General features: G+C 38.7%; 1 protein-coding gene across 1 annotated transcript; it reads right to left on the reverse strand.

Annotated features, from left to right (window-relative positions):
* Positions 1–109,675: 109,675 nt before the first annotated feature.
* Positions 109,676–112,342, reverse strand: LOC128577057 (heat shock protein 105 kDa-like). Its single transcript, XM_053579099.1, is given in 1 exon segment — positions 109,676–112,342. A coding segment is annotated over 1 exon segment (2,529 nt). The 3' UTR covers positions 109,676–109,813.
* Positions 112,343–144,179: the final 31,837 nt, after the last annotated feature.

Here is a 144,179-nt window from a genome sequence, read left to right on the forward strand (position 1 = left end):
GTTCCCAGGGACCTCTTGAACTCTCCCACCCGAGGCAGCTGCTGACTGAGACAATTGACTTGGACCTTTTGAACTGAGTCACTCACCTGGGGACTATCCAGGTGGTGTCCTGGGTGTGTGGTTGTAGGAAGGTTTGATTTTCCTTTTCCATTTGTTGCCTGTGGTGGGTGGGGTGACTTAATTGCTGGTATTTCTCCACAGCTGAGACTTCAACCCAGAGTAACTGTTTCACTAGGGTCACATAGAAACCAGCTGAAAACAAGTCAGAACCACTTAGCCCCTCTACACCAAACAGGCACCAGTTTCTCAGGCCACAGCACTTTACGGGTCCTCGACAAAACACCAGAGGAAAATCAAAGGGAGTAAAACAATCATGGGGCGGAATCAGCGGAAAAACTCTGGTAACATGAATAACCAGAATAGATCAACCCACCCAAGGAAAGATACGGCAGACGTAATTGAAGATCCCATTCACAAACAACTGGCTGAGATGTCAGAAATAGAATTCAGAATTTGGATGGCAAACAAGATTAACAAAATGGAATTAGGAATTCGTGGAGAAATTCAAAAGCTGTCTCAAGAATCTAACGAATTTAAAGACAAAACCACAAAAGACTTAGACACACTGAAACAAGAATTTGCAGCCCTCAAAGATATGAAAAATACAGTAGAATCCCTTAGCAACAGAATGGACCAAGCAGAAAAAAGGAACTCCGACATCGAAGATAAAGCCTTTGAACACTCCCAAACTCTCAAAGAGGAAGAGAAATGGAGAGCAAAAATGGATCACTCACTCAGAGAGCTCTGGGATAACTCGAAGAAGGCAAATATCCGTCTCATAGGAATTCCTGAAACAGATGAAGTGACCTCACTGGGCGCAGAGGCCCTTCTGCATGAAATTATGAAAGAGAATTTTCCAGACATGCCTAGAGAACCTGAAACTCAGATAGCAGATAACTTCAGAACCCCAGCACGACTCAACGCCAATAAGACATCCCCCAGGCATATCATAATTAACTTCACTAAAGTTAATATGAAGGAGAAAATTCTCAAAGCGGCTAGGAGAAAGAAATCTATTACCTTCAAAGGGAAGAACATTAGAATGACTGCAGATCTCTCTGCTGAAACTTTTCAAGCCAGAAGAGGGTGGTCATCAATGTTTAATTTCCTAAAGGAAAATAACCTTCAACCCCGGATCTTGTACCCAGCTAAACTGAGTTTCATTTACGGTGGAGAAATTAAATACTTTAATGACATACATATGAGAAAGAAATTTGCCATAACCAAACCAGCTGTTCAGGATATTCTCAGACCTATCCTCCATAATAACCAACCCAACCCTCTACTGCAAAAGTAAACTCACTCAGAAACTTCTGATCAAACTCCAACTTCCACAATGGCAAAAGGATTAAAAATGCCCACTGGACTTTCAAAAAACTCAACACCCCAAATTTCACAAAACTTACCATTACTCTCCATTAATGTGAATGGCTTAAACTACCTCTAAAGAGACATAGGTTAGCTGACTGGATACAAAAACTCAGGCCAGACATTTGTTGCATACAAGAGTCACATCTTAAATTAAAAGACAAATACAGACTCAGGGTGAAAGGATGGTCATCCATATTTCAGGCAAATGGTAACCAGAAAAAAGCAGGAGTTGCAATTTTATTTGCAGACACAAGAGGCTTTACACCAACAAAAGTAAGGAAGGACAGAAATGGTCACTTCATATTCGTTAAGGGTAAGACTCAATATGATGAGATTTCAATTATTAATATCTATGCACCCAACCAGAATGCACCTCAATTTATAAGAGAAACTCTAACAGACATGAGCAACTTAATTTCCTCCAACTCTATAATAGTCGGAGATTTTAACACTCCTTTGGCAGTGATGGATCGATCCTCCAACAAAAAGCTGAGTAAAGAAATTCTAGATTTAAATCTAACCACCCAGCATTTAGATTTACAGACATCTACAGAACATTTCATCCCAACAAAACTGAATACACATACTTCTCATCAGCCCACGGAACTTACTCCAGAATCGATCACATCTTAGGTCAGAAGTCTAACCTCAGCAAATTTAAAGGAATAGAAATTACTCCATGCATTTCCTTAGACCATCATGGATAAAACTTGAGATGAGTAACTACAGGAATCTGCATACACATACAAAAACATGGAAGTTAAATAACCTTATGCTGAATGATAGCTGGGTCAGAGATGAGATCAAGAAGGAAATTGCCAAATTTCTGGAACAAAACGACAATGAAGACACGAACTATCAGAACCTCCGGGACACTGCAAAGGCAGTTCTAAGAGGGATATTGGTAGCACTGCAAGCCTTCCTCAGGAAAATGGAAAGAGAGGAAGTAAGCAACTTAATGGGACATCTCAAGAGACTGGAAATGGAAGAACACTCCAACCCGAAATCCAGTAAAAGAAAAGAAATAACCAAAATCAGAGCAGAACTAAATGAAATTGAAAACAAAAGAATAATACAACAGATCAATAAATCAAAAGGCTGGTTTTTTGAAAAGGTCAACAAAATAGATAAACCTTTGTCCAACCTAATCAGGAAAAAAAGAGTAAAATCTCTAATCTCATCAATCAGAAATAACAAAGATGAAATAACAACAGACTCTTCAGAAATCCAAAAAATCCTAAATGAATATTACAAGAAACTTTACTCTCAGAAATACGAAAATCTGAAGGAAATCGACCGTTACTTGGAAGCACATCACCTTCCAAGACTTAATCAAAAACAAGTGAAAATGTTGAACAGGCCTATATCAAGTTCAGAAATATCATCAACCATACAAAATCTCCCCAAAAAAGAAAAGCCCGGGACCAGATGGTTTCACATCAGAATTCTACCAAACCTTTAAAGAGGAATTAGTACCTATACTACTCAACCTGTTCCAAAAGGTAGAAAAAGAAGGAAGACTACCCAACACATTCTATGAAGCAAACATCACCCTGATTCCCAAACCAGGAAAAGACCCAACAAGAAAAGAAAATTATAGACCAATATCACTAATGAATATAGATGCAAAAATATTCAACAAGATTCTAACAAACAGAATCCAGCAACATATCAAACAAATCATACATCATGACCAAGTCAGTTTTATCCCAGGGTCTCAAGGCTGGTTCAATATACGTAAATCTATAAATGTAATCCAGCACATAAACAAATTAAAAAACAAAGACCATATGATTCGCTCAATAAATGCAGAAAAAGCTTTTGATAACATCCAACATCCCTTCATGATCAGAACACTTAAGAAAATTGGTATAGAAGGGACATTTCTTAAAATGATAGAGGCCATCTACAGCAAACCCACAGCCAATATCATATTGAATGGAGTATAATTGGAATCATTTCCACTTAGATCTGGAACCAGACAAGGCTGCCCATTGTCTCCATTGCTCTTTAACATTGTAATGGAAGTTTTAGCCACCACAATGAGGGAAGAAAAGGTGATCAAGGGTATCCACATAGGGTCAGAAGAGATCAAACTTTCGCTCTTTGCATATGATATGATTGTATATCTGGAAAATACTAGGGACTCTACTACAAAACTCTTAGAAGTGATCAAGGAATACAGCAGTGTCTCAGGTTACAAAATCAACATTCGTAAATCGGTAGCCTTTCTATATACCAAAAATAGTCAAGTTGAAAAAACAATTAAGGACTCTATCCCATTCACTGTAGTGCCAAAGAAGATGAAATACTTGGGAGTTTATCTAACAAAGGACATGAAAGATCTATATAAAGAAAACTATGAAACTCTAAGAAAAGAGATAGCTGAGAATGTTAACAAATGGAAAAATATACCATGTTCATTGTTGGGAAGAATCAACATTGTTAAAATGTCCATACTACCCAAAGCAATATATAATTTCAACGCAATCCCCATTAAAGCTCCACTGTCATACTTTAAAGATCTTGAAAAAATAATACTTCATTTTATATGAAATCAGAAAAAACCTCGAATAGCCAAGATATTACTCAAAAATAAAAACAAAGCAGGAGGAATCACGCTACCAGACCTCAGACTATACTATAAATCGATAGTGATCAAAACAGCATGGTACTGGCACAAAAACAGAGAGGTAGATGTCTGGAACAGAATTGAGAACCAAGAGATGAATCCAGCTACTTACCATTATTTAATCTTTGACAAGCCAATTAAAAACATTCAGTGGGGAAAAGATTCCCTATTTAACAAATGGTGCTGGGTGAGCTGGCTGGCAACCTGTAGAAGACTGAAACTGGACCCACACCTCTCACCATTAACCAAGATAAACTGTCACTGGATTAAAGATTTAAACCTAAGACATGAAACTATAAAAATACTAGAAGAGATTGTAGGGAAAATCCTTGAAAAAATTGGATTGGGCGAGTTTTTTATGAGAAGGACCCCCCGGGCAATTGAATCTGCTTCAAAAATACACTATTGCGACTTCATCAAACTAAAAAGCTTCTGCACAGCCAAGAACACAGTAAGTAAAGCAAGCAAACAGCCCTCAGAATGGGAGAAGATATTTGCAGGTTATGCCTCTGACAAAGGTTTAATAACCAGAATCCACAGAGAACTCAAACGCATTAGCAAGAAAAGAACAAGGGATCCCATTGCAGGCTGGGCAAGGGACTTGAAGAGAAACTTCTCTGAAGAAGACAGGCGCACGGCCTTCAGACATATGAAAAAATGCTCATCATCTTTAATCATCAGAGAAATGCAAATCAAAACTACTTTGAGATATCATCTAACTCCAGTGAGACTAGCCTATATCACAAAATCCCAAGACCAGAGATGTTGGCATGGATGTGGAGAAAAGGGAACACTTTTGCACTGCTGGTGGGAATGCAAATTAATACATTCCTTTTGGAAAGAGATATGGAGAACACTTAGAGATCTAAAAGTATATCTGACATTCAATCCTGTAATCCCCCTACTGGGCATATACCCAGAAGACCAAAAATCACACCATAACAAAGATATTTGTATCAGAATATTTATTCTAGCCCAATTCATAATTGCTAAGTCATGGAAAAAGCCCAAGTGCCCATCGATCCATGAATGGATTAATAAATTGTGGTATATGTACACCATGGAATATTATGCAGCCCTAAAGAAAGATGGAGACTTTACCTCTTTCATGTTTACATGGATGGAGCTGGAACATATTCTTCTTAGTAAAGTATCTCAAGAATGGAAGAAAAAGTACCCAATGTACTCACCCTTATTATGAAACTAATGTAGGACCTTCACATGAAAGCTATAACCCAGTTATAACCTAAGAATAGGGAGAAAGGGGAAAGGGAGGGGAGGGAGGGGGGAAAGAGGGGGAAGGAGGGGGATTAATGGGATTACACCTGCGGTGCATCTTACAAGGGTATATGTGAATCCTAGTAAATTTGGAATGTAAAGGTCTTGGCAAAATAACTAAGAAAATTCTACAAAATCTATGTTAACTAATGTGATGAAAATGTGTCAAACAATCTATGAACCAAGTTTATGGTGCCCCATGATCATACTAATGTACACAGCTATGGTTTAATAAAAATAAATTAAAAAATGGCCAAAGTGAACAAGTAGGAAATTCTGAGAACCATAAAGAGCAAACACCAAGTAACTTACAAGGGAAACCCATCAGGCTAACCACAGATTTCTCAACTGAGTCCTTATAAGCCAGAAGGGATTGGGGTCCTAACCTCAGTCTTCATAACGACTGCCAGTCTAGAATTTTTTACTTTTCAAAACTAAGTTTCAAAAATGAAAAGGAAACAAAGACCTTTTTAGTCAAGCAAATTCCGAGAGAACTTGTCAAAACCAGACCTTCCCCATAGGAAATACTCAGAACTGTATTATACATGGATCAGGACAATGGCCATCCAATAATAGTATAAGACCAAGCAAAGCTAAATCTCAGAGCTCATATAAAAATAAACAAATGGAGGTTTCTTTTCAAGATGTCAGCCGAGTAATAGCTTCCTTGCAACTGGGCATGGTAAGTGTGGTGAGACAAGACTCCAGACATCTCTGGTTGCCAGAATCTGCCCATAAACATCCCTTTGAGGACACAGGGAGTCAGCGAGAGACTTCTGGACCCCAGGAGGAGGACAAAAGCAGTGGAAAACTGGCAAGTTGTTGCGTGTGTTTATTCAGTCTAATCCCACCAGCAGCTGTAAGTACAGCAGCAGTGTACAGAGATTGCAAACTGGAAAGGCCTTACCTGTGAGCTGCTTTGGTTTTTTTGGACTTGGCATTAAGTTGAACTACCTTGGGAGAACATGGGCAAGCGTGCAGAGGACTTTAAGCATTGTCTAGGGCCTCAGACTGAGCCACTGAGGCAGACAGAGCTAATAGTGTTCAGTCGTGGGCTAAGAGGAGCCATTGTGGGAGAAATGCCCAACCAACTTCCACCCTCAGGGTTGCAGAGCAAGGATCTGGTGGGAGTTAGTAATCTAGTGACTGAGCAGCCTAAAGGTGGGGACTGAGATGCCTTGCAGCCTTAGCCCTCAGGGGCACAAGCAAGATTGGTTTTGGCACACTGGTTAAGTGGATAGCCACTTCAGGTGTGATCCAAGCAATAAGCTTTCCTGGGAAAGCTTCTGCTTCACAAAGTTTAACAGTTTAAAGTGCTTTTTACATGGGCTGAGGAGAGATTTATGGTCTACACTTTAGGCTCTCAACCCTGCAGTGTTTGAGAAATCAGCAGAGGCCTCCAGTCTTCATCTCATACAGATGTATCAGCATTGTGATTAACATCTCATACCCCAGAAGATCACCTGTTGCCCAGACGATATTCAGCAAGAGATATATACTGCTTTGTTTTGGTTCTTTATTTTTTTGGGGGGGGGGTGTTGTTGTTGTTGTTATTGTTTTGATTTTTAATTTCAATATTTTCCCTATAGATTTTTCTTTTTTTAATTTTATTTCTTCATTTTTCTAGTTTAAATATAATTTCCCATTCTTTTCAACAATTAGAACTTCAGTTTTGCTAGCGTTTCTATTATTTGGTTTTTTCCCCAATTTCATCCCCTAAAGTTTTCTGTTTGCTTGTTTTGGTTTGATTTATAGCATTTTTGTCTTTCCTCTCTACTTGGTAGAGGGGTACTGCGTCCAAACAGGCTAGCAAAGAGCTGCTAACCTCAGGGGAACCACCCAACCCAGCACCCCCAGAGGTTGGGGGGGTTAAGGTTGAGTCAAAGACCCTACTGTACACCTATATTGCTCTGTCTCCCTCTTTCTGTGCCCCTCTTCTTTTTGTCAATATTCCCTTTTAACCACCCCCTCTCCTTTCTCTTTTTTCCTTTTTTTTCTTTCTTTTCTCCTTTCTTGCTCTTCAACGTTCTCATCCTTCAGCTCCTGTACCAAAAGGACTCATTGAAACCCTGGCCCACAGGCACGGGAACTTAAAGAGCAAGAGGAAGTGAAAGGAAAATTAGGGCAAGGAAATAGATAAAAGAAATCACTCATGAGGAAGAATCAGCAGAAAACTCCTGGCAACATGAAGAACCAGTCCACAGCAACCCCTCCAAGGGACCATGAGGTAGCTACTGCAGAGAATTCCACCAATAAAGAAATGTTAGGAATTAGAGAAAGGGAATTTAGACTACACATGATGAAAACAATGAAGGAAATGATGGAAACAATAAAAGAAACTGCCAATAAAGTGGAAAATAACCAAAAGGAAATCCAAAAAAAAATCAATTAAGAGATGAATGATATGAAGAATATAGAAAGGATATAGCAGAGCTGAAGGAACTGAAGCAGTCAATTAGGGAAGTTAAATATGCAATAGAATGTATCAACAACAGATTAGACCATGCAGAAGAAAGAATCTCAGAGGTAGAAGACAAGCTCTTTACATAACTCAAATAGTTAAAGAAGCAGAAAAGAAGAGAGAGAAAGAAGAACGTTCACTGACAGAATTATGGGACTTTATGAAGCATTCAAACATACAAGTGATAGGTATCCCAGAAGGGGAAGAAGAATGCCCCAGGGGAATGGAAACCATACTAGAGAATATTATAAATGAAAATATCACAAATATCACCAAAGATTCTGACACACTCCTTTCAGAGGGATATTGGACCCCAGGTTGCCTCAACACTAACCTGTCCAAAGTCAAAGACAAAAGAAAAGATTCTTCAAGCTGCCAGGAGTGAGCAACAGTTGACCTCTGGGGGCAAATCCATCAGGGGGACTACAGACTTCTCTAATGAAACTTTCCAAGCAAGAAGACAATGGTCATCTACCTTTAATCTACTTAAACAGAACAATTTACAGCCCAGAATTCTATATCCTGCTAAGTTAAGCTTTAAAATTGATGGATAAATCAAATCATTTACTGATATGCAAACATTGAGGAAATTCACCACAATATGACCAGCTCTACAAGAAATACTTCAACCTGTTCTACATACTGACGATCACAATGGATCAGTAGCAAACTAAGAACTCAGCAATTAAAGGACAGAACCTAGCTTCCACACTGATGCAAAAGATGAAACTAAGCAATGGACTCTCACAAAATAAGATGAATAGAACACTAAGATACTTATCAATTATCTCAATAAATGTTAATGGCTTGAATACCCCACTGAAAAGGTATAGATTGGCTGACTGGATTAAAAAACACAAGCCATTCATTTGCTGTCTGCAAGAAACATACCTACCTTCAAAAGAAAAATTAAAACTCTGAGTTAAGGGTTGGAAGAAAATTTTTCAGGCAAACAGAATTCAGAAGAAAAGAAGACCTGCAACTTTATTTTCAGATACATGTGGATTTAAAGCAACTAAAGTCAAAAAAGACAAAGATAGTCACTTTATATTGGTCAAGGGAAAAATACAAGAAGAAGACATTTCAATTCTAAATACTTATGCACCCAATTTAAATGCTCCCAGATTTTTGAAACAGACCTTATTCAGTCTGAGCAATATGGTATCCTGTAATACCATAATTACAGAGGACTTTAACACTCCTCTTATAGAGCTGGACAGATCCTCTAAACAGAAATTAAACAAAGATATAAGGGACTTAAAGAGACCCTAAAACAACTATGTTTGATAGATGTGTTTAGAACACTCCATCCCAAAGATAAAGAATATACATTCTTCTCATCATGCCATGGAACATTCTCCAAAATTGATCACATCCTAGGACACAAAAGAAACCTCAACGGAATCAAAAGAATTGAAATTTTACCTTGTATCTTCTCAGAACACAAGGCACTAAAGGTGAAACTCAACTCCAACAAAAACATTCAACACCACACAAAGGCATGGAAATTAAACAATCTTCTGTTGAATGACAGATGGGTGCAGGAAGAAATAAAACAGAAAATCACAACTTCCTTGAACATAACAACAATGAGGACACAAGCTACCAAAACCTGTGGGATACTGCAAAAGCAGTTTTGAGAGGAAAATGTATCACTTTAGATGCCTACATTCGAAAAACAGAAAGAGAGTGTATCAACAAATTTACAAGCCATTTTATGGAATTGGAAAAAGAAGAACAATCTAAGCCTAAAGCCAGTTGAAGAAAATAAATCTCCAAAATTAAATCAGAGATCAATGAACTTGAAAACAAAAGAATCATTCAGAAAATTAATGAAACAAGGAATTGGTTTCTTGAAAAAATAAATAAAATAGATAAACTTTTGGCCAGACTAACTAGAAATAGAAAAGTAAAATATCTAGTAACCTCAATCAGAAATGATAAAGGGGAAATAACAACTGATCCCACAAAGATACAAGAGATCATATCTGAATACTACCAGAAACTCTATGCCCAGAAATTTGACAATGTGAAGGAAATGGATTAATATTTGGAATCACACCCTCTCTCTAGGCTTAGCCAGGAAGAAATGGAGCTTCTGAATAGACCAATTTCATGCACTGTGATTAAAGAAACAATAAAAAAGCTTCCAACAAAAAAATGCCTTGGTCTAGATGGCTTCACACCAGAATTCTATCAAACTATCAAGGAAGAGCTTATTCCCGTACTGCAGAAACTATTCCAAAACATTGAGAAAGAAGGAATCATTCCCAACATGTCCTATGAAGCAAACTTCACCCTGATACCAAAACCAGGAAAAGACCTAACTAAAAAGGAGAATTTCAGACCAATTTCATTAACGAATATAGATGCAAGAATTCTCGAAAAAATCCTAGCCAATAGATTACAGCTTCTCATCAAAAAAGTCATACATCATGATCAAATAGGTTTCATCCCAGGGATGCAAGGCTGGTTTAACATATGCAAGTCCATAAATGTTATACACCACATTAATAGAGGCAAAAATAAAGACCATATGATCCTCTCAATAGATGCAGAAAAAGCATTCGATAAAATCCAGCATCCTTTTCTAATTAGAACACTGAAGAGTATAGGCATAAGTGGCACATTTCTTAAACTGATTGAAGCTATCTATGACAAACCCACAGCTAATATTTTATTGAATGGAGTAAAACTGAAAGCTTTTCCACTTAGAACTGGAACCAGACAAGGTTGTCCTCTGTCACCATTACTTTTCAACATAATGCTAGAAGTTCTAGCCAATACAATTAGGCAAGACAAGGAAATAAAGGGAATCAAGTAGGAGCAGAGGAGTTCAAACTCTTCCTCTTTGCTGATGACATGATCTTATACTTAGAGAATCCCATTGACTCAACCACAAGACTCTTGGAAGTCATCAAAAAATACAGTAATATCTCAAAATATAAAATCAATGCCCACAAATCAGTTGCCTTTGTATACGGCAATAACAGTCAAGATGAGAGGCTAATTCAGAACACAACTCCCTTCAGCATAGCTTCAAAGAAAATGAAATACCTAGGAATATACCTAACAAAGGAGGTTAAGGACCTCTATAGAGAAAATTATGAAATCATCAGAAAGGAAATAGCAGAGGATATTAACAAATGGAAGAACATACCATGCTCATGGCTGAGAAGAATCAACATTGTTAAAATGTCTATACTTCCCAAAGCAATCTACGTATTCAATGCCATTCCTATTAAAATACCAACATCATACTTTCAAGATTTGGAAAAATGATTCTGCATTTTGTATGGAACCAGGAAAAAACCCGTATAGCTAAGGCAGTTCTTGGTAATAAAAATAAAGTGGGGGACATCACCATACCAGATTTTAGGCTGTACTACAAAGCCATAATGGTCAAGACAGCATGGTACTGGCACAATAATAGAGACATAGACATTTGGAATCGAATAAAAAACCAGGAAATGAAACTAACATCTTACCACCACCTAATCTTCAATAAACCTAATAAGATCGTACCTTGGGGGAAAGACTCCCTATTCAATAACTGGTGCTGGAAGAACTGGATATCCACATGTAAAAGACTGAAACTGGACCCACACCTTTCTCCACTCACAAAAATTGATTCCAGATGGATAAAGGACTTAAATTTAAGGCACAAAACAATAAAAATCCTCAAAGAAAACTTAGGAAAATCATTGCAAGACATTGGCCTGGGGAGAGACTTCATGAAGAAGACTGCCATGGCAATTGCAACAACAGCAAAAATAAACAAATGGGACTTTATTAAACTGAAAAGCTTCTGTACAGCCAAGGAGACAACAACCAAAGCAAAGAGACAACCTACACAATGGGAAAGGATATTTGCATATTTTGAATCAGACAAAAGCTTGATAACTAGAATCTATAGAGAACTCAAATTAATCTACACGAAAAAAGCCAACAATCCCATATATCAACGAGGAAGAGACATGAACAGAACCTTTTACAAAGAAGACAGACGTATGGCTTACAAACATATGAAAAATGCTCATCATCCCTATTTATTAGAGAAATTCAAATCAAAACCACCCTGAGATGCCATCTAACCCCAGTGAGAAGGGCCCGCATCACAAAATCTCAAAACTGCAGATGCTGGCGTGGATGTGGAGAGAAGGGAACACTTTTACACTGCTGGTGGGACTACAAACTAATACAACCTTTTTGGAAGGAAGTATGGAGAAACTTCAAAGAACTCAAGCTAGACCTCCCATTTGATCCTGCAATCCATTACTGGGCATCTACCCAGAAGGGAAAGAATCCTTTTATTATAAGGACACTTGTACCAGATGTTTATTGCAGCTCAATTTACAATCACCAAAATGTGAAAACAGCCTAAATGCCCACCAAACCAGGAATGGATTAATAAGCTATGGTATATGTACATCATGGAATACTATTCAGCCATTAAAAAAATGGAGACTTTACATCCTTTGTATTAACCTGGGTGGAAGTGGAAGACATTATTCTTAGTAAAGCATCACAAGAATGGAGAAGCATGAATCCTATGTACTCAATTTTGATATGAGGACAATTAATGACACTTAAGGTCACAATGGGGGTGGGGGAGGGGAGACCAGAGAGAGAAAGAAGGAGGAAGGGGTGGGGAAAGGAAGAGCAGAGAGTGGGAAGGAGGGTGGGACCTTGATGTGTGCCTTACCTTTTGCGGGCAAGACACAATTGTAAGAGGGACTTTACTTAACAAATGCAATCAGTGAAACCTGGTTTCTTGTACCCTCAATGAATCCCCAGCAATTAAAAAATATATATATATTTTTTTTAAAATAAAGAAAATTGGGTTCTTACAGGTGTAATCAAGTTAAGGTCAGAGGGTGGTCCCTGATCCAGTACGACTGCTGTCCTTACAAATAGATAGAAATTTGGACCAGTCAGGCACAGAGGGATGATGAGGTGATGGCACAGAAGAAGATGGCCATGGGACAATGGAAGCAGAGACTGGCTTATGATGCCACAAGCCATGGTATTCCTGGGTAGCAAAACCCAGAAGAGGCAGGATGGACGTAAATTGTTGAACATGAACTGATGGACTGTCCCTGAGAAGCATCAGAGGGAACACGGCTTTGTGAGTGTCTTGGTTTTAGACTACTGCCTTCTGGAACTGTGAGACAATACATTTCTGTTGTTTTGAACCACCCAGTTTATGGTAGCTCATTCCAGCAGTTCTAGAAAATCAACACAGAGATAAGTGCTATTCCAATGTTACTGGGTACCTACAGCATATCTGTGCTGATCTCGGAACCCAGATTTAAGCCTGCAGGTTGACACAAAGCAAAAGTTCCCAAGGCTTCCGGTGAGTTTGCACTCTCATTCTGTTGTGTCTCAGGCTCCCTCCAGTGTCCTCCCATGCAGGCACTCCCGGGCCCACACCGCTGCCTAGTTTGTGCCCATTCCCGTGGCTGCCTGAGAGATACACAGCTCTGGGACTGGAAGCATATTTGCCCATCTGCTGATCCAGGCCTATGGATTTCCAGCTGTGGAGGAGGAGGTTCAAAGGAGCCCTGTGACCAGCAGGAAAACAGTATGTGTCTCAAACATCTTCTCTCCCCAACGTGGACAAATTCATGTTATGAATAAATCCAACAAACAACAACAACAACAAAGGGACTTAATTAAACTGAAAGGCTTCTACACAGCTAAGGACACAAAAATCAAAGCAAATAGACAACCTTCAGAATGGGACAAGATATTTGCATGTTACGAATCTGACAAAGGGCTGATCACTAGGATCTATAGAAAACTCAAATTGATCAAAAAAAAAAAGAACAAACAATTCCATCTATTATGGGGCAAGAGACATGAGCAGAACCTTCTCTGTGGAAGACAGACGAATGGCTAACAAACATGAATAAATGCTCATCATCTCTAATCATCAGAGAAATGTAGATAAGAACTACCGTGAAATATCACCTAACCCCAGGAAGATTAAGCCATATCACAAAGTCCCAAAGTTGCAAATGCTCATATAGATGTGGAAAGAAGGGAATACTTTTACACTGTTGGTGGGACTGCAAACTATGGAAAGAAGCTTCTTTGGAAAGAAGTATGGAGAATCCTCAAAGAACTCAAATTAGACCTTCCATTTAACCCCACAATCCCACTACTAGTCATCTACCCAAAAAAAAAAAAAATTATTTTATGATAAGGACTTCTTTGGAAAGAAGTATGGAGAATCCTCAAAGAACTCAAATTAGACCTTCCATTTAACCCCACAATCCCACTACTAGTCATCTACCCAAAAAAAAAAAAAATTATTTTATGATAAGGACATCTGCACTAGATTGTTTATTGCAACTCGATTTATAATTGCCAAGATGTGGAAACAACCCAAATGCCCATCAGCTCAAGAATGCATTAACAAACCGTGGTATATGTATACCATGGAACACTATTCAGTCATAAAAAATATGGTGACTTTACGTCTTTTGTATTAACGTGGATGAAATTGAAACACATTCTTAGTAAAGTATCACAAGAACGGGAAAGCAATTATCCAATGTACTCAATACTAATATGAAGAAAGTACACAATCTAATGCATGCTTGCAGAGTAGAAAAACTCATTTCAATTCAAGTTGAGGGGAAGGAAAATGAGGGAGGGGGAAGAGAAAAGCAGGGGGGTTTGGAGTGCTCTCCACTTACTGGGCACAATGTACAGGTGTATGGCACACCTTTTGGATGTAGGACACAACCATAAGAGGGACTGTACCTAACAAACTCAAATATTGTGGCCTGGTTGTTTGTACCCTCACATTAACCTGAAATAATAAATAAATAAATGCTATAGTACAAAACAAACAAAAGAAATCAAAAGGAGATATTACAACTGATACTGCAAAAATAAAAAATACCATCTCTGAATACTATTTAAAGCTCTATGCACATACACTTGAAAACATAGAGGAAATAAACAAATTCTTGGATTCATACAAGTTCCCCAGACTCAATAAGGAAGAAAGAGAATTCCATACCAAGTCGATAATGAGCAGTGAGCTTGAAGCAGCAATAAAAACTCTTCCAACCAAAGGAAGCCCAAGACCAGGTGGATTCACAGCCGAATTTTATGAGATGTATACAGAAGAATTGATATCTATACTGGTGAAATTATTCCATAATATTGAGAAGGAAGGACTCCTCCACAAATCATTCTATGAAGTCAATATCACCTTGGCACCACAGCCAGGAAAGGACATTTCAAAAAAGGAAAACTACAGAACCACATCTCTTATGAATATAGATGCAAAAATTCTCAATAAAATACTAGTAAAACAAAATCAACAGCACATAAATAATAATCCACTGTGACCAGGTGGGCTTCATCCCAGGGATGTAAGGATGGTTCAACATATAGAAATTGATAAATGGAATTCACCACATAAATGAAAGCAAAAATAAAAAAACATATGATCATCTTAATAAATGCAGTAAAAGCATCTGACAAAATGCAGCACTTTTTATGACAAAACCCTTTAAAAAGTAGATATAAAAAGAACAGGTCTCAAAATTACAAAGGCCATATAAGACAAACCTACAGCCAACATCATACTAAGTAAGAAAAAGCTGAAAACATTCCCCCTAAGAATTGTAACAAGACAAGGGTTCTTACTGCCACCACTTCTATTCAACATAATGCTGAATATCATAGCCAGAGAAATCGTGCAAGAGAAAGAAATTAAGTGTATCCCAATTGGGAAAGAAGAGAGCAAACTATTGCTTTTGTTAATGATATGATCTTATACTCAGAAACCTCCTAAGATTCAATCAAGAGACTTCTGGAATTGATAAACGAATTCAGCAAAGTCTCAGAGTACAAAATCAATGTACAGAAATCAATAGCATTTCTATAGACCAAAAACAGTCAAGCTGAGAATCAAATCAAAGACTCAATACCATTCATAATAGCTACAAAGAAAATTAAATACCTAGGTGTGGTGGCTCACACCAGTAATCCAAGCACTCTAGGTAGCTGAGGCAGGTGGATTTTATTTATTTATTTATTTATTTATTTATTTTGAGACAAAGCCTCAAGCTGTTGCCCTGGGTAGAGTGCCATGGCATCACAGCTCACAGCAACCTCCAACTCCTGGGCTTAAACAATTCTCTTGCCTCTGCCTCCCAAGTAGCTGAGACCACAGGCACCTGCCACAATGCCTGACTATTTTTTGGTTGTAGTTGTCATTGTTGTTTGTCAGGCCTGGGCTGGATTTGAACCCACCAGCTGTTCTGTATATGGCTGGCTCCTTAGCTCCTTGAGCTACAGGCGCCGAGCCGAGGTAGATTTTTTGAGCTCAGGAGTTTAAGACCAGCCTTAGCAAGAGTGAGACCACATATCTACCAAAAATGGGAAAAAAAAAAAACTAGCTGGGCATTGTGGTGGGCATCTGTAGTCCCAGCTACTTGGAAGACTAAGGCAAGAAGATTGATTTCTTGAGCCCAAGAGCTTGAGGTTGCTCTGAGCTAATGCACCAAGGCACTCTACCTGGGGCAACAGAGTGAGATGCTGTCTCTAAATAAACAAATAAATATGAAACATTAAGTAATAAGTATGAAACATTAAGAAAAGTAACTGGAGAAGCTACTAATGGAAAATCACATTATGCTCATGGATCAGCAGAACCAACATTGTTAAAATGTCCACACCACACAAAATGATTATAAATTCAATGCAGTCCCCATCAACATAACAGCATTATTTTTTTCAGATCTAGAAAAAATAATCCTCTACTTTGTTTGGAACAAGAAAAGAGCTCAAATCACCAAAGCAATCTTAAATAAAAGGAACAAATCTGGAGGTATCACATTACCAGACTTCAAATTGTATCACAAGACTATTGCAACAAAAGCAACATGGTATTGACACAAAAATAGAGACATAGAGCAATGGAACAGAATAGAAAACTCAGATATAAAACCAATCACATACAACCATCTGATCTTTGAAAAAGCAGACAGCAATATACACTGGGGAAAAAAATCCTAATTCAATAAATGGTGCTTGAAAAATTGGATAGGCAGGGTGACGCTCAGTGGGTAGGGCGCTGGCCCCATATACTGAGGGTGGCATGTTCAAACCTGGCCCTGGCCAAACTGCAGCAAAAAATAGCCAGGCGTTGTGGCAGGCACTTGTAGTCCCAGCTACTCGAGAGGCTGAGGCGAGAGAATCATGGTTTTCAGTATACAGATCTTTACCTCCTTTGATAAATTTATTCCTAAGTATTTTACTCTTTTTGATACTATTGTAAGTAGAATTGTTTTCTTGACTTCTTTCTCAGATAGTTACTGTTAATGTACAGAAACACAGTTGATTTTTGTACATTGACAAAATTGAATGTCCTTTCATAATTAAAAATAAACTCTCAAAAATTAGATGTAGAGGCAATGTACTAGAACATGATAAAGGCCTTCAGCTAACATTATACTCAATGTCAAAATGTTATAATCACGTTGAATGGTGGAAAGCTGAAAACTTTTCCTCCAAGACCAGAAGCAAAACAAGAATATCCACTCTTGCCACAACTATTAAACTTAGTACTGGAAGTCCTAGCTAGAAAAGTTAGACAAGGAAAGGAAATAAAAGGTAGCCAAGTCCAAAAGGAAGAAGAAAAATTATCTTTGCTTGCAGATGAGATGGCCTCATATATAGAAAACCTCGAAGATTCCAAGGTGTTAGGACTAATAAGCAAGTTAATAAGTTAATGATAAGCATTACTCCAAAATTACAGGATAAAAAAAAATCAACATACATTCTTTATCCAGCTTTATTGAAGTATGATAATTGGTAAAACAAAATCTGTACATAACAAGTGTATACAATTTGGTGAGTTTAGACATATATTTACATTCATATTTTTTTACATTCATATTAACATCACCACAATCAAGGTAACAAACATATCCTTACCTCTAATTTTCTCTGTGCCCCTTTGTTGTTATTTGTTTGTTTTTAAAAAGAACATCGCGTAAAATCCACTCTCAACAACATTTCAAGTGCACAATATCTTATTGCTAATTGTAAGCACTATATTGTACAGTGTATCTCTACTCAACTGCAATTTTATACAAAAAACAACTTCCTGTATTCCCCTCTCCTTCCCTGGTGACCACCATTCTATTGTCTATTCTACATGTTTAACTTTTTAGATGCTTCATATAAGAGGAATCTTGGATTATTTGTCTTTCTGTGACATACTCATTTCACTTAGTATAATGTCTTCCAAGTTCATCCATATAATTGGAAATGGTAGCATTTCCATTTTATGGGAGAATAGTATTCCATTGTGTATTTACACTGCCTTTTGTTTATCCATCCATTGATGGACATTTGAGTTGCTTCTATGTTGTGGGTACTGTGAATTATGTTGCAGTGAACATAGGAATGCAGAAATCTCTTCACAGTTCTGATATTAATTCTTTGGGTTATACAATCAGAAGTGGGATTCCTGGCACAGAAGTTCTATCGTCAATTTTTGAGGGAATATACTGTTTTTCATAATAGCTGTACACAATCTTACATTCCCAACAACAGTGTGCAAGGGTTCCTTTTTCTCCACATCCTCACCAACTTGTTACCCTTTTTTTTAATAATAGCTGTCCTAACAGGTGTGACATCATATCACATTGTGATTTTGATTTGCCTGATGATTAGTGATGTTGAACATCTCCTCACATATTTTTTATACAGGTACTGGCATAAAAATAGATATAGACCAATTGGACAAAATTAGAGATCCCAGGAATCAACCCGCACATATACGATCAATTAATCTTTAACAAAGGTGCCAAGAATACACAATAGGAAATGGTATTGGGAAAACTGGATATTTTACCCAATAGAATGAAATTGGACTCTTATACCATACAAACTCCTAGAAGGAAATACAGGGAGAAAACTACTTGACATTAGTCTTAGCAATAATTTCTTGGATATGTAAAGAAGAGCAAAAATATACAAAATATACTAAAAAACTTCTTCACAGCAAAGGAAACAATGGAATCACAGGCAACCGATGGACTGGAAGAAAATATTTGCAAACTACCTATCTGATAAAAGGTTAATTTCCAAAATATAAATAGAATCTCTACAGCTCAATAGCAAATAAATAATAGATAGATGATATAGATAGATAGATAAAAATAAATAACTGAATTAGAAAACAGCCAAAGGACTTGAATGCATTACTCCAAAGATGGTTTAGTTTCTAAATTTTACTTATTCTTGCATTTTTCTTTATTCTTCTCTAAGTACCTGTGAGGCTCTCTTTGGCAACTCACATTGTGTCCCCTTTATGTCAAAGATTTGCCTTACAAAACCCACTTTAAAAATGGCATATTCTGCTCACCAGATTGGAAGTCTTCCCATAGATCTCCTAGCTGATTCTTTTTGGTTTCAGCTCTTCACTAAATGACCCATACTGAGGTTACGTCCTGTGGCAGAGATTGCTCAGTATCTACCTCATCACCCATTCTCTCAATCTTTGGTGATAGATCACAGAATTTTATTCACGTGGCAACATAAATAACTAAAAGACCACAATTTCCAGCCTATCTTAAAGTTGGGTGCGTTCAGTGACAAAATTCTTATCAATAAAATATAAGTGGAAATGTTGTGAGAAATTTCTAGAATGTCCTAAAAAGGAGTAAATTAGCCCCCCTTGCATTCTCCTTTCTCTCTCCTGACACGTAAAATTCAATGTGACATCTGGAGCTCTATCAGCCTTTTTGATCTATGAGAATGAGATGGAATAATTAGCTGGAAGGAATATGAGTCCAAGAATATCATAGAACTACTACAGTTGTTCTAAGACTCCCAATCTTCAGTTATTTGTTATGTGATGAATAAAAAAATCATCCATCTTATTTAAGCCACTATTGTACTAGCTACTATTACAGTAGCTGTCCCTTGCTGCTGAAATTGATTCTGATTCATGTTTCTTGTTAGGTTTGTATGTCCCATTGAAGATAACTAAGCCATGCCCCACAGTGTTTCAATAGCCAACATAACTGACTGATAACCCTTCTCTACATATGCAGGGGACACAGATATTAACAGAAATTTAAACCCTGCCTCTGCTATTTATTCTTTTGCTGCCCACATACCAATTTATTTTTAAACATTGTATATTTGGTGATTAGTGCTTTATAATTGATTTAATTCTCACTTCAAACCATGAGGGGAGAGGGCATTTTATGGTATAGATGAAACATGCCTCTCCCAGAAATGAAAGCAGATGTTGATCACAACAATGTCAAACTAATGAACACTTTCAAATCATTATTTAGAGTAATGACAGCCAAAATTTTATCTACAGTGAGACATCTCTTCTGAGTTTATTATATGTGGTCATGTAAAATGGACAATTATCTCTCCAAAATTTTGATAAACAACCTAAATTGAACCATTCCAAAAAAGAAAGCTTTGTATTTATCCTGAAACCTCCTTTTCTTCCTGTTTTTCTGATCTCAGAAAATGGTGCCACCATCCACCTAGGAGATATCTTCTAATTCTCCTGCCCACTTCCCACAACTTCCAATCATCTTCTAAGCTTTCCCTGTTCTATTTCTGTGATAAATCTCATCAATCACCTAGACTCTCATCCCACTATCTCTCCCTTAACTCTGGTCATCATAATTTCTTGTTTTGACAATTACAATGACTTGTTACCTGTTATTATTGGTGCCACTCATCATGAGACATTTCATAGCAGATAACTAACTCCCTTGCTTAGAAGTCCTAAATGGGCTGGTGCAGCAGTATACACCAGTAGTCTCAATTTTTTTGGAGGCTGAGGTGGCAGAGTCACTTGTGCCTAGGAGTTTGAGGCCAACATGGGTAACATGGCAAGACCATGTCTCAAAAAAAATGAGTAAACAAGAAAGGCCTCAGCAATGTCTAGTCATGGAGGCAAAAAGCTCAAATCTTCAGTGTGACATTTAAGAACTTCCAAGAGTTTGACTCAACCTACATGGCTGTTTTGACTTGCTAAGTCAGCAATACAAACTTATTAACATTCCCATAAACACTTCATTCATTTCCAACTCTGTGCAAGGATTGATATAGTATCTGCAAAATGCATGTGGTTCTCAACCAGTGAACCCAGTCCTGGAAATCCAGCTCCTAATATGAACTTTCTTTAACCACCTTTTATCGCTGGGCCATTAATCCTTCCTTTATTAATGTTCACACACACACAACTTTACATTTGCCTCCTATGTACATCCCTTATACTTTGTACATGACTATACGGTGTAGCATTTCCATGTGGCTACAGGTCTTGGGAAGCAAGGGAGAGTAACATTCATCTGGAGCAGCACTAGGTCATACCCATGCTATGGACTGAATTTCCCCAAATGCTCACATAGATGTGGACCCTTCAGAGACCCACAGAACCAATTGCAGTAAAAAGCATACCTGTACTCTTACACCTTTATAATCTTACCAACTTCTGGATTCTTCTCTTCCCCCAAAGCCCTAACATTTCCTTTGTCTCCTCTCCAAGCCTAATATCACCCAAACTTTGTGCCTAGACTTGCTATGGTAACCTAAGAGCTTCTTCCTGGAAGTCCTTCTAAACCAGGGTTCAGGAGGAACCTTGCCTCCTGAATGATGAGACAGGTTTTAGCAGCAGACCCCTCAGCCTAGTTGACACCTCCCAACCACTAAGAAAGCTCTTCACCTTAGCATGGTCTGAAGAGTCTCATATAGCTGCAACATAGTCATTATCACAAAATTTAAAGTGTCAGAGGAAGTATTATCTGGAATTTCTTGTCATTTTTTTCTCTTTTGGAAAACAGTATCTCTAGTGGCACTCTTTCCCCTCAGAGCTTAGAGTCAAGCTCAATAAATTCAGGGAAGTTATCCTGTATTCTGCACAGTTAAAAAATGGGTAATTCAATATGTGTTTACAATAATGGTTAAAGTTAAAGTTTAAATAGCTCCTGCTACATTGCCAAATGAAGGATAACAGAGACATAAACATTGTCCTTAAAAAAGATTCTTTTAGAAGAAAACTATGAATCAAATCATTTACTGAAGTACTGTTTGAACAGATGGTGTAATTAACAGCTAACATGTAAGACATCTTGGGAGTTTATGGAAAAGTAAACACGTGGAGCTAAAAAGGAATTGCTTTATTCCCCAAAAGGTTCTTTCATTCATTTTACTAAGTAAATTGGAAAGCCTGAGTTTTGAAGGCAGCATTTCCTTGGGGTATGTTAGGAGCGAGTACAGAGGAGAGGCTCTTCAGAATAAGACCACATCAATGCAGGGTTGAGCTCTAAACTTGCCTTCTGCGGGATAAGAAGGGTCTGTGCAGCCAGGCCCCTCCACATAGCCGGCACTTGCCAACCACTAAGAATACTCTTAGTTCAGCTTTACTTGTCTCAAATGGATTCACATGCATGGGAGGAAAAAAAATAGTGAAGGGTCATGAATCAGTCATAATCCCGACCCTCTGGTAGGCACTTTGTATGGACTGAAGGCTCATGTTCCTGGGAGTCATGTTCTATAAAGCTAGTTTTTCTAATGAGGAAAATGAGGTTCAAAATGCAGGAAATGACCTGGCAAGGCTTCACATCTATTGAGTTTCACACCTTGGCCTGTTGAGTTTCAGAGCTCTTAAGGGAGGCAGCTGATTGTAGAGGAAAAACCACAGAGCAAAATATCTGGGAACATGAATAGAAAGTTTGTTCTGCTGCATTGTGCCTTGGGGACAAGAATTATCCCCATATCACCCCAGCTTCTTCATCTTTAACATGCAGGTGTCATACCAGATGTCCTTTAAGGCTGCAGTCTCTAACCCCCATGCCACAGACTGGTACCAGTTCTTGATACTGGTACCCTGTCCTTGACAGAGTTTACTGAAGATGATGGTATATAGGTTGAATTAGCAAGGGGTGGTGAGGTTTATCGGGGTTTATCGATTATAGAACAGGCTCCTCTAGAGGGATATAAAGGACCGCCAAGTCCTTTGAGTTTAAGGTACTCTGGTGAATAGTTTTGTTGGTTGCACTATTTGAGTTTACAGTTAAGCATAGTGGGGTATCTAATCCCAGTCTGAGCCTTAACTATCGTGTTTTCAGGGGTTTAAAGTTACTTTTGTTGCTTATTTTTGTTTTGACTGGGGCTTTTTACAGCTTAGCCAAGACTTAACTTTAGTGTGGTTTTCTAAAACACTCTTTATGCCATTTATTTTTAATTTGGGTTAATCGTATGACCGCAGTGTCTAGCATGAAATTTACCAACCCTAGGGTTTATGGTTAGTATGGTTAAGTCAAACTTTCCTTTATTGCTTAATATTTATCACTGCTGTTACCCGTGGGGGCGTGGCTTAGCAAGGTGTTATGAGCTACTTGGTGGTGAGTGTGCTTGATACCTGCTCCTTTTGGTTAGTGTAGCCTAGAGGGCATTCTCATTGGGGTGCAGTAACTTGCATGTGTAGGCCTACTAATAACTAATAAGAAGGCTGGGACCAAACCTATATGTTTATGGAGCTCAGAGTGCTCGTCTAAGCATTTTCAGTGCTTTGCTTTAAAATTTAAGCGACATTAACATTGGTTAGGCTAGGTTGGCCTGATGTCAAGGGAGCATGAGAAAAATAAAAATAAATTTGAATTCAATAGGGGAGGAGAAGTCAAAAGTATCATGCTAGTACTGATAGCATAAAATTTGTTATAAAAAAGAGTGGGGTGGTGAATGTTGGGGTGGTGGGAAAAATGAGTTGGAGCTAACTTTACGGTGTTGAGTTTTTGTTTTGGGGGTTTGGCAAAAATGAGACTTTAGATTAGCAATGAGGGGTAGGGGGGGTTGTGGATATATTCAGTATATGTTGTTTGTATGTGCATACGTGTATGTGTATACGTGTATGTCCTAAAGCATAAATTAATTAACCCATATCTCATATGTATGTAAGACTTAATTGATTGTACAACATTAATACTATGTCCTTCTAGCATGGATTGAATGTCCTTATTGATCTATTGTGGGGGTGGAAGAGGTAAACATTGGGTTCGGCTACAATAAATGGTCTGAGCACAGGCTTGGAGGTCGATGTTCAGTCCAAGCATACCTGAAAATTAAAAAACACCAGAGGCATGACAGCAAAGTTGTGTTGGGCATGGGATGATTAGTAACTAATCCATCGAGATTTCTTATTAAAGGGAAAAGTGTGAGCGATCTTAGGTTTATGGCCCTGAGGTAAGAACCAGATGCCGGGTTTTGTTTCAGTCTAGTAACCCTCAAGTTTAATGGGCCCAGAGCAAGAAGAGGTATCCCTGTCTAGAGGGTTGCTGGTTTCACGCGGCTTGGTAGTTAAGCGAGTGGGCTAGTGGAGATGATATGCATGGTGGTGAAGATTGATTTGACTTAACGTGCTATGTACAATCATGGGTTTAATATATTATGTACGATAAATATAAGTATGTACATGCTTATATGCACGGGGTTGAGGTTTTAATGTACAATAATACATATATTTACTATAATGTATAATTAAACATATATATTACCGGACCATAATTAATGGGGAGTACCATAATATGCACGAAGTACATAGGACTTTTTAGGAAAAATTCAGTTTTTTAATGCTGACATGGATGTTAGAAAAATTGGATCATGTCAAATGCAAATAAGTCTACAAGGAATAGTTTAATTAGAATTTCAGCTTTGGGTGCTGAGGGTGAAGATAATGAGTGTTCTTCCTTGATATGTCTTAGGGAGGGGGAGAGTTCTCCATTTCTCATTTACAAGACCGGGGTAATGTGTTATACTACTAGGACTATTTCTTCATTTGAGTAGTTTGTTTTCAAAAAGGTTTGTTCATGGCATAAAAATTAGAATAATTGAGAAGTAGAGGATTGATGCTGTTTGTCCAATGGTAATGAAAGGTTTTTCTATGGGCTGTTCTCCAATTCATGTGAGTATTAATAGGTCGGCTACGAGCATTCAATATAAGCATTGGCTTAATGGGTGGAATACTATGCTTCGTTGTTTAGCTATATGGAGAGAGGGGATAAAGGCTGGGATGAGGATAGAGAGTACTAGTGCCAGAACTCCTCCTAGTTTGTTGGGGATAGATCACAAGATGGCATAGGCAAATAGGAAGTACCACTCTGGTTTGATATGTGGTGGGGTATTTAGAGGGTTGGCTGGGGTGTAGTTATCAGGGTCTCCTAGAAGGTCAGATGAAAATAGTACAAGGGTGAATAGTGTTAATAATAGGAGAATTTCTCCTAGGAGGTCCTTGATTGTGTAGTAGGGGTGAAATGGGATTTTGGCTGAGTCTGACGAGATTCCTGATGGGTTGTTTGATCCTGATTCGTGTAGGAAAAGTAGGTGTATTATAGCGAGGGCTGCAATGATAAATGGTAGGATGAAATGGAAGGCGAAAAATCGTGTGAGGGTGGTTTTATCTACTGAGAATCCCCCTCAGATTCATTCTACTTAGACTGTTCCTACGTAGGGGATTGCTGAGAGGAGGTTGGTGATTACAGTAGCGCCTCAGAATGATATTTGTCCTCATGGGAGGACATAGCCTATAAAGGCTGTGGTTATTACTGTAAACAGTAAGATAATTCCGATGTTTCGGGTTTCTAAGAAAGTAAAGGACCCGTAGTAAAGTCTGCGGCCACTATGGATGAATAGGCAGATGAAGAACATTGATGCTCTGTTGGCCTGTAGATAGCAAATAATTCAGCCATAGTTAACGTCTCGGCATATGGGCTACGGAGGAGAATGCTGTGGTTGTGTCTGATGTATAGTGCATGGCTAAGAATAGTCCTGTGACGATTTGAATTATAAGACAAAGTCCTAGTAGTGAGCCAAAGTTTCATCATGATGACATGTTTGATGGTGCGGGGAGGTAGATGAATGATTGATAATTTTTGCTAGGGGGTGATGTTTTCGAATGATGGTCATTAGGTTCTTGTAGTTGAATTACAACCATGATTTTTCATGTCATTGGTGGTGGTGTAACCCCATGTGAGAATGATGATATATATAATGTTTTTGTTAAGTATGCTTTTTGTTTTAGGGTATGTAGAGTTTTCCTCAAAGCCTTCTCTATTTATGGAGGACTAGGTTTGATTGTTAGTGGTGGAGTAGATTGTGGGATTGCAATGAGTTTTGGGTTTTTTTTTATAGGGTTGATGGTGTTTTTGGTTTATTTGGGTGGGATGTTGGTAGTTTTTGGTTATACTATGGCTATGGCTACTGAAGAGTATCCTGAGTCTTGGAGTTCAAGTGTTGTAATTTGAGGGGTGTTATTGTTAGGAGTGTTGATGGAGATATTTTTGGTTTTATTGGCAGGTGATTATTATGTTGGGGTAGGGGTAGTAATAAATTTTGATGGTATAGGAGACTGAGAAATGTATGATGTTGGTGGAATTGGGCCTTTTTGTGTTCAATCTGCAGGCACTGGTGCTTTATATAGTTATGGTAATTGATTTTTAGTGATGGTGGGGTGATCATTGTTTGTTAGTATTTTTATTGTTATTGAGATTACTTGTGGAAATTAAATTATTAGTGTGAGAATAAATAGGATTGATGCTAAAAAGGAGATGAAGTAGAGTTTAATTAGGCCTTTTTGGTTGGATATGGTTATTGAGGCAGATAGTTGTAGTTGTGATATGTTTTTGGGTATTGATTTTTCTAGTCAGATTGAGTCTACTAGGATGGAAGATATATTTTGGCTTGATTTTAGGTCTAGGTCTGGTAGTAGTCGATGTAGTGTTGTTAGGAAGAATCCTAGGGAGTTTGAGAAAATGTAGGATATGTGGGTGTGTTTGAATTTTAGATTGGTGGTTATTAGGTTTATTTCTATTGCAAGGGAGAAGTCTAGGGTTGTTACTGCTATAGCAGTCAGTTTTAAGTGGGCTGGTATAGTTATTTGGAGGGTTGTTATAAGTGGGATATTATTAGAGATAAGGTAGCCAGCGAAGATGCTGCTGATTGCTAGGTGCTTGATTGAGTTAATAAGTAGGGGGTTGTTTTCATTAATGATAACTATTGTGGGGAAACGTGGTTGTCCAAGGAGTGCAAAGAAAATTATGTGTGTGCTATACACAGCTGTAAGGGAGGTGGCAATTAGAGTGATTAGTAGGGCTCAGGCATTGGTACTAGACATGTTTGTGGTTTCGATGATTAAATCTTTGGAGTAGGAAGGGCTGGTGAGGGCCAGGCTGCCAATTATTAGTGAGGAAGAAATAAAGGGTACAGTTTTATAATTTTATTTTATTTATTTATTTATTTATTTTGGTTTTTGGCCGGGGCTGGGTTTGAACCAGCGCCCTACCCCTTTGAGCCACAGATGCCACCCAAGGGTACAGTTTTAAATAGGCCTCCTATTTTTCAGACATCATGGTCATCGTTAAGGTTATGAATGATGGAGCCTGAACATATGAATAGTATGGCTTTGAAGAAGGCGTGGGTATAGATGTGGAGGAAGGCTAGATGTGTTTGGTTGATACCAATAATTACTATTAGTCCGATTTGGCTTGGACTATGCTAGTTGGAGAATGCTACAATTTTTTTTATTGTCATTTTGTGTCAAGGTGCAGATTGCTGTGAAGAGGGTAGTAATAGCGCCTAAACACAGAGTTAGGGTTTGTATTGTTTTGTTATTTTCTATTAGAGGGTAGAATTGAATAAGCAGGAATATGCCTGTGACTACTATTGTGCTAGAGTGTAGTAGGGCTAAAGGGGGGGGGGGCTTCTATTGCTGATGGTAGCCACGGGAGTAGGCTGAATTGAGTGGATTTGCCAGTGGCTGCTAGTAGTAGACCTATTAGTGGTAAGGTTTTGGTGTTAGGGTTTAGGATGAATATTTGTTGTATTTCTCATGAGTTAGGAACCTGGGAACTTTTGCACAGTAGGAAGTGAATGGCAGGCAAATGAGCAAAGCTTCATCTGTATTTATAGCCACTCCCCATAGGTCTCATCATGGCCTGAGCTTCAACTCCTGTCAGATCTGGGATGGCATTAGATTCTCATAGGAGCACAAACACACCTGTAATGTGTGCATGTGAGGGATCTAGGTTGCATGCTCCTTATGAGAATCTAATGCCTTATGATCTGAGGTGGTGATGATAGTGCTGAGGAGAGGTTGCAAATACAGATTATCATTAGCAGAAAGGTTTGACTTCACACAGCCCATAATAAATCAATTACTCACAGATTCTTATCAAACCTCTCCCAATCTGTGGAAAAACTTTTTTCTATGAAAGCAATCTCTGGTGCCAGAAAAGCTGGGGATTGCTATTTTAAGGTCCTCATTTGGATAACGCAGTGGTATCAGGATATAAAGTAGGCATCTCTAGCCCCAATCCTGACCATTTTCATTACTGACAAAAGACAAAGTCTTTGGACATTGGTGTTGCTGAAGCCATTGTGCTACCCACTTAGACAAAGCTCTAAGGGATTGCCTGACCCTTGGTACAGCTCTCTTTCTCTCTGCTTCCTGCACTAGAGCATTCTCCACACTTTGATGGCCCACCCCAAGTTGCTCTGCTGTTTTTTGATTTATTTAATATTTATTTTGTGTTCAGTAACATTCCAGACATGTGCTGGACACCATGAAAACAATGGTGAACAAGAGATATAGTGTCTTTCACTCCAAAATTAGACCCAGTGGGGAGACACACCAGTGAACAGATACTTAAAATATAGAGGGATGAATGTAAGCATAGGAGTGCTACCTAAGGAATCAAGGAATGCTACTCTGTGGTGGTGATCTTGGCATCAGACTAAATAAATTATTATCAACCATCCAGATGCTTAGAATCATCCAGGTGATGGTTGCAAATTTTCTAGCCTTTCACCCTGATATTTGGTACTACCTAGATGTATATATTGGTTTCCCAGGTCATAAAGCCAAAAGTTGCCAGGAAAGCAATATCTTTTATGTTTCCAAAGATATACAGACTTCATTAAGAAAGAAAATAACAGGGCAGCGCCTGTGGCTCAGTTGGTAAGGCGCCGGCCCCATATACCGAGGGTGGAAGGTTCAAACCGCAAGAGAAGCCCTTAAGCCCAGGAGTTGGAGGTTGCTGTGAGCTGTGTGATGCCATGACACTCTACCGAGGGCCATAAAGTGAGACTCTGTCTCTACAAAAAAAAAAAAAAAAAAAAAAAAACAGAAAGAAAATAACTTTATTGATAATAATCTAAAAATGAACTCCATCTCTTGGGCATATTCCTGTAAATCCTTCTGATCTCTTTCACAGGAAGGGCCTTCTAATTGCCTCTCTGGGACTTCATCCTAAAGGCTTTGAAATGCTTTCTAATATTGAAATCTTTGATACTGTGTCCCCTAATAGATATGATTCTACATCCTTCTCAATTTTTTTGTTTGTTTTTGTTTTTTACAAAATAAATTTTGAGATGTTTCTCTCCCAATTTAGCATATCCCTTTTGAGTTAGGTCTGGATTTCTCTACAGATTTCTACTAAATATAATGGAAAAGCCTACTGGGTGTTTTGTGTTGCTATGTGACACTGCTCAGTGTAAGGACTCCTTCCTTGCATGGAATGGTCCATTGGACCATTGCTTCAAGTCAACAGAAAAAAGAAATTATTGTTACACTTCAGATAGCCCTCTTCTAGAACCCTTAACTCTTTACACCTCACCTGTAAGTGGCACCTTAGAGTCCCTTGTGTCTAAGTGTCAATCTCACCACCCCCTACATAGGCATCATTAACTTCCTACAGGCATCACCAATGTCTTGGTTTTTCTGAGATGCCCCTTTCCTATGGCCAGTGCCATGTATGTTGCAGGTGCTCATTCAATATTTGGGTGATGTCCAAACATACAATATTGTTTTATTGAGTGTTCAATGTCTTATTGGTACATGATGCCAAAATTCATCCTCAGAGATAGCCATCTTTATTCTTTTCTACACAGTATCAATATTATTTTATTAATTTACCAGGTGATAAAAATGAATAAACTGCTTAATTCAGAGGGACTTGTAGATTTTTACAACTTTATATTTATTCATTTCCAGTCATTTTTAGTGAAAGCTAACATCTGCACTTCCAGACCATATGCTTCTCCTAAGGGAGAGAGAAGTGACAAAATCAGCTCTTCAAGTCACCATGTTGGACTTTCTTTAGACTTTAATGCAATATATAAACAAAAAATATCAACAAAGGATTGTAATAACTCCTTTGTAAGCTATAATAATTTTTGGTATAGTTAACATTTAGTTTCCATGAAAAGATTTATCTTCAATTGTTTATTGGTAAAAAAATTCATATGTATATCAAATATTATTCATCATGAGTTTTAATGGTCTTCATGTTAACCATGGGATACCAAACATACATGAAATAATAAAGCTAGAAGAGTCAGGGGGCACCCTCACTCAGTGGGTAGGGAGCTGGGCACATACACACAGGCTGGCAGGTTTGAACCCGGCTCGGGCCAGCTAAAACAACAATGACAACTGCAACAACAACAGCAACAACAAAAAAAATAGCCATGTGTTGTGGCAGGTGCCTGTAGTCCCAGCTACTTCGAAGGCTGAGGCAAGAGAATCACTTAAACCCAAAAGTCTGAAGTTGCTGTGAGCTGTGATGCCACGACACTCTACCCAAGGTGACAGCTTGAGACTCTGTCTCAAAAACAAAACAAAACAAAAGCTAGAAGCGTCATTAATGATTTTCTAGTGCCATGAGAAAATGCTTGAGGGGGAAAGCAGGTCATATCTTCTATAATGTGACATGACTGTGTAAATAGGCATATAATTGGGGAAAGACCTCATATATTGTTTGTGGTCATGGCTAAATAGTGGGATTGTGTTTGATTTTTATGCCTTTACCTGTAGTTTTCTGTGACTTCCATGTTTTCACTTTGATTTTTAAAATATATATATATTTAATTTTTATCTAATTACCATGTATATTTATTTTTTATTAAATTATAACTGCATATATTAATGCATTTATGGGGTACAAAGTGCTGATTTTATATACAGTTTGGAATGCTTACATCAAACTTGTTATTATCTAGTGAGTTCTATTTGCTTTATAGATGAGAAAAATTTATAGATGAGTTCAGTATATCTGGTAAAACCAGGACCAGAAATCAGGCCTCAGGATATTCAGACTAAGTTGTACTTTCAATTCAAATTTTTGGAAGATATAGATTTAGAAATTCATTTTTTATTTTACCTAAAAATTCAGGTAAATAAGAATTCTATGCATTCAAAAAGTGAGAAAACATGATTTTACATGAGCAGTGAATATGATTACTCGACTTTCCCTTTCTTTCAGATGAAGTAGTCATTTGGACTCATCATCTTGTGAGAATCCCCTTGTCCTACTCCCTAGTGTCTCCTCTCAGTCACCTGCTCTTCCACAATGCCTATTGCCAGTAGTGACTTTAGTTATCCAGAGATACTCACAACCAGGGGTGCAAAAGGGGATTTGACTGTTGTTTTGGCAAATGGCTATCAATGTATCTGGATACAAGTTGGTTTTACTAAAGGAAATTTGAGCTTTGGGTGCTAATTCTGCTAATTGCTAACACCTCATAATTAAATTGGCAGAGAGTTCACTCCAGAGTCAGGGAATGCAAACATTGTCATGCTTCTTTCAAGGCAGCCTTCTTAAAGGACTCTGAGCCTGGGGACTATAGGATCAACAGGTCGTTTCCAGACCCTAGTTCTGAGGAATTCAGAGGGGATGGGAAGAGGGGAGCCCCAAAAATGAATGCTGTTTATGGCAGGACATAAGACCTGTGGATATCTAAGAAATTGCTATTCGTTGTGACATGTAGCACATGGGTGGTCTCCCATTAATATAATGCAAAATGCAAATGCAATGTGGTACTCAGATTAGATAGCATGATTCCAAGAATGATCACCATCCCTTCTAGATAAGTAGTTGGCAAACTGCAACAAGAGGGCCAAATCCTGCCTGCCACTTGTTTTTACAGATAAAGTTTTATTAGAGGACGACTATCCCCATTAATGTATATAATTTTATGGCTATTTTTCTGCTACAACTGCAGAGTTCAGTAGTTGCAACAAAAACCCATGGTTTGCAAAATTAAAAATATTCTGACTACAGAAAAGTTTGGGTGACTCCTATGCTTGAACATAAAAGAGAAAAACTAGAAAAAATAATGCTAAAAGGAAGCCAGGATAAAAGAGGTTTTAAAGAGATATAAGCCTATACGGTGAAAGCTTAGTGATGAAAAAGCTTCATGTAGAGAAGTAAGAGTGGAAGAAAATTATTCCTTGATTAAAATATACGTGTATGAGGCTATTTCTATAAGGATGATCCTGAATCATCTGAAGCTCATGTTGGCCACCTATAGCCTACTCGTCAAAACTGGCTCATCACATGTTTTCCTTTTTTAATTGAAGTTTTATGAGAATGCACTTACATGCATTTGTTTATACTTTGTCTATGGGCTATAATATTACTACAAAACCCTTTAATAACAGGCTAGGACATTTAACTCTTTGTTTCCTTAAGCCCTCTCCTCTTTGGATTTTCCCTAAATTCTAAGTCCTCTGAATCAGCTCTGAGGGCTCTTTCTCTCCCTCTTTGATTTTCCTATCCACCTGTTCCAGCCACACTTCCAGTCTTATTGCTCATTATCTGGAAGAGCAAATGAGAAAAGCCGTATCTGGAGGCAATATTTTGACCTCATAATTACATGCTTTGTCCCAAATCATGGGTAACATCATGAGCTTGATATTTTAAGATTTAGTATCTGCTTACACAAATTTCTTCTAACATATTGATTAATCAATCCGGGTTAACTTGGAAGACTATCTCCAGTGACATACCCAGGGCCCTGTTCTGTTTAACATTTTAAGCAAATGACTTAGCTAAAAATCCAGGAGGCAAATTTGTCAAATTTTTGTTAACATAAAGAAAGCAAGAAGTTATAGGTAAAGTTTTAGATACCAAAATTAACACTCAAAAGACCTCAATGGACTGGAACTCTGAGTCAAACTGAACAAGATAAAATTGCTTAGCAAATGATAAAGCTGAGCCTTAAGGTTAAAATAAAATCAATTGTACAGTTACAGGAAGTGAACTAAATGGCTTAAGAGTAGTTTCTATGGAAAAGTCAGTATTAGTGGCCTTCTTTCCTTACTAAATATAATATTACTAAAAATAGCTGGGTATCCTAGATGACTTAGTGGAAAAATACTGCCACAATCTGTCTCGGGAGTAGATCTGGGTTTGAGACTGAGATGTCTTGGAACTATATCATCTGAAATGCAATGGACAAACTGTGGTATACTTAACACAGAGAAACATGCTCTAACTGTGAGGTTAGTTTCTGTGGTAATTTCAGGTTCCACACAGGGACTGAGGGATTTCCTGGTTCATGAGAATTTCAATGATAAAATCAGGGAAGTCCTAGACAAACTAGAACAATTGTGCACACTACACAATGCTTCGGCCACACTTACCTCCTATCTATTCAGCAAAGTTAAACTTGTTCTTGCCTTAGAATACTTACTGTTCCCTCTTCTTGGGCCTCTCTACCTGTAGATTTTCACATGGCTGTTTCCTATGTCATTTTGCTCAACTGAAATATTGCCTTCCATGAAACTGCACATCTATAATAACTATCTTATTCCACCATTCTCTTTCATATCACCCTGTTTTACTTTCTTCATAACAATTCTCACTACCTGAAAATATTTTGTTATTTGTTATTTTCTGTCTCACTCCATTAGAATATAGGTTAAATAAGAGGAGAGGTTTTATCTCTTTTGTTCATTACTGTATCTTCAGCAACTAGAGCAGAATTGGACATATAATAAAAAGTCAATAAATACAATATTTATTGGTTGGATAAATGAATAAATGAATCTTCATGACCATGAGGTCTAGATTGAATCCTCCCACACCAAAAAGCTCTGAAAAATGTATCATGGGATAAGTAAAATCCAGATAATTTGTAAACTTTCAGATTAGGTTGCACAAATCAGTATCCTATGAGGGTGAGTCTAGCATGCCCTGATGACAAGGTGGGAAAGTTATTGTTAATTTGGATTTAGGAGATTGCTAAGTACTGTCTATATCTATAACAGCTGAGACTGAGCTATTTGCATGCTCTGCACTATGCTCTTTAAGTGAAATAGGTCTATTTTCCTCTGAAATTTATTGAAACACTCTGATTATGGTCAAACTATCATTAGGGACTTTAAGAAATGTAAAATTCAAATATTCAGAGAAAAATATCTATGGCTTCATAGCCAATATCCCTTTAAGAAATATTGGCCATAGAATTTCTTTCTATTATGAACTCCCAGATCACAGTTTTTTTCTTCCCCCCCAAGAGTCCAGTTCATTCCATCATAATTAAGTCCATAGCATCATTTCCCCCTCAATGCTTCTTTAACCTCCTGAGAAATGAAATTGTCAGCTAGGCAAATCCTGAATTTATCAGATGCCTTCCTTTTAGCAGAGTGAGACTTCCATCAGATGCCTGGACAGCTGAAGCCTTCCATTCCTACTATAGTTTGCATCTGTGCCAGTTCTGTAATCTTCATTAGGGAAGCATTAACCATGTCCTCTCTGAAATATTTCCTCTATAGCACTGAAATTTCTCTCAATTTATTTGCTCCTGCAAACATTTACCATCTTACTCTTGTTTGTATTTTGTGGATTTCCATGGAGGTTTAATATATTTTTAACATACAGGTTGAGGAGATCCCTAGAATACAACCACAAGGAAAGGGAAAATCCTTACCACTGACGCTCTATGACAAATAGGAGGAACTCACATAAGTCCAATGTGAAGTGACTACCTGGCTGAAAGTCTTCCTCATCTATTGTCTTTCAACTGAACACTGTTCTATCGGTCAACATATTTTTTGTGTGTCATGAAACCAAAGATTAAAAATGTCAAGAAAAAAATATTTTTCAGAGTGAGGTGGCCAAAACCAGATGGGATGATTAAAATATTTGAATGGAAGAATCCATTTAGTCCAAGTGACATCCAAAGGATTTATTTCAGCAAGCATCTTTTAAGAATTTCTTCTGTGTACAGTAGATTACCAGAGAAAACAGAGATGATTCAGATTTGGTCACAAAATTCAGATTACTTAGAGCCCCTAATGTGTACACTCATCCTTACCTCAGTTGTACAGGGTCTAACATGCCTCAAGTTAAAAAAAAATCTAACTCAAAATAAAACTTTGTCTAATCTCTGTTGAATTCACAATCATACTTAGGAGATAGCCTGATTGATCAACATAGCATATCATTCAGAGGACCCAGCAGACACAAAAGGTGTTAACACAGCCACGGTGGTGAACATCTTAGTCTCCAAAAGTCCTCAATATTAATTCTTCATAGCACTACTTGAACATTTAACTTGTAAGCAGAAAAGAAAGTAAAAGAATAAAGACCTTTACATTCCACATTTACTAGGATTCACATATACCCTTGTAAGATCATACTAATGTACACAGCTATGGTTTAATAAAAAAAAATAAATAAATAAAGAACTGCCCAGATTGAAGAAAGTCTCTCTTTTAGAAAGACTAGCTCTGGTTCCCCACCACCACCATGTTTACTCATCAGGATCCTTGCTATAAGGAACATTTACTGAAATTCTCATTAACCAAGTCAGAAGGAAAATGAACTTTATTTTAATGAGCTAAATATAGCAGATGTCTTCTCCTCCTCCTTTGTTTTTCCTCTCTCTGTATTGGGAGATTTAATTGCAAAACATGGATGTCCCATAAGTCCCCAAAGTGGAAAATTTTCTTCAAGACTGGGGTTATCGATTCTTAAACCACCACAAGATTATCCAAATTTCCAAAGCTCACTTGTGCATTTGAATTCTGGCTTCTTCTTAAATGCTGCTTAAATATTTTTGGTTTGTAAGTAGACTATATTTCAGCAAACACCAATATTTTAAAAGTACCACAATGTATTCAGAAAGGACATTTCCTCAATTTCTTTTTCTGTGTCTGGCAACAAAGTAACAGAATTTGGGACATTATGAGAAGAAATATCATTTTAATATTTGTGCAGGCAAAGAAAAACTACATGTCATGAACCTGCATCTATATTATTATTATGTACGCTAGAGAATGAATTTTATTGTTTTTTTTGGACACCAACCTTTCATGATAGTCTTATTACAATCCTCCTCTGTGTAAATAAAAGAAAAAGATATTTAAACAAGTAGAGATAAATGTGCATGATTCACCAGCACAGTTAACGCAAGATTTTCCAGCCTTATAACCACAACTGATAGGAAGATTTATTACCACAGCTGCTTGTATTAAACTTTTTTTCCTTACAGTTGAAAGAATCAAATTTCTTTTTGGAGATTAGTCATTTGTGGGGGTGTCGTCAACTGCAAAATGCTTCTGTTATGAATGAGGTGCACTCCTCTGTTGCTGTCCTCCAGCCCTAAGTCAGTGAGTAATTTTCATCTTTTTATGTGTCTCTCCCGCCTACCATCAGGAAGAAATTTTAATGACTTACACAGTCAAACTTTCTTTAGTTGCTACTCAAACCTAAAACTTCAAATTGTATTGTCTCTGGTAATGTGATAACCTTACAAGGAACGGTAGGATAAAATGACATTTCAGTACATGTTTACAAAGATAAAAACCAAACTGTAGGGAAAGGTAGTATCAGGTGTGGAGGCAGGAAAGTTGCTGAAGTATCTTGGGTGACTGTCAATGTGCCACCACTGGGCTAGGATCTTTGTAAAAATTGTCCCCTGTAATTATTGGAACAATCCTGCAAGAGGTTAAGTGATATTCCCATTTCACATATAAGGAAACGGGACTTTCTCAAGATTGTACAGTTTTTTAATGGCTGGACCAGAATTTAGGGTTAGATCCAGCTGGCTCCCTTGCCTTCTTTTTGTATTTCGACAATCTGCCTTTTAGGTATGAAGAATTATCCAATTCTGTATAGCACTAATGTAACTACACAGTACAGAGAGATTGATGCTGTGTCTAAATAAGAAAATTTTAAAACCAAAACAGACATCAATTGGTTACCTCTTTCACTCTCTACTAAAATCATGTAAAACTGCCAGGGCTCTGTCTTTCTCTTTTAACACTTCTGGAAACATGTATTCAAAATTTGCCTTGTCCCTCTTCACAATTTCTGGTTACTACAGCCTTCACGGAATCTTTCATCTAATAAGATTTTCTCATCATCCGTTAAATCATATGGAGATGCAAATAGTAAGCTTCTGTCAATTGAAGATAGATTTCAGAACAATTGAACAAGGAATGACATTTCAGTATATCCACCAATCACTTGGTTTGTTGCATGCCAATTTGGCTGGTGGTGTTTCTCTATTGAATTAGCTGATCGCTTTAGCTACATGGACACTTTCTAATTTACCATCATCCATAAGTGGTTCTAATATTACATGTAAGAAGCAGAAAAAAAGGTTGAAAATGAAAGACATATTTCAAGCATTCACAACTGGATCCTTGAGTTTAAATTTAAAAAATATTTCTTAAGTTGGTGAATCAACTTAAATAAAGCTGATAAACACACTTTTGATGGTGAAAGGTAGCATACTTGCCTCTTTGGGGAGAGGGGTCAAGGATAAAGTCAATTATCTAGCCATGCCCCTTTATTTGAGTAATAATTCTGTTTGACTCTGTGTTAATGACTGTCTTACTTGATCAGATATAAGTACCTCTGTTTAGTCTGTAGTAGTCCATACAATGGAAGACTGTAATCAGTCTTCCCCAGTCATGTAAGTTTCTATAAACCAGAAAAGCAAAGATAACATACATTTCCATTACTGGGTGCTTGAACAGATGAGCCTAATCCAGTAAAACAAATAACACACAATAATTAGAGCTCCAGAACATGTGCTGTAATAGGCTATTTGAGATGCTTCTCCTCTTATTTCATCATGTAGATGACATTATGTTTTGTCTCCTTTACCACCAACTGAGCGGAGCTAATGGGCAGTCTAAAGACAGACAATGCCTCAGAAATAACTGAATTCATTCTTGTTGAATTTTCCCAGCACCCTCAAATCCAGACTGCCTTCTTCTTTGGACTATTGTTTTTCTACATGATCACAATGTTTGGAAACAGTCTTATTATTATTGTAGTGAGATGGAATCCTCGACTTCATACTCCCATGTATTTTTTTTCTTGGTAATTTATCTTTCCTTGATATCTATTATTTCACCATCTGGGTGACATATGTCTTGGCCCAATGCTTCAGGGACTTCCCCACCATCTCCTATACCAGCTGTTATGCCCAAATGACCACATCCCTCTTTCTGGGGATGACAGAGTGTCTCCTCCTCGCTGTCATGGCTTATGACAGGTTTTTTGCCGTCTCTAATCCTCTGCGTTAAACTATAATTATGAACAATTGGGTCTGTTTACAGTTGGCCTTGGGAACCTGGACCAGTGCCTTTTTAGTAGCAGTCCACCAATCATTGCAATTCCTGCTCGTGATTGTGGACACAATGTCATACACCATTTTACCTGTGAGATACAAGCCCTATTGAAACTTGTCTGCTCAAACACACCTGTCAGTCTGATCCTGGGTCTGGTTATCAGTGTGTTCACCCTGCCCCTGACCTTCACCTTCATACTCATTTCTTACTTCTGCATTGTGGCTACCGTGCTGAGGATTTGTTCTCTGGAAGCCAGGCTCAAAGCTTTCTCCACTGTGATTCCCATGTGACTGTGGTCGCCATATTTTATGGAGTGTGAATGTACACATGCTTGAAAACTCAGTCAAAAGAATCCCAAGAAAAAGACAAATTTATCTCAATACTTTATGGAGCAATTAATCCCATGTTAAATCCTCTCATTTACGCCCTGAGAAATGAAGATGTAAAAGGTGCACTTAGGAAGTTAGCCAAAGGAAATGAAAAATTCTAATAGTTCTCTTTAAGCTTCTCAATGTGTAGGAAAAACAACAAAAACATCACTCATTTCACTTTATGTTTTTTTTAAACAAACAACACTAAAAATCTTTGCGAGTATTCTCCCCATGGTCACCACAAGACATTCATTAACAAGTTTACCATCAATATTAACATTTTGTCAAGCCACATTAAGATGTAAAGCCATGAGGGTGGAGACAAGATGGCTGACCAAAGCCAGCTTTCCACAGAGGCTCCCGTCCAGAAGGAGAGTTAAAGGACAGAAATTTATCAAGTAACCTGGTGGATTAGAGCTGCACCAAGAGAAAAGGTTGAAGAATGCACATCAAACCCGCTGAGGCGAGCTGTGACCCCAAGGATACAAACAAAAAGTACAAAATCCATCACCAAGGGGACAGGAGTCCCCTCCCCCATGAACAGCTTGGAGTGCCCCAGAAACAAACGAGCAGAGTTCAAAGGTCCTCCCACTACACTACACAGGAGAGACCCTCGAAAAACTAGACCTACCTCCCCTACTAGGGTGCCACAGCGTTCTCCTGCCAGGCATAAAACTGTATAAAACTGTATATATTCTCTACCTGCAAATCTGAGCTCCCATCACTCCCTTCCACTCTCACTCTGAGGTCTGGAGGCCAGTCCCCCAGGAGTCCAGATTCTTGGGTGATTTCTCGAGGGGTGTGGACAGGGCCTAGACTGCAGCTGGTCAGTGCTGATTCTGTGGCATGGGAGTGAGGAGAAGAGGGTTGGCTGAGAGGGAACCACACCGGAGCGGTGGTGCCAAGAGGCACAGAGCAACAGCTATTTTTGGCAACAATAGGGCTCACTCCTGGATATTCCAAAGCCACACCCCCTGTCTTCCTGGGCAACCAGAGGAGGCTGGGCATCTTCTCAGGTGGCAACCACCATGGAACAGATCAGGGACGAAAATGCAGGACCCGTGAGTAAAGGGTTTACCTGAGGTGGTACCAGCCTGGGTGGAGCATGTAAACTAGAAAATGCACACAAAGAGCCTGGAAATTCCCAGAGTGGGACTGACCCAGTGAACCGCTTTACTGAGCCTAGGACGCACCTGGCCATAAGGGGATCGTCAGCCTATAGACAAGGGAAGGCAGCAGAATAGAACTGACAGGTAACCTAATACAAACATGCAGCAGCAAAGACAGGGCTTTGGAACTCAAAACAGCTTCTCTTCTGCAGGGGTATTTAGCAGCTCTGTTCAGTTCTGTCAGTAACATCAATCAGGGGAGGCGCTGGACCTGAGTGAAAACTCCACAACCTTCACCAAGTGCCTGAGGCTGTCAGGCCTCACCTCCTCCTGTAAGATAGAGGCAGAGCACAGAGGCCTGGTAGATTTCCTTGTGATTCAGGCAGGTGCAAACCCCTGGAGTATCTGTTCACTATAGGCAACTGGGTCAACTAGCCCCCACTGCAGGGCTATCAGTGACTGGATGTGACAGAGGTGCAAGGTGGGGAAAGAGACATCAACTATCCCAGACCGATCTATTTGCTGGGTGCCACCTCCTGACTCCACGCAGCATTGGAGCAAGCCATATCAAAGTAGTCACCAGACCCCCGCGATACAGTTCCCAGAGACCTCTTAAACTCTCCCACCCAAGACAGGTACTGACTGACACAATTGATTTGGACCTTTTGAACTGAGCCAATTGCCCAAGGACTATTCAGGTGGTGCCCTGGGTGTGTGGTTGTAGGAAGATGAGTTTTCTTTTCCAATTGTTGCCTATGGTGGGTGGGGTGACTTAATTGCTGGTATTTCTCCACAGCTGAAACTTCAACTCAGAGTAACTGTTTCACTAGGGTCGAACAAAACCAGCTGAAAACAAGACAGAACCACTTACCCCACCACACCAAACAGGGCCCCAGTTTCTCAGGCCACAGCACTGTATGGGTCCTCGACAAAGCTCCAGGGGAAAAATCAAAGGGAATAAAACAATCATGGGGTGGAATCAGTGGAAAAACTCTGGTAACATGAATAACAAGAATAGATCAACACCCCTAAGGAAAGATATGGCAGATGTAATTGAATATCCCATTCATAAACAACTGGCTGAGATGTCAGAAACAGAATTCAGAATTTGGATTGCAAACAAGATTAATAAAGTGGAGGAAAATTTTAAATTAGAACTACAAGCAGCAATTCAAAAGTCGGAAGTAGGAATTCGAGGAGAAATTCAAAAGTTGTCTCAAGAATTTAATGAATTTAAAGACAAAACCACCAAAGACTTAGACACACTGAAGCAAGAATTTGCAGTCCTCAAACATCTGAAAAATACAGTAGAATCCATCAGTAACAGAGTGGAGCAAGCAGAAGAAAGGATTTCTCACATTGAAGACAAAGCCTTTGAATGCTCCCAAACTCTCAAAGAGGAAGACAAATGGAGAGCAAAAACGGATCATTCTCTCACAGAGCTCTGGGATAATTTGAAGAAGGCTAATATCTGACTCATTGGAATCCCTGAAACTGATGAAGTGGCCTCGCTAGGCACAGAGGCCCTTCTCCATGAAATTATGAAAGAGAATTTTCCAGACATGCCTAGAGATTCTGAAATTCAGATAGCAGACAGCTTCAGAATCCCAGCATGACTCAACCCCAATAAGACATACCTCAGGCATATCATAATTAACTTCACAAAAGTTAATATGAAGGAGAAAATTCTCAAAGCAGCCAGACGGAAGAAAGCTATTAACTTCAAAGGGAAGAATATTAGAATGACTGCAGATATCTCTGCTGAAACTTTTCAAGCCACAGGAGGGTGGTCATTGACCTTTAATCCCCTAAAGCAAAATAACTTTTAACCCCGGATCCTGTATCCAGTTAAACTGAGTTTCATTTATGATGGAGAAATTAAACAGTTTAATGACATTCATATGTTGAAGAAATTTGCCATAACCAAACCAGCTCTTCAGGATATTATCACACCTATCCACCATAATGACCAGTGCAATCCTCTACCACAACTGTAAACTCACTCAGAAACTTTTGATCAAACTCCAACTTCCACAGTGGCCAAAGTATTAAAAATGTCCACTGGACTTTCAAAAAACTTGATACCCAAAATTTTACCAGACTTATCAATATTCTCCATTAATGTGAACAGCTTAAACTGTCCTATAAAGAGTCACAAGTTGGCTGACTGGATACAAAAACTCAGGCCAGATATTTGCTACATACAAGAATCACGTCTTAACTTAAAAGATAAATATAGACTCAGGGTGAAAGGGTGGTCATCTATATTTCAGGCAAACGTTAATCAGAATAAAGCAGTGTTACAATTCTATTTGCAGACACAATAGGCTTTAAACCAACAAAAGTAAGAAAGGATAAGAATGGTCACTTCATATTTGTTAAGGGTAATACTCAATATGATGAGATTTCATTTATTAATATTTATAGACCCAACCAAAATGCACCTCAATTTATAAAAGAAACTCTAACAGACATGAGCAACTTTATTTCCCACAGCTCCATAATAGTCAGAGATTTAAACACTTATTTGGCAGTGATGGATAGATCCTCCAATAACAAGCTGAGCAAATAAATTTTAAATTTAAACCTAACCATTCAACATTTCCATTTAGCAGACATCTACAGAACATTTCACCCCAACAAAACTGAATACACATACTTCTCATCAGCCCACAGAACATACTCCAAAATAAATCACATCTTAGGTCACAAGTCTAACCTCTGTAAATTTAAAGGAATAGAAATTATTCCTTGCATATTCTCGGATGACAATGGAACAAAAGTTGAGCTCAGTAACAGCAGGAATCTGCATACTCATACAAAAACATGGAAGTTAAATAACCTTATGGTGAATGATAGCTGGGTCAGAGATGTGATTAAGAAGGAAATTAACAAGTTTTTGGAACAAAATGACAATGAAGACACAAATTAACAGAACATCTGGGATACCACAAAGGCAGTCCTAAGACAGAAATTTATAACACTGCAAGCCTTCCTCAAGAGAACGGAAAGAGAGGAAGTTAACAACTTAATGGGGCATCTCAAGCAACTGGAAAAGGAAGAACATTCCAACCCCAAACCCAGTAGAGGAAAAGAAATAACCAAAATTAGAGCAGAATTAAATAAAATTGAAAACAAAAGAATTATACAACAGATCAATAAATCAAAAAGTTGGTTTTTTGAAAAGGTCAACAAAATAGATACACCATTGGCTAACCTAACCAGGAAAAAAAAAGAGTAAAATCTCTAAACTCATAAATCAGAAATGACAAAGACAATATAACAAAAGACTCCTCATAAATTCAAAAAATCCTTAATGAATATTACACGAAAATTTATTCTCAGAAATATGAAAATCGTAGGAAATTGACCAATACTTAGAAGCACATCACCTTCCAAAACTTAGGCAGAATCAAGTGGAAATGTTGAACAGGCCAACATCAAGTTCTGAAATAGCATCAACCATACAAAATCTCCCTGAAAAAAAGAAAACCCGGTACCAGATAGCTTCATGTCAGAATTCTACCAAACCTTTAAAGAAGAACTAGTACCTATATTACTCAAGCTGTTCCAAATTGTAGAAAAGGAAGGAAGACTACCCAACACGTTCTATGAAGCAAAAATCACCCTGATCCCCAAACCAGGAAAAGACCCAACAAGAAAAGAAAATTATAGACCAATATCACTAATGAATATAGATGCAAAATATTCAACAAGATCCTAACAAACAGAATCCAGCAACACATCAAACAAATTACACATCATGACCAAGTTGGTTTTATCCCAGGGTCTCAAGGCTGGTTCAATATAAGTAAATCTATAAGTATAATTCAGCACATAAACAAATTAAAAAACAAAGACCATATGATTCTCTCAATTGATGCAGAAAAAGCTTTTGATAATATCCAGCATCCCTTCATGATCAGAACACTTAAGAAAATTGGTATAGAAGGGACATTTCTTAAACTGATAGAGACCATCCACGGCAAACCCACAGGCAATATCATATTGAATGGAGTTAAATTGGAATCATTTTCACTCACATCAGGAACCAGACAAGGCTGCCCATTGTCTCCACTGCTCTTTAACATTGTATTGGAAGTTTTAGCCACTGCAATTAGGGAAGAAAAGGTGATCAAGGGTATCCATATAGGGTCAGAAGAGATCAAACTTTCGCTCTTCGTAGGTGATATCATGGTATATCTGGAAAACACCAGGGATTCTACTACAAAACTCTTAGAAATGATCAAGGAATACAGTAGTGTCTCAGGTTACAAAATCAACATTCATAAATCGGTAGCCTTTATATATACCAACAATAGTCAAGCTGAAAAAAACAGTTAAGGACTCTATTCCATTCACAGTAGTGCCAAAGAAGATGAAATATTTGGGAGTTTATCTAACAAAGGACTTGAAAGATCTCTATAAAGGTTTTAGAGTTTCGCTATGAAACTCTAAAAAAAGAAATAGCTGAAAATGTTAACAAATGGAAATGCATACCATGCTCATGGCTGGGATAAACAAACATTGTTAAAATGTCCATCCTACCCAAAGCAATATACAATTTTAATGCAATCCCTATTAAAGCTCCACTGTCATACTTTAAAGATCTTGAAAAGAGGCAGAGCATGATGGAGGACAGGACGGATGTGTAACCCACCTCTCCCAAGCCAACAGCTGAGAGGAAAGGTGGTCTGGACCTTCCCTGTGTGTGGATTATTGGAGTGGACAGACAGCTGGAGACGCCCAGCGAACTGGCGGTTTGCTATATGTGAGGGGTAATTTAAAATAACAGACTCTGTTGTAGAGATTCTTCGCTGCTCGGCCATGCCGGCCAGCAGGCCCCTCCCCTATGGATGTCAGCAGCTTGTAAATGCTGAAAAAATCCAATTCACAAATAATTAATCCTGAACTAAGGGAGGAATCCGAAAGGAGAACCACTCGAAACCACGGGGAGCTGGGCAAACTGTTGGACAATTGAAGGGAAGGGATCCTGCCCGGGAAACAGATATTTTTAACTACCCAAAAGGGCGGGCACCTATCCCCCAGGTGTTGGAGGGGGCTGGCTGTTCAGGCTGCATGGCAAACTGGCGGGCGCCCATCCAAAGGGGAAACTCTGAACCATAAAACTCAGAATAAGTCCCCTGAGCGCTCCAACCATGGGAACCGGCTTGCAGTGTAGGACCCAGCTTTGACTTCTGGAGCCGCGAAGCTACTGAAGCCGCGGACTGGCTTTGGCTGCTGAAGCCACGGGAACCAGCTAGCTACAGGAGATAGAGCCGCGAGCTTGCCAACGACCGCGAGAACTCAGCACCGCTCCCCTTATGGCTGATTGCAGTCACCAGTTTGTGGTGGAACCTGGGAACAGAGTGGAGGGACTTAGGAAGCGTGGACACCTGCACTGAGTGGGAAGGTCGGTTGCAAGTGCTGTCCAGAAAAGAACAGCCGAGGTTACACAATTCTTAGGCCACAAACTTTTATGGAAACACAAAAATGGCGATCGGCCATGGAAGGTAGTTACCATGGTAACGGTATAACCTATAAATCATGTATAAGTCTCGGAACCACTCACAGCACCACCTGGTGTCCAGAAAGTATATTGCAGTATGAATATATTCCTACGAAGGTTGATCCCTACAGCAGACATATAGATATTTATAGGTATATGTCTACACACAAGAATATTTTTGTAGTTGGTGCATTTTCTTTGTTTTGTTGTGTTTTGTTTTTCTTTGGTTTCGTGGTTTTTTCTGTTGTTGTTGTTTTGTTTTTGTCTGTTTTTTTCTCACCATTTTCTTAGAGGAGATTTCGATAACTTTTTATTATTACTTTTTATATAAATATATTTTTTATTTCTATGTCTTCTAATTTTAATTTCTTCTATCTTCTCAATTAACATTCCTTCTAACACCACTTTTTTCTCTCTTTTTTCCTTTCTTTCAATTATTTTACGATTATCACTATTTTTATTGCAGTTGTTCTTATATTGCTGTTGTCGTGGCTGTTGCCTGTATGTCTATGTGTTTCCATCTGTCTCTGTATCTATGGGCCCATGTGCCTGGTAAACTTTGTATCTGTTTATTTGTTCATTTGGTCTCAATGAGCTTGGTGTTATGACCTGCAACACTGAGCTCCTAACACTCCCCTCCACTCTCACTCCGTGATCTGGAGACCTGCGCCCCCAGGAGTCCAGATTCTTGGGTGAACTCTCGAGAGGTGTAGACAGGACCTGGACTGCAGCTGGCCAGTACTGACTCTGTAGCAAAGGAGCAAGAAGACAACGGTTGGCTGAGAGGGAATTACACTGGAGAGGTGGTGCCCCGAGGTGCAGAGCAACAGCCGTCTTCAGCAATAACAAGGCCCACCCCCAGATATCCCATAGCCTCTCCTCCTGTTTTCCTGGGCAACCAGATGAGGCCGAGAATCTTCTCAGATGGCAACCACCATGGAACAGACCTGGGACTGAAACACAGGCCCCGTGAGAAAAGGGTTTTCCTGAGACGGTACCGACCTGGGTGGAACACGGGGACTAGAAAACACACCCGCAGAGCCAGGAAACTCCCAGGGTGGGGCTGATCCTGGGGATTGCTCTACTGAGCCTAAGACACACCTGGCCCTTAGGATATCACCAGCCTATAGACAAAGGAGGCTAAGAGGCTACAGCCAACAACTGATTGTGCTGCAAATTGAAACCCACAGGACTAAAGACAGGGCCTGAGGCACAGGTTCTTAGAACTCAAATCAGCCTCTCCTCTGCAGAGGAATATGGCAGGTCAGAAACAAACTCCCACAGGGTTATTCCCTTCACCCAGTAACATAAACTAAGGGTGGGGCTGGAACTGAGTGAACACCTCCAGCCTCCATCAAGTGCCCAAGGTTGACAGGCCACACCACCCACTGCTGGATAAAGACAGAGAATAGCAGCCAAGTCGAGCAGACACAGACTACCCTGTGACTTAGGCAGGTGCAAACCCCTGGAGTATCTGCTTACTGCAGACAATTGACTGGGTCACAGCCCTGTAGGGCTAGCAGCGACTGGGTGTGACAGAGCTGCAAGGTGGGGAAGGAGGCATCAATCTTCCCAGACTTATGGTGGCTCTTCCAGACTCCATGCAGCACTGGAGCAAGCCATTTTAGAGCAGTCACCAGACCCCTGTGATCCAGCTCCCAGGGACCTCTTGAACTCTCCCACCCGAGGCAGCTGCTGACTGAGACAATTGACTTGGACCTTTTGAACTGAGTCACTCACCTGGGGACTATCCAGGTGGTGCCTTGGGTGTGTGGTTGTAGGAAGGTTTGATTTTCCTTTTCCATTTGTTGCCTGTGGTGGGTGGAGTGACTTAATTGCTGGTATTTCTCCACAGCTGAGACTTCAACCCAGAGTAACTGTTTCACTAGGGTCACATAGAAACCAGCTGAAAACAAGACAGAACCACTTAGCCCCTCTACACCAAACAGGGCCCCAGTTTCTTAGGCCACAGCACTGTACGGGTCCTTGACAAAACACCAGAGGAAAATCAAAGGGGGTAAAACAATCATGGGGCAGAATCAGTGGAAAAAATCTGGTAACATGAATAACCAGAATAGATCAAGCCCCCAAGGAAAGATACGGCAGATGTAATTGAAGATCCCATTCACAAACAACTGGCTGAGATGTCAGAAATTGAATTCAGAATTTGGATGGCAAACAAGATTAGCAAAATGGAATTAGGAATTCATGGAGAAATTCAAAAGCTGTCTCAAGAATTTAACGAATTTAAAGACAAAACCACCAAAGACTTAGACACACTGAAACAAGAATTTGCAGCCCTCAAAGATATGAAAAATACAGTAGAATCCCTTAGCAACAGAATGGACCAAGCAGAAGAAAGGATCTCCGACATCGAAGATAAAGCCTTTGAAAGCTCCCAAACTCACAAAGAGGAAGAGAAATGGAGAGCAAAAATGGATCACTCACTCAGAGAGCTCTGGGATAACTCGAAGAAGGCAAATATCCGTCTCATAGGAATTCCTGAAACAGATGAAGTGGCCTCACTGGGCGCAGAGGCCCTTCTGCATGAAATTATGAAAGAGAATTTTCCAGACATGCCTAGAGAACCTGAAATTCAGATAGCAGATAACTTCAGAACCCCAGCACGACTCAACCCCAATAAGACATCCCCCAGGCATATCATAATTAACTTCACTAAAGTTAATATGAAGGAGAAAATTCTCAAAGGGGCTAGGTGAAAGAAATCTATTACCTTCAAAGGGAAGAACATTAGAATGACTGCAGATCTCTCTGCTGAAACTTTTCAAGCCAGAAGAGGGTGGTCATCAATGTTTAATCTCCTCAAGCAAAATAACTTTCAACCCCGGATGTTCTACCCAGCTAAACTGAGTTTCATTTATGACGGAGAAATTAAATACTTTAACGAAATACATATGCTAAAGAAATACATATGCTAAAAGCTGTTCGGGATATTCTCAGACCTATCCTCCATAATAAACAACCCAATCCTCTACTGCAAAACTAAACTCACTCAGAAACTTCTGATCAAACTCCAACTTCCACAATGGCAAAAGGATTAAAAATGCCCACTGGACTTTAGAAAAACTCAATACCTCAAATTTCACCAACCTTATCAATACTCTCCATTAATGTGAATGGCTTACACTGCCCTCTAAAGAGACATAGGTTAGCGGACTGGATACAAAAACTCAGGCCAGACATTTGTTGCATTCAAGAGTCACATCTTAACTTAAAAGACAAATACAGACTCAGGGTGAAAGGATGGTCATCCATATTTCAGGCAAATGGTAACGAGAAAAAAGCAGGAGTTGCAATTTTATTTGCAGATACAATAGGCTTTAAACAAACAAAAGTAAGGAAGGACAAAAATGGTCACTTCATATTTGTTAAGGGTAAGACTCAATATGATGAGACTTCAATTATTAATATCTATGCACCCAACCAGAATGCACCTCAATTTATAAGAGAAACTCTGACAGACATGAGCAACTTGATTTCTTCCAGCTCCATAATAGTCAGAGATTTCAACACTCCTTTGGCAGTGTTGGATCGATCCTCCAACAAGAAGCTGAACAAAGAAATCTTAGATTTAAACCTAACCATCCAACATTTGGATTTAGCAGACATCCACAGAACATTTTATCAAAACAAAACTGAATACACACACTTCTCATCAGCCCACAGAACTTACTCCAGAATCGATCACATCTTAGGTCACAAGTCTAACCTCAATAAATTTAAAGGAATAGAAATTATTCCTTGCATCTTTTCAGACCATCATGGAATAAAACTTGAGATGAGTAACAACAGGAATCTGCATACACATACAAAAACATGGAAGTTAAATAACCTTATGCTGAATGATAGCTGGGTCAGAGATGAGATCAAGAAAGAAATTGCCAAATTTCTGGAACAAAACGACAATGAAGACACGAACTATCAGAACCTCTGGGACACCGCAAAGGCAGTTCTAAGAGGGAAATTTATAGCACTGCAAGCCCTCCTCAGGAGAACGGAAAGAGAGGAAGTAAGCAACTTAATGGGACATCTCAAGAGACTGGAAATGGAAGAACACTACAACCCCAAATCCAGTATAAGAAAAGAAATAACCAAAATCAGAGCACAACTAAAAGAAATTGAAGATAAAAAAATAATACAACAGATCAATAAATCAAAAAGCAGGATTTTGAAAAGGTCAACAAAATGGATAAACCTTTGGCCAACCTAATCAGGAAAAAAAGGAGTAAAATCTCTAATCTCATCAATCAGAAATAACAAAGACAAAATAACAACAGACTCCTCAGAAATCAAAAAAATCCTTAATGAATATTACAAGAAACTTTACTCTCAGAAATACGAAAATCTGAAAGAAATTTACCATTACGTGGGAGCATGTCACCTCCCAAGACTTAACCAAAATCAAGTGGAAATGTTGAACAGGCCCATATCAAGTTCGGAAATAACATCAACAATACAAAATCTCCCGAAAAAGAAAAGCCCGGGACCAGATGGTTTTACGCCAGAATTCTAACCAAACCTTTAAAGAGGAATTAGTACTTATATTACTCAACCTGTACCACAACGTAGAAAAAAAGGAAGACTACCCAATACATTCTATGAAGCAAACACCAGCCTGATCCCCAAACCAGGAAAAGACCCAACAAGAAAAGAAAATTATAGACCAATATCACTAATGAATATAGATGCAAAAATATTCAACAAGATTCTAACAAACAGAATCCAGCAACATATCAAACAAATCACACCTCATGACCAAGTCGGTTTTATCCCAGGGTCTCAAGGCTGGTTCAATATACGTAAATCTATAAATGTAATTCAGCACATAAACAAATTAAAAAACAAAGACCATATGATCCTCTCAATTGATGCAGAAAAAGTTTTGATAACATCCAACATCCCTTCATGATCAGAACACTTAAGAAAATTGGTATAGAAGGGACATTTCTTAAACTGATAGAGACCATCTACAGCAAACCCACAGCCGATATTATATTGAATGGAGTTAAATTGGAATCATTTCCACTGAGATCAGGAACCAGACAAGGCTGCCCTTTGTCTCCATTGCTCTTTATCATTGTAATGGAAGTTTTAGCCACAGCAATTAGGGAAGAAAAGGCGATCAAGGGTATCTACATAGGGTCAGAAGAGATCAAACTTTTGCTCTTCGCAGATAATATGATTGTATATCTGGAAAATACTAGGGACTCTACTACAAAACTCTTAGAAGTGATCAAAGAATACAGCGGCATCTCAGGTTACAAAATGAACATTCATAAATCGGTAGCCTTTATATATACCAAAAATAGTCAAGTTGAAAAAGCAGTTAAGGACTCTATCCCATTCACAGTAGTGCCAAAGAAGATGAAATACTTGGGAGTTTATCTAACAAAGGACATGAAAGATCTATATAAAGAGAACTATGAAACTCTAAGAAAAGAGATAGCTGAGAATGTTAACAAATGGAAAAATATACCATGCTCATGTTTGGGAAGAATCAACATTGTTAAAATGTCCATACTACCCAAAGCAATATATAATTTCAACGCAATCCCCATTAAAGCGCCACTGTCATACTTTAAAGATCTTGAAAAAACAATACTTCGTTTTATATGGAATCAGAAAAAACCTCGAATAGCCAAGACATTACTCAGAAATAAAAACAAAGCAGGAGGAATCACGCTACCAGACCTCAGACTTTACTACAAATCGATAGTGATCAAAACATCATGGTATTGGCACAGAAACAGAGAAGTAGATGTCTGGAACAGAATAGAGAACCAAGAGATGAATCCAGCTACTTACTATTATCTGATATTTGACAAGCCAATTAAAAACATCCAGTGGGGAAAAGATTCCCTATTTAACAAATGGTGCTGGGTGAACTGGCTGGCAACCTGTAGAAGACTGAAACTGGACCCACACCTTTCACCATTAACTAAGATAGACTTTCACTGGATTAAACATTTAAACTTAAGACATGAAACTATAAAAATAGTAGAGGAGAGTGCAGGGAAAACCCTTGAAGAAATCAGTCTGGGAGAGTATTTTATGAGGAGGACCCCCCGGGCAATTGACGCAACCTCAAAAATTCACTACTGGGACTTGGTGAAACTAAAAAGCTTCTGCACAGCCAAGAACACAGTAAGTAAAGCAAGCAAACAACCCTGAGAATGGGAGAAGATATTTGCAGGTTATGTCTCCGACAAAGGTTTAATAACCAGAATCCACAGAGAACTCAAACGCATTAGCAAGAAAAGAACAAGGGATCCCATTGCAGGCTGGGCAAGGGACTTGAAGAGAATCTTCTCTGAAGAAGATAGGTGCACGGCCTTCAGACATACGAAAAAATGCTCATCATCTTTAATCATCAGAGAAATGCAAATCAAAACTACTTTGAGATATCATCTAACTCCAGTGAGACTAGCCTATATCACAAAATCCTAAGACCAGAGATGTTGGCATGGATGTGGAGAAAAGGGAACACTTTTGCACTGCTGGTGGGAATGCAAATTAATACATTCCTTTTGGAAAGAGATATGGAGAACACTTAGAGATCTAAAAATAGATCTGCCATTCAATCCTGTAATCCCTCTACTGGGCATATACCCAGAAGACCAAAAATCACACCATAACAAAGATATTTGTATCAGAATATTTATTGCAGCCCTATTCATAATTGCTAAGTCATGGAAAAAGCCCAAGTGCCCATCGATCCAGGAATGGATTAATAAATTGTGGTATATGTACACCATGGAATATTATGCAGCCTTGAAAAAAGATGGAGACTTTACCTCTTTCATGTTTACATGGATGGAGCTGAAACATATTCTTCTTAGTAAAGTGTCTCAAGAATGGAAGAAAAAGTACCCAATGTACTCACCCTTATTATGAAACTAATGTAGGACCTTCACATGAAAGCTATAACCCAGTTATAACCTAAGAATAGGGAGAAGGGGGAAAGGGAGGGGAGGGAGGGGGGAGGTAGGTGGAGGGAGGGGAATTAATGGGATTACACCTGCGGTGCATCTTACAAGGGTATATGTGAATCCTAGTAAATGTGGAATGTAAAGGTCTTAGCAAAATAACTAAGAAAATGCTACAAAAGCTGTGTTAACTAGTGTGATGAAAATGTGTCAAACGATCTCTGAACCAAGTGTATGGTGCCCCATGAACATACTAATGTACACACCTATGATTTAATAAAAATAAATACATAAAATAAAAAAATAAAGATCTTGAAAAATAATACTTCGTTTTATATGGAATCAGAAAAAAATCTCGAATAGCCAAGACATTACTCAGAAGTAAAACAAAGCAGGAGGAATCACACTACCAAACCTCAGACTATACTATAAATCAATAGTGATCAAAACAGCATGGTACTGGCACAAAAACACAGAAGTAGATGTCTGGAACAGAATAGAGAACCAAGAGATGAGTCCAGCTACTTACCATTATTTGATCTTTGACAAGCCTATTGAAAACATTCAGTGGGGAAAAGATTCCCTATTTAACAAATGGTGCTGGTGAACTGGCTGGCAACCTGTAGAAGACTGAAACTGGACCCACACCTTCCACTATTAACTAAGATAGACTCTCACTGGATTAAAGATTTAAACTTAAGACATGAAACTATAAAAATGCTAGAAGAGAGGGCAGGGAAAACCCTTGAAGAAATCGGTCTCGGCGAGTATTTTATGAGGAGGAACCCCTGGGCAATTGAAGCAGCTTCAAAAATACACTACTGGGACCTGATCAAACTAAAAAGCTTCTGCACAGCCAAGAACATAGTAAGTACAGCAAGCAGACAGCCCACAGTATGGGAGAAGATATTTGTAGGTTATGTCTCCGACAAAGGTTTAATAACCAGAATCCACAGAGAACTCAAACTTATAAGCAAGAAAAGAATAAGTGATCCCATCGCAGGCTGGACAAGGGACTGAAGAAAAACTTCTCTGAAGAAGACAGGCGCACGGCCTATAGACATATGAAAAAATGCTCATCATCTTTAATCATCAGAGAAATGCAAATCAAAACTACTTTGAGATACCATCTAACTCCAGTAAGATTAGCCCATATCACAAAATTCCCAGACCAGAGATGTTGGCATGAATGTGGAGAAAAGGGAACACTTCTACAGTGCTGGTGGGAATGCAAATTAATACATTCCTTTTGGAAAGATATTTGGAGAACACTTAGAGATCTAAAAATAGGTCTGCCATTCAATCTTATAATTCCTCTACTAGGTATATACCCAGAAGATCAAAATCACATCATAACAAAGATATTTGTATCAGAATGTTTATTGCAGCCCAATTTATAATTGGTAAGTCACGGGAAAAGCCCAAGTGCCCATCGATCCACGAATGGATTAATAAATTATGGCATATGTACATCATGGAATATTATGCAGCTTAAAGAAAGATGGAGACTTTACCTCTTTCAAGTTTACATTGATGGAGCTGGAACATATTCTTCTTAGTAAAGTATCTCAAGAATGGAAGAAAAAGTATCCAGTGTACTCAGCCCTACTATCAAACTAATTTATGGCTTTCACTTGAAAGCTATAACCCAGTTACAACCTAAGAATATGGGGAAGGGGGAAAGGGAGGGGAGGGAGGGGGGAGAATGGGCAGAGGGAGAGTGATTGATGGTATTACAACTGCGGTGCATCTTACAAGGGTACATGTGAAACTTAGTAAATTTAGAATATAAATGTCTTAACACAATAGCTAAGAAAATGCCAGGAAGGCCATGTTAATCAGTGTGATGAAAATGTGTCAAACGGTCTATAAAACCAGTGTATGGTGCCACATGATCGTATTAATGTACACAGCTATGATTTAATAATAAAAATAAATAAATAAAAATATTCCTTACAAGAAAAAAAAAAGACATAAAGCCATGAATAGGCCCAAAACAGTTCACAGAGAGATAACAGTAGTAGGTATGTGAAAGCAGGAGCAACAGTTACAGTAAACCATAAGGGAAAGCTTCTTTTTCTGGGGCATAAGCCACAAGTTTTTCTTTTTTTTTTTTTTTGCCACCAGTTTTTCTAATCAAACGTTTTGTTTGTACTTATACACAAGGTGGATAAAATTCATATACAACACATGGGTTACACAACCATAATGTGATTGTTCCTCATGTCACATTTTATAGGCTTCTGCCCCCATTTGAACCTAATGAACAAATGGCCCCTCAGTTCCCACATTTAGGTGATAATATCTCATGGCAAGAAGTATCTCTTGTCTGTAAAGCATTGTGTCTTTTAATAAGTGCTTTTAAATAAGTCAGTTTATACTTAAAATTTTTTTAAGTATTTTACATATTATAAATGTCATTTCTCAAGCAAAATTGTTTCTACAAATATTAAAGTTCCATCGTATCTATTTCTTATAACAATATCTAAACTAAAATTGTTATTCTTTTGCCTTCTCCTATTTCTCTGCCTTCTCTTCCATGATGTGCTCTAGCAACCCTCTGGCCATTTCAACTCCCACTTCTCATACACATTTACGAGCTTCTGCATTTCTGCTCTTCCCAAGAGTCCTTATGGCCAAGATTGTGATTATTTTTCTCTGTTTCTCCATTTACTAAGATGACATATATGTACATATACTCTCTATTGCAGGTAGCCAACATTTATTATACACTTTGTATCATGGTAACTTGTTGACTGTTTTTCTCAACTTTGACTAGCTAACTCCAGAATTCTTCTTTTATAATATATTCAGAAGGTAGCCATATATGTCTTGATTTTAAAATTTCCTTTCCTCTCACAGCCTTTTCTTGGGTAGATGGCTCTCAGGTCACAATATTGTGTGCCCTTAGCTGTTTTTTCTTTTTTTTTCCTTTACTTTCTTTCTAAAGCTTGATCTTTTGTTTTGTTTAAAAAAAAAAAACACAAAAAACCTACATTATAACTTTTTTTTTCTTTTGGGGGATTCATTGACAGTACAAAAAATTAGGTTACAGTGTGCCGTACACCATAATCCCCCATCCCTCTCCCTCCTTCCCCTACCCCCCACCTTGTACTAGATCATCTACTGCCTTCACATTAGAATTTAGTACATTAGATTCTTGCTTCTCCATTCTTTGATGCTTTACTAAGAACAATGTGTTCCAATTCAATCCAGGTTAATACAAAAGATGTAAAGTCTCTGTATTTTTAATGGCTGCATATTATTCCATGGTATGTGTATGTATATATACACACTGCTTGTTAATCCATTCCTGGGTTGGTGGGCATTTAGGTTATTTCCATATTTTGGCAATTGTAAATTGAGCTGCAATAAACAGTCTACATTTCAACTTTTTAAACACCAAGTCCCTCTTTTTTTACTTCCCTATTTTCTGTGTTTTTTAAAACTTATATTCAACAAACTACATTTATTATAAAGAATAATTAGCTTCATATTTTTGCTAAACAGATGCACGTATTGGCATGACATAAGCAGACTTAGGTACTAAAATTCCAGCCAAAGCAAATAACAATTTCGTTAGTCTTTTTATCTCTTTTGTTGGAAAATATATAATTTGCTTTGGACTTTTTGAAATAATAACTATCACTTGAAGATCTCAGATTAAAAACTAATAATTTCATACCTGATGGAGCTTAAATCAATCTAAGGATATTGGATTTTTGAAATCAGAGGGAGATTTATGTTACGGTATGGAAATATTTTCAACTGTGAATGTTGAACTAAAAGTTGTTCAATAAATAAATTATTAGTAGTAGTATTTGAGGAAAATAAAAGCAAAGTACAAAGCATGAATCCTATGTACTCAATTTTGATATGAGGACAATTAATGACAATTATGGTTATGGGGGGGAAACAGAAGGAGGGAAGAAGGGAGGTGGGTGGGGCCTTGTTGTGTGTGTCACACTTTATGGGGGCAAGACATGATTGCAAGAGGGACTTTACCTCACAATTGCAATCAGTGTAACCTGGCTTATTGTACCCTCAATGAATCTCCAACAATAAAAAAAAAAAAAACCTACAAAATTATCTTTTCCCATAAGCCTTCTGCTGCTTTTTCCTTAGTTATGATTTGCTGCCCAAAGATTAAAGTCAAAAACAATGGAAAGTAGCAATTCTACATTGATCCAACCTGACCCTCCTTCATTATGAATTTTCTTTTGAATCAGTTTTCCTAGGTATTAAGAGGGCCAGGAAAATGTCCTTGTCAGTTTCACATGTATAATCAAAGCTGCTTGGATTGTAGACAATGGAATCAGAAAACTTCCATTCAAATTCAACCTCCACATTTATTAGCTGTGGCATCTTGGGCAAATTATTTCATTGCTCTGTGCCTCACTTTCCCCATCTGTAAAATAAAGATAATAACAGTATTCTTCTTACAGCATTGTTGGAGGGATTAAATTGATAGTCCATATGAGGCTTTTAGATCAGGCCTTGGCACATAGTAAACATTTCATAAATGTTAGCTACTATGCTATTTTCTCGAAGCTTCCAAATACTCATGTTTTTTTGTGCTCTAAAGTCTATTTCCTTTACACATATTCCCCTCCAGAGTTTACAACGAGAAGCCTCACTAACCCACTCTCTAATTTTAGAAACTCAGTAATATCATATTTCCCTTTGGCTCTCATTTTTATGGCTTTGCTCTTAATCTGGTTGACTCCTATTCCAGTTTCTCTGACCTATGCTTGGTATATTTTAAGTAGAGACAGCCCCAAACTTAGAAATGAGTTATGTCCAAAAGCTAACTCATAAGTCATCAGCTTGGAACTCAGAGCACGTTTTCCCACTGAGATAGGGTGACTACATTTCAAGGGCAGCTCATCAACACCTATTTAAGTCATCATTCTATCACTAACAATACTAAGATCCTAAAACCATACATTTTAAAGTATGTTTATTGGAGGATAGGTTTTTGAGTCCCCATTTAGGATCCTATTAAATGGGACTACTGCTCCAAAAGAAAACCTCTGCCATGAGTGTCTCTGCTAACAACCTCGTGCCCTAGTGGGTGCCATAGTAAAGTGCAAGAGTGGGACTGTGATGGTAATAAGTTGCAAGAGTTGGATGGTGATGATAATAAGTTGCTTCTGTGTATGGATCCTTCACAATTTCAAGCCCTGCTGACCTTCTCTTCATTTCTTTTTGTGCTGTTTCTGATTTGGGATGACTTGTTAATACTATGCCTGGGTCCAATCATTTCACAGACATTTGCTCAGTGGCTACTGTATGGTAGGGATGCAAATCCAAATAAGACATGCCCTACCTTTGAAATGCTCACATTGGAGCTAGAGAGCAAATAAGCACAAGGAAGTCCTACAGATACTGTGATCCACATTTGTATAAAGTACAGTTCTAACTGGGCCAGTCAAGAAATATTTCATATTTTATCAGAGTTTTGAGAGAGAGAGAGTTTGCCAGTTGGATACAGAAGCACAATTTTAGTGGATGTAATGTCAACAACCACAGAGCTACAAAACCCAACTTGGTGTACTTCCAGCCAATAATTCAAGATAACTGCAGCAGAGGGTGTGGGAAGTGTTTTTGGCAACGTAGAACACCTGAGAAAAAAGCAGTAAGCAGATTACAGGGAGACTGCTATGCTCTCTTAATGAGCTTACATGTTATTTATTCCATAGGTCAAAAAACTACAGTCTGACAGACCAAATCCAGCCCTGGGTTTATACAGCACACAAGCTAACAATGGTTTTTAAATTTTTAAGGGATGTAAAAAAAGCAAAAAAGAATATATTACAAAGATTGTGTGTGTCCTCCAAAGCCTAATATATGTATATATATTATTATGTATTATACATAATATATGTATATATATATAATATATATTACCTGGCCCTTTTCAGAAAAAGTTTGCAGACTTCTGCAATAGGGGGTGGGTATTCATTGAATGTTTTTGAACAAGCTAGAAAAATGTTCAAATTGTATTTTATAAAGATCAATTTCACAACAAATGTGAAGAATTGATTGAAGAGGTATAAGATTGAGCACAGTGCAATATGATTTGGGCAATAGTCTGAGAGCTGATGTGCACCTGAACTAGACGGTATCAATAGGGGTTTGGGCATACCCTGTGCCATAGAGCACCCCTTCCTTTTTTCATTTTTATATGCAATTTCATTCACATTTGACACCTATTTTTTCAGAAGCAGGTTCTTTAACACAGGTATAATAAGGGGCCTTAAGGGTAAGGTGCTTTTACCCTCAGCATCATTCATTTTATTCCTAATACTCAATAAGTACAGAAGGATATGGAGAGGGTAAGGTCCAAAGAAACATATTTATGTTTCATTTATATTCATGTTCTCTGTTTCAGAGTAGCTTTATATCATATATTAGGCTGTCTGGAAAGTATCCAGCTGTGTATGTCTCTATTTTTTAATATTACCTGGCTGGATACTTTCCGAACAGCTCTTGCATAAAATTGCACTTTGTTCAAGCAAACCGTTTTTATTTAAAGATAATAAACATCTTCTGGCTTCTTACATAATCTCTGAAGTTCACTGATCACCTGTCACTCCTTTAGACATTCTTTAGACGTGCCTCACGCATCGTGAATCATGCCATCATGAGTCTCAATAGGAAGATTTCAAAAAACATTGTTTAGAAATGTCAGTGACTTTCAGTTTCTAAGTTTTTCTTTGCTCAAACATCATTTATCCTCCTTGTTTTATTACATTGGTCATTTTGTTCTTATCCCATATACCATAGAAACCCACAGATAAACATTTGCTCAGACTATCTAACTATCTCTTGGAATAATTATTTCTAATTTTTGTTCAAGATATTTTCATAAATTTTATCTCATTTGAACTTCACAGCAATGTTAATTCACTTTGAAGGTAAGAAATTTAAGAATCTGAAAGGTAAAAAGATTTGCCCACAATCACACTGCTGATTACATAGTAGAAGAGGGGCTAAAATCCATCTCTGACCCCAAAGTGGATAGATTTACCACTGTGCTGCCTCCATAAGGACTGCAGATCCAGATTTTCTCATCAACACCTTGTTTATGATGTTCCCTCACATTCTGAGCTGTGAAGTCTGTTGCTGAGTCACTCTTTGATTTTCAGCTTGATTCCGCGTACCCTGGTATTAGCCTACATCTTTTTCTGTGTTATAGCTCCATAAAGAACTCTCATAACTACTTAAAGACACCCTAACCTACCTGTCCATAATCTCTCAAACTTCTTCCCTTCCGGCACATGAGAAAATGTCAGTTGCTTTACTTGCCTTTGCTGCTTTCCCATATTACCGTCTTTTAGTCTATTACAGACTTTTGTCATTTGCGGTTTGATTTTCCTTATTTCTGTTCTAATTTCTTTATTCTTTTCCTATGTTTTCCATTAGTTTGTTCTAAAATTGAAAAAAATATATTTTTCTCGTCAAAGCATTTGGCTTCATTTCTTTCCTTGAGAGCTTTCTTCAAATTATTTTTTCATCTGTACCAATCCTCCATGACAGCTTAAAATGAAAGTTAGGCTTCTCTCCCCTTGACCATTCCCCATCGTTTTCAATGCCTTCTCTTACTTATATGAATTTACTCATCCTCCATCTACTTCTGCCAAATATCCAAGCTTTTAAGAAATTAATTTCAGCTATTACCCATTGTATGATCAGAAAAGTGCTATCTTTCATTTTATAAGTCGGACCTCTACTGTCTCTTGCATATAAATCCTGTCAGTCCTACTGGATTATTTCTTTTTTATGTAAGCATATTGCAAAGTCTTAGCATACTCTTCCAAACAATCTTCTTTCAAATCTACATTTTTGCACACAGTTTTCTAAGTATTGAGCTTCATTGGTCAATTTCCAATTATCTCTGGCTCTATTCCCTTTTCTGAGATATAGTTGAAATGTCCCTCTACTTCAAAACCACTCTATTTTATGAAAAATGAAGAAAGGACACCATATCCTTAATTCATAAATCCAAGATGTTCTCCTCACTAATTGTCGTTCTTGATCATGTTTTCTAATCAACGTCTCCTTTTATATATTTTCATGATGATGTTTAACCAAACGCTTTACCCTACTGTTGTAGTCTTGTCTTCCTTTTTAACAAAAAACTCAAAGCCACTTTATGGAAATAATTGGCAAATATTAGAAGCAAGAAACTGTATACAAAGGATGTATAGAGGAAATAGATAAATTATTCATTGGTAAGAAGAAATGTTAAATATTTCTTTAAGATAGCAGAATTTGAGCTAGGTTTGGTAACATGGGTAGGGTTTTAATAAGCAAAATGTAGTATGGGATATAATCATATTCCAAAAAGCAGGAAAAACACACACAAGTTTAAGGACATATCATAGGTCTAGTTTCAGAATGTCTAATTCCTGTTGGTTGAAAGATGATCTGCAAGTGATGAAAATCAGGAAAGATGAGGTAGAGGCATGATTTTGAGCATATTGCTAACCAAAAGAGTTTAGAGTTTATTATACAGTTAAGAGTAAGGTATTGAAGGGATTGGAAGTTTTAAACCAGAAGTAACATAGGGGAAGACTCTCAAATCTTTATTGAAAGTGAATGTACTCCAGAGGCTGAGGTAGGAGAATTTCTTAAGCCCAAGAGCTCAAGGGCAGCCTTGGCAATGTCTCTTTAAAAAAAAAAAAAAGAGTGAATGGATGAAGATAAGATGAGTCAAAGACAAATACAAAGTGTTTTATTTGGTTAACCAGGAAGGGAGCAGCACTCATATCTAAAGAAGGAAAAGGGGGGCCTGCTGGCTTTGGTCAAAGGAAAATGGGTTCAGCTTTGGATGCAACTAACATAAGATGTTTGAAAGTCATCCTATTGAGACCTTCATCAAGTACATGGATGTGCAGTTTTGAAAAGGTGGACATACAGATAAATATTGAATGTCAGCCATATGGGGGGAGAGCAAAAGCTATAGAGGTGAGTGAAATCACCATGGGTAAAGTCAGAGAAAAGGGCAGAATGAGTGCCTGTGGACAAAACCTACATTTACAGGGTAGTAAGAGAAAGGAGTTAGTTAGGGTAAGGGGGGAAACCTGTTGTATAGGAGTTAGTAGAAGTATCCGGAAACTGAAATATTATTGAAGCCAAAGGATGAGATAATTTAAAGGAAGAGGAGGATGATTACCAATGTCAAATGTTTCAGATATACGGAGGAGGATGAATTCCAAGAAGCATTCAATGTGACATTTAGAAAGTCATTAGAAACCTTCAAGCAAGAGGTTTCAATAAACTCGAAGGTGCAGACACTAGAGAGGAGGAGTGAGAAAGTGGAGGCCACAATGTAGAGTACTTTCCAGTGAAGTCTGGTGATAAAGGGAAGGTAAGAAATGAGATAGCTCATGAATTTATCAAGATTAAGGACATTTTGAGAATTGGATAGTCCTCTGTATGATCGTAGGGGCAAGGAAAGGAACTTGGGAAAATAAGTATGTATTTGCATTATAAAGGGAATCAGAGAGGCAGGGAGGAATGAAAGGAAGGAAAGAAGAAAGGGGATTGGAAATTGTAAGGTATAATTTGTAGCACGGAAAGCAAAGGTAAACACTGAAGCAAGATCCTGACAAAGCAGAAAGAAGTGGACTTAGCTAACCATGAACATGCAGTAGTCAGCTCTGGCAGGAAAGGAGGTGAGGGCTTCTTCCTCAGAAGCAGAAGGAAAGCATAAGTCCAGATACAGCAAAGAGTTAATGTTGAAAGGAGAGAAAGGAGCAAACAAATATTCCTCTCTAATCAATGTAAGTTTATATTCCTCCTATTTCTGTGACTAGGACTCCATCTTCAGGAAGCCTGTAGCATTTATTTTCCTGTGTGTCTCTCCTCCTATTCTGTTCTAGGAATGTTTTACACAGCAACCCCACATTGTCTTTTTTCCCCCCCAGAAACCACTAGTTTACCTAAACTGTTTATTGCTGCCCTTCCACATTTATTGTTTTCCTTCATTTCTTTTTCTATCCCTACCTAACATTTATTTTTATTCCTCCCCTCAATAGAAACTCCTCCTCCATAGATATTACCTTCTGAATCTCTAATTCCTTTTCACACACACCCTTCCTGATTAGTGAAGACCCTAGCTAGAGATTACCATATTTTTCAAGAGTTTGAACTATGAGATGAAGGAATAACGTATGTAAAAAAGAACCTTAAACTCATTTGCAAGAGAAGAAAAAAGAGTAGGTAAAAATCTTTTTATTTCAGAGAAGGGGGCAGGAAATGAAATCCAGACCACAGGTAAGAGGATGATCTTAAGTATAATGAGGGATACTTTTCTGCTGAGGCAAACAAGAGGAAGCAATAATGGGCCAAATGCATGCACATTTAATAGGAAGTTGGAAAGTTTCAACCTGATGAATTCTATTTCCTGGGGTAGTAAGGAAGACAAGAATTGAGAATGAACGTGGAAGTTAATTTAGTAGACAATGGCAGGAGGCTCATGGGAGTTTCACAAGCTATTATGGGAGATGGAGGAGGAAGCAATCTAGAAAAACATCAGCTTTTCAAATAGTAAGGGAGTCCAAGTGAAATCAAAAACAAAAATATGTAGAAGTGTAAGTCCATATAGATGTGAGACTTTTAGTAATACTTAGCAGTCCACATGTAGAAAAAGATGACCTGAATAAGATCTACACATAGGAAAAGACTCGAGTTAATTCAGGTGAAATTGAAATAGGAATGGATGCCAGTGTCCCAGGAGAATATGTAGTGCTTAAAAAACTACAGTAATTTGCCATAGCGGTAAGCACTGGAAGAGTTAATCAAGGACCCAATAATCGAAGTTCACATATATCTTTGACAATAAAAATCTGTTAAAGGGTTTTGAACTGAGGAATCAATCCTGTGTTTTGAAAATATCACTGAAGAATATCTGTGAATAGAAGATAAAATAGCAGAAACCAGAGGCAGAGAAGTTATTTAATAGACTATAACAGTAAAGATGAGAAGGCTTGAACAAAGGCACAGAAGTGGGCACAGAAAGGGAGAAATGGACTAAAGAGATAGTTGAGAATAAGTTTGAGAAAACTTTGTGACTAAATGCAATTTTAGTTTATTTGAATTGTTGTATTTCTTCCTTACAATCCCTTTTTTCTTACCTCTGCAGCTAGTAAGTGATCTTTCCCCTAGCAGAAGCCAAGAGAAAAAAATTATATTTATAATTTTAGGACTAATTATATTCAAAACTCATGAAGTAGTCTTGAAAGTTGAGCAGTATAATGGAAATATCATGGATTTTGGAGCCCCAGGTTCTAGGCCTTATTCCTTCACTGACTATCTGCATGATTTGGCATAGTTAACCTCACCAATCCTCAATTTCTTCCTCTATAAAATGACAATTATGTCTTTTTATCCAGAGCTATTGTGAGGTTTAAACGCGATACTATGTGATACACATAGAAGGTAGATTGTTTGAATGCTTCTTGGTACATAGTAGATGCTCAAATGGTAGCTATTTACATGTTCATTGCTTTTGTCACTCTTAGTATATTTGCTGTTATCTCAGTGTTTATGGAGTACTTTGTCAGGTTCTACTGTCTCCTCCACAGCTGGTTTCATAGTGTCTCAGCCTATCCCTCCCCTTTCTTCACTGAACTTATACCAAGTCATGCTATGAATAAATGACTTCCTAAACATTGCCAAATAAGCCACATGGTGCGGAGAGCCGTCCCTGACACCAGTCCCACCACTGAGCCAGCTGATTCTAGGGTCACTGCCATGGCAGCGGCTGTCCCACAAATCAGACCACATTTGGCTGGAAAATGAAACCATACCAAATGGGCTTCTCTGATCATTTGCTTAACTGTTGCCATCTCATGTTATATCTGCCTCATGATTATATATGTCACATATGACCATTCATATTCTCCCAGTCATACCTCACATGCAGCTACTTGAAAACATGCCAACTAGATGAAGCCCCTCAAATCTCATCACTTAAGGAGATGCTCTAAAAGCAAAATCTTAGCAGCCAAGACTCCTCTACTATATCATGTCCTTGAAATGATACATGCCAATTGTATGGCTGCCTACAGAAATCATCCTTCAAATAACTTCAGGAAGGTGATTGTGCCTCTAATTATGCCCTGTAAATGGCAGAAAGCATGCCATACAGTGGCTTTCCTTGAATATACAAGTACTGACTTAGTGAAAATACTTTGCTCTCCTTTTTTTTGAATAAACCCAGCACTGTCACCTTAACAGAGGCAGTATGTTTGGAGTTCTCTACTCAAAAATCTACTAAATTATTTCTTAAAAAGATCATTTTCCCAGAAACAGAAAAGGCTCAACCTTGAGTGATAAACTGAGTTGGAGGAATAAAACAGTTTGTGCATGAAATCAGATCAAAATGTTGGGGATTTTCTAGAATTTCCTTTCAGCATCAGCCCTACAGCCCTAAATTAATAAGAGCTCCATTAGGATCTTATTAAATTTGCTTTACAATGTTCTCAAATACTCAGATGTCCTAGAATATTCCTTTGCCCAAGCTAGAACTAGACTCAGTGGGATTCTCCATGCTCATGTTTTCCTCATTACACTGTGGAACCAATTTCAATTTTCTAGAATTGTGCCAAAATGAGATAGTGAGAAGCAGGCGTATCAAGTACTGGTCCTAACCTTCTCTCACTCTTTCGAAACCCAAAAGGCCACGTCTATGGATTAAAAGTTCACATGATGGAGACCTTTACAAAGTGTGAAGAGTCTGATTGGCTCTGAAAGGACCAAAGCATTTTAAGCAATGGATTAGGAATTCACATTTGGGTAAAAGCAGATTGACCCTCTGTTAACCTGAAGACTTCAAGGACACTCTGGCAGCAACACCCATGCATGTTACTATTTGAAAGGCAGCTGAATGTTTATGGGATGTAATGTGAAAAATGAAGTCTTCCAGTAATTTTAATATATCCCTGGAAACAAACAAACAAAATTCCACAAGGCTACTCTTAGAGTGAAAGGACAGAGAACCATGGCAAGGAATGTGTCCACTGTAGTCCTGAGAAAGTTTGTGGCACTCCTTCCCCAACTGCCCTCAGTGCCTTCAGTGTTTTCTTGCCTTTAGAAGAAATCAGGCCTAGACTATCACTGCCTAACAATTTTCCAGCATAAGTTATTTTCATTTCTTCTCCTGCTGCTGTACGATGCAAAGCACCTGAGTACAGTGATTAATTTTAAGCATTTACGCACATTACTAAACAATTCTAGCACAGCCTTGTGGCTGTGTTTCCCTATTAAATTGGCCCTCTGGCTTTTCTAGTATCCACATGTATGTTTGTGCATATGTTTGTACATGTATCTGTGTAAATAGTAATAACAAGCAAAAACAAAAATGTTTCCTACAGAAACTGAAACAGTGAGTTTCTACTAAGTGTACCTCACCTCTCTCACTTTGGGCTGAGTCATGTGCCCCTCCTGTGTGCCAAAGTTAGATAACCATTGCTGTCTATGAAATCACATAGCATTTCCACTTCAGGATAATCAAGCATTTGCTAGCATTTTCTTAAAACATTTGCTTAAAGGGTTGGCTCCCAGAAATTTAACTGTCTGTATACTGAAATATTATTTCTGATGGCAGACATGAAATTGGTTATTCTAATGGTTGAACTAGATGGAACCAACCAGAGAAGGTGGGGTGAGAACTTACATTGAAGTTTAGTAAATATGTCATATAAACATAATTTTTGTTTCGTTTCCAAGAGATCATATAGAATGTTATTCAAAAAATACTAGAGTATAGCTATAACCCTGAATAAATCAAAAGGTATGACACCATAATTAAAATGAGAAAGTCTGCTTTCATCATTAGTGTCTTGAATAAAAGAAGTGACCCTACATCTTCCTCAAAGTCCAAATTGAAAAATAACTCAGTCACCCAGAAGTGGTCCACAAAACCAGGGACGAAGGAGTGCCATTTGTCAGTCCTACATCATCTTTATTCAATTTCTAGTGGTTGGACAAAGTACACCCAGCATGAAATGTTGAAAGGCAGGCAGATAGACCTCCTCCACAGCTTTTTATTGGTCTATTCCTTCCTTTCTAAAGAACAGGGCTGGGAAGAAAATAGCTAAAAATAAAATACATTGAACAAAGGGTCACAAGTTACAATTGTGTAAAGACCTTGAATCAGATAAGGCCAAGTACGGGCTGGCAACAAAGTGAGAGAATGAAAACATGAGCAGCTTAAGGTGGCCCTCTACTTACACTTCAGGGTAAGGTCTCTGTGAACTGGGTTCTCACAGAAAAGGGAGAGAAAGGAAGTAAACAATTATAATTTAGTGTGCAAAATGTGATAAAAGTAAAGGCAAGATTCTAGGGGATAATACTAACATCTGACACACACTTGAAGGATAAGGATAATCAGGGAGAGCTTCCTGTAAGATTTGGTATCTGAAATGAGTTGTGAAAAATGATTAGGATTTCTCCTGATGAAGAAGTCACAGTAGGCATTACACATGGAGACGAGAGAATTTGTCCAGAGGCATGAGGATGTGAAAGAGGAGAAGCATGTGCAAAGTGCAAGCCGCTCTGCTTTGCTGGACTGCAGAGTCTAAGGGGGTGGTCAGGAGATGGCAAGATAGGGAGGAGAGTGAATGGAAGGATAACTTGATGGAGCACTGAGCAGGAGCCACATCCTGAAACTCATTCTATGGCACTATACTATAAGCTCCACATATGTTGTGACTCTAGAGTCACAAGATCGAAGACTATGTATGTTTATTCATGGGTTCACCCCCCAATTTCTCTAACATGGTACATGGCGCAGAATGGAGACTCCAGAAGCAGCAGGAATAAATCCTATGTGAAGGTATTTAAACGTTATTCTGAAGGCTAATAAAATCCATTTAAATGAGTTTCAAATAGAGAAGTGACAAGGTCAGATTTTGATTTTACATAATCTCTGGTTTGCTGGGTGGAGAATAAATTAGAGGAATCAACATTGGATTTAGGGAGAGGTCTGTAAAGCTATTGCACTAATCCAGGTAAGAAAACATGGTGGCCAGGAATGAAGAATTAGGAAAGTTAGGTAAATTCAAGATATATTTAGGGAATGGAATTAACAGGACAGCATAACTGGATGAGAAAAACAATGGAAAGAAAGTATCAAAGATGGTGCTAACAAAGTATAGTTGTTAGGTGTCAATAGTGCCAACAAAGTGGTACTATTTACTGAAATAGGAAATATTGGGAAATTAGCAGGTTTGCAAGGCAGAGAACGGGTATCATCGGTAGAACTATGGCATGGGATGCAGGTGTGGGGTTGTGGATGACAAGGAGAATAAGGACAATATTAGTTCCATTTGGGAAATTTTGAGTTTAAGGTATTTGAAGGATATTCGGGTGGCTATATAATCCAGTAGACAGTTGAATATATATGCAAGGCCCAGAATAAAAACTTGAAAATATAGATTTGGGAGCTATATATAGTAGTTGAACGTATACGTCTTTTTTGGTTAGGTCCTGCAATGACCTCTCTTATGCGCACAGTCCAGTGGGCTCTGCCTAAAAAGCTAATACATCACAGCCTGAATTCCTAATGAGTATTTAATCTTCTCTCTAATGTCCACTAACTCAGTCCAGGCCCCAGCGACACAATCTAATAAATCCCTCAGGGCCTGGGCAAAGGTCTCTTCATCCTGCAGTTACCACAGCTTGGAGACACAGCTCTCAATTTGTAACAGTACAAGGGTGCCCTCTAGTGTTCCCCATGATACATTACAGAGGCACACAGAACAGAGATGTGGACCTTTGCTTTCTACCAACATCACTGCCCTGTCACTTCTACTGCTGGGGAAATTCACTAGCAACACTCAACCCCATATTTGGGGGAACTCTGCTTCAGATTCTAGCAGAGAGCGAGGAGAGTCAGGCCAGCCTTACTCTCTTAAGGCAATATATTTTTTCTGTTGTCAGCTAGATTAGAATGCCATCAGTTGAATGGAAAGACGAGGCCTTGCAGTCTGGTTTCTCAATAAGCCTTAAGGGAAATAAACTGATAAGAGTCCTATTATTATTTCAGAAATAATAATCCTCATGATGTGAATACAGACGTGTCTGCAAAACTAGAGAAATAGAAGAACCAATGCCATAGGATTCCTGGATTCACTAGACTCTGTATACATACTAAAACAGGATTAATCACTTTGTCCACAAGTGCCACCCTCATCACTGGAAACTCTTTGCACACTCACCAGGATGTCAGGGTGGGTGTGGAAGAGTCATCTTTTACCCTTACCCACACAGGATAGCAGGAAAGGAATTTTATAATAAAGAATTCTGGGTGGTACACTCTGTCCTTTATAATGGTAACAAGACCACAAGGTTATCCTGTTTTAAAAGAATATTCTTTTACATATACCAAATTAGGAGGACTATAGACAATCGAATTGACATTATCATGAGATACCATGCAGAAAAAGTCAGTATTGTAAGTTTGTTACTGTTTATACACATTCCCTTTACAGATGGAGATCCAAGTACCTCTCTATCTACTAAGAAAACCTGTGTTTTTCACCTTATTTTGGAATTCTGCCTTAAGTTCTAGCTATTCCCACTATGATCCTATACCATCTGTCACATCCTTGCCTGGTATTCCAGACAAGTATGCCATTTACCAGAAGGCATTTCCAAAACTGAAGGCAGAACTGAACCTGTGATTAACCTGGGATCTGGGGGCCATGGTTGTATCAAGCACTTTAATGGTTTCTCTAAGTCTCAGACCAAGTCCTTCCAACAATATATAGATAACAACCTGTGGCAGAAGCATATCATATTCCTGTGATAGTTATATACATATAACATATATATATGTATATACCATAGCATTAAAAAAATATATAAACCATATATATTTATAACTATATAAACCATAGCTTTAAAAAAATAAACTTTGTGAAGTACAGTTTGCATATCATAAAATTCTCCCATTCTGAATGTACTTTATGATGAGTTATGACAAGTTTGTATACCCTCTAGAAGTAACAACTGCTACAGTCAAAATATAAAACATATTCATCTTCCCCACCCAAATTCACTTATGCCCATCCCAGTCAACCAGCCGCTCATTCTAAACTTCAGGAAACCACTAACTCTGTTTCTGTTACCTAGAATAAATTTGTCATTCCTGAAGTTTCATATAAATTAAAGCATATGCTATGTAATTTTTAGTGTCTCTCTTCTTTAATTGAACATACTATTCTTGAATGTCATTCATGTTCTTCCACATAGCACTAGTTTATTACTCTGTATTTCTAAGTAGAATTCCATTTTATGGATATACCACCTTTTTGTTCATTCAGCCATTAATTGAATTTGGGGTTATTTCTAGGTGTTGGTTATTTTCAACAAGTCTGCTATAAACATTCATGCACAACTTTTGAATGGACATATGTTTTCTTTTCCACTGGGTAAATACCTAGAAATTGAATTGCTGGGGTATAAGGCAAATGTATGTTATTTTGTGAGAAACTAACAAACTATCTAAAGTCACTGTACCCATTTTACAAGTCCACCATAATGCAGGAGAGTTCTAGTTATTCCACATTCTTGTAAATACTTGGAGTTTTCAGTCTTCTTTAATTTTAGCCATTAAAGAGTGTATAGTTATAACCCTCTGTAGCTTTAATTAGCATTTCTCAGATGACTAATGATGTTGAGCATCTTTTCATGTGTGTTTGCCATTTCTATATTTTCTTTTGAAAATTTTTTAACCATTGATTTTTATAATATGACTTTTATCTTCATCATGAATTAGTGGTGTGTGGAAGATGGTGGAGCAGACGGGTCTCAACAATATTTTTCTGCTAATTGTCTTATTCAATTCCCCATATACAATAGAACCTCCATAGTTGACCACCTCTTTAAGTTAACCTAATATTCATAGACTGAAGATGCATCACATGTACAGTTCAATCATCAGTTCAGTAGGCCCAGATCCTTATGATGACAGGATTTGTTACTGTCCCTTGGGAGATCAACTTACAGAGGTTATAGTATATTTTCAGAAACTGATAAATTAAATCTCCTAACCATGAGATCACAGTATACCTTAATAATATCCTGGGTTTTTTTTTTTTTTTGTCAATTAGTTCCAATTTAATAGTAAATACATGTGGTGTTTGTTTTTCCATTCTTGAGATACTTCATTATGAGAATGGTCTCCTTTTCCATACAGATTGTTGCAAAAGGTGTTAACTTATCTTTTTCATACCTAAGTAGTACTTCATGATATACATATACCACATTTTGTTAATCCACTCATGAATTGATGGACACTTGGGTTGATTCCACATTTTTTCAATTGTGAATTGTGCTACAATAAACATTCAAGCGCAGGTATCTTTTTGATGAAAAGTCTTCTTTTCCTTTGAGTAGATACCCCAAAGTGGGATTCCTAGATCAAATTGTAGGTCTACTTTTAGTTCTTTGTGGAATCTCTATACTGCTTTTCTTTTTTTTTTTAATAAATGTCTTTATTTATTTTGTGTCTTCGTAGCTTATTGGAAATCAAATTAGAAGTTTTTGTTATAAGCAGTACATAATTATTATACATTATTGAAAGAGAGTTTTGCCTTTAAAAGTCATCTAGGAGGCTGGGCACAGCAGCTCATGCCTATAATCCTAGTGCTATAGGAGGCCGAGGTGGATGTATTGCTTGAGCTTAAGAGTTCAAAACTAGCCTAAGCAAGATCGAGTCCCCCATCTCTACTAAAAATAGAAAAACTAGCCAGGCGTTTTGGAGGTTGCCTATAGTCCCAAATGCTGGGGAGGCTAAGGCAAGAGGAACTCTTGGGCCCAAAAGGTTGAGATTGCTGTGAGTTTTGATGATGCCATGGCACTCTACCCACAGCAGCAGAGTGAGACTGACTCAAAAACACAAAAACAAAGTCTTTTTTCTTCCTAATAATGAGATCACAGTTTCCTGGCCACTTGATCTAACATCACTTTTGGAATAACCCTGAAAAAAGCCCACTTGAAACTTCGAAGGTAGAATTATTGGGCCATGTTTTATATATTCTGTCCAATAAAGACACTCGCATGATGTGCTATGCTGCATCAATCATAATAAACTTAGGAACACTCCAGGCAAGTGAAGTTCATCGTGAGCTTGCTGATATTTATCAGGTTCTATCTACTCACAGTTCATTCCTTATGTTAATGTTCTAGTTACACTAATAACTGATTTTAAGAAAGGGAGAGGATTTGTTTCATTCTCAACTTTACTTGCTGGGTTATGAGGTTTGTGAAATACCAATCCTTTCAGCCCTTAAAATAGCCATAAAGACCTGAAACATCCAGAGCATGAGGTCTAGTTACCTTCAAATGTGAATAATGTTGCCCAGTTTGTTAGCATACTATTTTTGATGAGTGTTTTATTTATTTTTTTAACTTTTTTTTAATCTTTTTTTAAGTACCATGTTTATTGTAGATAGCACTGACAAACACATTTTTTTTTTTATTGTTGGGGATTCATTGAGGGTACAATAAGCCAGGTTACACTGATTGCAATTGTTAGGTAAAGTCCCTCTTGCAATCATGTCTTGCCCCCATAAAGTGTGACACACACCAAGGCCCCACCCACCTCCCTCCTTCCCTCTTTCTGTTCCCCCCCATAACCATAATTGTCATTAATTGTCCTCATATCAAAATTGGATTCATGCTTCTCATTCTTGTGATGCTTTACTAAGAATAATGTCTTACACGTCCATCCAGGTTAATACGAAGGATGTAAAGTCTCCATTTTTTTTAATGGCTGAATAGTATTCCATGGTATACATATACCACAGCTTGTTAATCCATTCCTGGGTTGGTGGGCATTTAGGCTGTTTCCACATTTTGGCGATTGTAAATTGAGCTGCAATAAACAGTCTAGTACAAGTGTCCTTATGATAAAAGGATTTCTTTCCTTCTGGGTAGATGCCCAGTAATGGGATTGCAGGATCAAATGGGAGGTCTAGCTTGAGTGCTTTGAGGTTTCTCCATACTTCCTTCCAGAAAGGTTGTACTAGTTTGCAGTCCCAACAGCAGTGTAAAAGTGTTCCCTTCTCTCCACACCCACGCCAGCATCTGCAGTTTTGAGATTTTGTGATGTGGGCCATTCTCACTGGGGTTAGATGGTATCTCAGGGTTGTTTTGATTTGTATTTCTCTAATATATAGAGATGATGAACATTTTTTCATGTGTTTGTTGGCCATTCGTCTGTCGTCTTTAGAGAAAGTTCTATTCATGTCTCTTGCCCATTGATATAAGGGATTGTTGGCTTTTTTCATGTGGATTAATTTGAGTTCTCTATAGATCCTAGTTATCAAGCTTTTGTCTGATTGAAAATATGCAAATATCCTTTCCCACTGTGTAGGTTGTCTCTTTGCTTTGGTTATTGTGTCCTTAGCTGTACAGAAGCTTTTCAGTTTAATGAAGTCCCATTTGTTTATTTTTGTTGTTGTTGCAATTGCCATGGCAGTCTTCTTCATGAAGTCTTTCCCCAGGCCAATATCTTCCAGTGTTTTTCCTATGCTTTCTTGGAGGATTTTTATTGTTTCATGCCTTAAGTTTAAGTTCTTTATCCATCTTGAATCAATTTTTGTGAGTGGGGAAAGGTGTGGGTCCAGTTTCAGTCTTTTACATGTAGACATCCAGTTCTCCCAACACCATTTATTGAATAGGGAGTCTTTCCCCCAAGGTATGTTCTTGTTTGGTTTATCAAACATTAGGAGGTTATAAAATGTTAGTTTAATTTCTTGGTTTTCAATTCGATTCCAAGTGTCTATGTCTCTGTTTTTGTGCCAGTACCATGCTGTCTTGAGCACTATGGCTTTGTAGTACAGACTAAAATCTGGTATGCTGATGCCCCCAGCTCTGTTTTTGTTACTAAGAACTGCCTTAGCTATACGGGGATTTTTCCGGTTCCATACAAAACGCAGAATCATTTTTTCCAAATCTTGAAAGTACGATGTTGGTATTTTGATAGGAATGGCATTGAATAGGTAGATTGCTTTGGGAAGTATAGACATTTTAACAATGTTGATTCTTCCCGTCCATGAGCATGGTATGTTCTTCCATTTGTTAATATCCTCTGCTATTTCCTTTCTGAGGATTTCATAGTTTTCTTTATAGAGGTCCTTCACCTCCTTCGTTAGGTATATTCCTAGGTATTTCATTTTCTTTGAGACTATGGTGAAGGGAGTTGTGTCCTTAATTAGCTTCTCATCTTGACTGTTATTGGTGTACACAAAGGCTACTGACTTGTGGACATTGATTTTATATCCTGAAACATTACTGTATTTTTTGATGACTTCTAGGAGTCTTGTGGTTGAGTCTTTGGGGTTCACTAAGTATAAGATCATGTCGTCAGCAAAGAGGGAGAGTTTGACCTCCTCTGCTCCCATTTGAATTCCCTTTATTTCCTTGTCTTGCCTAATTGTATTGGCTAGAACTTCCAGCACTACGTTGAATAGTAAAGGTGACAGAGGACAACCTTGTCTGGTTCCAGTTCTAAGAGGAAAAGCTTTCGGTTTTACTCCATTCAGTAAAATATTGGCTGTGGGTTTGTCATAGATAGCTTCAATCAGTTTTAGAAATGTTCCACCTATGCCTATACTCTTCAGTGTTCTAATTAGAAAAGGATGCTGGATTTTATCAAATGCTTTTTCGGCATCTATTGAGAGGATCATGTGATCTTTATTTTTGCCTCTGTTAATATGGTGGATAACGTTTATAGACTTGCGTATGTTAAACCAGCCTTGCATCCCTGGGATGAAGCCTACTTGATCATGATGAATGACTTTTTTGATGATAAGCTGTAATCTATTGGCTAGGATTTTGTTGAGAATTTTTGCGTCTATGTTCATGAGTGAGATTGGTCTGAAATTCTCCTTTTTGTTTGGGTCTTTTCCTGGTTTTGGTATCAGGGTGATGTTTGCTTCATAGAATGTGTTGGGGAAGATTCCTTCTTCCTCGATTTTTTGGAATAATTTCTGCAGTACAGGAATAAGCTCTTCCTTGAAGGTTTGATAGAATTCTGGAGTGAAGCCATCTGGACCAGGGCATTTTTTGGTTGGAAGATTTTTTATTGTTTCTTTGATCTCAGTGCTTGAAATTGGTCTGTTCAGGAGCTCTATTTCTTCCTGGCTGAGTCTAGGGAGAGGGTGTGATTCCAAATATTGATCCATTTCTTTCACATTGTCAAATTTCTGGGCGTAGAGTTTCTGGTAGTATTCAGAGATGATCTCTTGTATCTCTGTGGGATCAATTGTTATTTCCCCTTTATCATTTCTGATTGAGGTTACCAGAGATTTTACTTTTCTATTCCTCATTAGTCTGGCCACTGATTTATCTATTTAATTTATTTTTTCAAAAACCCAACTCTTTGTTTCATTAATTTTCTGAATGATTCTTTTGTTTTCAATTTCATTGATCTCTGATTTGATTTTGGATATTTCTTTTCTTCTACTGAGTTTAGGCTTAGATTGTTCTTCTTTTTCCAATTCCATAAGATCTCTTGTGAGATTGTTGATGTGCTCTCTTTCTATTTTTCGAATGTAGGCATCTAAAGCGATGAATTTTCCTCTCAAAACTGCTTTTGCAGTATCCCACAGGTTTTGGTAGCTTGTGTCTTCATTGTTGTTATGCTCAAGGAAGTGAATGATGTCCTGTTTTATTTCTTCCTTCACCCATCTGTTATTCAACAGAAGATTGTTTAGTTTCCATGCCTTTGGGTGGGGTCGAGCGTTTTTGTTAGAGTTGAGTTCCACCTTTAGTGCCTTATGGTCTGAGAAGATACAAGGTAAAATTTCAATTCTTTTGATTCTGTTGATATTTGTTTTGTGTCCCAGGATATGATCAATTTTGGAGAATGTTCCATGGGGTGATGAGAAGAATGTATATTCTTTATCTTTGGGATGGAGTGTTCTATATGCGTCTATCAAGCACAATTGTTCTAGGGTCTCATTTAAGTCTCTTATATCCTTGTTTAATTTCTGTTTAGAGGATCTGTCCAGCTCTGTAAGAGGAGTGTTAAGGTTCCCTGTTATTATGGTATTATCAGATATCATATTGCTCAGACTGAATAAGGTCTGTTTCAAGAATCTGGGAGCATTTAAATTGGGTGCATAGATATTTAGAATTGAAATGTTTTCTTGTTGTATTTTTCCCTTGACCAATATAAAGTGACCATCTTTGTCTTTTTTGACTTTAGTTGCTTTAAATCCACATGTATCTGAAAATAAGATTGCAACTCCTCTTTTCTTCTGAATTCCATTTGCCTGAAAAATTGTCTTCCAACCCTTGACTCGGAGCTTTAATTTGTCTTTTAAAGCCAGGTGTGTTTCTTGCAGACAGCAAATGGATGGCTTGTGTTTTTTAATCCAGTCAACCAATCTATGTCTCTTCAGTGGGGAATTCAAGCCATTAACATTTATTGAGATAATTGATAAGTGTGGTAGTATTCTATTCGTCTTATTTTGTGAGAGTCCATTGCTTAATTTTATCTTTTGCATCAGTGTGGAGGTTTGGTTCTGTCCTTTAATTTCTGAGTTCTTACTTTGCTGCTGATCCATTGTGGTGGTCAGTGTGCAGAACAGGTTGAAGTATTTCCTGTAGAGCTGGTCTTGTTGTGGCAAATTTCTTCAATGTTTGTATACCCGTAAATGATTTGATTTCTCCGTCAATTTTGAAGCTTAACTTAGCAGGGTACAGAATTCTGGGCTGGAAATTGTTCTGTTTAAGTAGATTAAAGGTAGATGACCATTGTCTTCTTGCTTGGAAAGTTTCATTAGAGAAGTCTGCAGTCAATCTGATGGATTTGCCCCTGTAGGTCAACTGGCGCTTACTCCTGGCAGCTTGCAGAATCTTTTCTTTTGTCTTGACTTTGGACAGGTTCATCACAATGTGTCTTGGAGAAGCTCGGTTAGAGTTGAGGTGACCTGGGGTCCGATAGCCCTCTGAAAGCAGTGTGTCAGAATCTTTGGTGATATTTGGGAAATTTTCTTTTATAATATTCTCTGGTATGGCTTCCATTCCTCTGGGGCATTCTTCTTCCCCTTCTGGAATTCCTATAACTCGTATGTTGGAACGCTTCATAAAGTCCCATAATTCTGACAGTGAACGTTCTGCTTTCTCTCTCTTCTTTTCTGCCTCTTTTACTATCTGAGTTATCTCAAAAACTTTGTCTTCTACCTCTGAAATTCTTTCTTCTGCATGGTCTAACCTGTTGCTGATACTTTCCATTGCATCTTTAAGTTCCCTGATTGACTGTTTCATTTCCTTCAGCTCTGCTATATCCTTTTGATATTCATCATATCGTTCATCTCTTATTTGATTCTGTTTTTGGATTTCCTTTTGGTTATTTTCCACTTTATTAGCAATTTCCTTCATTGTTTCCATCATTTCTTTCATTGTTTTCAACATGTGTATTCTAAATTCCCTTTCTGTCATTCCTAACATTTCTGTATAGGTGGAATCCTCTGCAGTAGCTACCTCATGGTCCCTTGGCGGGGTTGTTCTGGACTGGTTCTTCATGTTGCCTGGAGTTTTCTGCTGATTCTTCCTCATGGGTGATTTATATGTTTCCTTGCCCTAATTTTCCTTTCACTTCCTCTTGCTCTTTAAGTTCTCGTGCCTGTGGAAGTTGCGGGCGGGTTTAGACGGATTGAACCCACGCGACCACTTGCCGGTTTTCCACTGTTTTAGTCCTCCTCTTGGGGTCTAGAAGTTTCTCGCTGACTCCCTGTATCCTCCCAGGGGTGATGATAGGCAGATCCCACCAGCCAGAGATGCCTGGAGTCCTATATCCCCAGACTCAAGGTGCCCAGATGCAAGGAAGCTGCTACTCGGCTGCCATCTTGCTCCGCCTCCTCAACTTTTTTTTTTTTCATTAAATCATTGCTGTGTACATTGATATGATCATGGAGCATCATTCACTAGCTTTAAGACCGTTTAGCAAGTTTCACATATACCCTTGTAAAATGCACCGCTGGTGTAATCCCACCAATCCTCTTCCCTCTACCCACCTCCCCCCTCCCTCACCTCCCTTTCCCCCTTCCCCCTATTCTTAGGTTGTAACTGGGTTATAACTTTTATGTGAAAACCCTAAATTAGTTTCATAGTAGGACTGAGTACATTGGGTACTTTTTCTTCCATTCTTGAGATACTTTACTAAGAAGAGTATGTTCCAGCTCCATCCATGTAAACATGAAAGACATAAAGTCTCCATCTTTCTTTAAGGCTGCATAATATTCCATGGTGTACATATACCACAATTTATTAATCCATTCGTGTATCGATGGGCACTTGGGCTTCTTCCATGACTTAGCAATTATTAATTGGGCTACAATAAACATTCCGGTACAAATATCTTTGTTATGATGTGATTATTGGTCTTCTGGGTATATGCCCAGTAGAGGGATTACAGGATTGAATGGCAGATCTATTTTTAGATCTCTAAGTGTTCTCCATATCTCTTTCCAAAAGGAATGTATTAATTTGCATTCCCACCAGCAGTGCAAAAGTGTTTCCTTTTCCTCACATCTGCGCCAACATCTCTGGTCTTGGGATTTTGTGATATAGGCTAGTCTCACTGGAGTTAGATGGTATCTCATAGTAGTTGATTTGCATTTCTCTGATGATTAAAGATGATGAGCATTTCTTCATATGTCTGAAGGCCGCGCGTCTGTCTTCTTCAGAGAAGTTTCTCTTCAAAAAATCTCTTGCCCAGCCTGCGATGGGATCCCTTGTTCTATTCTTGCTAATGCGTTTGAGTTCTCTGTGGATTCTGGTTATTAAACCTTTGTCGGAGACATAACCTGCAAATATCTTCTCCCATTCTGAGGGCTATTTGCTTGCTTTACTTACTGTGTTCTTGGCTGTGCAGAAGCTTTTTAGTTTGATCAAGTCCCAGTAGTGTATTTTTGAAGCTGCTTCAATTGCCCAGGGGTTCTTCCTCATAAAATACTTGTCCAGACTGATTTCTTCAAGGGTTTTCCCTGCACTCTCCTCTAGTATTTTTATAGTTTCATGTCTTAAGTTTAAATCTTTGATCCAGTGAGAGTCTATCTTAGTTAATGGTGAAAGGTGTGCGTCCAGTTTCAGTCTTCTACAGGTTGCCAGCCAGTTCACCCAGCACCATTTGTTAAATAGGGAATCTTTTCCCCACTGAATGTTTTTAATTGGCTTGTCAAAGATCAAATAACGGTAAGTAGCTAGATTCACCTCTTGGTTCTCTCATCTGTTCCAGACATCTTCTTCTCTGTTTTTGTGCCAATACCATGCTGTTTTGATCACTATCGATTTGTAGTATAGTCTGAGGTCTGGAAAATTATAGACTGATATCACTAATGAATATAGATGCAAAAATATTCAACAAGATCCTAACAAACAGAATCCAGCAACACATCAAACAAATTATACATCATGACCAAGTTGGTTTTATCCCAAGGTCTCAAGGCTGGTTCAATATACGTAAATCTATAAATGTAATTCATCACATAAACAAATTAAAAAACAAAAACCATATGATTCTCTCAATTGATGCATAAAAAGCTTTTGATAATATCCAGCATCCCTTCATGATCAGAACACTTAAGAAAATTGGTATAGAAGGGACATTTCTTAAACTGATAGAGGCCATCTACAGCAAACCCACAGCCAATATCATATTGAATGGAGTTAAATTGGAATCATTTCCACTCAGATCAGGAACCAGACAAAGCTGCCCATTGTCTCCATTGCTTTTTAACATTGTAATGGAAGTTTTAGCCACTGCAATTAGGGAAGAAAAGGCAATCAAGGGTATCCATATAGGGTTAGAAGAGATCAAACTTTCGCTCTTCGCAGATGATATGATAGTATATCTGGAAAACACTAGGGACTCTACTACAAAACTCTTAGAAGTGATCAAGGAATACAGCAGCGTCTCAGGTTACAAAATCAACATTCATAAATCGGTAGCCTTTATATATACCAACAATAGTCAAGTTGAAAAAGCAGTTAAGGACTCTATCCCATTCACAGCAGTGCCAAAGAAGATGAAATATTTGGGAATTTATCTAACAAAGGACGTGAAATATCTCTATAAAGAGAACTATGAAACTGTTAGAAAAGAAATAGCTGAAAATATTAACAAATGGAAAAACATACCATGCTCATGGCTGGGAAGAATCAACATAGTTAAAATGTCTATACTATCCAAAGCAATATATAATTTCAATGGAATCCCTATTAAAGCTCTACTGTCATACTTTAAAGATCTTGAAAAAGCAATACTTCGTTTTATATGGAATCAGAAAAAAACCTTGAATAGCCAAGACATTACTCAGAAATGAGTGTTTTAACATTCAATTTTGGTGATCACTAGTTTAGTCTTCCACCATAGATATAGCCATCCAGCAAACGAAAATAGCATTTTCTACCCCAATTCTCTTAACTATACTTAATTCTCCTAACTAACCCTAACACCAGTTCTAATATGGCAGGGTCTTAGACTACATACTGTGAAGAAAAATGTCTCTAACTACACAGTGATGACCATCCTGTCCTCAGAAGATCCTTGATTTGGGGGATATCCACCTCAAGAACTACTTCTCTAAGAATTCAGCTTGGCACTAATTCAATCATACTTTATGAGAATTAGAGTAGTCACTGCCAAATCATTCTCAGAAACTTCACTCAGAAGAACATATTTGAGAAAAAGCTAAGGCCAACCCAAAAGCTCAGCTTGTACTGGCTATTCATTCTAGAAGTCTACTAAGTGCTTACTAAGTATCAAATATTTACAGAATCCTTTGATTTTAATAGGCAGTCCAAATCACCAGGTCTTGATTCCAAATTATCTGCTTTAACAAGGCTTCCCTGATAGATTATCCAAGCTAGAAATTTTAAGGCCATCCATCTCAAACTATAATTAACCAAAATGATCTGGCAGAGAAAACAGACAGATACCTATGCATGCTGATGCCAGACTGAAAGTTAGGTATACCCAGAAACAATAATGAAAAGTACAGAATAATAGGCTGTACCTCATTTAGGGAAAGGTTATTGCAGTAACTTCAAATGCTGTACCTGAATAATTTTATATTTTATATTTAGTGATATTGATTAAAGTTTACAGAGACTCTTGAAGGATCAATATTAACTATGACATCCTCCAATATTATAGCATCTAGAAAATCGTAGCCAGAACAAAAAAAATACCTTTGGTAATTTGAAGAAACAATACACCACCCACTGCATCTATATGTATCCCTAGGATTTCATAACATTAGAATTTATTTTTAACTTTGCTCTGTTTCCACTGCGGTAACATCAACCTTATCATTATGTAATTATTCACTAAAAATGGCACCTTTTATCTCTGTGCTCCTTCTCAATCCATTTGAATTATTATAATGCTGTAATTTAAATTAGTGAGCTATTTTGTTTCCAGAATCTTTGACATTTCCATCTCTGACATCAAATTTGAAGAGTACTATTGAAGGCCATTCATAACTTCATCTACTGTATGTACACGGATAAATGGAACAGACACAATCAATTTCTAAGGAATACATCTAATGTTCTACCTACAGACAACTGAAAAATTCAACCTACTTTGAATAGTTTAAAATATAAAACATTCTTTCATATGAAACACCTCTTTAAAATAAACAATTATTATACTGGAAAAATATATATATATATATTTTTTTTATTGTTGGGGATTCATTGAGGGTACAATAAGCCAGGTTACACTGATTGCAATTGTTAGGTAAAGTCCCTCTTGCAATCATGTCTTTCCCCCATAAAGTGTGACACACACCAAGGCCCCACCCACCTCCCTCCGTCCCTCTTTCTGCTTTACCCCCCTCATAACCTTCATTGTCATTAATTGTCCTCATATCAAAATTGAGTACATAGGATTCATGCTTCTCCATTCTTGTGATGCTTTACTAAGAATAATGTCTTCCACTTCCATCCAGGTTAATACGAAGGGTGTAAAGTCTCCATTTTTTTTTTTTTTTTTTAATTTGGCCAGGGCTGGGTTTGAACCCGCCACCTCAGGCATATGGGACCGGCGCACTACCCGCTGAGCCACAGGCGCCGCCCAGTCTCCATTTTTTTTAATGGCTGAATAGTATTCCGTGGTATACATATACCACAGCTTGTTAATCCATTCCTGGGTTGGTGGGCATTTAGGCTGTTTCCACATTTTGGCAATTGTAAATTGAGCTGGTGGGACTGCAAACTAGTACAACCTTTCTGGAAGGAAGTATGGAGAAACCTCAAAGCACTCAAGCTAGACCTCCCATTTGATCCTGCAATCCCATTACTGGGCATCTACCCAGAAGGAAAAAAATCCTTTTATCATAAGGACACTTGTACTAGACTGTTTATTGCAGCTCAATTTATACTGGAAAAATATTTTTCAGAAAAATAGAAATAGAACCTTCCTTAACTTGATAAACAGTACCTCTAAAAATATAGCTGATATTATTCTTTATATTGGAAGACTAAATGATTTGTTCATAAGAGTGAGATCCAGGCAGGGATATCTATTCTTGTCACATTTATTGAACATGGTGTTGGAGGTTTTAGCTAGCAAAATAAGGCTAATGCTGGGAAATAAAAGAAGTAAAACAGTCCCTATTTGAAGATAACACAGTTGTCTACATAGAAAATGACAAGTAATCCATAACGTTCTTCTAGAACTAATAAGTGAGTTCAGTAAGTTATAGAACATAAGATCAACATATAAAAATCAATTATATTTCTATATACCAGCAAAGAACAGGTGGATATCAAAGTTAAATAACATAAGGTCATTTATAATTGCTCAGAAAGTGAAATACTTAGGTGTAAATCTAATAGAACATGGAAAGAAATTTTATGCTGAAAACTAAACTACGTGGTGATGAATGAAATAAAAAAATCTAAATAAACAGAGAGACATGGTATGCTCATGGATTGAAAGATCTAAAAGAGAAATATGTTATTCCTACCCAAATTGATGCACATATTTAGTACAATGCTTATTAAAATCCAAGCAAAAAATTTTATATTTACAATATAATTTACAATATAAATCTATAATGATAGGTAATAGAACTCACATAGAATTTACAATATAATTTACAATATAAATCTATAATGATAGGTAAATAGATGATAGATAACTGACAGATGATAGATGGATATAAAGATATACAAACAATAGACCTACAAAATTATGGCCCAGATTTTGGTAGGAATCATTGTGAATTTATATAAAACGTCAAAGGAACTAGAATAGCTAAAAACAATTGTGAAAAAGTAGAAAGTGGGAAGAGTCCAATTTCAAGTTTAATTATATAACTGAAGTAATAAGTATTGTACGGTATTGACATAGTGCTAGACACATAGATCAGTGGATCAGCACACAAAACCCTGACATAGACACAAACATATGACCATTGATTTTTGACAAATGTTGAAAAATAATTCAGTGGAAGAAAGATAGCATTTTCAACATATGGGTATTAGAGCAAATGGAAATCCATAGGGTAAAAAAGTGAACCTCAACCAAAGACTCATACATCATATAAAAATTAACTCAAAATGTATTGTGCACTTATATGTAAAATGTAAAACTATGTAACCTTTAGGGGGGAAAGCATGAGAAAACCTCTGTGATATAGGGCCATGCAAAAAGTTCTTAGACTTCATATAAAAAGCACAATTCATAAAAGAAAAAAATTGATGAATTAGATATTAAGAAATTTTCCCCATGAAAGGACCTGTTAAAAGGATGGAAATACAGCTCATAGACTAGGGGAAATAAAACATTTCCAATTCATATATTTGCATATGTAACATAAATCTAGTATCTAAGCATATAAAGATCTCTCAAAACTCAACAATAAAAAATTAACAATACATTAGAAAATAGAAAAAAGTTATAAAGAGATATTTCATAGAAGATATACAATGTTCAAAATAAGCACATGAAAAATGTAAAATGTCATTAGTCATTAAGAAAATGCAGATTAAAACCACAATGAGATATCACTACACACACAAATCATAACAGACAATAAAAAGTATAGTTTCAACTCCAAAAGCTTGCTAAGGATGTAGAGGAATTGAATCTCTTACACATATTTGATGGAGATATAAAATGGTAAGCAACTCTGGAATAGTCTGAATTTTTTTTTTTTTAATTTTTGGGATAGGATCAAGGTAGAGCACTAGACAGAGGTATGTGTGTCTGCTTTACAGAAGGAACCAGAATAGTAAGCAAATTCTCACATTTTGAACAGACTCTCTAGGAAATAATGCTAGGGTTCATCAAGGAAGCTACAGGAAGCACCAAAACTAGGTAAGGAGAGAGTTCAGTGCTACTTGCCAACCCAGGGGCTGGCTAAGAAATGGGAGAAGCTCCCAAATATGGTGAAACAACAAGAGAGAAGTCCCAGGGTTTCACTTTCTGAGAAGAGCATTTATGGCTACAAGAGAATCCCCTGATCCACACAGGTCTTGGGCCTAACATAGGGAGCTGCTTGGAGATTGCATAGAGAATTTGTGCCAGAAAGAGAACTCACATAGAATCCCACAGGCTTTTGAGCCTGGAGCACCTTGGGCAGGGTGCCATTCTGAGAACCTAGATACTGGGGAACTGTATGCATGCCTGCAGCCACTATACAGCTCCAAAGAGGGATAGAGGAGCCCAGGCACTTCCACAAACCTGTGGGAATGACTCCACCCCCTTGTTGTGCCCCACAGGTGAGACTGAGATGTGTATGTGCAGACAGCATTTTCCAGTTTCTTTTTTCTTTTTTAACCAAAAAAGTCTTTATTGGAAAGCTTTGGGATGGCTCACAGTTGTGGAAGGTGAAGAACCAACCTTAGAGAAATGGCAGGCACTCAGGGAGACAGGGAAGTGTGTCACAGAAACAGGGGACAGTCAGGAAGGTACATGACTTATGGCACTGTCCCTCTTTCTATGCCCCTCAACCCACACCAGTTGTCACTAAAATTTGGCATTTCTTAAGAGCCTCCTTTTTTTTATATTGTTGGGGATTCACTGAGGGTATAAAGAACCAGGTTACATTGATTGCATTTGTTAGGTAAAGTCTGTTTTATAATTGTGTCCCACCCCCAAATGTATGTCACAGACTGTGACCCCCACCCTCTTCCTCCTTCTCTCTCTCTAATCGTCTACCCCACCCCTTCCCTTCTTTCTTGTCTCTGCTCTTCCCTTCCCCCACCCACTTCCCTCCTTCCCTCTCTCTGCTCTTCCCTTCCCCCACCCCGCACCATGTACTAGGTCATTAATTGTCCTCATATCAGAATTGAGTATATAGGATTTTTGCTTCTCCATTCTTGTGCTGCTTTACTACGAATAATGTGTTCCACTTCCATCAAGGTTAATACAAAGAATGAAAAGTCTCTATCTTTTTAATGGCTGCATAGTATTCCATGGTATACATATACCACAGCTTGTTAAATCACTCCTGGGTTGGTGGACATTTAGGCTGTTTCCACATTTTGGCGATTGTAAATTGAGCTGCAATAAATAGTCTAGTGCAAGTGTCCTTATGGTAAAAGGATTTTTTCCTTCTGGGTAGATGCCCAGTAATGGGATTGCAGGATCGAATGGGATGTCTACTTTGAGTTCTTTGAGGATTCTTCATACTTCCTTCCAAAAAGATTGTATTAGTTTGCAGTCCCACCAGCAGTGTAAAAATGTGCCCTTCTCTCCACATCCATGCCAGCATCTGCAGTTTTGAGATTTTGTGATGTTGGCCATTCTCACTGGAGTTAAGATATCTCACGGTGGTTTTGGTTTTCATTTCTCTAATAATTAGGGGTGATGATGAGAAGAATCAACTTTGTTAAAATGTCTATACTACAAAGCAATCTACAAATTCAATGCCATCCCTATTAAAATGCCATTATCATACTTTCAAGACTTGGAAAAAATAATTTCTCATTTTGTATGGAACCAGAAAAACCCCTGCATAGTTAAGGCAGTTCTTAGAAATAAAAACAAAGCTGGGGCATCAGCATACCAGACTTTAGGCTGTATAACAAGGCCACAGTGATCAAAACAGCATGGTATTGGCACAAAAATAGAGACAGAGACATTTGGAATTGAATAGAAAACCAGGTAATGAAACTAACATCCTACAACCACCTAATCTTTGATAAACCAAACAAGAACATACACTGGGGGAAAAACTCCCTATTCAATAAATGGTGCTGGAAGAACTGGATAGCCACATGTAAAAGACTGAAACTGGACCCGTGCCTTTCTCTACTCATAAAAATTGATTCAAGATGGATAAAAGATCTAAATTTAAGGCATGAAATGATAAAAATTTTCAAAGAAAGCCTAGGAAAAACACTTGAAGATATTGGCCTGGGAAAAGACTTTATGAAGAAAACTTCCATGGCAATTGCAACAACAACAAATATAAACAAATGAGACTTAATTAAACTGAAAAGCTTCTGTACAGCTAAGGAGACAAGCAAAGCAAATAGACAACCTACACAATGGGAAAGGATATTTGCATATTTTGAATCAGACAAAAGCTTGATAACTAGGATCTACAGAAAATTCAAATTAATCCACATGAAAAAAGGCAACAATCCCATAATGGGCAAGAGAGATGAACAGAACCTTTTCTAAAGAAGACAGATGAATGGCTAACAAACATATCAAAAAATTTTCCAGTTTCTTGTCCATGTTGCCTAAGTGCCTCATTTTGTGAGTTTTGACACTGGGCAATGCCCTTCCCTCAAGCTGGGTTTGGGCTTGACACAGCTGTATTCCTCACCTGGTGGAGGGAAGGCAGGAAAAGTAGGCTTTCCAGCATGCATCTGGGATAGCACCCACCATCTTACAGCCAGCTGCTATAGGACTAAGTCTTAAGCAAACTGCACTCCCTACAATTTCCTCCCAAGGCAGTCTGCCTTCTTGTTACAGGCCAATAGTGTTATTTGGGGTGTATAAAGCTGGGCTGTGCCCAATCCTTGGGATAAATTTTGGCTGACACAGCTCCTCCCAGCTGAGGAGTGGGAGGGAAACCAAAGCTCTCCTACCTACTCCTGACAAATTCCCACTTCCCTAACACAAGCTGCAGTGAGATCAAGATGTGAGCAGAAGGCAGTCCACCCAAAAAGCCACCCATATTGTTTTGCCTAGAGGAGGCCTCACCCTCTCTGGTCTATGATGTCATTTGGAAGTTCAAAGCTGGCCAGCCCAGGGAGGGACATGGATATGGAGAACTCTTCTTCTCTAACAACCCAGTGCTGTGAACATAGATACCTCTTCTGACAAGCATGAGTTTTGGTTCAGGTGAGCTATGGGACAACCAGTTCTAGGTTTGTAGTAGGGGATACACAGTAGTACTCTCCTTACAGTGCCTGAGTTATGCACAGAGGGTATGACTCATTTCCCTTCCTTCATGGAAAGGTAGTGATTTTGCAACTGTCCCAATATGGGAAACTCAGTCCCTGTGTCTCTACGTCACTGGATCCACAGCCCATTCCCTAAGCACACATTCAGACTTCAGTAGCTAAGAGGAACCAGTGCATAATGGAGGACTTGTGGGTCTTAACAGAGCTTGGGCATTAAAGGTGAGCTTCTTTAAGCTGAAAGGATAGTGTATCATGCCAGAGGGCCCCACAGTACAAAGGAGAGCAAGCCACTAGCTCCCCACCATTAGAGAAGAAGAGTTCTCCGTATCCATGTCCCTCCCTGGGCTGGCCAACTTTAAATTCCCAAATGACATCATAGACTAGAGAGAGTGGGGCCTCTTCTAGTGTATCATGGCAGAGGGCCCCACAGAACAATGGAGACCAGGCCACTAGCTCTCCACCATTTGAGGCCTAATTTTGCTCCTGGCCTCCACTGCCAAGGTAGCCATGGCTATTTTCACATGTAACTAGTGAGGTTTTACCTGGCAAACTTCAGCAAAAGCACTTAGGAATATCTGCCCCACCTCTGACAGAGCAGCTGTCACATCTGGGATTTCATAGAGTTTGGGGTATTCTCTACAAAGTTACAGCAAGTTCGTCCATGATCCCAAAAGACTAAAATTGCCATCTCTGCTGAGGAAGTAGAGGATTTGCAGTCCTCTCCTAAGCTGCCTATATCTGCTGGGGGGAGCCTACCCACCCTAGAGACAAGTACCTAGTACAACCACACCTCCACTGCCTGAATATTCCAGCTATATCCTACAGCCAATCTGGTAGTCCTGCTTGCAGTGGGGCGACCTGCCTATACTATCCCTACTGCACCTGGGTCAGGGTGGGAGCTGGGAATCTGGATGCTTTTGTGCCCATGAAACAATTGTCACTACCAAGAGAGGGAGATATGAGTGATACATGCATTCCACAGCTGTCTACCTCTGCTAATCTCATCAAGAGGGCCCTGCCTCTCCTGTCAAAAGATCACAGTGCATCTACCTTCTCCTGCCAGAATATTCTTCCACAGAAGAATATCACTTCACCCATCATGATCACAACCAGTGTCTGAAGTCAGGGAGGCTTCAGGGAAAGTTTCCCCACCCAGTCTGAATCTGGTCTCCCCGGAATCAAGCATACCAACCAGGGGCCTGGGATCTAGGTACTACTTAACCTAGTCCATCACCACTGGGACCTGAATACTTTCACAGGAGTCTGAGATTCAACTGACTCAAATTATTTGTCAACAATATCACAGTGAGTGCCTATCTGCATGAGCCAAAAGGCAGTGTACCTCTCCCTCTCTACCCTGACAAGCAGAGAACCCAGCAGAGGAGAACAGGAGAACTGTAAAGCTATGTTTTGAAATGATGGAAATGTTTCAAGATGAGAAGGAACTGGAATAAGAACTCTGGCAATATGAAAAAACAGACTGGCTTAACACCCCCAAATGATCATACTAACTCTCCAGCAATGGACTTCAACCAAAAGGAAATTTATGAAATGTCAAATACGGTATTCATTTATGAAATGTCAAATATGGATCACAAGTGAGCTCAATTGGATCAATGATAAAATTGAAAATCAACACGAAGAAACTAAATAAATAAATAAATAAATAAATAAATAAATAAATAATTCAGGCCATGAATGAAAAATTCACTAAAGAGACAGATAATTGAAAAAACAATAGACTCCTGGGAATGAAAAAGTCATTTAGAGAATGCCAAAATACAGAGGAAAGTCTTAAGAACAGAGTAAAATAAGCAAAAGAAAGAATTTTAGAGACTAAAAACAAGTAATTCAAATTGACCCAGCCACTCAAGAATAAGATAAAAGAAACAAGAGAAATGAATAAAATCTCTGAGAAATATGGGATTATGTAAAATATCCTAATATACGAATCATAGGTAATCCCTGATGGAGAAGAAAAAAACAAAAAAACGTGACAAATCTATTTGAGTAAATAATGGAGGAAAACTTCCCTGGTATTTCGGCTTCCAAATACAAGAAGTCCAATTAACTTCTCAAAAGTTCATTCCAAATAGGACATCACCAAAGTATGTAGCAATCAGTCCAGCCAAAGTCAAAGAGAAGGAGAAAATCCTCCAAGCAGCAAGTAACTTACAGTGGAAAATCCACCACACTAACAGCAGACCTTAAAACCCTTTTTTATCCTATTGTCACAAGACATCCAATACTTAACTTGGCTGCATTTGTTCACCTGCTCTGCTGGAGAAAAAGTGCAGACACACCTTCCTTACAAGAGCAATCTCATCACTCAGCTTGTGAGGAATAGAAGTTCAAGAAGGAGAAGAAGACAATCATCTTCTGACACTGAGAAAATGCTAAATGGGAAGATGCATTTTATAATGCAAAATGAAAAACAAATAAACAAAAGATTGCATGGTTTGCAGCATGTATGTATGTAGGTGTATATACACATATATACACATATACATGTACATACATACAATGGAAGGAGAGAAACCATGAAAGAAACAGCCTGACTTTATCCTGTAGATGGCTTCAAGAAGTATCACACTTAAAAAAATTATAAACAGGGCAGTGCCTGTGGCTCAGTGAGCAGAGTGCCAGCCCCATATGCCAGAGGTAGCAGGTTCAAACCTGTCCCCTGGCCAAAAAAAATAAAAAATTATAAACAAAAATTTATTAAAAATTAATTATTTAATGTAACCTAAAATAGAAAAATCATGAAGTTCATATTTATGATTTCCTCTTTTGAAACTGTAGAATAATTATAAGTAATCCACCAATCACTTTTCTTCCAAAAATAAATAAGTGGTGGGAATATACTAGTGGCAGAAAAAATGGATTAGAAAATTAAAAGCCAGAAAAGATTGGGACTCCATCTTTAGTGTTCTTAAGGATAATAACTGTCAACCAAGAAATTTATATACTACAAAATGAAGTGTCATAAATGAAAGAGAAAATCTTTCCCAGATAAGCAAACACTAAGGGAATTTGTCACAATTAGACCTGTCCTACAAGAGATGCTCAAAGGTGCTCTAAACACTAAAAAGAATGCTGAATACTTACTAGCATAAAAAATGCTCAAAAGTAAAACTTTGTATCTCTTATAAAACAATAACACACAAGAAAATAGAAAGCAACTAGGTAACAACATGATGACTGGCACAGTACCTTATGTAGTACTTATCAATATTAACATTAAATATAAGTGATATAAATGCCCCATTTATGGAATAGATAACAAAAGATAACCCAAATATCTGCTATCTCAGAGAAGCCCATTTAACTCATATTTTCACAGAATCAAGGTCAAAGGAGAGGCATAGAAAAAAAGTATTCAATGCAAACAGAAACAAAAAAAAACAGGAATAACTATTCTAATGTCAGATAAAACAAACATTTAATAAACAACAGTAAAAAAAAGGAAAAAGGTAGTCATTATCTAATTCAGTTCAACAAGAAGATATTACAATCCTAAATACATATGCACCTAACACCAGAGCCTCCAGATTCATAAAACAAATACTGTCAAACCTAAGAAATGAAATGAACAACAACATAATAATATGGGGGAATTCAACACTCCATTGACTAAACAATGGAGTGTTGATGACAGAACAAGGCACATCATTAAGGTGGAAAATAAAGAAACAATGGACTTAAATGGAACCCTGGAACAAATATTTACAGAAAATTCTACAGCAAAATGGCAGAATATGCATTCCACTCAAGAGCAAATGGAATTTTTTCCAAAACAGACCATATTTTAGGCCACAAAACTAGTCTTGGGAAATTTAAAATAATTGATATCATACCATGTATTTTCTCAAAAAAAAATGGAAAAAATTCTAGGACCCCCCCCACTCCCCCCACCGGGCAATTGAAGCAGCTTCAAAAATACACTACTGGGACTTGATCAAACTAAAAAGCTTCTGCACAGCCAAGAACACAGTAAGTAAAGCAAATAAATAGCCCTCAGAATGGGAAAAGATATTTTCAGGTTATGTCTCCGACAAAGGTTTAATAACCAGAATCCACAGAGAACTCAAACGCATTAGCAAGAAAAGAACAAGGGATCCCATCGCAGGCTGGGCAAGGGATTTGAAGAGAAACTTCTCTGAATAAGACAGGCGTGTGGCCTTCAGACATATGAAAAAATGCTCATCATCTTTAATCATCAGAGAAATACAAATCAAAACTACTTTGAGATACCATCTAACTCCAGTGAGACTAGTCTATATCACAAAATCTCAAGACCAGAGATGTTGGTGCGGATGTGGAGAAAAGGGAACACTTTTGCACTGCTGGTGGGAATGCAAATTAATACATTCCTTTTGGAAAGAGATATGGAGAACACTTAGAGATCTAAAAATAGATCTGCCATTCAATCCTGTAATTCCTCTGCTGGGCATATACCCAGAAGACCAAAAATCGCATCATAACAAAGATATTTGTACCAGAATGTTTATTGCAGCCCTATTCATAATTGCTAAGTCATGGAAAAAGCCCAAGTGCCCATTGATCCATGAATGGATTAATAAATTGTGGTATATGTACACCAAGGAATATTATGCAGCCTTAAAGAAAGACGGAGACTTTACCTCTTTCATGTTTACATGGATGGAGCTGGAACATATTCTTCTTAGTAAAGTATCTCAAGAATGGAAGAAAAAGCACCCAATGTACTCAGCTCTACTATGAAACTAATTTAGGGCTTTCACATGAAAGCTATAGCCCAGTTACAACCTAAGAATAGGGGGAAGGGGGAAAGGGAGGGGAGGGAGGGGGCAGGTGGGTAGAGGGAGGGTGATTGGTGGGATTACACCTGTGGTGCATCTTACAAGGGTATATGTGAAACTTAATAAATGTGGAATGTAAATGTCTTAGCACAATAATTAAGAAAATGCCAGGAAGGCTATGTTAACCATTGTGATAATAATGTGTCAAACGGTCTATGAAACTAGTGTATGATGCCCCATGATCATATCAATGTACACAGCTATGATTTAATTAAAAAAATAATAAATAAAAAAATAAAAAAACAAATTCCAAAAGGAACTCTTCAAAACATTACAAATACATGGAAATTAAATAACCTGCTGCTAAACAATCTTTGCATCAATATGAAATCAAGACAACAATAAAAATAAATTATTTTGACATGAATGACAATGTTGATACAAGCTATCAAAATCTCTGAGATCCAACAAGAGTAGTGCTAAGAGGGAAGTTCATACACTAAATGCCTAAACCAAAAGAACAGAAGGATCATAAATTTAAAACCTAATCAGAGAATTAGAAAAACCAGAACAAACCAGACCCATAGCTATCAAAGAAACAAGAAATAACAAAGGTATGGGCAGAATTAAATGAAATTGAAACAAAAATGCAAAATAAAAAGAAAATTAAAAGTTAGTTATTTGAAAATATAAACAAAATCAATAAACCACTAACTTGATTAACCAAAGAAAGAAAAGAGAAGAATCAAATAAGCTCACCCAGAAATGAAAAAGTACACATTGCAATTGATACCACAGAAATACAAAAGATCATCCAAGACTACAATGAGAACATTTATTCACACAAACTAAAAAATTGTGAGGAAATGGATGAATTTTTGGAAACACGCACCTTCCAAATTTGAATTAGAAAGAAATAGAAATCCTGAACAGACCAATAATGACTAGTGAGATGGAAACAATAATTTTAAAAATCTCTCAAACACAACAAAAAAACCTCCAAAAACCCAGGATCAGAAGAATTCACTGCCACATTCTACCAGACCTACAAAAAAGAGCTGAAACCTATCCTACTGAAACTGTTCCATAACATCAAGGAGGGAATCCTCCCTAACTCACTGTACATAGCCAGTTTCACCTTGATACCAAAGCCAGGAAACAATACAACATTTAAAAAACTGCAGATTAATATTCCTTGTGAATATAGAATATAAAATTATAGTAAAAGCAAGAATAATATAGTGACAGAAAAAAGATCAATGGCTGCATGTTCCTGAGGATGGGAGTTATTATTGATAGCAATTGGGCACAAGAGTTCTTTTTAGCATTATGGAAATTCAGTATATTTTGACTGAGGTGCTGATTACACAGGTATATACATTCATAACAAATATTTATACTCTTCAAATGGGTGTATTTATTTTTGATACTTAAATTATCTATCCATACAATTGATTTTATAAAGTGAGAGTAAAAGGAAGAGATTTTCAGGTTAACGAAAACTAAATCAGGTTGAAGTCATAAAATTTGAACTGTAAGTGTGGTAAAAGAAATAATTTTATTTAGTCTGAAGAAATTGATAAGCGATAAAAGCTTAGATGTATGCAAAAGGAATACAAAGCCCCAAAATTAGTAAATATGAGTAAATTTTAAAAGTTTTTCTTTATTTTTTGACAGCTTACATTAAAAATCGCAAGAAATTTATATTGTTGAATGTATAATGTGTGTACTATAAAATGCACAAAAATCACACAAAGATGTGAAGAAGGAAATGAAAATACACTGCTTCAAGTTTCCTACATTATACATGAACATGAAGGGGTATAGTATCATTTGAAAATAAATTATGATAAGTGAAAGGTGTATGTTGTAAACCCTAGAACTACCATAATAATAAGATAAAGAGGCATAAGTAATAAGCCAATAGGAGATAAAATGACATACTAAAAAAGTGTCCATTCAAAAGAAGCAAAAAATAATTCTGACTAGGAGCACCTCTCATCAGAAGTTCCCTTCCAGAAAGAGGAAAATTGGAATGAAGGATTAAAAATTCAAATCCAAAAGATGGCAGAATACAGACATCTCCTCACCAGCTGCTGGTGGTAAGATGAGGGAAGAGGATTCCAGTCATCTATTACTGGATTGTCGAGCCCAAGGACACCATTTAGAGGACATGGTGAGACAGCAAGACAATCCAGGAGCCAGAGAAGTAGGGAGTCATGAAAGGCCTGTATAGTGAGTGGTGCCCTTTGGCAGAAGGCTGGAGAAAGGGAAAGTACATCCTACTACTTTTTGAACTTGGAAGCTCTCCAGAGCCATGCTGGGAGGGCCTCAGCAGGCTGGCAAACCTGAACAGCACCTGGCCAGGGGATTTGGACTTGGGGACTGCTGGACCACTGCCAGCCAGGGTGCCACCATTGGGGGAGAAGAGCTGGGGAGGAATAGCTTTCAGGGTCCCAACATGATGGCTAGCTCTGACTCTGCCTGCTCGGCTTAGGCAACCACCATTGCTACAAGTAGGACAGATCCCCCCAAACTCCTTGCAGACCATTTTACACCCTCAGAGAACTGTTTGCAGGGTATAGGCTTGTCTCACACAGAGCCTCCTGTGAGCTTAAGGCTTCCAACTATGTGGGGTATCTCGTTTTACAGACAAAAACAGAAAGACAGACACACAAACAGAAAGACAGACCAACAAAACCAGGAGGACAGAAAGACACATAGACAGAAAGGCACACAGACAGACAGACAGAAAGACAGAAAGACAGAATGACAAACAGAAACACAGAGAGAAAGATAACCACACAGACAGAAATATAGAAAGACAGACAAAGACAGAAAGACAGACTAAAAGACAGAAAGACAGACACACATAAATGCAGAAAAAATGACAGAAAGAAAGAGAGACAGAAAACCAGAAAGAAAGACAGTCAAAGACAGACAGACTGAAAGACAAAAAGAAAGACAGTCAAAGACAGACAGACTGAAAGACAAAAAGACATACAGATGGAAAGACAGACAGAAAGAAAAACAGTAAGAAGGAAAGAAAGGAAGGAAGGGAGGGAGGAAGGGAGGGGGGAAGGAAAGAAGGAAGGAAGGAAAGAAAGAAAGAAAAAGAGAAAGAAAGACAGAAAGACTGGCTCAGAGCCCGTAGTACAGTCATTACAGCCCCAGCCACATGCACCATAGTGTCGGGTTCAAACCCAGCCTTGGCCAGCTACACAACAATGACAACTGCAAAAAAGAATAGCAGGGCATTGTTGTGGGTGCCTGTACTCCAAGCTATTTGCAAAGCTGAGGCAAGAGAACTGCTTAAGCCCAAGAGTTCGGGGTTGCTGTGAGCTGTGATGCCACCGCATTCTACTGAGGGCAACATAGTGAGACTCTATGTCAAAAAGAAGAAAGACAGAAAGACAAAAAGAAAGAAGGAAAGGAAGGAAGGAAGGAAGGAAAAGGAAAGAAAAAAGAAAGAAAGACACAGAGAAAGACAGAAAGAGAGACAGAAAGAAAAAAAGAAAAAAGGAAAGAAAGAAACACAGACAGGCAAAGACAGACAGAAAGAAAGACAAAAAGAAGGACAGACAGAAATAAATACAGACAGAAAGACAGACAAAAAAATAAAGACAGGAAGATAAAGACAGAAAATCAGACAGATGGAAAGGCAGAAAGTCAGACAAAAAAAGAAAGAAAGTCAAAGAAAGAAAGACAGATAGAAAGATGGAAGGGAGGAAGGGGGAGGGAGAGAGAGAGAGAGAGATTAAGAAAGAGAGATATTAAGAAAGAGAGAATATTAAGAAAGAAAGAGACAGAAAAAGAGAAAAAAAAGAAAGAAAGGGAAAGGAAAGGAAGGAAGGAAAGCAGGCAGGCAAGCAGACTCCTTCTCCATGGAGATCCCACTGTGACCCTGGGCATTCTCTTGCCTGGCATAAAAGTTGACCAGATATTTTCCCTGCCAGTCTGAACTCCCAGTCCACTGTTCCTCCCTTGCCTGATGGTCTGGAAGGCTACCCCATGCAGAGCCGAGTATGTCTGGGGGTTCCTTGCTGGCACTGGACATCACATTGGCCAAGACACAGCTGTGCTGAAACTGTGACTCCAGTAGAAGTGGGGAGATGCAGGGGGAGGGCGACTGGTCCAGTGCTTCAAAAGTGCATAGCAGCAGTGAGACTGTGGCAGAAGCGTGGGCAGAGGTGCAACAGTAGCTGCAGCATGGGGACCCGTGCAGCAGCACCTGCAACACAGCCGCAGTGGTAGTGGTACACTCCCACTAGGTTCAAATTTTGGAGACACATCTTCACAATCCTGTGGACCACCAGAGAGAGCCAGATCTCATCTGGCAGGGATGCCAGAGGAGAAGAGTGACTGGGGCAGAAGCATGGACTCTGAGGGAGAGAAACACGCACTGAGATGGTAACTCCTGGCTCTGAACAGACTCAGGTGGAACACTCCCCAGTTTCCAATGACCAGAGGGAGTCAGGCATGAGCTCTTCCTGCCTGCTGGTTGCAGAGTCTGGTGGCCCAGCAAGGAGGCATTGAGTCCCCTTTGATTCTGTCAGATGCAAATCCCTGGTGCATTTCCTCATTGGAGGGAACTGGGCCACAGCCCCATGGGGTTACTAGTGACAGGGTGTGGCTGAGGTGAAAGGTGGGGAAGGAGGTGCCAACCCCCGTGGAATAACTCTTCTTCTGAGCAGGCCTTCCTGACTTCACTGAGCACTGGAGGGAGTCACAAATGAGCTGCCAGTGGACCCCTGCTGTCTGATTGCTGGAGACATTTCAAACTCTCCCACTTGAACAGTGATTGTGCTGCCTTAGACAATTGGTTTTGAACTCTTGATTTGGGATGGCCACCCAGGGACCCTCCAAGGTTGAGCCCTGATTGTGTTATAGTGGGAAGAACTGATTCTCCTTCCAGTTGTAGCTGGTGGGGGGAGGGGTGTCTTAATTGCTTGTATTGCTCCCCAGCTTAGATTTCAGCCCAAAGCTGCCGATTCACTGGGATTGGATAGAGGATGACTGAATACAAGACAGAGCCACCTAGCCTCATCACACTATTCAGATCCTCAAAGTCTCTGGCTGTAGAACTGAAAGGGACCTTTGTAAAGCTGTAGGGGAAAAGCCACAGTCACCAGTCCCTGCTCTTGAGTAAAGAGCTGGTTAACTACAACTCCTGGAGCCCTCAATCCAGTCTCTCCCTACTAGCTTCACTAGCCAAATCATGAAAAATAATCATGGGTGGAACCAGCAGAAAAACTCTGGCAACAAAAATAATCAGAGTAGATCAACTCCCCCATGGAACAACAAAGGAGACACAATAGAAGATGCCATTCATAAACAAATGCTGAAATGTCAGAAATAGAATTCAGAATATGGATGGAAAATAAGATTAATAGAATGGAAGTAAAGTTGGAAGTAAAAATTCAAGGAGTAGTTCAAAAGTTGTCTCAAAAAATCAATGAATTCAAACACAAAATCTCCAAGTATCTGGACATAATGATAAAATAAATAGCAGACCTCAAATAAATGAGAAAGTTATTTCAGGAGCTTCATAATACAGTAGAATCACTCAGTAATAGAGTGGAGCAGACAAAACAAAGGATCTCTGAAGGTAGAGACAAAGCTTTTGAATGCTCTCAAATGCTCACAGAGGGAGAATTGGACAGCAAAAAATGAATCATTCCCTGAGAGAGTTGTGGGACCACTCCAAAAGAGGAAAATTAGCCTTATAGGAATTCTGGAAGAAGAGGATGGTCCAAAAGGCACAAATGCTCTGCTCCAAGATATAATGGAGGAGAATTTCCCAAGAATTGCAATAGATAGAGAAAATCAGACAGCAGACAGTTTCAGAACCCCAGCATGAATCAATCCAAATAAAGCATCTCCTAGACACATTGTAATTAGCTTTGCTAAAGTTGATATGAAGGAGAAAATTCTGCAAGCAGCCAGATGTAAGAAAATCATAACCTACAAGAGGAAGAATATTAGAATGACTGAAGATCTGTCAGCTGAAAATTTTCAAGCCAGAAGAGGATGGTCATTGACCTTCAATCTCCTAAAACAAAACAACTTTCAGCCCGGGATCCTGTATCCAGCTAAACTGAGTTTCATTTGTGATGCAGAAATCAAATACTTTAGTGACATACACATGTTGAAGAAATTTGCCATAATTAAACCAGCTGTCCAGGATATTCTCAGACCCATCCACCACAATCATCAGCACAATGGTCTACCACCAAAGTTAACTCACTCAGAAATTTTTGAACAAAACCCAACTTCCACAGTGGTGAAATGATTATAAAAGTCCACCGGACATTCGATAAACTTGACACCCAAAATACTATCAAGTTTATCAATTCTCTCAATTAATGTGAATGGTTTAAATTGTCCTCTAAAGAGGCACAGGTTGGCTAACTGGATAAACAAACTCAGACCAGATATATGCTGCATATATAAGAATCTCATCTTACCTTAAATGATAAAAATAGACTCAGGGTGAAGGGATGGACATCTTTAATTCAGACAAATGAAAATCAGAAAAAAGCAGGGGTTGCAATATTATTTGCAGACACAATAGACTTTAAACCAAAAAAGGTAAGGAAAAATAAGGATGGTCACTTCATATTTGTCAAGGGAAACAGTCAACATGATGAGATTTCAATTCTTAACATTTATGTACCCTACCAGAATGCTCCTCAATTTATAAAGGAAACCCAAACAGACATGAACAATTTGATATCTCTCTGTGCTATAATAAGTCAGAGATTTTAACATCTCTTAGGCAGTGTTGGATAGATCCTCCATGAAAAAACTAAACAAAGAAATACTGCACTTGACTCTACATCAAATGGACTTAACAGACATCTACAGAACATTTTATCCTAATAAAACTGAATAAACATTCCTCTCATCAGTCCATGTAACATCCTCCAAAATTGATCACATCTTAGCTCACAAGTCTAACCTCAGCAAATTTAAAATAACAGAAATTATTACTTGTATTTTCTCAGACCATCATGGAATAAAAGTTGAAATCGACAACAGGAATCTTCATACTCAAATAAAGTCATGGAAACTAAATAACCCTATGCTGAACCGTAGCTGGGTCAAAGATGAGATTAATAAGAAAATCAACAAATTTTTGGAAAAAATGACAATGAAGACACAAATTATCAAAGTCTGTGGGATACTGCAAAGGCAGTTCTAAGAGGGAAATTTACAGTGTTACAAGCCTTTGTCAAGAGAATGGAAAGAGAAGAAATCAACAATTTAATGGGTCATCTCAGACAACTAGAAAAGGAAGAATATTCCAACCCCAAACCCTAGAGACGAAAAGAAATAATCAAAATTAGAGAAGAATTAAATGAAATTGAAAATGAAAGAATCATTCAGATGATCAAGGAATCCAAAGGTTGGTTTTTTTGAAAACATTAAAAAAAATGATAAACTTTCGGCTAACCTAACCAGAAACAGAAAAGTAAAATCCCTAACATCATCAATCAGAAATGATAAAGGAGAAATAACAACACACACCTCAGAAAATAAAAAAATCCTTAATGATTACTACAAGAAAACTCTATTCCCGGAAATATGAAAATCTGGAGGAAATAGACCAATACCTGGAAGTACATCGCCTTTCTAGACTCAGCCAGAAAGAATTGGAAATGTTGAATAGACCTATATCAAGTACTGAAATAGCATCAACTATACGAAATCTCCCCAAAAAGAAAAGACCAGGACCAAATGGCTTCACATCAGAATTTTACCAGACCTTTAAATGGGAACTAGCACCGACATTATATAACCTTTTCCAAAACATAGAAAAAGAAGGAATATTTCCCAACATATTCTGTGAAGCAAACATAACCCTGATACCCAAACAAGGAAAAGACTCAACAAAGAAAGAAAATTATAGACAAATATCACTACTGAATATTGATGCAAAAATATTCACTAACATCCTAGCAACCAGAATTCAACTGCACATAAAAAAATTATACACCATGACCAAGATGGTTTTATTCCAGGGTCTCAAAGTTGGTTCAACATACATAAATCTATAAACGTAATACATCACATTGTTTATTTTGTTTAAATAGAAAACAAAGACCATACGATTCTCTCAATTGATGCAGAAAAAGCTTTTGATAATATCCAGCATCGTTTAATGGTCAGAATACTTAAGCAAATAGGCTTAGATGGGTCCTTGTTTAAACTGATAGAGCCCAACTACAGTAAACCCATAGCCAATATGATATTGAATGGAATAAAATTGAAAACATTTCCACTCAGATCAGGAACTAGGCAAGGATGCCCATTGTCTCCGCTGTTATTCAAGATAGTAATGGAAGTCTTAGCCATCGCCATCAGCCAACAGAGAGCAAACAAGAGTATCCAAATGGGGTCAAAGGAGTCACACTTTCAGTCTTCACAGATGATATGATTTTGCACCTGGAAAACCCCAGGGACTCAACTACAAAACTCATGGGAGTGGGCGGCACCTGTGGCTCAAAGGGGTAGGGCACCGGTCCCATATGCCAGAGGTGATGGGTTCAAACCCTGCCCTGGCCAAAAACTGCAAGAAAAAAAAAAAAAAAAAAAACCTCATGGAAGTGATCCTGGAATACAGCAGCATCTTGGGATACAAAATTGATACTTACAAATCAGTAGCTTTTATATATACCAACAATAGTCAAGCTGAAAAAATAGTCAAGGACTCTAATACTTTTACAGTAGTGCCAAAGAAGATGAAATATTTGGTAATTTACCTAACAAAGGATGTGAAAGATCTCTATAAAGAGAACTCTGAAACTCTGAGAAAAGAAATAGTTGAAGATGTTAACAAATGGAAAAACATACCATGCTCATGGCTGGGAAGAACCAACATTATTAAAATGTCCATACTACACAAAGCAATATACAAATTTAATGCAATTCCTATTAAAACACCATTGTCATACTTTAAAGATCTTCGAAAAATAGTACTTTGCTTTATATGGAATCATAAAAAAACTCAAATAGCTAAGATATTACTCAGAAATAAAAACAAATCAGGAGCAATCATACTACCAGACTTCAAGCTATACTATAAATCTATAGTGATCAAGGCAGTATGGTACTGGCACCGAAAAAGAGAGGTAGATGTATTGTACAGAAGAGAGAACCACGCAATGAACCCAGCCACTCATGTCATTTGATCCTTGATAAGCCTATCAAAAACATAAATTGGGGTAAAGATTCCCTATTTAACAAATGGTGCTTGGTGAAATGGCTGGCAACTTGTAGAAGACTGAAACCAGACCCCCACCTTTCACCATTAACAAAAAATGACTGGATAAAAGATTTAAACTTAAGGGGGGGGGTGGAGCATGATGGTAGACAGGACGAACGTGTAGCCCACCTCTCCCAAGCCAACAGGTGAGAGGAAAGGCGGTCTGGACCTTCCCTGTGTGTGGATTATTGGAGTGGACAGACAGATGGGGACTCCCAGCAAACTGGCGGATTGCTACATATGAGGGGTAATTTAAAATCACACACTCTATTGTAGAGATTCTTCCCTGCTCGGCAGTGCAGGCCAGCAGGCCCCTCCCCTACGGAGGTCAGCAGCTTATAAATGCTGACAAAACCCAATTGACAAATAATTATTCCTGAACTGAGGGAGGCATCCGAAAGCAGAGCCACTCAAAACCACGGGGAGCTGGGCAAACTGTTGGACAATTGAAGGGAAGGGATGCTGCCTGGGAAACAGACATTTTGAACTACCCAAAGGGCGGGCACCATTCCCCCAGGTGTTGGAGGGGGCTGGCGGTTCAGGCTGCGCTGAAACTGGCGGGCGCCGATCCAAAAGGGAAACTCTGAACCATAAAACCCAGAATAAGTCCCCTGAATGCTCCAACCACGGGAACCGGCTTGAAGCCACAGACCTGGCTTTGGCTGCTAAAGCTGCGAACTTGGCTTCAGCCCCGGGGGCCAGCTACAGCAGATAAAACCGCAAGCCCGCCAACAACTGTGGGAACTCAGCACCACTCCCCCTACAGCTGATTGCAGTCGCCAGTTTGCAGGAGAACCTGGAAAGAGTGGAAAGACTTAAGAAGCGTGGACACCTGCACGGAGTGGGAAGGTCGGTTGCAAGTGCTGTCTGGAAAAGAACAGCCGAGGTTACACAATTCTTAGGCGACAAACTTTTACAGAAATTCCAAAATGGCGATCGGCCATGGAAGGTGGTTACCATGGTAACAATATAAACTGTAAATCAGGCACAAGTCTCAGAAACACTCACAGCGCCACCTGGTGTCCAGAAAGTATATTGCAGTATGAATATATTCCTACGAAAGTTGATCCCTACAGCAGACATATAGATATATATAGGTATATTTCTACACGCAAGAATATTTTTGTAGTTGGTGCCTTTTTGTTTTCTTTTGTTTTGTTTTGTTTTTCATGTTTTTTTTTGTTTGTTTTGTTTTTGTCAGTTTTTTACTCACCATTTTCTTAGAGGAGATTTCGATAATTTTTTATTATTACTTTTTATATAGATATATTTTTTATTTCTCTGTCTTCTAATGTTAATTTCTTCTTTCTCCTCATTTAACATTCCTAATAACACCACTTTTTTCTCTCTTTTTTTCCTTTCTTTCAATTATTTTACAGTTATCACTATTTTATTGCAGTTGTTCTTATATTGCTGTTGTCATGGCTGTTACCTGTATGTCTATGTGTTTCCGTCTATCTCTGTATCTATGGGCCCGTGTGCCTGGTAACCTCTGTATCTGTTTGTTTTTTCATTTCGTCTCAATGAGCTTGGTGTTATGACCTGCAACTCTGAGCTCCTAACACTCCCCTCCACTCTCACTCTGTGATCTGGAGACTTGCACCCCCAGGAGTCCAGATTCTTGGGTGAACTCTTGAGAGGTGCAGACAGGACCTGGACTGCAGCTGGCCAATGCTGACTCTGTAGCAAAGGAGCGAGAAGATGACGGTCAGCTAAGAGGGAATTACCCTGGAGCAGTGGTGCCCCAAAGTGCAGAGCAACAGCTGTCTTCAGCAATAACAAGGCCCACACCCAGATATCCCATAGCCTCTCCTCCTGTCTTTCTGGGCAACCAGATGAGGACAAGCATCTTCTCAGATGGCAACCACCATGGAATAGACCTGAAATTGAAACACAGGTCCCGAGAGTAAAGGGTTTGCCTGAGGCGGCACTGATCTTGATGGAACACGGGGACTAGAAAACACACCCACAGAGCTGGAAAACTCCCAGGGTGGGGATGATCCAGAGGTCCGCTTTACAGGGCCTAGAATGCACCTGGCCCTCAGGGGATCACCAGCCTATAGAAAAAGGAGGCCAAGAGGCTACAGCAGACAACTGAACTTGCTGCGAATACAAACCCACAGGACTAAAGACAGGGCCTGAGGCACAGGTTCTGGGAACTCAAATCAGCCTCTCCTCTGCAGAAGAATCTAGCAGGGACAGAAACAAACTCCCATAGGGTTGTTCCGTTCACCCAATAACATAAACTAAGGGTGGGGCTGGAACTGAGTGAACACTTCCAGCCTCCAACAAGTGCCCAAGGTTGACAGGCCACACCACTCTCTGATGGATAAAGACAGAGAATAGCAGCCTGGACAAACAGACACAGACTACACTGTGACTTAGGCAGGTGAAAACCCCTGGAGTATCCTTACTGCAGACAACTGACTGGGTCACAGCCCTGTGGGGCTAGCAGTGACTGGGTGTGACAGAGCTGCAAGGTGGGGAAAGAGGCATCAATCTTCCCAGACTGATCTATCCACTGGGTGGCTTTTCCTGACTTCACGCAGCACTGGAGCAAGCCATATTAGAGCAGTCACCAGACCCCTGTGATCCAGCTGCCAGGGAACTCTTGAACTATCCCACCCGAAGCAGCTGCTGACTGACACAATTGACTTGGACCTTTTGAACTGAGCCACTCACCTGGGGACTATCCAGGTGGTGCCCTGGGTGTGTGGTGGTAGGAAGGTTTGATTTTCCTTTTCCATTTGTTGCCTGTGGTGGGTGGGGTGACTTAATTGCTGGTATTTCTCCACAGCTGAGACTTCAACCCAGAGTAACTGTTTCACTAGGGTCAAATAGAAACCTGCTGAAAACAAGACAGAACCACTAGCCCCTCTACACCAAACAGGGCCCCAGTTTCTCAGGCCACAGCACTGTACGAGTCCTCGACAAAACACCAGGGGAGAAATCAAAGGGAGTAAAACAATCATGGGGTGGAATCAGCAGAAAAACTCTGGTAACATGAATAACCAGAATAGATCAACATCACCAAGGAAAGATATGGAAGATGTAATTGAAGATCCCATTCACAAACAACTGGCTGAGGTGTCACAAATAGAATTCAGAGTTTGGATGGCAAACAAGATTAACAAAATGGAACTAGGAATTCGCGGAGAAATTCAAAAGCTGTCTCAAGAATTTAACGAATTTAAAGACAAAACCACCAGAGAATTAGACACACTGAAGCAAAAATTTGCAGCCCTCAAAGATATGAAAAATAAAGTAGAATCCCTTAGCAACAGAATGGACCAAGCAGAAGAAAGGATCTCTGACATTGAAGATAAAGCCTTTGAACGATCCCAAATTCTCAAAGAGGAAGAGAAATGGAGAGCAAAAATGGATCACTCACTCAGAGAGCTCTGGGATAACTTGAAGAAGGCAAATATCCAACTCATAGGAATTCCTGAAATAGATGAAGTGGCCTCACTGGGCACAGAGGCCTTTTTGCATGAAATTATGAAAGAATTTTCCAGACATACCTAGAGAACCTGAAATTCAGATAGCAGGTAGCTTCAGAACCCCAGCACGATTCAACCCCAATAAGACATCCCCTAGGCATATCATAATTAACTTCACTAAAGTTAATAAGAAGGAGAGAATTCTCAAAGCGGCCAGGCGAAAGAAAACCATTACCTTCAAAGGGAAGAACATTAGAATGACTGCAGATCTCTCTGCTGAAACTTTTCAAGCCAGAAGTGGGTGTTCATCAATGTTTAATCTCCTCAATCAAAATAACTTTCAACCCCGGATCTTGTACCCAGCTAAACTGAGTTTCATTTATGATGGAGAAATTAAATACTTTAATGACATTCATATGCTAAAGAAATTTTCTATAACCAAACCAGCTCTTCCGGATATTCTCAGACCTATCCTCCGTAATAACCAATCCAATCCTCTACTACAAAATTAAACTCACTCAGAAACTTCTGAATCAAACTCCAACTTCCAGAAAAGGATTAAAAATGCCCACTAGACTTTTGAAATATTCAACACCCGGCGGAGCAAGATGGCAGCCGAGTAACAGCTTCCTTGCATCTGGGCACCGTGAGTCTGGGGATATAGGACTCCAGGCATCTCTGGCTGGTAGGATCTGCCTATCATCACCCCTGAGAGGATATAGGGAGTCAGCAAGAGACTTGTGGACCCCAAGAGGAGGACTAAAACAGTGGAAAACCGGCAAGTGGTCGCGTGTGTTCAATCCGTCTAAACCCGCCCGCAACTGTAAGTTCAGTAGCAGCGAGACTGCAAACCAGAAAGACCCTACCTGTGAACTGTTTTGGTGTCTTTGGACTTGGCACTCAGCTGAACTGCCTTGGGGAGAGCCTGAGCGGGAGTGCGGAGAACTTTGGCCTTTGTCTAGGGCCCCAGTCTGAGCCGCTGAGCCGGACGGAGCTGATAGTGTTTGGCTCTGGTTCACAGGCAGACATTGTGAGTGATCTGCCCTGGCAAGCTCCGCCCTCAGAGTCGCAGAGCTGGAATTGGGTGGGAGCTGGTAACCCAGCGACCAAGTAGCCTAAGGGTGGGGTCTGAGCCGCCTTGCAGCCCTAACCCTCTGGGGCAGAGGGAGACCAGTTTTGGCACACAGGGTAAGTGGATAGCCACTTTAGCAGTGATTCCAGTGACAAGCACTTCCCTGAGAAAGCTTCTGCTCAGTAAGTGAACAAGTTCAAAGTGCCTTTTAAGTGGGCTGAAGAGAGATTTAGGGTGTCTACCTACCTGCTGGGGTTTGAGAAACTAGCAGCCTCCAGTCGTATCAGAACTGTGATTAACATCTCATACCCCAGAAGACCACATGTTGCCCAGACAATATTCAATAACATATACATACTGCTTTGTTTTTGGTTGTTTTTTTTTTTTTTTCTTGGTTTGGTTGTTTTCTTTCTTTATTTTGATGTTGTGGATTGTTGTTTTGTTTTTTAAGTTCAACCTTTTCCATACAGATCCTTTTTCTTTCTCAATTTTTCTAGTTTAATTATACTTTCCCATTGCTGCCTATTTCAATTATTAGAACTTCATTTTTGTCAGTGTTTATACTGCTATTATTTGTTTTTTCCAGCCAATTTTATCCTGTAAAGTTTTCTGTTTGCTTGTTTTGGTTTGATTTATAGCATTTTTGTCTTTCCTCTCTACTTGGTGGAAGTGGGGTACTGTGTCTGATCAGGTTAGCAAAGAGCTGCTGACCTCAAGGGAGCCACCGCACTGGGCACCCCCAGAAGGTGGATTTTTTTTAAGGTTGTACCAAAGTACCCTACTGTACACCTATATTGCTCTGTCTCCCTCTTTCTGTGCCTCTCTTCTTTTTGTCAATATCCCTTTTACCCACCCCCTCTCCTTTCTCTATTTTTCTCTTTTTTTTTTTTCTTACCACTCGGTCCTCCTTTATTTCATTCCCTTTTTTGCTCTTCAACCTTCTCACCCTTCTGGTCCTGTAACCCTTAGTCCACAGGCACGAGAACTTAAAGAGAAAGAGGAAGTGAAAGGAAAATTAGGGCAAGGAAACATATAAAAGAAATCACCCATGAGGAAGAATCAGCAGAAAACTCCAGGCAACATGAAGAACCAGTCCAGAACAATCCCACCAAGGGACCATGAGGTAGCTACTGCAGAGGATTCCACCTATACAGAAATGTTAGGAATGACAGAAAGGGAATATAGAATACACATGTTGAAAACAATGAAAGAAATGATGGAAACAATGAAGGAAACTGCTAATAAAGTGGAAAATAACCAAAAGGAAATCCAAAAACAGAATCAAATAAGAGATGAAAGATATGAAGAATATCAAAAGGATATAGCAGAGCTGAAGGAAATGAAACAGTCAATCAGGGAACTTAAAGATGCAATGGAAAGTATCAGCAACAGGTTAGACCATGCAGAAGAAAGAATTTCAGAGGTAGAAGACAAAGTTTTTGAGATAACTCAGATAGTAAAAGAGGCAGAAAAGAAGAGAGAGAAAGCAGAACGTTCACTGTCAGAGTTATAGGACTTTATGAAGCATTCCAACATACGAGTTATAGAAATTCCAGAAGGGGAAGAAGAATGCCCCAGAGGAATGGAAGCCATACTAGAGAATATTATAAAAGAAAATTTCCCAAATATCACCAAAGATTCTGACACACTGCTTTCAGAGGGTTATCGGACCCCAGGTCGCCTCAACTCTAACCGAGCTTCTCCAAGACACATTGTGATGAACCTGTCCAAAGTCAAGACAAAAGAAAAGATTCTGCAAGCTGCCAGGAGTAAGCGGCAGTTGACCTACAGAGGCAAATCCATCAGAGTGACCGCAGACTTCTCTAATGAAACTTTCCAAGCAAGAAGACAATGGTCATCTACCTTTAATCTACTTAAACAGAACAATTTCCAGCCCAGAATCCTGTACCCTGCTAAGCTAAGCTTCAAAATTGACGGAGAAATCAAATCATTTACGGATATACAAACATTGAGGAAATTCGCCACAACAAGACCAGCTCTACAGGAAATACTTCAACCTGTTCTGCACACTGACCACCACAATGGATCAGCAGCAAAGTAAGAACTCAGAAATTAAAGGACAGAACCAAACCTCCACACGGATGTAAAAGATAAAACTAAGCAATGGACTCTCACAAAATAAGACGAATAGAATACTACCACACTTATCAATTATCTCAATAAATGTTAATGGCTTGAATTCCCCACTGAAGAGACATAGATAGGCTGACTGGATTAAAAAACACAAGCCATCCATTTGCTGTCTGCAAGAAACACACCTGGCTTCAAAAGACAAATTCAAGCTCCGAGTCAAGGGTTGGAAGACAATTTTTCAGGCAAATGGAATTCAGAAGAAAAGAGGAGTTGCAATCTTATTTTCAGATACATGTGGATTTAAAGCAACTAAAGTCAAAAAAGACAAAGATGGTCACTTTATATTGGTCAAGGGAAAAATACAACAAGAAGACATTTCCATTCTAAATATTTATGCACCCAATTTAAATGCTCCCAGATTCTGGAAACAGACCTTACTGAATCTGAGCAATACGATATCTGATAATACCATAATAACAGGAGACCTTAACACTCCTCTTACAGAGCTGGACAGATCCTCTAAACAGAAATTAAACAAGGATATAAGAGACTTAAATGAGACCCTAGAACAACTGTGCTTGACAGATGTATATAGAACACTCCATCCCAAAGATAAAGAATATACATTCTTCTCATCACCCCATGGAACATTCTCCAAAATTGATCATATCCTGGGACACAAAACAAATATCAACAGAATCAAAAGAATTGAAATTTTACCTTGTATCTTCTCAGACCATAAGGCACTAAAGGTGGAACTCAACTCTAACAAAAATGCTCGACCCCACCCAAAGGCATGGAAATTAAACAATCTTCTGTTGAATAACAGATGGGTGCAGGAAGAAATAAAACAGGAAATCATTCACTTCCTTGAGCATAACAACAATTAAGACACAAGCTACCAAAACCTGTGGGATACTGCAAAAGCAGTTTTGAGAGGAAAATTCATCGCTTTAGATGCCTACATTCGAAAAACAGAAAGAGAGCACATCAACAATCTCACAAGAGATCTTATGGAATTGGAAAAAGAAGAACAATCTAAGCCTAAACTCAGTAAAGAAAAGAAATATCCAAAATCAAATCAGAGATCAATGAAATTGAAAACAAAAGAATCATTCAGAAAATTAATGAAACAAGGAGTTGGTTTTTTGAAAAAATAAATAAAATAGATAAACCATTGGCCAGACTAACAAGGAATAGAAAAGTAAAATCTCTAGTAACCTCAATCAGAAATGATAAAGGGGAAATAACAACTGATCCCACAGAGATACAAGAGATCATCTCTGAATACTACCAGAAACTCTACGCCCAGAAATTTGACAATGTGAAAGAAATGGATCAATATTTGGAATCACACCCTCTCCCTAGACTTAGCCAGGAAGAAATAGACCTCCTGAACAGACCAATTTCAAGCACTGAGATCAAAGAAACAATAAAAAAGCTTCCAACTAAAAAATGCCCTGGTCCAGATGGCTTCACTCCAGAATTCTATCAAACCTTCAAGGAAGAGCTTATTCCTGTACTGCAGAAATTATTCCAAAAAACTGAGGAAGAAGGAATCTTCCCCAACACATTCTATGAAGCAAACATCACCCTGATACCAAAACCAGGAAAAGACCCAAACAAAAAGGAGAATTTCAGACCAATCTCACTCATGAATATAGACGGAAAAATTCTCAACAAAATCCTAGCCAATAGATTACAGCTTATCATCAAAAAAGTCATTCATCATGATCAAGTAGGCTTCATCCCAGGGATGCAAGGCTGGTTTAACATACACAAGTCCATAAACGTTATCCACCATATTAACAGAGGCAAAAATAAAGATCACATGATCCTCTCAATAGATGCCGAAAAAGCATTTGATAAAATCCAGCATCCTTTTTTTTTTTTTTTTAAAATGACACCATAGGATGAACTTTATTTTAAAGCTCATAGAAGTTTTCACCATCAGTTACAACAGGATTAACATTTCCTTCGTTTCACACATACACATTGACAATGTACTGTATGGTGAGAGAGAACTTTAAAGTTTTTGTTCAGCATGCTGCTAACACATTTCACTAGCTTTGGTTTTACTCATCAAATTTTTAATATGAAAGCAAAAGGTCATATTATTCTATTGGACAGAACTGATTGTAGAAAGCCCTTATGAAATCAGACTTAAGTCTTGTTTATAAACATCCACACCCACACACATGCTGCAATGGAGAGCAATGCAAGAAAACTACCTTGGCAGGAACAAATGCGTTAAGATTTTAATCACAGCCCTCTTACAACAAGCAGTACAAATTTTTTTCCCTCCAAGACAAAAGTCAATTTCATCCTCAGTGATACAAATGCTTAGTATGAATTCACAATTCCACAGGAATCTGAAAGTTACCAAGGCAATTTTCCCTTTTAGGATCATAAAGACTACAGACTTAAGCATTTTTTTTCTTTTCCATATAATACACAAATTTCTAAACATCCTTAACAAAAGAAAATATAAATAGTCTTAGTATGTTATGTTAGAATCACATACTATGGCAAAAATATTTTATTAATTTGAAGGCATAGAAGCCAATTTAATGTTATTTAGTCCAACTCCATATTAACAGAATTCTTCTCATTAGGGTAGCATTCACCATTCTGATGTGGAGGTTCGGCACCAAAATTATTTTTGCCTTCTAAATCTTCTTCCTTTCCATCAATATCTGGGCCATTTGGAGTTCTTTCCAGTTTGGGCGACTCAATTTTTGGTTTGGGCTGTGTTACAACAGGTTCACAAGTGTTGTTCAATTCCTTGATTTTTGCTTTAATTTCCTGAGCACGCACAACTGGATCCTGATGGAGACTCTTTTTAGCCTGAGCATTCATGACATTATTCATCCACTCCATCACTTCATTCACAAATTTCTCAACTTTTTTCATTTCAGACTCATCAATATGGTTGTATTTCTCATCCTTATTTCTGAAGTCAGCTGCTATCTTGGCATAGTGCTGTAGCCTCTGTCCTAGTTCTTCAAACATTTTTGGCCGTTCTTCAGCTTCTTGAAATCGAACTTTAACTGGGGTGCCAATTTTCATTAACTGCTCCAACTTGTCCACATAAGCTTGTTTAGCTTGGTCTTCTCCTTCTTCATAGAGCCAGTCTTCAGTCTCTGTGAGGAGTCTCAGAAAATTCTGATGATCCTGTTCACACATGAACTTCTCATATGGTCCACAAAGCTTGTCTCTGAACTCATACACATATTCCTCCACTGCATTTTTAGCATCATTCCTTTCTTTTTCCAATTTATCTTGCATTATCATCTTACCCTCTGTCTCAATATACATGTTAAGCAGGTCTTTCCCTAACTGCCAGACCAAGTTGGCTTCAATAGGTAGCTCAACATTCACCACCTTTATTTTGGGTTTTTTAGCTTCTGGAGGCTGGTCAACTTTTTTTTCATTTGCTTTGTCAGCATCTGGGATTTTGTTTTCTTCTGAGGTAAGTTCAGGTGAAGGGGGTGACTGTGAGGTTTGTTGACCATCAGTTTGTACCTGGGGCTGTGTTCCAGCTTCACTGTTGTCTTGCTGGACATTTTTATCAGTGTCTGAGTTTTCTGGTGGCCTCTGATTCAGACACTCCATGTCTGCTTCCACAGAAGGCCCTTCATTCTCCTCAGCTGGCACCTTCTCCACCATGGATGCTGTGGAGATGGTGAAGATGCCATGGGTGTTGACTCGCACCTTGACTTTCACCCTGGATTTTTCTCCATCTTTCTGTGCAGAAACATTCTGAACTACAAAACGGCCTATTTTAGCTTCTGGGTATGGAACGCCTTGAGGATCAGAATAGAAAGCTTCTAACTCAAAAGGCCCCCTTCTCAAGAAAGTGAGAACTTTGGAGAAAGGAGCAGGATGGTTCCGACTAAATACTTCATGAACTCCTTCAGTATCTTCTGAATCATGGTTCCAAATCAGAGAGATTGAAAAAGGAACTGCATCCGTGACAGAAAATTCTCTCACTTTAAATGCCGGAGAAAGGATTGCACACTGCAAAGCACAGCCTCGGGCTACCGCTTCATCTGCATTGAGTGTTGTGCTGGTATCTTTTCCAAAGAACTTGGCAATTCTTTCTTTCACAGCTGGAATTCGAGTAGCGCCTCCCACTATCTCAACAGCACTCACATCTTCTACTCTGAGCTGAATCTGTTCCATTAATGAATGAAGGGGTACTTCTATCTTTTGCAGAAGTTCAGCACAAAGTTCTTCAAACTGTCACCTGTTCATCTTTCCTGAAAAATCTTTGTCATTCATGAAGCATTCAATATTCAGTGGTAGGTCCGAACTGTTAGAGCTCATTAGCTTTTTCAGTTTTTCACATTCTTGATACAGACAAAGGAGTGCTCGTATTTTGGATTTTGCATCCAACTTGTACTTAGTTTTAAACTCTGCACAAAAATATTCCACTAATTTTTCATCAAAGTTTTTTCCTCCTAAGAAAGGATCAAAAGCTGTTCCCAGCATCTTTAATTTTCCCTTGTTAAAACCACAGGCAGACACTTGAAAAGCTGAGTGTCCCATATCAACAAAAACTACTATCCGAAGGTTGTCATCCAGGCTTGGGAGATCTTGCTTGTAAATTCCGTAGTTCAAAGCAACAGCTGTCATGTCATTCATAAGTCTTAAACAGTTTAAGCCAACAATCTGTGCAGCATCTAATACAGACCGCCTCTCAGCATCTGTAAAGAAGGAGGGAACTGAAATAACACAATCTGTTACTGGTTTCTTGAGGTTGTTTTCAGCAGTTTCCTTCAGCTTAGTCAACAACATGGCTGTTATCTGCTCCACACTGAACAGGTGTTCCTCATCCATGTACGTTACCTTTATTCCAACTCCACCATTCTTCAATGAAACCAAATCATAACTTAAGTTTTCCTTCTCTTTTTGAATGAAGGGGTCATTGAATGCTCGGCCATGAAATCTCTTGAAGTTAGACACCGTATTGTTTGCATGAGTTATATGCTGATTTTTGGCTGCAACTCCAATTGTTCTATTTTTTGATCCAAATGATATAACTGATCGGCGCCTCCACTGGCCCCTGAATGTGCCACTTCCGCTTCCTTCTTCTCCCAGCATCCTTTTCTAATTAGAACACTGAAGAGTATAGGCATAGGTGTCACATTTCTAAAACTCATTGAAGCTATCTATGACAAACCCACAGCCAATATTTTACTGAATGGAGTAAAACCGAAAGCTTTTCCTCTTAGAACTGGAACCAGACAAGGTTGCCCTCTGTCACCTTTACTATTCAATGTAGTCAAGGAAATAAAGGGAATCCAAACGGGAACAGAGGAGGTCAAACTCTCCCTCTTCGCTGACGACATGATCTTATACTTAGAGAACCCCAAAGACTCAACCACAAGACTCCTAGAAGTCATCAAAAAATACAGTAATGTTTCAGGATATAAAATCAATGTCCACAAGTCAGTACCCTTGTGTACACCAATAACAGTCAAGATGAGAAGCTAATTAAGGACACAACTCCCTTCACCATAGTCTCAAAGAAAATGAAATACCTAGGAATATACCTAACGAAGGAGGTGAAGGACCTCTATAAAGAAAACTATGAAATCCTCAGAAAGGAAATAGCAGAGGATATTAACAAATGGAAGAACATACCATGCTCATGGACGGGAAGAATCAACATTGTTAAAATGTCTATACTTCCCAAAGCAATCTACCTATTCAATGCCATTCCTATCAAAATACCAACATCGTACTTTCAAGATTTCGAAAAAATGATTCTGCGTTTTGTATGGAACTGGAAAAAACCCCGTATAGCTAAAGCAGTTCTTAGTAACAAAAACAGAGCTGGGGGCATCAGCATACCAGATTTTAGTCTGTACTACAAAGCCATAGTGCTCAAGACAGCATGGTACTGGCACAAAAACAGAGACATAGACACTTGGAATCGAATTGAAAACCAAGAAATTAAACTAACATTTTACAACCACCTAATCTTTGATAAACCAAACAAGAACATACCTTGGGGGAAAGACTCCCTATTCAATAAATGGTGTTGGGAGAACTGGATGTCTACATGTAAAAGACTGAAACTGGACCCACACCTTTCCCCACTCACAAAAATTGATTCAAGATGGATAAAGGACTTAAATTTAAGGCATGAAACAATAAAAATCCTCCAAGAAAGCATAGGAAAAACACTGGAAGATATTGGCCTGGGGAAAGACTTCATGAAGAAGACTGCCATGGCAATTGCAACAACAACAAAAATAAACAAATGGGACTTCATTAAACTGAAAAGCTTCTGTACAGCTAAGGAGACAATAACCAAAGCAAAGAGACAACCTACACAATGGGAAAGGATATTTGCATATTTTCAATCAGACAAAAGCTTGATAACTAGGATCTATAGAGAACTCAAATTAATCCACATGAAAAAAGCCAACAATCCCTTATATCAATGGGCAAGAGACATGAATAGAACTTTCTCTAAAGACAACAGACGAATGGCTAACAAACACATGAAAAAATGTTCATCATCTCTATATATTAGAGAAATACAAATCAAAACAACCCTGAGATATCATCTAACCCCAGTGAGAATGGCCCACATCACAAAATCTCAAAACTGCAGATGCTGGTGTGGGTGTGGAGAGAAGGGAACACTTTTACACTGCCTGTGGGACTGCAAACTAGTACAACCTTTCTGGAAGGAAGTATGGGGAAACCTCAAAGCACTCAAGCTAGACCTCCCATTTGATCCTGCAATCCCATTACTGGGCATCTACCCAGAAGGAAAGAAATCCTTTTATCATAAAGACACTTGAACTAGACTGTTTATTGCAGCTCAATTTACAATCACCAAAATGTGGAAACAGCCTAAATGCCCACCAACCCAGGAATGGATTAACAAGCTGTGGTATATGTATACCATGGAATACTATTCAGCCATTAAAAAAAATGGAGACTTTACATCCTTCGTATTAACCTGGATGGAAGTGGAAGACATTATTCTTAGTAAAGCATCACAAGAATGGAGAAGCACGAATTCTGTGTACTCAATTTTGATATGAAGACAATTAATGACAATTATGGTTATGGGGGGGAAACAAAAAGAGGGAAGGAGGGAGGTGGGTGGGGCCTTGGTGTGTGTCACACTTTATGGGGTCAAGACATGATTGCAAGAGGGACTTTACCTAACAATTGCAATCAGTGTAACCTGGCTTATTGTACCCTCAATGAATCCCCAACAATAAAAAAAAAAAAGAAAAGAAAAACTCAACACCCAAAATTTCACCAAACTTGTCAATACTCTCCATTAATGTGAATAGCTTAAACTGCCCTCTAAAGAGACATAGGTTAGCTGACTGGATACAAAAACTCAGGCCAGATATTTGTTGCATACAAGAGTCACATCTTAACTTAAAAACAAATACGGACTCAGGGTGAAAGGATGGTCATCCATATTTCAGGCAAATGGTAACCAGAAAAAAGCAGGAGTTGCAATTTTATTTGCGGATACAATAGGATTTAAACCAACAAAAGTAAGGAAGAACAAAACAGGTCACTTCATATTTGTTAAGGGTAAGACTCAATATGATGACATTTCAATTATTAATATCTATGCACCCAACCAGAATATACCTCAATTTATAACAGAAACTGTAACAGACATGAGCAACTTGATTTCCTCCAAATCTATTATAGTCAGAGATTTTAACAATCCTTTGGCAGTGACGGATCGATCCTCCAACAAAAAGCTGAGTAAAGAAATTCTAGATTTAAATATAACCATCCAGCATTTAGATTTAGCAGACATCTACAGAACATTTCATCCCAACAAAACTGAATACACATACTTCTCATCAGCCCACAGAACTTACTCCAAAATTGATCACATCTTAGGTCACAAATCTAACCTCAGTAAATTTAAAGGAATAGAAATTATTCCATGCATCTTTTCGGACAAACATGGAATAAAACTTGAGATGAGTAAAAACAGGAATCTGCATACACATACAAAAACATGGAAGTTAAATAACCTCATGCTGAATGATAGCTGGGTCAGAGATGAGATCAAGAAGGAAATTGCCAAATTTTGGGGACAAAATGACAATGAAGACACGAACTACCAGAACCTCTGGGACACCGCAAAGGCAGTTCTAAGAGGGAAATTTATAGCACTGCAAGCCTTCCTCAGGAGAACAGAAAGAGAGGAAGTAAGCAACTTAATGGGACATCTCAAGAGACTGGAAAAGGAAGAACACTCCAACCCCAAATCCAGTAGAAGAAAAGAAATAACCAAAATCAGAGCAGAACTAAATGAAATTGAAAACAAAAGAATAATACAACAGATCAATAAATCAAAAAGCTGGTTTTTTGAAAAGGTCAACAAAATAGATAAACCTTTGGCCAACCTAATCAGGAAAAAAAGACTAAAATCTCTAATCTCATCAATCAGAAATAACAAAGACGAAATAACAACAGACTCCTCAGAAATCAAAAAAATCCTTAATGAATATTACAAGAAACTTTACTCTCAGAAATATGAAAATCTGAAGGAAATTGACCGTTACTTAGAAGCACGTTACCTTCCAAGACTTAACCAAAATCAAGTGGAAATGTTAAACAGACCCATATCAAGTTTGGAAATACCATCAACAATACAAAATCTCCCCAAAAAGAAAAGCCTGGGACAAGATGGATTTACGTCAGAATTCTACCAAACCTTTAAAGAGGAATTATTACCTATATTACTCAAACTGTTCCAAAAGATAGAAAAAGAAGGAAGGCTACCCAACACGTTCTATGAAGCAAACATCACCCTGATCCCCAAACCAGGAAAAGACCCAACAAGAAAAGAAAATTATAGACCAATATCACTAATGAATATAGATGCAAAAATAATCAACAAGATTCTAACAAACAGAATCCAGCAACATATCAAACAAATCATACTTCATGACCAAGTCGGTTTTATCCCAGGTCTCAAGGCTGGTTCAATATACGTAAATCTATAAATGTAATTCAGCACATAAACAAATTAAAATACAAAGACCATATGATTCTCTCAATTGATGCAGTAAAAGCTTTTGATAACATCCAACATCCCTTCATGATCAGAACACTTAAGAAAATTGGTATAGAAGGGACATTTCTTAAACTGATAGAGGCCATCTTCAGCAAACTCACAGCCAATATCATATTGAATGGAGTTAAAATGGAATCATTTCTACTCAGATCAGGAACCAGACAAGGCTGCCCATTGTCTCCATTGCTCTTTAACATTGTAATGGAAGTTGTAGCCACCACAATTAGGGAAGAGAAGGCGATCAAGTGTATCCACATAGGGTCAGAAGAGATCAAACTTTTGCTCTTCGCAGATGATATGATTGTATATCTGGAAAATACTAGGAACTCTACTGCAAAACTCTTAAAAGTGATCAAGGAATACAGCAGCATCTCAGGTTACAAAATCGACATTCATAAATCAGTAGCCTTTATATATACCAACAATAGTCAAGTTGAAAAAACAATTAAGGACTCTATCCCATTCACAGTAGTGCCAAAGAAGATGAAATATTTGGGAGTTTATCTAACAAAGGACGTGAAAGGTCTATATAAAGACAACTATGAAACTCTAAGAAAAGAGATAGCTGAGAATGTTAACAAATGCAAAAACATACCATGCTCGTGGCTGGGAAGAATCAACATTGTTAAAATGCTCATACTACCCAAAGCAATATATAATGTCAACGCAATCCCAATTAAAGCTCCACTGTCATACTTTAAAGATCTTGAAAAAACAATACTTTGTTTTATATGGAATCAGAAAAAACCTCGAATAGCCAAGACATTACTCAAAAATAAAAACAAAGCAGGAGGAATCACGCTACCAGACCTCAGACTATACTACAAATCAATAGTGATCAAAACAGTATGGTACTTGCACAAAAACCCAGAAGTAGAAGTCTGGAACACAATAGAGAACCAAGAGATGAATCCAGCTACTTACCGTTATTTAATCTTTGACAAGCCAATTAAAAACATTCAGTGGGGAAAAGATTCCCTATTTAACAAATGGTGCTGGGTGAACTGGCTGGCAACCTGTAGAACACTGAAACTGGATCCACAGCTCTCACCATTAACCAAAATAGAGTCTCACTGGGTTAAAGATTTAAACCTAAGACATGAAACTATAAAAATACTAGAAGAGTGTGCATGGAAAACCCTTGAAGAAATTGGGTTGGGCGAGTTTTTTATGAAAAGGACCCCCTGGGCAATTGAAGCTGCTTCAAAAATACACTATTGGGACTTGATCAAACTAAAAAGCTTCTGCACAGCCAGGAAAACAGTAAGTAAAGCAAGCAAACAGCCCTGAGAATGGGAAAAGATATTTGCAGTTTATGTCTCCGACAAAGGTTTAATAACCAGAATCCACAGAGAATTCAAACGCATTAGCAAGAAAAGAACATGGGATCCCATCGCAGGCTGGGCAAGGGACTTGAAGAGAAACTTCTCTGAAGAAGACAGGCGCACGGCCTTCAGACATATGAAAAAATGCTCATCATCTTTAATCATCAGAGAAATGCAAATCAAAACTACTTTGAGATATCATCTAACTCCAGTGAGACTAGCCTACATCACAAAATCCCAAGACCAGAGATGTTGGCGTGGATGTGGAGAAAAGGGAACACTTTTGCACTGCTCGTGGGAATGCAAATTAATACATTCCTTTTCCTTGGAAAGAGATATGGAGAACACTTAGAGATCTAAAAATAGATCTGCCATTCAATCCTGTAATCCCTCTACTGGGCATATACCCAGAAGACCAAAAATCACTTCATAACAAAGATATTTGTATCAGAACGTTTATTGCAGCCCTATTCATAATTGCTAATTCATGGAAAAAGCCCAAGTGCCCATCGATCCACGAATGGATTAATAAATTGTGGTATATGTACACCATGTAATATTATGCAGCCTTAAAGAAAGATGGAGACTTTACCTCTTTCATGTTTACATGGATGGAGCTGGAACATATTCTTCTTAGTAAAGTATGTCAAAAATTTAAGAAAAAGTACCCAATGTACTCACCCTTATGATGAAACTAATGTAGGACCTCCACATGAAAGGTATAACCCAGTTACAACCTAAGAATAGGGAGAAGGGGGAAAGGGAGGTTAGGGAGGGAGGAGGTAGGTGAAGAGAGGGGGATTAATGGGATTACACCTGCGGTGCTTCTTATAAGGGTATATGTGAATACTAGTAAATGTGGAATGTAAAATTCTTAGCAAAATAACTAAGAAAATGCAACGAAAGCTATGTTAACTAGTGTGATAAAAATGTGTCAAACGGTCTTTGAACAAAGTGTATGGTGCCCCATGATCATACTAATGTACACAGCTATGATTTAATAAAAAAAAAGAAATAAAAATAAATTTCAAGCCAATCATGAAAGTCCCCCCCAAAAAAAAAATATATAAATAAACTTAAGACATGAAACTAAAAATACTGCAAGAGTGTGCAAGGAAAACACTTGAAGAAATTGGCCTCGGAGAATATTTTATGAGGAGGACCTCCCAGGCAATTGAAGCATCACCAAAAATATATTACTGGGGTCTGACAAAACTAAAAACTTCTTCACAGCCAATAATTCAGTATATATAGCAAGCAGACAGCCTCAGAATGGGAGAAGATATTTGCAGGTTATATTTCTGACAAAGGTTTGATGACTAGAATTAACAGAGAACTCAAACTAATTAATAAGAAGAGAACAAGTGATCCCATTTCATTGTGGGCGAGAGATCTGAATAGAAGCTTCTGTCAAGAAGACAGGCACATGGCCTACAAACACATGAAAAATGCTCATCATTTTTAATCATCAGAGAAATGCAAATCAAAACCACTTTGAGATACCATCTAACTCCAGTAAGATTAGCCCACAAAATAAAATTCTAAAACTACAGATGTTGGTATGGATGTAGAAAGAAGGGAACACTTCTGCACTTCTGCTGGGTATGCAAACTAATACATCCCTTCTGGAAAGAAGTTTGGAGAACACTTAGGGAACTAAAATTAGACCTGCTATTCAATCCTGCAATTCCTCTATGAATATATATCCAGGTGTCCAAATATCATTTTACAACAAAGGCATTTGCACAAGAATGTTTATTGCAGCCCAATTCATAATTGCCAAGTCATGGAAGCATTCCAAGTGCCCATCGACCAATGAATGGACTAACAAATCATGGTATATGTATACCATGGAATATTATGCAGCCATAAAAAAAGATAGAGACTTTATCTCTTTTATGTTTACATTGTTGGAGCTGGATTATATACTTCTTAGTAAAGTATCTCAACAATGGAAGAAAAAATATCCAATGTACTCAGTACTATTATGAAACCAATGTATAATCACCTACACTTTCGTATGAATGATAAAACACAATTATAGCCCAGAAAGAAGGAGAGAAGAGGAGGATGAGGGGAGGGGAAAGGGGTGGCGAGGTGGAGGGAGGGTAATTGGTGGAACCTCACCTATTGTGCATATTGAGAGTCAAATATATGTCAAATATATTGAGAGTATAAATGTCTTAATGCAACAATTAAGTAAGAGAGGTGAAGGCTATTTTAACCAGTTTGATGCAGTCATTCCAATTGTATATAAATCAGCACATTGTACCCCATAAATGCATTAATGTACATTATGATTTAATAAAAAAATAATAAAAATAAAAAACATGGAGACTTTACATCTTTTATATTTACCTGGATAGAGTTAGAGAACATTCTCCTTAGAAAAGTATCACTAGAATGGACAACCAAGTATCCATTATACTCAATATTAACATGAAGCCAGTACTAGAACAAATACTTGCCTACACAAGAGAAAAAGTCAATTAAAATTAAGTTTGGGGAAGTGGAGAACTGAGGCAGTAAAGGAAAAGAGGGAGAGGGGAGAGGAGCAGAAGGGGGGGCGGTATGCTCTCACCTAACAAACACAATGTAAGGGTACATGGCACACCTCAAGGGTGAGGGGTATAACACCAGAGACTTTTCTTATCAAATGCTAACAATGTGACCTTATCATCTGTAACCTTGTATTAATCTGAAATTTAAAAAAAAGAAGAAAAGGAAATGGGAGTGAAGTGAACTCAGAGAAGTTGAAATTGAGGAGTAGATTGCAAAGACACAAAATCAAGGTGCTCAGCAACTCCACTGAAACAAACTACAAGGACAAAAACAAAAAACAGGACGGAAGAGAAGTGAGGACAGTTATGGAACAGATCAGATTGGACGAGCCCAGAGCAGAATAGGAGGGTAAGGGGGATTTGTTCCACACTTGAGGGGCTCTCTAAGATCAGCAAAATACAGGATCTCTCACCCAATGGGAGAGGGCTATAAGAACAAAAAGTACTAGTTTTGCTGCACCTAGGAATATCCTCCTGTGGGTCCCCATCTTCCCTGGCAGAATAGTGTGCAATTTTGACTCAAGCCACCTAGAAGCCACAGACTATCTCTCCTCTTTTCTTTGTTTGGACAACACACAGAAGCCTGATACTTGGCGCCTGGGTGTATCAGCGATAGCCCAGAGCAGACAGCCAGGAAGAGCTGTCCTACCCACAGGCACCAGAAAGAAGAAAGAGCCTTAAACCCTACACCATCCCATAGCAACTGAGGAAGTGGAGGTTACAGAGACCACTTTATCTGTCATTGGCAACTGGCAGAATCATTAGCTGGCCATGTGGAAAAGGGACAGAAGTCCTGCTCCCCCAATGTGTCTGTCAGGAACTCTGAGAAACTTCTCCACTGCATGAATGAGTAAACTGAGTGTGCAGGAGGAAATGGTGACTCAACTACACCAACTTGGATGAGGCAAGTTTTCTCCTGTGTTCCCTTCCTGCTAGGGAAGACTTACCCTACTCTCTGGAGTGGCTCTGTCAGGCATCTATATCCAGCAAGCCCCTCCTGGAGGTTCAGCTCCCAGATCATCTCCTGCTGACTTAGAGAAGGGTGGATCTAACCTCTGGAGACCCTGCTTTGGGAAATCCCGGGAAGTGGACAACCAGCCACAGATCCCACTCCCCCAACTGCAGGCAAAAGTTGTGACATTTTGAATCTGTTGCAGCCCAGACTTTGGTGAAAACCATAGATTTTTGAATTTATTTGTCCTTAACTTGAGGCTGGAAATTCAGCTGGAACAGTTGGGAGAGCCCCTGATTCTGTCCCCAAACCACAGGCAAAAGCCACAGCATTTCATATCTGTTATAGCACTGACTTTGGTGAAAATCATGGCTTTTTTAATTTGTTTGCTCATGGGGCTGGAACTTTAACTGGAACACTTTGGTAAGCTGCATATTCTTTCCCCCAAACACAGCCCAAAACCATGGCAGTTCAAATCTGTTGCAGCCCAAATGTGGGTTTTTGAATTTGCTCGCTTGTGAGACCGAAACAAAGGCTGTAACAGTCCAGCAAGCAATAGATTCTGCTTTCCCAACCATAGGTGAATGCCATCACATTTTCGATATGTTGTGGCACAGACTTTGGTGAAAACAGTGGCTTTTAAAATTTGTTTTCCCGATGGGCTGGTACAGTTTGGCAAGCCAAAGACTTGCCTCCAACAACTGCAGGAAAAGCCCAGGGTTTCAAATCTCTTGCAGCCTAGACTTTGGAGAAAACTGCAGCTTTTTAACTTATTTGTGGGTGAGGATTGACATATGGACTGGAACTATTCAGCTCACTATCTGGGAGATATCCCAAGACTTTAAACATCACCTGGAGGTTTTGCCTCCATCCCCATTGCACTGAACTTACAAATAGAAAAGCTGGCTCTCAGGGACCCTCACATATGCAGCCCTAAAAGGAAACTATGGGAAGCTATGTGTTGGAAGGGTCACAGATATAAGCAGCAGCCTATTTGAATAGTCAGGGGTGAAGGGGAGTGGGGAGCCCCATATCCTGGGACCTCTGGATCAGATATCAGCCTGCCAGTTTTAGTTTCCAAACAGGGTGCCTGGGTGATGCCTAAGGGACCCTAACTAGATTATCTCTCAATAACAATTTAAGGGCAACCTAACATTCCAGCTTAAAAAGTATAACAAATATATAAATAAACTGAAGATACACATGGGAAGGAATCAGCAGAAGAACTCAAGCAACATGAAAAACCAGAGCAGATCAACTCCCCCCAAAAATTACAAGGGAGATGCAGCTGAAAACACCAACCATAGAGAAAGTGTTGAAAAGACAAAAATGGACTTCAGAACATGGATCACAAATAAGATGAATGAAATTGAGGAGAAGATGGAAAAAAACAAAAAAAAAGTATTCCAGAAATTATCTCAGGAAATTAATAAAATTAAAGACAAAGTCACCAAGGTTCTGTTCATAATTAGGAAAGATATACCAGAGCTTAACTAATCAAAAGAGGCATTAAAGGAGCTTCAAAAACACAGTAAAAAGCCTCAGTAACAGAGTAGACTATGAAAAAGGAAGAATTTCAAAGGAAAAAATAAAAAGAAAAAGAAGAAGGAGAAAAACAGAATATTCTCTGAGAGAGTTATAGGACTACTCCAAAAGAGCAAACATCCAAATTACGGGGATTTCTGGAGGAGAAAAGGATAGCCCTAAAAGCACTGAAGCTCTACTTCAGAACATCATGGTAGAGGATTTCCTGAGCATAACAAGAGTCACAAACATTCAGACAGTATTTTTTCAGAACACCAGAATGACTCTATCTAGGCAAAGCATCTCCTAGAAACATTATAATTAACTTTTCCAAAATCAATATAAAACAGAAGGGAACAGGGCATAAGAAGAGCTTATGTACAAAGGGAAAAATATCAAGATGACTGCAGACATTTCAGCTGAAACTTTTCAAGCCAGAAGAGGGTGGCCATCAGGCTTTAACTTTCCTAAACAAAAGGATTCTACATCCTGTTATACTGACTTTCATTTGAGATGGAGACATCCAATATTTTACTGACATGCAAATGTTGAAGAAACTTGCCACAATTAGACCAACTCTACAGGAAGTATTCAGACCCATTCTTTATACTGATCTGCACAATGGTCCATCCCCAAAGGAAACACACCCAGGAATTAAAGAACAAAGCCTAGATTCCACAACAGCACAAGGAATAAAACTAAGCACCGGATCTCCACAATATGAGATGAACAAAATTCCATCATGCTTGTTGATTCTCTCAATAAATGTGAATGGCTTGAATTCCCCACCAAAAGGGCATAGACTCCCTGACTGGCTACAAGAGCTCAAGACCAATATCTGATATCTCCAAGAAATACACCCAACCTCTAAGGATAAATCAAGACTCAGGATAAAGGGATGGAAAACAATATTCCATGGAAATGGAAATCAGAAAAAAGCAGGGATTGCAATCTTGTTTGCAGATACAATTATATTTTAACCAATATAAATAAGGAAAGACAAGGATGGACACTACATACTGGTCAAGAGAAGCATGGAATATGAAGAGATTTCAATCATGAACATATATGCATTCAATCTAAATGCTCCTAGTTACATAAAACGAATCCTAAATGATCTGAATAATATGCTATCTTCCACTTCATAATAGTTGGAGATTTCAACACCTCTTTGACAGTACTGGTCAGACTTTCCATGCAGAAACTAAACAAATAAATAATGGACTTAAACACAACCCTATATCAAAGACTTAAGAGACATATACAAAGTTTTTCATCCTAATAAAACTATGTACATATTCCCATTATCCCATGGATCATCCTCCAAAACTGATCATATCTTATGGCACAAATCTAACCTCAACAAATTTAAGAGAAGAGAAATTACTTATTGTATCTTCTCTTATCATCAAGGAATAAAAGTTGAACTAAACACCAACAGAAATCTTCATGCTCACATAAAATAATGTAAACAAAATAAACCTATGCTGGGTTAAGGATAAGATTAAGAAGGAGATCATTTGATATCTGAAACAAAATGATAATGAAGCCACAAGTTATCAAAACCATGACATATTACAAAGGCAATCCTAAGAGACGAATTTATACCGTTAGATATCTTTATACAGAAAACAGAAAGAGAGCAAGCCAACAACTTAATAGACCACCTCAAACAGCTGCAAAAGGAAGAACAAACCAATGCCAAACCTAGCAGAAGAAAAAAAATGATCAAAATCAGAGCAGAATTAAATGAAATCAGAAACACAAGAATCATTCAGATCAGCACAATGAAAAATTTATTTTTTCAAAGGATTAATGAAATTGATAAAACCTTTTTCATTTCAATTAATGAAATTGATTAATGAAATTGATAAAATCAGACTAATCAGAAACAGAAAAGTAGTATATCTAATAACCTCAATCAGAAACAGAAAAGAGGAAATGACAACATATACAAAAGACATACAGAAGATTCTCAATTATTCTCACAAAAAAACTCTATTCCAAGAAATTTGAAAATTTTGAGGAAATGGACCAATACCTGGAAACATACCACCTTCCTAAACTCAAACTGAAAGAATTAGGAAAATTTAACAGACTTATAAAGGACTGAAATTGTATCAACCATAGAAAATCTTCCAAAAAGAAAATTCCTGGAACAAATGATATTACACCAGAATTGTATCAAATCTTCAAAGAAGAACTAGTATTTACATTGCATAAACTATTCCAGAACATAGAGAAGGAATGAATCATCCCTAATGCATTCTAGAAAGCAAATATCACTGTTATTCCAAAACCAGAAAAGGACCCAACCAAAAAGGAAAACTATATGCCAACAGAATTAATTAACATTGATGCAAAAATATATAATAAGATCCTCACAAATAGGATACTGCTTCACATTAAAATTATACATTAAGATCAAGTGTGTTTTATCCCAGGGATGCAAGGATGGTTCAACATACATAAATTAATAAATGTTATTCACTACACAAATAAAATCAAAAGCAAAAACTATATGATTTCCTAAATTGAAGCACAAAAGGCATTTGACAAAATCCAGAATCCTTTTTTAATAAGAACATTTAAGAAAATAGGCATATGTGGGAAATTTCTTTTTTTTTGAAAGAATTTGATTTATTTTCTTTTATTAAACCATAGCTGTGCACATGGATATGATTATGGGGCATCATACACCAGTTTCACAGAGCGTTTGACACACTTTCATGACAATCGTTGACATAGCCACCCTGGCATTTTCTAAGTTATTGTGCTAAGATATTTACATTCCACATTTACTAAGTTGCACATACACCCTTGTAAGATGCACCGCAGGTGTAATCCCAACAATCCCCCTCCATCTACCCCCTCCACTCTCCCTCCCCTCCCTTTCCCCCCTCCCCTATTCTTAGGTTGTAACTGGGTTATAGCTTTCATGTGAAAACCATAAATTAGTTACATAGTAGGGATGAATACATGGGATACTTTTACTTCCATTCTTGAGATACTTTACTAAGAAGGATATGTTCCAGCTCCATCCACGTAAACATGAAAGAGGTAAAGTCTCCATCTCTCTTTAAGGCTGCATAATATTCCATGGTGTACATATACCACAATTTATTAATCCATTCATGGATCGATGGGCACTTGGGCTTCTTCCATGACTTAGCAATTATGAATAGGGCTGCAATAAACATTCTGGTACAAATATCTCTGTTATGATGTGATTTTTGGTCTTCTGGGTATATGCCCAGGAGGGGAATTGCAGGATTGAATGGCAGATCTATTTTTAGATCTCTAAGTGTTCTCCATATATCTTTCCAGAAGGAATGTATTAATTTGCATTCCCACCAGCAGTGCAAAAGTGTTCCCTTTTCTCCACATCCATGCCAACATCTCTGGTCTTGAGATTTTGTGATATAGGCTAGTCTCACTGGAGTTAGATGATATCTCAAAGTAGTTTTGATTTGCATTTCTCTGATGATTAAACATGATGAGCATTTTTTCATATGTCTGATGGCCGTGCACCTCTCTTCTTCAGAGAGTTTCTCTTCAAATCCCTTGCCCACCCTGCGATGGGATCCCTTGTACTTTTTTTCCTAATGCATTTGAGTTCTCTGTGGATTCTGGTTATTAAACCTTTACAGGAGACATAATGTGCAAAAATCTTCTCCCATTCTGAGGGCTGTTTGCTTGCTTTACTTACTGTGTTCTTGGCTGTGCAGAAGATTTTTAGTTTCACCAAGTCCCAGTAGTGAATTTTTGAAGTTGCGTCAATTGCCCGGGGGGTCCTCCTCATAAAATACTCTCTCAGACTGATTTCTTCAAGGGTTTTCCCTGCACTCTCCTCTACTATTTTTATAGTTTCATGTCTTAAGTTTAAATGTTTAATCTAGTGAAAGTCTATCTTAGTCAATGGTGAAAGGTGTGGGTCCAGTTTCAGTCTTCTACAGGTTGCCAGCCAGTTCATCCAGCACCATTTGTTAAATAGGGAATCTTTTCCCCACTGGATGTTTTTAATTGGCTTGTCAAATATCAGATAATAGTAAGTAGCTGGATTCATCTCTTGGTTCTCTATTCTGTTCCAGACATCTACTTCTCTGTTTCTGTGCCAATACCATGCTGTTTTGACCACTATCGATTTGTAGTAAAGTCTGAGGTCAGGTAGCGTGATTCCTCCTGCTTTGTTTTTATTTCTGAGTAATGTCTTGGCTATTCGAGGTTTTTTCTGATTCCATATAACGAAGTATTGTTTTTTCAAGATCTTTAAAGTATGACAGTGGAGCTTTAATAGGGATTGTGTTGAAATTATATATTGCTTGGCGTAGTATGGACATTTTAACAATGTTGATTCTTCCCAGCCATGAGCATGGTATGTTTTTGCATTTGTTGACATTTTCAGCTATTTCTTTTCTTAGAGTTTCATAGTTCTCTTTATAGAGATCTTTCCCATCCTTTGTTAGATAAATTCCCAAATATTTCATCTTCTTTGGCACTACTGTGAATGAGATAGAGTCCTTAACTGTTTTTTCAACTTGACTATTTTTGGCATATACAAAGGCTACTGATTTATGAATGTTGATTTTGTAAATTGAGATGCTGCTCTATTCCATGATCACTTCTAGGAGTTTTGTAGTAGAGTTCCTAATGTTTTCCAGATATACAATTATATCATCTGCGAAGAGCGAAAGTTTGATCTCTTCTGACCCTATATGGATACCCTTGATCGCCATTTCTTCCCTAATTGCGGTGACTAACACTTCCATTACAATGTTAAAAAGCAATGGGGACAATGGGCAGCCTTGTCTAGTTCCTGATCTGAGGGGAAATGATTCCAATTTAACTCGATTCAATATGATATTGGCTGTGGGTTGGCTGTGGATGGTCTCTATTAGTTTAAGAAATGTCCCTTCTATACCAATTTTCTTAAGTGTTCTGATCATGAAGGGATGCTGGATATTATCAAAAGCTTTTTCTGCATCAATTGAGAGAATCATATGGTCTTTGTTTTTTAATTTGTTTATGTGCTGAATTACATTTATAGATTTACGTATATTGAACCAGCCTTGAGACCCTGGGTTAAAACTTAGTCATGCTGTATAATTTGTTTGATGTGTTGCTGGATTTTGTTTGTTAGGATCTTGTTGAATATTTTTGCATCTATATTCATTAGTGATATTGGTCTATAATTTTCTTTTCTTGTTGAGTCTTTTCCTGGTTTGGTGATCAAGGGGATGTTTGCTTCATAGAACGTGTTGGGTAGTCTTCCTTCTTTTTCTATCTTTTGGAACAGGTTGAGTAATATAGGTCCTAGTTCCTCTTTAAAGGGTTGGTAGAATTCTGATGTGAAATCGTCTGGTCCCAGGCTTTTCTTTTTAGGGAGGTTTTTTATGGTTGATTCTATTTCCAAACTTGATATGGGCCTGTTCAACAGTTCCACTTGATTCTGGCTAAGTCTTGGAAGATGGCGTACTTCCAAGTATTGGTCAATTTCCTTGATATTTTCTTATTTCTGAGAATAAAGTTTCCTGTAATATTCATTAAGGATTTTTTGGATTTCTGGGGAGTCTGTTGTTATGTCGTTTTTGTCATTTCTGATTGATGAGATTAGAGATTTTACTCTTTTTTTTCTGATTAGATTGGCCAAGGTACATCTATTTTATTAACCTTTTCAAAAAAACAGATTTTTGATTTATTGATCTGTTGTATTATTCTTTTGTTTTCAATTTCATTTAATTCTGCTCTGATTTTGGTTATTTCTTTTCTTCTACTGGTTTTAGGGTAGGAATGTTCTTTTGTTTCCAGTTGCTTGAGATGTCCCATTAAGTTGTTAACTTTCTCTCTTTCCGTTCTCTTGAGGAAGGCTTGCAGTGCTATAAATTTCCCTCTTAGAACTGCCTTTGCAGTGTCCTAGAGGTTCTGATAGTTCGTGTCTTCATTGTCGTTTTGTTCCAAAAAATTGGCAATTTCTTTCTTAATCTCATCTCTGACCTAGCTATCATTCAGCATAAGGTTATTTAACTTCCATGTTTTTTTATGAGTATGCAGATTCCTGTTGTTACTCAGCTCAAGTTTTATTCCATGGTGGTCTGAGAAGATGCATGGAATAATTTCTATTCCTTTAAATTTACTGAGTTTAGACCTGTGACCTAAGATATGATCGATTTTGGAGTAGGTTCCATGGGCTGATGAGAAGTACGTGTATTCAGTTTTGCTGGGATGAAATGTTCTGTAGATGTCTGCTAAATCCAGATAGTGGATGGTTAGGTTTAAATCTAAAATTTCTTTACTCAGCTTCTTATTGGAGGATCGATCCAACACTGCCAACGGAGTGTTGAAATCTCCGAAGATTATGGAGTTGGAGGAAATCAAGTTGCTCGTATCAGTTAGAGTTTCTCTTATAAATTCAGGTGCATTCTTGTTGGGTGCATAGATATTAATAATTGCAATCTCATCATATTGAGTATTACCCTTAACAAATATGAAGTGACCACTCTTGTCCTTCCTTACTTTTGTTGGTTTAAAGCCTACTGTATCTGCAAATAAAATTGCAACACCTGCTTTTTTTTGATTACCATTTGCCTGAAATATGGATGACCATCCTTTCACCCTGAGTCTGTATTTGTCTTTTAAGTTAAGATGTGACTCTTGTATGCAACAGATATCTGGCCTGAGTTTTTGTATCCAGTCAGCTAACCTATGCCTCTTTAGAGGACAGTTTAAGCCATTTACGTTGATGGAGAATATTGATAAGTCTGTTGAAATTTTCAATATCATGTTTTTCAAAGATCCAGTGGACATTTTTAATCCTTTTGCCATTGTGGAAGTTGGAGTTTGATCCAAAGTTTCTGAGTGAGTTTACTTTTGTGGTATAGGATTGGGTTGGTCATTATGGATGATAGGTCTGAGAATATCCTGAAGAGCTGGTTTGGTAATGGCAAATTTCTTCAACATATGAATGTCATTAAAGTATTTAATTTCTCCATATCATAAATGAAACTCACTTTAGCTGGATACAAATCCGGAGTTGAAAGTTATTTTGCTTTAGGGGATTAAAAGTCGATGACCACCCTCTTCTGGCTTGAAAAGTTTCAGCAGAGAGATCTGCAGTCATTCTACTATTCTTCCCTTTGAAGGTAATGGCTTTCTTTCACCTGGCAGCTTTGAGAATTTTCTCCTTCATGTTAACTTTTGTGAAGCTAATTATGATATGCCTGGGGGATGTCTTATTGGGGTTGAGTTGTGCTGGGGTTGTGAAGTTGTCTGCTATCTGAATTTCAGAATCTCTAAGCATGTCTGGAAAATTCTTCTTCATAATTTCCTGTAGAAGGGCCTCTGTGCCCATCAAGGTCACTTCATTGGTTTCTGCAATCCCAATTATTCGTATATTAGCCTTCTTCAAATTTTCCCAGACCTCTCTGAGAGAATGATACATTTTTGCTCTCCATTTCTCTTCCTCTTTGAGAGTTTGGGAGCGTTCAAAGGCTTTATCTTCAATGTCAGAAATCCTTTCCTCTGCTTGCTCCATTCTGTTGCTGAGGGATTCCACTGTATTTCTCATATCTTTGAGGGGTGCAAATTCTTGCTTTAGCGTGTCTAAGTCTTTGGTGGTTTTGTCTTAAATTCGTTAAATTCTTGAGACAACTTTTGAATTTCTCCTTGAATTCCTAATTCCACTCTATTAATCTTGTCTGCCATTCTGAGTTCGATTTGTGACATCTCAGGAAGTTGTTTATGAATGGGATCTTCAATTACATCTGCCATATCTTTCCTTGTGGGGGGTGGGTTGTCTATTCTGGTTATTCGTGTTACTAGAGTTTTTCCACTGATTCCGCCCCATGGTTGTTTTACTCCCTTTGGTTTTTCCCCTGGGGCTTTGTCGAGGGCCCATACAGTGTTGTGGCCTGAGAAACTGGGGCCCTGTCTGGTGTGGTGGGGCTAAGTGGTTCTGTCTTGTTTTCAGCTCTTTTCTATTCGACCCAAGTAAAACATTTACTCTGGGTTGAAGTCTCAACTGTGGGGAAAAACCGGCAGTTAAGTCACCCTGCCCACCTCTGGCACCACTTGGAAAAGGAAAATCAAACTTTCCTACAAGTGTACACCCAGGGCACCACCTGAAATGTCCTCCGTCTATTGGTTCAGTTTAAAAGGTCCAAATCGATTGTCTCAGTTTGCACCTCTCTTGGGTGGGAGAGTTCAAGAGGTGTTTGGGAGCTGGGTCATAGGGGTCTGGTGACTACTCCGATATGGCTTACTCCAGTGCTGTGTGGTGTCAGGAGGAGCCACCTAGCTAATAGATCAGTCTGGGAAGGTTGATGCCTCCTTCCCCACCTTGTCCCTCTGTCAGATCCAGTCTCTGATATCACTGCAGATGGCTGACCCAGTTGCCTGTATTGAACAGATACTCCAGGGGTTTGCGCCTACCTGAATCGCAAGGAAATCTGCCAGGCCTCTGCACTCTGCCGCTATCTAGCAGGAAGAGGTGAGGCCTGACATCCTCCGGCGCTTGATGAAGGTTGGGGTGTGTTCACTAAGGCTCAGGCCCACCCCTGATTGATGTTACTGACAGAGCAGAACAGAGCAGAACAGAATAGAACAACTTTACGGGATTCTGTCTCTGTTCCTGCTAAAATCGCCTGCAGAAGAGAAGCTGTTCTGAGTTCGGTTACCTCTCTGAGTCCGCCCCGCCCTGGAAGCTTCCCGGGTTTGTAAGTAGCCTCAGGCAAATCCTTTACTCACGGGTGGCCTCCTCTGGTTGCCCAGGGAGACAGGGGATGTGGCTTCAGAATATCTAGGAGTGAGCCACTTTGCTGTTAAAAAAGAACAGCTGTTGATCTGCATCCAGGAACTGCCGTCCTGTTGTGCCTAGCACCCAGCCGACCCTTCTCTCTTTGTTCCCACACCCCAGAGTCAGTACTGACCAGTCACAGTTTATGCTCTGTCCACACCCCTCAAGAAATCACCCAAAAATCCAGACTCCTGGGGGACATGCCTCCAGGTCTCAGAGCGAGGGTGAAGGAGAGTGTTGGGAGCCCAGAGCTGCAAGTAGTGAGCACACACAGTTCCACACAGTTTTATGCCTGGAAGGACCACTGCCAGAAGACAGCCGCTGCTCTGCGTTCCAGGGAACTGCTGCTCTGGAGCGGTTACCTTCCAACGGACCGTCCTCTCCTCGCTACTGTGCCCCAGAGTCAGCGCAGCTCAGGCACTGTCCACACCCCATGAGAAATCACCCAAGAATCCGGACTCCTGGGGACAGACCCCCAGACCCCAGAGTGAGACTGGAGGGGAGTGCTGGGAGCTCCACGCTGCAAGCGGGGAAAGTACACAGTTTCACTCAGTTTTATGCCCTGCCGCTTTGGTGCCCAAGGAGGGATGCTGCACCACGCCTCAGGGAAGTGCCGCCCTGGCATGGCTCCCCCTCAGCTGCCTGCCCTCTCTTCACTCCTGTGCCCCAGGGTCAGCGCTGACCAGCCGCAGCTCGGGCACGGTCCATACCCCTCGAGAAATCACCTAAGAATCCGAACTCTTGGGAGACAGGCCTCCAGACTTCAGTGTGAGTGGAGCGGGGTGATGGGAGTTCAGGGTTGCAGGTAAAGGATATTTGCAGTTTTATACACTTTTATACAGTTTTATGCCTGGCAGGAGAACGCCATGGCACCCTAGTAGGGGAGGTAGGTCCAGTTTTTAGAAGGTCTCTCCCGTGGAATGTAGTGGGAGGGCCTTTGATTTCTGCCCGTTTGTTTGTTTGTGGGGCTCTTGAGCTGGTCTCATGGGGGCGGGGGGGACTCCCGTCCACTTGGTAATGGATTTTATACCTTTTGTTTGCGTCCTTGTGATCGCAGCTCACCTCAGCAGGGTTGATGTGCGTTCTTCAACCTTCTCTCTTGGTGCAGCTCAAATCCATCAGGTTACTTGCTAAATTTTCATCCCTTAATTCTCCTTCTGGACAGGAGCCTCTGTGGAAAGCTGGCTTCAGTCCACCATCTTGTCTCCTCTCCCTAAGAACTTGGACATTTCTTAAACAGATAAAGGATATCTATAACAAACTCACAGCCAGTGTCATATTGAGTAGAGTAAAATGGAAAGAATTTCCACTTAGAACTCAAAACAGACAAGCATGCACACTATTGCCACTGCTATTCAACATAGTTCTGGAAATCCTAGCCAATGCAATCAGGCAAGAGAAAGAGATCAAGGATATTCAAGTGAGGACAGAGGAGGTCCAACTCTCTTTCTTTGTGGATGACATGATCTTATACCTGGAAAACCCCAGGGAATCAATTATAAAGCTCATAGAAGTGATCAAGAAATATAGTAACATCTTGTGATACAAAATCAATGTCCACAGGTCAGTAGCCATCATATATGCCAATAACAGTCAAGCTGTAACTCATATTAATCTGAAATAAAAAAGAAGCACAAAAGGAGAAAAATGAATGGAGGACATATAAAACAATTAGGTAAGAAATGGCAAATTGGTAAGAATTAAACCAGCCAGGTAAATAGTGATGTAATAGCCTGTAGATGTTGTTAGGCTTCCCTGATAAAAGAAAGACCTATATCCTAAGAGATTAGAGTCCCTGATATGACCACAGTAAATGCCCCTGGTGCAGGGTTGTGCTGTTAAAGAGGGGTGGAGAAGGAAGAAAATCCAAGAAGAGCGTGTATGAGACTGCAGATGAGGGTGAAGAGAAATACCAAGAATAAGCCAGCCCATCCCTGAATAGGTAATCAGATTAGAGGTGCCAAACCAGTCAGTCTAAAAGCCTCAATCAGTATGAGAGTATCCTGCAGGAGGGTATATTGTGATGGTAAGAGAGGAATTGGTGGCATCCTTGGAAGTCTGGTAAAAACTGAACTGAATCATTGGCAGAGAGAGTGTCCAGTGTCCCTACTGAGCAATTAGGGGGAATATTGACTAGAGTTTAGCTGTGGATCTGGAACAATTGGTGAGGGAAGAGTAATTGAGAGGTGGTAACCAGGGCATTACTGTAAGGTGTGGACAAGCATCATGTTGGTGAAGGTATGCCCAGCAAGCTAGAAGTCTGGTCACTTGATGGGTAGTTGTAATGACCCTGTGGATGGTATTGTCAGTAATCTCAGTGCCAAATAATTGGCCAATAGGTTTGGAGAATCCACAATTGGATGAGGAATATTGAAGCACCCAAGGAAGCAAAAGGCAGCAAGATTTCTGGGGCTTAGGGAAAAAGTTATATGGAGAATGTAAAAAGAGTTGAACAAACTTGGTGTTATTAGGTTTTGAGTTGGTTGATTACAGAGCAATGGCAGTCTGAAATGGAACAGGAAACCAGGAAAACTCAGAACTAAAATAGTAAGTCCTGGAGACACAGTGTGTGCTGGAAATGAGGTAACATTTGCAAAAGCTTGATCTTGAAAGTGGCCAATCAAGCAAAAATTTCATATCTTATCCATCCTGGATGGCTAACAAGCACAACTGAGGCACCAAATGTTTCCAGGAAGCACAGTTGATGGAGGTGGCCTGTGAGACTACTGGAAAAATATATCAATAAAACTCTTGTCAAGTAGAATTGGAGTAGATGTAATTGGAATTGGTGGGACAGTCTATGTGGCCATCCTGGGTACAAGAAAGGAATGTTAACAATGAGGGCATCTTCTACCAGGTAGATAAGTCAGTGCTCAGTCCCATGAAGCAGCGACTTTGCACATAATGGGGCAGTGACCTTTATAATGCTGATGAGAGTGGTGTGCTTCACAAGCAATGACCAGCCTAAAGTGTGTCTGTTAGGAGAAGGCATACAAGTTCTTGAGCATGAGAGAGCTTCTTGAAGACCGGAAAGACCTGAGCTGGTATTGAAGGCTAGATGATTGTTACAAAAGCCTTAGTTTGTAAAGTTGTCACAGCATCACAAGGGTCCAAAAAAAGCTGAGAAGAAAGATGAGAAGATATTCACAGAATCTGATCCAGAAGGAAAATTTTGCTATGTGTTAAAAGAAAGTGGGCTTTTTGGGTGGCGCCTGTGGCTCAGTGAGTAGGGCGCCGGCCCCATATGCCGAAGGTGATGGGTTCAAACCCAGCCCTGGCCAAACTGCAACAAAAAAAAAAAAAAAACGAAAGTGGGCTTTTTGAAAGTGGAGAAGGCACAGGAAGGCCACATGCTAACATCAAACAGGTAATGATATTAGCCCTCATCATTGTCACATGGCACAATATTAGAGTCCAAGGGGTAGGAAAAATGTAACAATGAAGTCCACTTTTCATAGGAAAGGCATGGGTGCCAGGGGTAAGTTGTTTGTGAGATCAGTGTGGCAGGTGCCTTCCTTCAATAGTGATGATTGGAATTTCATCTACTTTCCTCACAACAATTAAATGCCACCACCTGGCTTCTATTCTGTCAGGATCATATCATCATCAGAGAGCCCATTTCCATAACAACATAGTCTAATGTGTCCCTAACCTGTATAGGATGTCCACAACTAATTTCTCATCAGTAATGGTACCCTTCTCTCATTAGTCCAGCTCATTTCACTTTGGTTGGTTAGAGTATTTTCAAAGCTCTCCTATGGAATATAATCATGTCACAAATTTCCCAGCCTTCAGAGTATGGCATGTTCACTTCTCTGAGCCTTTTGATCCCCTTTTTTCACCATCTGCCACAGTGGTTGAGACCTCTTTAATTCTCATTGATTTATTCAGGCTATCAAGAGCCAAACTAACAGAATTTTTAACACTGTCCTTTGACCTATTTGCCGAGATATTAAATTCTGTATCATGTGAGCACTCTCTGATATTTAAAATTTTTACTTATTGCACTTTATGTTTCATTCTACCCTCTGATCCAGTACCCTCAGAATCTAGCCACATATATAGTCTCCTATCTCCTATCAGAATGTGTTGAGTAGATACAGGAACTCCCTTGAGGTGTAATTTCTTCTCTATTATAACAGGCCCAGAAATTCTTTTGCTATGTTATGTTGTGACTTAATGCTAGTTATTGATCTGGTGGTCAGGAAAGGAAATAAGGATAGATCCAGAGAGGCAAGAGGCTCAAGTTGCCTTTCCTCTCCTTGCTTATCTTCAGCACCAATCCTTAACAAGGAGAATAGGATCACTTCTGCAGACTCAGAGAGTTCAAGCAAATCTTAAGATTTAACACATTTTGTGTATATTTACCCCAATATTCCCCATTCTTCAGGATTGCACTCCTTCTGAATCAGAACTCTGATCTTGACATTGAAGACTTCCCAGTGGTAATAATTCAACATTCTCTGTTCTACTACTTTTATAATTGCATACTGAGCCTGATCTTCAGTTTTTGGTCAGTGCTCAGGCTGAATGAGATTACAGTCTCCTTATATGCTGCTAAGGAGGCATTCTGGAATGCACATGTAGCCTTCATTTATGGTTTAGGTATCTTTAGCCTTTCAATATTTTTCTCTAAAGCATCAATAACCCAAATAATAACAATCTAATTTCTTAGTCTTATTGTTTACTATTTCCCCATACATACCAAACATCAAAGACATTGTACCTACTAATATATGGCTGCATTCACACCCTAACCAAGTTCACCACCAGTAAAAGTTTTAACAAATGTATAACAGAAGCTTCAGTGCGCTACCTACCATCAGCGATAAGTTCTTTGTCAGATGGCCAGCAAGAATCCAGTTGAAAATTCCATTTCAGTGCCGCTTCCCAGGACTAAATCTCACAAGATGGGTTTCCCAAAAAAAGAATCTGAAAATATGACTTGAATGTAGGATATTTGTTGGGGGATGCTTTTGGAAACACTTGTAAAAGAGTGAAAGAAACAGAACTAGAAAGAGAGAAAAGCTGAACTCTGATTTAATCATAGAAAGGACTCAGTCTGGGAGGCCAACGTGGGTGGATTGCTTGAGGTCAGGAATTTGAGACCAGTCAATCAAGAGTGAGACCTCATCTCTACTAAAAATAGAAAAATTAGCCAGGCATTGTGGAAGGTGCCTGTAGTCCCTGCTATTCAGGAGGCTGAGGCAGGAGGATCACTCGAACCTGAGAGTTTGAGGTTGCAGTGAGCTAAGATGGTGCCACTACATTCCATCCAGGACAACAGAGTGAGACTCTGTCTCAAAAAATAAAAAAGGAGAGACTCAGAAAGTTGAATATGATGCCGAATACCTGTAGTTTCAGCTACTCGGGAGGCCAAGGCTGGAGGATTACTTGAGACCAGGAGTTGAAATTCTCTATAATTCCAAACTTCCTTGTCATTTGGGTCTTTTCTCCCTGTAAGTGGAGCTTCAGAAGCGCATTCCTAATTTCTTTTCTTTTCTTTTTTCTTTTTCTTTGGTGGGGGGGGGAGTCTCATTCTGTTACCCTGAGTAGAGTGCCATGACATCATAGTTCACAGCAACCTCAAACTCCTGGGTTTAAGTGATTCTCTTGCCTCAGCCTCCCAAAGAGCTGGGCCTGCAAGTGCCTGCCAGACAGCCTAGCTATTTTTAGTGAGAGGGTCTCACTCTTGCTCAGTCTGGTCTTGAACTCCTGAGCTCAGGCAATCCACCTGCTTAGGCCTCTCAGAATGCTAGGATTACAGATGTGAGCCACTGCACCCAGACTCACCTTTATTTCTTGATTGTAACCTGAAGACATATTCTATGTCGCCTGAAACCTACTCTTCTTTTGAATTTGGAACCCATGCATGTTACTAGAACAAATCCAAATGTCTCTTTCTCCAGAGGAGAACATGTCTCTGAGGCAATGTAGACAGATGACTCCTTGCTCACTATGCCAATTGATACTTTACTGTTCACACTGCTTCTCACAGTCTGTTGCTTTTCTAGTTTATAATAAAGTTCACCCTGCTCTCCAGCTCTCAATATTCCTGCTTTATTTCTGTATTCTGACTGGTATTCTCCTTCAATTCAGAATAGACTTGGCCATTTTAAAGAAAAAGGCATTTCCTTTGGCTTTTTCCATGCCCCCAGCTATTCTAGCACAAAAGAACAGCACTGTACACTCTATTCTGCAAGGGAGGTATAATTTGCCACAAACACAATTCTAATACATTCTCTAGACGTAACCATGTACAAGACCTGAGCTGGCCTCACTGAAACCATCTCCATGGAAACCAAAAATAGTATGCATTTTGAGAAGCCTGAGGTCAAGTCCCAGGGCACTTTTCTTTTTCACACTTTATGATGCAAAAGAAAGTAACTCAAGTAAAAATGATACAGGATAAGTCCTAGATGAATCTCTTTTCCCCAACCTACCATCAAAGGTCACCCTGAGGTTTCTCGACTTGCCACACTACCAACAACTGACAGGGAGTTATCACAAACATTTTTAGCTTCACTGCCCAACTAGCTAACTTCCCAAATTGGAACAATAGGTTAGAAAAATTGAAAGCCCTTTTCCTCTAGCACCCAAGCATAAAATTTCCAGATCCATGGGCCATTAATCTATTCACAATGAAAACAATATTATACCAAAAGAATGCACTTTTATATTGTGCTTACCATTGTCATACGCAAACATATTTGAGACTGAGCTACCCAGTGCTATAAAAAGATATACTATCTGTAGAGAATGCATTTCAAAATACTCAAAATGATGTACAGAGACTCCGGGTGATCTGCATCTAGTGCAATATGTTCAAATCTATGAAAATTCATGATACAAAAAGCCAAGGGGCAAATAAAGTCAAAAGGGAACCAAAAACCTAACATATCCAAATATGATGTCCAAGGGCCCCTGCATTATAGTTTCTCTGGACTCTATTTTAATTCAATCTAGGCCTATGCTTTACTTTGTCATGGCATATACACTGCTCAAGACTACTTGTTACCTTTGTGCTTTATTGTACTAGCCAAGATCCTTGAGAAAAACAGATATTGCACATAGGCTGGATAATTTAAGAAGAGTTTAATAAATGGACTTTTAGGAACATTAATAGAAGTGTGATCTGAATTTTAATTAGGTAGTCCATCACTTAAAATAGGGAAGAGCCATGACCATGGCATAGGTCTGAAGGGGGAAGGGGGTTGTAAATGGAACTCAAAGAGGATGCCTATATATGTAGGTAATATGACAGGAGCCATGACATTCAGTAGGCAAAATGAAGTCAACAATGTTGAATCCTCAGGGAAGAAGCCATTCTTCCCACCTCCCAATATCTTCCCTATGCTTTCCACTAGCCAAACTCAACCAACTACAACAAATCAATAAGTATACATAGGACTTAAGTGCAATTTTTTTATTTCAGATTAATATGAAGTTACAAATGATTAGGTTACATTGTTAGCATTTGTTAGGTAAAGTTCCTGTTGTAGTTGTACCCAGAAGTACCCTTACATTGTGCCATGTACCCTTACATTGTGCCTGTTAGGTGAAAGCACAACAATTTCACCCCTTCCTCTTCTCTCTTCCTTTCCTCTTATCCCCTACCGCCTACTTGAATTTGAGTTTTTCTCTTGTGTGGGCATAAATTAGTTCATCTAATGGAATTATGTTAGTATTCAGTACATTGTATACTTACTCTTCCATTCTTATGATACATTACTAAGGAGAATGATCTCCAACACCATCCAGATTAATACAAAAGATGTAAAGCTTCCATCCTTTTCATGGCTAAATAGTATTACATGGTATACATATACCACAGTTTATTAATATATCCATGGGTTGATGGGCACTGGGGTTTATTCCACAATAATTGTATATTGAGCTGAGATAAATAATTTAGTTCAAATGTCCTTCTGATAAAATTATTTTTTCCCCTTGGGTAGATAACTACTAATGGGATTGTGGGCTATTTAGAGCAAACAGACCTAACAGACTTATAATTTTAATGTCCTCTCCAAAACTATGTTGAAATTCAATTGCCTTTGTAACAGTATTGAGAAGTAGAGCCTCTAAGATGTGATTAGGCCAAGAGAGCTTCACCTTCATGGGCAAATTTAATCCCTTTAAAAAGGAAACTTTTGAAAGTGGATTCATTCTTGCTCTCCTTTGCTTATTTGTCCTGCCTCCTGCCATGGGATGATGTAGCAATAAGGTACTTGCCAGATGCAAAACCCTCAACTATGGACTTCTCAGCCTCTAGAAAAATCTCTATTTTTCACAAATTACCCAATCCTGGGTATTTTGTTACAGCACCAGAAAACAGACTAAGGAAAAAAATTGGTACTGAGATAAAAGAAATGCCTGACAGGTAATTCAAAATAATAATTGTTTATTTTAAATGAGCTCAGTAAACTTCAAAAAAATAAAGAAAAACAGGGCAGTGCCTGTGGCTCAATGGAGTAGGGCACCAGCCCCATATGCTGGAGGTGGTGAGTTCAAACCCAGCCCCGGCCAAAAACTGCAAAAAAAAAACAATTCAATAAAATCAGAAAAACAATAACTTTAACAGAATAAAATTTTGAATGGAAACAAATAGAAATTCTAGAATTGAAAAATACAATCAATGTAATGAAAGAAGTAATAGAGATTTCAGTAGCAGAATTAATCAAGCAGAGGAAAGGATCTGTGAAGTTGAAAAAAGTTAGGAGATTGGTGGGATTACACCTGCAGTGCATCTTACAAGGGTATATGTGAAACTTAGTAAATGTGGAATGTAAATATCTTAGCACAATAACTAAGAAAATGCCAGGAAGGCTATGTTAACCAGTGTGATGAAAATGTGTCAAACGGTCTATGAAACTAGTGTATGGTGCACCATGATCACATTAATGTACACAGCTATGATTTAATAAAAAAAGAAAAAAAAACAAAATATAGGCAGAGGAGTTAAAAAGAGACTAAAAATGAATAAAGAAAGAGTAAAAGATTTAAGGGGCATCATCAAAACATCAAATATTTAAATTATAAGATTCCAAAAGGAAGAAGAGAAAGACAAAGGGGTACAAAGTAGTTTTAAGTAAGGTCCCCCCAAATACTCTCCCTCCTCCTGCCTCCCTCTCCCCTCCTCTCTCCTCACTTCCCTTCTAATTTCTGGACTATAGTTATTTATGCTTTACCATACGCATGATACAATGGAACATCTCAAAACTATTAAGAAAAGAATATAATTGTGATGGATGTGTTAATCAGTTCAATGTAAACATTTCACATTGTATACCCAATCAGTACATTGCAGCCCATACATGCATCAATGTACCCAATTATGATTTAATTTTAAAAATAAATAAAATTAAAAAAAGAAAGTTTTAAAGAAATAACAGAAATCTTCTCGAATTATGAGAATGATATAAATATCCAGGTACAGAAAGGTCAAAGGTCACAGTCAGATTCAATCCAAATAAGAATGTATCAAGAAGTTTTATAATGAAACTATCTAAAAATCAAACATATTAAGCAAAGAATAATAGTAGAATTGAATGGCACAAGGGTTGGGTTCCAAAATTCAGAATATAACAGCTAAATGGCTGAAATGAAAGAAAGTCACTGAGTCATCAACCTGTTCATGCAATTATTTATTCATTCAATAAACATTTACTGGATTTTAAAAAACTGTCTAAAATCAAAGTCAAATGCAAGAATTCTGAATGCATGAAGAGAAAACACATAACATATAAGGGAGTCCAATAAGCCTAGCAGCAAACTTCTCAGTAGAAATCTTACAGGCCAAGAGAGAGTCAGATGATGATCCATTTGAAATGGTAAAGGAAGAAAAAATACCAACCAAGAACATTGTAATTGGCAAAGCTATCCTTCACAAATAAAGGAGAGTAAAAGACTTTCTGAGGAAAACAAAAGCTGAGGAAGTTCATCACCCCCAATTTGTCTTACAAGAAATTCAAACCATTCATTTTCAAGATAAAAGAAAAGGATGATAATTGGTAACACAAGGGGCGGAGGAAAGATGGCTGACTGAAGCCAGCTTTCCACAGAGGCTCCTGTCCAGAAGGAGAGTTAAAGGACAGAAGTTTAGCAAGTAACCTGGTGGATTAGAGCTGAGCCAAGAGAGAAGGTTGAAGAACAAACATCAACCCTGCTGAAGCAAGCTGCAACCCCAAGGACACAAACAAAAGGTACAAAATCCATCGCCAAGTGGACGGGAGTCCCCTCCCCCATGAGAACAACTTTCAATACTCCATACAAACAAGCAAGCAGAGTTCAAAAGTCCTCCCATTATATCCCACAGGAGAGATAATGAGTTTTAGAGGGGAGAGAGTGGAAAAACTCACTTACTTCCCCTAATAGGGTGCTATGGCGCTCTCCTGCTGGGCATAAAACTGTATAAAACTGAATATATTCTCTACCTGCAATTCTAAACTCCCAGGACTCCCCTCCACTCTCACTCTGAGGTCAAGAAGCAGGTCCCCCAGGAGTCCAGATTCTTGAGTATTTTCTGGAGAGGTGTGGACAGAGTATGGACTGCTGCTTGTCAGTGCTGATTCTGCAGCACAGGAGTAAGGAGAGGACAGGAAGCTGAGAGGGAACCATACAGCAGAGGAGGTGCCTTGAGGCATAGAGCAGCAGCCAAAAATGGCAACAATAGAGCTCACCCCTGGATATTCTGGAGTTATGCCTCCTGTCTCTCTGGGCAACCAGAGGAGGCCAGGCATCTTCTCTGGTGGCAGCCACTGGCAGAACAGATCTGGGATGAAAATGCAGGCCCCATGAGTAAAGGGGGAACCAGCCTGAAGCAGTACCAGCTTGTGTGGAGTGAGGGGACTATAATACACACATGCAGAGCCGGCAGATTTCCAGGGCAGGGCTGGCACAGAGGACCACTTTACTGAGCCTAAGACACACCCGACCCTCAGGGGATCATTAGCTGATACAAAGGAGGGCAGGCAGAGGTTGGAACTGACAGCTAACTGTGCTGCTGGAATACAAACTGCAGCTGAGACCAGGCAGCAGCACAGATAGGGCCTGAAGACCAGATTCTGTGAATTGAACCAGCATCTGGTCTGCAGAGGAATATAGCTGGGACAGAAACAAATTCTACTAAGTTGCTCTGTTCTGTCAGTAACATCAATCGTGGTGGGGGTGGGCTGGAACTGAGTGAACAGTCCCAGCCTCCATTTAGCACCTGAAGTTGTTAGGCCTCACCTCCCACTGTCGGATAGTGGCAGAGAGCAGCAGCCTGGCTGAGGAGACATAGATCTCCCTGTGATGTATGCAGGTGCAAACCCCTGTGGTATCTGCTCATTGGAGGCAACAGGGTCACAGCCCTGTGGGTTTCAGTGAGTGGGTGTGACAGAGGTGCAAGGTGGGGAAGGAGGCATAAACTTTCCCAGACTAACCTATTTGCTGGGTGGGCCCTCCTGACATCAAAGAGCACCAGAACCAGTCATATTTGAGTTGCCAGCAGACCCCTGCAATCTAGTTGCCAGAGACCTTTTCAACTCTCACACCTGAGACAGGTGCTGACTGAGACAATTGATTTGGACTGCTTGAACTGGGCAAATCACCCGAGAACAATCCAAGTGCTACCCTGGGTGTGTGGTTGTGGTAAGGTTTGATTTTCCTTTTCCAATTGTTGCCTGTGGGCAGCAGGGTGATTTAATTAGTGCTGGTATTTCTCCACAGCTGAGACTTCAACACAGAGTAACTGATTCATGAGGATAGGACAGAGACCAACTGAAAACAAGACAGAGCCACTTAGCCCCACCACACCAAGCAGGTCCCCAGTTTCTCAGGCCATAGCACTATATTGGTCCTTGGGAAAGCACCAGGGGAAAACGTACAGACATCAATCCCACATTTTGGTCAAAGGGCTGGTTAATCACTACTCCTGGAGCCCCCAATCTAACTTCTCTTTATCTGCTCATCTAGTCAAATGGTATAAAATAATCATGGTGCAGAATCAGCAGAAAAACTCTGGTAACATGAATAACGAGAGTAGATAAAAAAAACGCAGAAAATATATAGCAGATGCAACTGAAGATCCCATTCATAAACAGATGGCTAAGATGTCAGAAATCGAACTCAGAATTTGGATTGCAAACAAGATTAATAGAATAGAGGAAAAGTTGGAATTAGTAATTCCAGGAGCAATTCAAAAGTTGTCTCAAGAATTCAGCGAATTTAAAGACAAAAAATCAAAGATTTTGACACATTGAGACAAGAAGTTGTAGCCCTCAAAGATCTGAAAAACACAGTAGAGTCCCTCAGTAAAAGAATGGAACAAGCAGAAGAAAGGATTTCTCACATTGAAGAAAAAGCTTTTGAATGCTCCCAAACTCTCAAAGAACAGAAATGGAGAGCAAAAACAGATCATTCTCTCAGAGAGCTCTGTGACAATTCAAAGAAAACTAATATGCACCTCATACAAATCCCTGTAGGCAAAGAAGCAGGTTCACAAGGCACAGAGGCTCTTCTCCATGAAATTATGAAAGAGAAATTTCAAGACATGCTAAGAGATTCTGAAATTCAGATAGCAGACAGTTTCAGAACTGCAACACAACTCAACCCAAATAAGACATCCTCCAGGCATATCATAATTAACTTCACTAAAGTTAATATGAAGGAGAAAATTCTGAAAGCAGCCAGACGTAAGAAAACCATAACCCACAAAGGGAA

Source organism: Nycticebus coucang, chromosome X, assembly GCF_027406575.1.
Source record: "Nycticebus coucang isolate mNycCou1 chromosome X, mNycCou1.pri, whole genome shotgun sequence".
Lineage (NCBI taxonomy): Eukaryota > Metazoa > Chordata > Mammalia > Primates > Lorisidae > Nycticebus > Nycticebus coucang.